The sequence below is a fragment of the Vigna umbellata genome, chromosome 7 (genome assembly GCF_029865625.1).
Source record: "Vigna umbellata cultivar VRB3 chromosome 7, Vumbellata_1.0, whole genome shotgun sequence".
NCBI classification, from domain to species: domain Eukaryota; kingdom Viridiplantae; phylum Streptophyta; class Magnoliopsida; order Fabales; family Fabaceae; genus Vigna; species Vigna umbellata.
In genome coordinates this window covers 33,172,651-33,305,799 of record NC_142171.1, presented here as the reverse complement: position 1 = coordinate 33,305,799, position 133,149 = coordinate 33,172,651, and the positions used below count along the sequence as shown (strand labels likewise).

Genomic DNA, 133,149 nt, shown 5'->3' with positions numbered 1-133,149 from the left:
CGGGAGAACAACCAGAGGAAGGAAATCCTTTCTTCCCTTTTTCAACCGTCCAAGAGCACCCAAGGGAAGCAGTACCAATTTTAGAAGAACTGAGAGGAGGATCTGGGTTGAGCATCTTGTGAGGGTGGAGTTCTTGCACCAAGATCTGGGAGAGGAAGTGGAGAGCTGTTGAAGTTGCTAGGAGATCTTGATCTGCACGTCTAGGAGGAGATTGATCCCAAAACTTACAAGGAAGTCTTCAAGAGGTAAGGGGAGCTTGATTTATTTCCTTGATTTTTGAGTTATTAGTGTTTGATGCAAAACTGGGTAAAATCTGGGAAGAAGGAATGAAAATGGAGGTTTTTGGGCTTTCTGGACTCTGGTGCGATTCTGCAGAATTTCTGCAGAATGCGCGTTCGTCCAATTTTGGGGAGTCAAAATTGGACGTTCGTCCTAACAGTGCTCGACCAAATAGTGGTCGGCCAACTTCTGAACGTTCGTCCAATTCTGGTGAAATTGGACGTTCGTCCAAATTGCTGAGCGTTCGGTTCTGAACGAACGTCCGCGTTCGTTCGTCATAATATATGGGACGCTCGTCCAAGTGGTATTTAAACAGTGAATTATGAGCGTTCGTCCGTAACTTAGTATTTTGGTGGAGTAATCTTGAACGTTCGGCCTTAGTCTCAAGACGAACGTCCATAGGTTATAAAGAGCGTTCGTTCTTTGAAGATGTCTGATATTATGCGCTCGTCCAAAGTGTCCAATGGTTTAGCGTTCGGCCAGAGTGATGGATCTTAGCGTTCGGCTCAGTAATTGAGCGTTCGGCCTTGTGGTAATTATGAGCGTTCGGCTTTTGCGTTTAACGACCGTTCGGTTTTGGAGTATAAGTGAGCGTTCGGTTTTTGAGTGTAAGTGAGCGCTCGGTTTTTGAGTGTAAGTGAGCGCTCGATTTTTGGGTATAATGAGCGTTCGGTTTTTGGATATAAGTGAGCGTTCGGTTTTAAGTGTTCGGTGTGGATCTTAAACGTTCGTCCTTGAATTTGTGAACGTTCGTCCTTTAATTTGTGAACGTTCGTCCTTGGTCTGTGAGCGTTCGTCCTTGGAGCTCGGTTAGGTTTGGTGTTCATCGGCAGCGTTCGGCTTTTGATGAGGATTGATTTCAGAACGTTCGTTCAGATAGTATCGGAGTTGGAAATAACGTTCGGCAATGCATGAATCCGTGGGAGTATTTTGAAGCAATTATTGAGAATTGTGGGTTATTTCCTTGATCCAATATTGGATTAGTTATACATATTATTGAGAATATGTATGACTTCGTGATTGAGCACGTTTATTCGGTTGGAGGTTGTGACATCCCAAAAATACAGTCATAAACCATATAATTAGAAAATCACAGTTAATAATAAAACAGTACAGTTTTATTACTAAAAATAAAATCGAACGAACGAAAGCTCAAGGACAAACGTCCTTGAGTACAGTCTTACATCAATAACGAACGAACGCGCAAAGCCGCACGTCCTCACAAGAGTTACAAATTTCAGCCGAACGTACAATTAAAACTTGACCGAACGGTTTACACGGAAATTACCGAACGGTCGTACAAACCAAAAGCAAACAGCTAAGTGATCGAACAACCATTATAGCACACTGCTACACTACTAGCCGAACCTCTTACTGCTCGGTCTTCACTTCAACTTCAACCAGATTCTCTTCGTTCAGAACATCCTCCAAACGCTCGTCTCCCTCTGCTCACATCCACACGGATGATCATTGCAATGACAGGACGGACGTACAAAACGAGACAACACAAGGAAAACGCAAGGGTAAGCTTATGTAATTTAATTCATGCATCAACACATCAATTCAAGTAAACAATTCAACATACGTCCTTATTTCAACGCACGCTCAACATAAAACTCAATACACGACTGACTGTCCGGACTGTATGAATTCTGCGTAGTTACAGGCGTTCACGCACCCGGGTGGTGTGGTAACTGGCATTCTCATCAGCTGCCACCCGAGGTTAGTCCGTTCCGTCCAAATTACTGTTATGTAACGGTTCCGCCCAAATTACTGTTATGTGACGGGGAACTCCTGCCATTCCCACGCATGACATACCCCTCTATGTGAGGACGAGTAGTCACGGAATATCAGGATCGAACAGCCAGCATTAACTATCCACAGTCATACTTTACAAAATTCTTATAATCATCCATGAGTCATTCCTCCCCGGAACGCTCGTTCAATATTCATACTTTCATTTCATTTCATATACTGTACATCATTCACTATTCATCATTCCATAATCATTTTCATCATTCATAATGAAACCAAAAAAAAACGGAACGTTCTATCCCCAATAAAACCGAGGACGAACGCTGTGAGCGAGACCCAAAAGACGCTCGTTCGAATCAGAGTACGAACGGCTGAATTTCAATGACGTACTGGGATACATATTATACTGTTTATTGGACGAACACGAATGGCTGAAAAATACACTGTTCATTTGGACGAACGCGAATGGCTATTTGGACGAACGTTATTTACCTTGAGAATATTTAAATGAACTGACGCTCGTGAATTTTAAATAAATAACCAAACGGTGGATAATCTGAAATTGGACGTACGCTTTTTCAATAAAACCGAACACCATTTTGAGCGAGCACTCAGTGTAAGACCGAGCCCCATTTTTAGGACGAACGCTCCTTTCAAAACCGAGCACCATTAGGACGAGCGTTCAATATAAACCGAACACCCTTTAGGACGAACGCTCAATCAAAACCGAGACCATTAGGACGAACGCTCAATTCAAAACCGAGACCATTAGGACGAACGCTCAATTCAAAACCGAGCGCTGGACGAACGCTCAGTTCAAAACCGAGCGCCATTTTGAGCGAGCGTTCGGTATCAGACCGAACACCAATTAGGACGAGCGCTCATCATAAAAACCGAGCACCCTAAAGGACGAACGCTCAATCAGAGTATTTTGACACGAGGACGCTCGTCCTCCACTAGATTACTATTTAAATGAGAGAATCAACATTTCACTGTTACTTACTGGAAAACCGAACGGTCAATGACCGTGCAGTAGGAACGTACATATTTATGGGAAATTCTCTTACAATCCATTCTCATTCCAGTTCATATCATCATTAACTTTCACAGTTAATACGACTCATATCATGTAAATTCATATATTTCATTTCACCAAATTAGCGAACGTTCATGCATCTCAAGCACATTAACATCATGCATTATACTCATCCAGCAAATAACGATCGTTCAAACATTTCATACGTATCATACATCATGCATTAATTTCATGCAGTAAATTAACGAACGTTCATACAAGGCACACCACATGAATTAAATCAAATAAGCTTCCCTTACTTGGAAAATGAACGAACGTCCACAGATGCGCAAATTACAATTCTCCACTACAATTTCTCCTACCGCCAACGCTTGTTATCCACACAGCTTCACTAACCGAACGTTCTTCTCTGGAAGTCCTTGACGCCGAGCGTCCTTCTACGGTGCTGGAATACAGAATTGGAGGGGATGAAACGGTGGTGTGTCTTAGAGAGAGGGTGCAGAGAGTTTAGAGAGAAGGAGGAGAGAAAGAATTTCTCAGAAATGAAGGAAAGAGGGGGCGTGCAGTGGGAGTGGGGAATAAATTCAGATCTCAGATTTGTTCCCACCCCCTTTCGAGCGCACGTCCAGTCTGGCAGCCAGCGCACGTTCCCACTTTGGCAGACACATTCCCATGCTGCCAGGGCACTCCACCACGCTCCTGTCGGCCATGCTGGGCGGTCGTCCACTCTGAGGTTGCCACGTGTTTTCCACTACCATCGGACGCACGTTCACACCCTGGCATCCGACAGACGCTGCTGTCTCCACGTGTGTCGCTGAGGTGGCGCGCTCTCAGACTGCCACGTTTTTTTTTTTTCTGAGGCCTGACATTCCCCCCAACTACAAAAATTTTCGTCCTCGAAAATTAAGACGTGCTCTCAAAGAGATGGGGATAAAACCTGAGATCGAGGCAATAGATGTGTCAATATAGATGCTTCCATCGTTTGTCGAATAACTAGGGAAATTTCAGTTGATCTCCTGTAGAATGAGAACTTCAAATCACGTAGTAAAAAATAAGAAGTGATCCTATTATCCTTCTGTAAGAGAACCTTACAATGAGAACCATATTAAAACTATGAAGGAAAAGCAAAACAGGATAACATTTATATCTGCAAACATTGATGGTTAAGCCATTCAAAACTATTCAGTGAGTTTTGGCCAAAGATTACTCAAAAAAGTCAAAGCTTGCAAAAAAGATTAAAAATGAGAAAAGGCAGTAAAAGGGTGCATGGGGTTAAGCTTTTCATTGTTTTATGATACATAACCCATTGTTGAGCCTGTAGTCAGCTATATCAAAGGCATGGAGCAGCCAGCCCCAAAAACACTACAATACGTTAGTGGATAGCAAGATAGTTGTTACATAGAAAATTATGAATGCAAGATTAAAAAAAAAATTATACTGTATCACATGAACAAATGCAATATATATATATATATATATATATATATATATATTACTAATTAATAATATATATATTACTAATTAATAATCAAAATTTATACTCTAAAAGTCTAAACATGCATTACCACCATTGCTATTAAATTCTTACCTCAGTAAAAAGATCAAAAAGTCCAATTTACAAATTACAAGGCACTTTTAAGATAGATTCTACTAATGCAACATTCACTATCATCCTAGTAGTCTATGCTCCAATACCATTTTGATAAGTATAAAACTACGAATATATAAAAAATAAGTGAAAGGTCAAAAAGAATAGGAAGTTAAACAAAAGCAAGTAAATGAGCAAAACCTGTCACCCTTTGATTTCCTCATGCGATCTCCAGTGCTAAAATTAGCCATGCTGTACTCACACCGAACCTATAGACATACATTGCACATAAGCAACAATTAAGTTTTTGTTACAATTCATATAAATACAGACAACATAACTTAGAAAAAAAAAACTACCAGAGCATGGTTGGTTATTTGGCTTCTATTTTGCACCTGAAATGCAGAGAAGTTACTAAAGAAAAACAGCAAATCATCTAAAGCTCAACTACAACATCAAAGTTTTTTAAATGTCTAAACCAACTAACACTGAAAAAGGATAGTTAACAATCCTTAAATTACATAGACAAATTTTCATTAGCAAGGTAAATAATTAAACAGTACCTCTCTAGGGCCATAGACGGCAGCAATAACTTTTGTATTACCCATCTCAAACATGGCAGAACTGTTTTCAAAACAAAAAAACTTTATGGTCAAATGCTTCAAATGATATCACAACTTAATTTTCTAAAAAGCTAAAATTCATTTACCCATCTGCTTTGGATACAGCACCAATTTCTGCACGAATTTGTCGCATCTACAATATACCATAAAGAGAGGAGAAAAAGTTAAAGGCAAAAGATCAGTAGAGAAAGAAATATAAAATCATAGATTTAGATCCTCTGCAGTGAAGGAATAACACTTTAGAGGATAAACTGCAGTAATAGTCATTGAGATTTTAATAACTTCATAGTTTCTTATACATGTACATATATTTTATCACACTCTTAAATACTAAATTTTTAATAAATAGTAATAACTTCACCTTATCCTCTAAAGTGCATCTCCTCATTTTAAATAGTCGAATCCCAAAATCATGTCCAAATCACAGCTGTTAAATAGGACTGAATTCCATAGGCCAGACCTTAAAATGCTGCTTTCAATTAGCTCATTTTGTCATAGGACCAAGTTCATATATCTCACTAAAAAAGGTTGGTTAGACATCCTTAGGGTTAGAACCCTCCATTTTCTTACTTTTATCATTTGGCAAACTACAACATTTGTAGCTTTTAAGTGATATGATGGAATCGTACTTGACGTAGTTGATGGACAAATTTATGATCACCAAAATATGATGTCACAAACTTGTTTCACAATCGGCAAGTATGACTGAATCGTTCAAGTAATAAACTTGGTAAGACCAAGTATCGTTCTTCCCAAAGGACTCACGACCTAGTTTAGTTATGTGATTTGTTGATTAGCTAGGACTTACAAACGAAATATTTGGATTTAATTATGCAAGACAGAAAATAAACATGTATGCATGAATTGATCAATGGCAAAGACAAAAGATAAACACTTTCAAGGAAATATATGAATGAATATGTTGTTGGGGGTCAATTTCATATCATCCACTCTCATACATTTTAGGAATTCAACATTCAAATCATCATTGTTAATGCCACTCTCTAAAGTACCATTCTAGATGGCTTCTCCCTAATCAAATAGTTCATACAATTCCTAGCATTCCTAATGATTAGTTCATAAGTGCAGGAGCTTAACGACAACCAATATAATATTGGGAGAAATTCCCCGGATCTAGACTTCCCCGTACGTGCCCGTATCGACAAAACCAATAATCATGCATTGAATGAGTTAAACTATGCAAGCATTAAGCAAAGAGGAAAAACCCTAACTAATGATGAAAGAAAGCATAAGTCTTAATGAAAAGATGCAAGCATAAATTCCATATATGAGAGCTTCAAGAGATTACATTGATTCCCCAACAAACATACAAGGTTTAGTTCACCATATTCATGGTGAACCTAGATGAATTACAATGAAAGTATGAAAGAATAAACCCAATAAAGGTGAAGAGGTAGCCTAAGCATCCAAGATCCTCCTTCAAAGGGGTGGAAGAGAGAGTGTTTGCCTCGTTTCTGCCAAAGATACTTAATCCTAGGACGTGCAAGTCCTTATATACTATTCTAGAGTTACAAAAGATTACAAAAGCCCAAGCCCAAAAAGTGCCGCTCAGCGGTAAATACCGCTCAGTGGTGACCACGCTTCACTTTTCTTCCCCTCAGCGGACCTCCCGTGACCTCCTGAGTGCCGCTCAGCGGTAAAATGCCGCTGAGCGGTGCCTTCGACTTCTCTTTTTGCACTCTTTGCTTCCTTTTATGATTCCATCTCTCTCCTTCTTCACTTCTTTCACTAAATTCACCTTAAAACCTGCACAAAAACACTGAAATCAAGCATAAACCTGTCCAGCTCTCTTATTTCTGAAAATATAGATAAAATGCATGATTTCAAGCTAGTTTCTAAGTCTAAAGGTTGCTTTTAGTATCAATTTTAAGCATGAAAATAACAGTTTTTCAACTGTTATCACAACCCCAAACTTAGAACTTTGCTTGTCCTCAAGCAAACAAAATGTAACTCCATCTCCAACCAATTCATATGATGGTTCACTCATTCAAAATCCTCTTTTCAAGATAAGTAACAACTTCACTCAAACTAATGACCAAGAGTTCAATCAAGATGTGCACATGCTTTATTATTCACAAAGTCATTTAAATTCCAACAAATGCTATTTTTCATGAATGATCAATCAATTAAGCATGGATGTTCATGTGCTCATGGAATATTTCCTCACTAGGTAAAGTGTTTCACTCAACACACAAGTGTATAAGAGGTAAAGTGTTTCACTCATTCACTCCACTATCACAATGTCACATGAATCAACTTTGCCTTTCATTTTACCACAATCAAAAACATTCACAAGCATGCATCATCACAAGGACTTTTCAATGGCTTATAATGTGGCTGGGCTAACAAGAAAATTGGTTTTTCTGGATCACAAAATCCTTGAGTCAAGAGAATCATAACAACACAATTTTTCTTATTCATTCCCAACTTTCTTTTGCCTTTGCTTTTGCATTTGCATTGAGCTTTGCTTCTTTTTCTTTTCTTTTTCTTTCTCTTTGCATATTTTTACTTTTTAGCTCTTAGCTCAATGCTTTTCCTTTTTCATGTTTCCCCAACAACCCCAAACTTGAACATTTAACAGTACCACACAAGATCTTCTACTTAACTCAAGGTAAAGATTTTCAATCAAGGGTGTTCAGTGTATGTTTAAGGCTAAGGGTTCAAAGGATAGAACACAACGTGTTCTCTTTTTAGTAGGCTAACTTTATGAATTTGGCCAATAAAAAGGGTTTTAACAACACGGCCTTGATCATATGATGCAAAACAAGCAATTGATTCAATCATGGAAAACCTGGGCAAAATCATTCATGCTTTCAAAGTAACAGCATTTAACAATAACAACTCTGGAGCTCAAAACCTCACATATAAGCTCATTCACATTTGACATACACATCCTGCTTAATCTCACAATCACAATCATGATATCATGCATTTGTTCACAAAGCTTGTGAATCACCTGTATAAGCATTTAATGTGCACATCATCTCAACATCAATCAATCAATAAGCATCATTCAATCATTACTTATCAAACAACCACAGTTAATAGCAAACCATCATAACAAACCAGGTGTTCAATAGAGTACATCAAACCCTAATCTAAAAACAAAAACAAATAAGTTCAGAAAACTTAAACCACCAAAAGCATAAGCATATGATAGCATTCATCAGCAAATGCTATCTGAGCTCCTCATCAGTCTGAGCTGTCCTCTGTATCTTCCTTCTTCTTGGATCTTATAGTCTTGATTCTTTTTGCCCGATGAGGAGGCCATCCCTGCATCAAACATAATTCACAAAACCAACAGATACATTGTTAAGCATTAGTAAACCACAATGAAGAAATCATCCCCTTCAATGATGCTCTCTCCCAACCCCAAACTTAGATGGAAAACTAGTGAGAAAGTGAGTGAAAGGGAGATTTTCTTAAGAGGGAATAGGGAAAAGATGTGGAGAACCTTGGAAAAGGTATGTGGGAATGTGTGTGCAGAGAAGAGCCTGAAAATAGAAGCTTATGCGCAGTTTAGGGTATAAAAATACCCTAATGGGCTCGGGTCCCGCTAAGGGGAACTAAAGCCCATTCTGCGAGAGTACCGCTCAGCGGTAAAATACCGCTCAGCGGCACTTGCGTGATGTGCTCTTCTCCTTCTTTTCTTAACCTACGTGCCTCCTAAACATGCCCCTCACTGGTTCCCTGCAATTCAATGTTTAAAATACTTATGCAAACCCTAACTAAAATAAAACAAACAAAAACAATCAATCAACTGGGTTGCCTCCCAGGTAGCGCTTGTTTAACGTCACGAGCCTGACCCAAAATCCACCAACACCCATCAGTAGGTGTTTCAAACTTACCAACACCCATCAGTAGGTGTTACAGACTTACCAGCACCCATCAGTAGGTGCAAAATTTTCTCACCAACACCCATCAGTAGGTGTTACAAACTTAGTATCCTTCAGTAGATACTTAACCACTTAGCATCCTTCAGTAGATGCTGTATCCAACAAAATATTTACAAAATAATGTCCACAAATTAAAAGTTACAAAACAAAATCAAAAGTTTTTAAATCCACTGGGTTGCCTCCCAGCAAGCGCTCTTTTAACGTCATTAGCTTGACCCAGTAAGCTCAAGTTCCTTCTTCTTTTTCTTCTTTCTACTGAACTTCTTCATAAATTTGATCAAACCGGGAACCTGTTGCAGTGTCTCAATCATAGGAACTTTAATCTCCAATTTCTTGAAGATTTCCATAAAGCGCTCAAATTCCTTCTTCCTATGATACTTCTTTGGATGAGGAAGAGGTTTTTCATATGATTCTTTCTTTTTTTCTCTCCTCCTCTTTTTCTTTTCTCTCACTTTCTTTTTTTCTTTTCTTTTTCTACTCACTTTCTCAATCTTCACACAAATTTTCTCTTCTCTCTCTTTTCTCTCTTCGTTTTCCAACTCAACTTTTTCAACATTTACACTCACTAGCACTTCACACTCTTCCCTGGGGTTAACCTCAGTATTAGCCCCACAATTTCTACTTGACCTTTCTTCCACCTGTTTGGTGATCTGCCCCATCTGAGTCTCCAAATTTTTGATAACAGCTTCAGTGCTCTTTTGGGTAGACTCAGTTTTCTGTATGAAATTGTTGAGAGTTTCCTCCATCCTCATGGACCTATCATTAAGCATAGATAACTGTTGCCATAAGGTGGGTTGCTGCTGCTGCTTATTATATTGACCCGCTTGCCCAGTTTGCCCTTGACCAATGCTTGGGTGTGGTTTCCACCCCTGATTGTAACTCCCTTGACGATATTGATTGGTCATGTAGTTTACATCCTCTATTGCTTCTACTGAAAAGGCACATTGACCATTGATATGGTCGCCTCCACATAATTCGCACAACTGGGATTGTACATGTGCAGCAGTCTTCAACTCTTTGGGTAGTTGTGCAAGTATCTTTGTGAGATTCTCCAATTGTTGAGTTAGTATCTTGTTCTGAGCTATCAAGGCATATTTGGATTGCAACTGTAGAACTCCTTTTTGTTGAATAGGAGCTCCTCTTTCACTGTTCCACTTATTGTCATTAGTAGTCATGCTTTCAATTATTTCTGTGGCTTCCTCTGGAGTCTTCCATTTGATATTGCCTCCAGCTGAGGCGTCAAGCATCATCATGGTTTGTGAACCAAGGCCTCCAAGGAAGATTAGGACTACTTCTCCTTCGTTAAATCCATGCGTGGGAGTCTTTCTTAATAGGCTTTTATATCTGTCCCATGCATGACCTAGTGATTCCTCCATGCCTTGCCTGAAAGATGAGATCTCTTACTTTCCTTTGTTGACCTTGGAAGAATTGAGTGCCCATATAGTTAAATTCTTGATCGAATTGCATCCTGCATGCATTAGGCACAAAACTCTAGAAAATATTTGTTAGCACAAAAAGATAGAGAAGAAGATATAGATTCAGAAGATAAAAGATTCAGAAGATAGAATAAAATAAGATAGAATAAAATAAAATCTAACCTAATCTAAAAAGATAAAATAAAATAAAATCTAATCAAATCTAATAAAATAAAATCTAATAAAATCTAATCAAATAAAATCAAATATAATCTAATCTAATCTAATCTAATAAGATAAAATCTAATCTAAAAAGATAAAATAACAGAAAAACAGAAAAATAAAAACAGAAATTCAAAATTAAAGTCAAAGATAATCAATAATCACACAAATTAACCAGTTAAACCACGAGTCCCCAGCAACGGCGCCAAAAACTTGATGGACAAATTTATGATCACCAAAATATGATGTCACAAACTTGTTTCACAATTGGCAAGTATGACCGAATCGTTCAAGTAATAAACTTGGTAAGACCAAGTATCGTTCTTCCCAAAGGACTCACGGCCTAGTTTAGTTATGTGATTTGTTGATTAGCTAGGACTTACAAACGAAATATTTGGATTTAGTTATGCAAGACAGAAAATAAACATGTATGCATGAATTGATCAATGGCAAAGACAAAAGATAAACACTTTCAAGGAAATATAGGAATGAATATGTTGTTGGGGGTCAATTTCATATCATCCACTCTCATACATTTTAGGAATTCAACATTCAAATCATCATTGTTAATGCCACTCTCTAAAGTACCATTCTAGATGGCTTCTCCCTAATCAAATAGTTCATACAATTCCTAGCATTCCTAATGATTAGTTCATAAGTGCAGGAGCTTAACGACAACCAATATAATATTGGGAGAAATTCCCCGGATCTAGACTTCCCCGTACGTGCCCGTATCGACAAAACCAATAATCATGCATTGAATGAGTTAAACTATGCAAGCATTAAGCAAAGAGGAAAAACCCTAACTAATGATGAAAGAAAGCATAAGTCTTAATGAAAAGATGCAAGCATAAATTCCATATATGAGAGCTTCAAGAGATTACATTGATTCCCCAACAAACATACAAGGTTTAGTTCACCATATTCATGGTGAACCTAGATGAATTACAATGAAAGTATGAAAGAATAAACCCAATAAAGGTGAAGAGGTAGCCTAAGCATCCAAGATCCTCCTTCAAAGGGGTGGAAGAGAGAGTGTTTGCCTCGTTTCTGCCAAAGATACTTAATCCTAGGACGTGCAAGTCCTTATATACTATTCTAGAGTTACAAAAGATTACAAAAGCCCAAGCCCAAAAAGTGCCGCTCAGCGGTAAATACCGCTCAGCGGTGATCACGCTTCACTTTTCTTCCCCTCAGCGGCCAGTTTGCCCCTCAGCGGACCTCCCGTGACCTCCTGAGTGCCGCTCAGCGGTAAAATGCCGCTGAGCGGTGCCTTCGACTTCTCTTTTTGCACTCTTTGCTTCCTTTTATGATTCCATCTCTCTCCTTCTTCACTTCTTTCACTAAATTCACCTTAAAACCTGCACAAAAACACTGAAATCAAGCATAAACCTGTCCAGCTCTCTTATTTCTGAAAATATAGATAAAATGCATGATTTCAAGCTAGTTTCTAAGTCTAAAGGTTGCTTTTAGTATCAATTTTAAGCATGAAAATAACAGTTTTTCAACTGTTATCAGTAGTCCTCTTTTTGTATTTTTTTACTTTTTATAGTTTATCTCTTAAGGAGCATGGGTTACTATAAATACCCAGCTCCTCTATTGTATTGTCACTTTTGAGCTGAATGAGAATTATATTTCTGAAATCAGAATAATTCTCTCTTGAAAGTCATAGGCTAGAGAGTCCAAAGACTTCCTCTAGCCACCTTCCAAGCACACTCTATTTTTCCATTTCTCCAAAATTCCACGGTGCTACTCATTCCTCCACGCCACCTCTCCTTCGCTGCCACCTCGCATGCGTCAGCGTTTTTCAATTCCTTCTTCAGCCACGCGTCCGCTCCCTCATTCCACATCATTTGCTTTTCTTCTCACACATCAGACACGCACAGCCACATTCTCTCTTTCGTGAGAGCTTTTTCTCCATCTCGCAGAACCACATCTCGTTCTTCCACTCAAGAGTTTCCTCGTCGCCAGCCATTCTTCATCACAAATCCATCTCTTCTCCTCCGTAAGTATCAGATTCACAAGTTTCTTCATCTTTCTTCCACTGTCACCAAATCATCTGCACATTTGTCTAGGGTTTCTTCATCCTTCATCATTTTCTCTGATTTTAGCCGATTAAAATTACTTTTGATTCGTTCCAAACCTTTTCCACCGTTCAATCTTCATTTTGAACCGATTAATCGGTTCATATTGGGTTTCCTTCCATTTCTAGGGTTTCTATCGAGTTTAACCCTCTGTTTTTGTCATTTTCCGCTGCGTATTCTTCGTCGGAGAAGCTTCGAGGAGGTCCGGTTTGTATTCGCGCAGCTTCAATCGACCTCTCCTCGGGCGTTCGTCCATCAAGTGGTATCAGAGCCAGGTTCGAACACGCTTCAGAGGTAAGTATCTCGGTTCGTCTCTGTTCTGAGTTTTCTTCCATTATTGAGTTGTTTCGATTCTTGTTTCAGTTTGATTCGTGTCTCTGTCTTTGTTCTAGTTTTGTGTTTTGATTCTGTCTTGATTCTGAGTTTATTCTTCCATTTTCGCGTTCTTAGTTAATTTCTTTACTGTCTTGTGTTTAACTTTTGTTCGTCATGGAATTCTCAAAGTGTTTTGCCTTGATTCAGTTTCAGTATGTGTTGTTTTTTCTGTATGAGATTCAAATATGTTTGTTCGTTCTTGGATCTCAATTTCTGCGTTTAGGTTTTCAAGTTGAGTGTTACTTATTTGTTTAAGCTTTCTTGTTCTGTGCCTTTGAGTCATTATATGAGTATTATTTCATTTTATTTCGGTGCAAGTCTTTGTTTGAGTATTTTAATTTCTAAATCCATTTCTGTTTTGTCTATGTCATGTTATTTTGTTTTAATTGTCAATTAAATCTGAGTTTAACTGTGATTCAATTGAGTTTTTTTTGCTTTGAGTAAGATCTGTTCATCATCATAAGCAGTGAAATTCAATTGAATGAGCTTGATGCAGACTTCAACAGCAGTTTAATTTCATTTCATTTATCTGAAGCTGTCTTGAGTTTTTGATGCTGACCATTACATGTAATTTGTATTGCACTTTTGAAATTCTGTGAGCTGAAAGTTGAATCTGCTTGTGGATAGCAAATGCACACCAATTAAGCTATGAAATGTTGCATTGAGCTTGGGTGCAAGATGCTTACAGCAGCATCAGTCTTTCATTTGGCCAGCTACACCGAACTGGTTGTTCTTTGAAGTCTGTGTTAATGTTTTGAGTGTGTGTTTGTTCTACTTAGTATTAGATCATTACTAAGTTCTAACATCAGTACATCCTAGAGTCATTGTGTCTGAGTGCTTTAATTTCTTTTCTGCAGAATTAAATTTGATTTGACTTGTGTTACTGCACCTTTGTGTCAAAGTTGTTCTGGCTTAAAATTTGTAAGTGGTTGATGATTAAGTCCACAAAAATCTGCATCACATCAGCAGTACTTGTAATCTTGTACAAAAAAACCACTAAATCTGTGATTTGAATTTGAACCTAGCAGTAACACTTGTAATTGGAGTTGATTCTACTGATTTCATTGTAAAACAGTGCATAAGGCTGAAATTAACAATGTTAAATGCTGCACTACAAGTCTGAAATAAAGTGAATCAGTTTGAACATTTGTTTACAAAAATTCTGCAATTTGTTCTTGATCTTTTATTGCTTTTGAAATCTACTCTAGAACTGATCTTAGGATCCTGTTTGAGTGCTTACTGTGATCAAAAGCTTTGTTTCTTGCTTGTCATTGTTGAATGTCTTAGTTTTGTCTACATTACATGTAAAATCTGTTCAGCTGTTCTAATTTGAGCTTTGTTTGCTTTCATAATCTGATCTTGAGTCAGTTTCTCTGTTGTGCTGTAAATTCTTTTGCTTTAGTGGTTGTCCTGTTCTGTTCTACCTGTCTGTCCATTACTTTGATCTTTGCCTAGCCATTTCTTTATTACTTGAGAAGCTTTTTCACTCTGGATTTCTGGAAATTGAAAGAAGGTTTGTGTGCTTGGTAGCATTTTAGGTGGTGGTGGTCTGGAATACTCTCCAGCTGTGTACTGCCAAGGGAGAATCTCCCTTCCAAACCTTTACATTTTGAGTGCTTTAAGCTTTTAAAAAGAAGCCTGAGTGTTGTGAGTTTTGTAAGGCTGATTTGGCCTAATTCCTTGGCACTTTGAAATAGAGAATTCATTGTTAATCTAACTGTTTTGTGATTGTTCATTGTGCAGGAAAAGAAATTGGATCAATTAGATTGGATCAGTTGTGGTTTGCTTAAACTGACATTGCATTCATTTTGGATTATAAACTGCTTGCTGAAATCATTGAGATATTATATGTCTGAATGTGATTACTGATTTCATGGTTTGCTTACAATTGTTGAAATCTGTTGAATACTTATTAGCACCATCATTCTTTCGTTGTTGAGATCAATTTTTCCAAATGCATATAGAAAATATTTTCCTGGTATTAATCACATGCAGATTTCAGTTTTATTCAGATTGATTGATTGAATACCTTGCATGCCACCTAGTTAGTTGTTCATGGACTGATTTATGCATGAATTGATTTGCTTGGAGTAATTAGTCTTGTGCATGAACTTGTTTTAACTGCCAAAGCATCATTCCATTTGAAGAAGTGACTAAAGCACTTACTTTCCAATTCTGACGTTGTGGTTGAATTAAGCACATAATTCTTTTACCCATTGGATTGATCAGAATTTAAATTAGAATTGAATGATTGTTTAAATCAGTTTAGTTCAGCTTTGAATTACACCCATTGCATCTGGTTTAATATCTATGTCCTTGTGTATTTTTGCTGGAGTTGGTGCAATTTCTGTGAGCAGATCTGAAACGAATCAGTGCAGGGAAAAAGTGAAGAATGAATCTGCTGATTAGTTGAGCACAAGGAAGAACCTACAACAAAGTCCACTAAAACCAACAACTAGAAATAGCATTAATCAGGGAAGTTGCTTAGCTATATTACTTCTATTTGTTTAACTGTTTGTGTTATAGCTTGCAATTTGTTGGATGATGTGATTTGCTGAATTGGAATCTGGTTTGATGTTGTTGTGTGCAGAGTTGATAAACATTTGGAGTCAAGAATTTTAAGCAGTAGCAGAATATCAGTAGAGTTTACAGCAAGATAGACCAACCATTTAATTAGGGGAGTTGTTTAATTTTGTTGCCTCTGGATTACTTAATTGTTTCTGTCTTAGCTGGAAATTGATAGCATTGATGGTTACTCTGCTGAACTGATTGTGAATCTTTGATTGCAGTTTGTCATTTGAGAGCAACAGAAATTTATATAGCTGCATCAAGTGTACGAGACTAGGAGAAAAGGGAAGAATCTTTTATATTGTGTGAATTTAATCCTTTTGATATCTGTGTGTAGATAAGGCACATTGATTCCAATTGTGATTTGTGATTATAGGATAAACCAGAAGCTAGAAAAGGGGCCAAAGCTGGCCGAACCAGCAACAGGAGTGTACATTTTTTTTTGGCACAAGGACTTGGCATCAAAATGAATGAAGTGGACCAGGACCAGGACCGTAGCAGCCTAGTATAGTTTTTCTTTTGTAATTATTTTCTTCAATTTGTTTGTAATAGGCTTGTGTTAGCCTACTCTTAGCTTTAGCTTTTGTTTTGTAAAAGGGCCTTTTATAAAGTCCAAGTGTTTAGGAAGAGTCCTTGGTGCTCTTTCAAACTCTTGGCAACTTTATTTGCTTTTATTTTTAGCATAGCTAGACAGGTGAATGTGTCTTGTTAGCCAAAGCTACAAGCTTCACCATAGGAGTAGACTTTAATATTGACTTAATTTGTGTATCTCGTAGGGGTCATTAGAGTCCGCTGGTTTCTTTAGTGTTTTTGTATCTTTGATTTTGTGTTCACGTTTAGGGTTGATTAGGCTAAAAGGGATTAAACTCTAAGCCTTTTCACATTAGAGTCCGAGAGTCTAGTCTTTTATTTGTGATTAATTGTTTGAGTTGTGTACTTTGTTTCTAAAGGTGATTTTAGTTTAAGGGGTAATTAGTTAGTAGCCTAAGACATTTCTGGCAAGGCAAGATTTGGTACTTAAGCAGCTCTTTAGCTCACCTCTCTTACCTGGGACTTGTCTAAGTGAAAGTTTTGAACCCTTTAGATTAAGAAAACTTTTAAAAACAAAGATGTCTTATGGTTCATATAGGTCTTCTAGGTTAGATAAAGTTGATGAAATGTTTAAACAAGCTAGGAATCTTCCATCCTTTGGTAAAGATATAGGTGCATTAACATACCTAGCTTGGGAAAAAGAAATTGATAAAATAAATCCTTGGTTTTGTGAAGAGAGTGAATATTATGTTCTTAGTATATATCTCTCTAAGTTAGAAGAAAATGCAAGTGAGTGGTGGGATGAAAGACAATATCATGTTAGGAAAGGTAGAAAGTCCTCCATACGTGATTGGCGTGATTTAAAAGCTTGCATGAGAAGAAAGTTTGTGCCTTCAAGCATTAAAAGAAACCTAGAACTAATTAGGGATTGCATTAATGATGGAAAATTATTTCTTGAGAGTTTAAATAATCATGGGTTTCTTCGTAGAGAATTAGAATTTGGGGCAAGACTTAAGGAGATCAAGGATAAGAAAAGAGAAAGAGAGATTGAGAGAAAAGAAAAGGAAGAAAGGAAAGAAGAAGAGAAGAGAGAGAGAGAAGAAATAGAGAAAAGAGAAGAGAGAAAAAGAGAGAAATTAAGAAGAGAAGAAATAGAGAAAAGAAAAGAGAGAAGAAGAGAGGAATTAAGAAGAGAAGAAGAGAGAAAAGAAGAAGAAAAGAGAGAAAGGCAAGAAAGAGAGAAGAAAGAAAAGGAGAAATCGTTACTGATGACAAATCCTATTCTTTCAAAGACTGTGGAACAAACAAGGGAAGGTTTCCAAATCTTTACTTCTTTTCCAATAATTGATTACTTTTCAATTTTTGACTTCTCTTTCAAACCAATTGTCATGAAAACATTTTCAAAATATGACAATTCAAATCTTGAGTTATTCTTATCTTTAAGAAAACAATTAACTCAAGATAAATACCCAGCTCCTCTATTGTATTGTCACTTTTGAGCTGAATGAGAATTATATTTCTGAAATCAGAATAATTCTCTCTTGAAAGTCATAGGCTAGAGAGTCCAAAGACTCCCTCTAGCCACCTTCCAAGCACACTCTCATTTTTCCATTTCTCCAAAATTCCACGGTGCTACTCATTCCTCCACGCCACCTCTCCTTCGCTGCCACCTCGCATGCGTCAGCGTTTTTCAATTCCTTCTTCAGCCACGCGTCCGCTACCTCATTCCACATCATTTGCTTTTCTTCTCACACATCAGACACGCACAGCCACATTCTCTCTTTCGTGAGAGCTTTTTCTCCATCTCGCAGAACCACATCTCGTTCTTCCACTCAAGAGTTTCCTCGTCGCCAGCCATTCTTCATCACAAATCCATCTCTTCTCCTCCGTAAGTATCAGATTCACAAGTTTCTTCATCTTTCTTCCACTGTCACCAAATCATCTGCACATTTGTCTAGGGTTTCTTCATCCTTCATCATTTTCTCTGATTTTAGCCGATTAAAATTACTTTTGATTCGTTCGAAACCTTTTCCACCGTTCAATCTTCATTTTGAACCGATTAATCGGTTCATATTGGGATTCCTTCCATTTCTAGGGTTTCTATCGAGTTTAACCCTCTGTTTTTGTCATTTTCCGTTGTGTATTCTTCGTCGGAGAAGCTTCGAGGAGGTCCGGTTTGTATTCGCGCAGCTTCAATCGACCTCTCCTCGGGCGTTCGTCCATCCTGATAGATTTTAATGTTTATCAGAACTAAGGTTATTGACTGCTTCTAATCTGTTTATATGCTTTTTTGCAGTTCAAAATGTGCCCTTACACATTTCCATTACCCATGGCATGGCTCATTGATAACAGTTGAAAAACTGTTATTTTCATGCTTAAAATTGATACTAAAAGCAACCTTTAGACTTAGAAACTAGCTTGAAATCATGCCTTTTATCCATATTTTCAGAAATAAGAGAGCTGGACAGGTTTATGCTTGATTTAAGTGTTTTTGTGCAGGTTTTGAGGTGAATTTGGTGAAAGAAGTGAAGAAGGAGAGAGATGACATTAGAAAAGACAAGAAAGAGTGCAAAAGTAGAAGCCGAAGGCACCGCTCAGCGGCAATTTACCGCTGAGCGGCACTCAGGAGGTTGCGGGAGTCACGCTGAGGGGCAAACTGGCCACTGAGGGGAAGAAACGTGAAGCGCAACCACCGCTGAGCGGTATTTACCGCTGAGCGGCACTTTTATGGACTTGGGCTTTTGTAATCTTTTGTAATTCTAGAATAGTATATAAGGACTTGCACGTCCTAGGGTTAGACATCTTTGGCAGAAACGAGGCAAACACTCTCTCTTCCACCCCTTTGAAGGAGGATCTTGGATGCTCAGGCTACCTCTTCACCTTTATTGGGTTTATTCTTTCATACTTTCATTGTAATTCATCTAGGTTCACCATGAATATGGTGAACTAAACCTTGTATGTTTGTTGGGGAATCAATGTAATCTCTTGAAGCTCTCATATATGGAATTTATGCTTGCATCTTTGAATTAAGATATATGCTTTCTTTCATCATTAGTTAGGGTTTTTCCTCTTTGCTTAATGCTTGCATTGTTTAACTCATTCTAATGCATGATTATTGGTTTTGTCGATACGGGCACGTACGGGGAAGTCTAGATCCGGGGAATTTCTCCCAATATTATATTGGTTGTCGTTAAGCTCCTGCGCTTATGAACTAATCATTAGGAATGCTAGGAATTGTATGAACTCGTGATTAGGGAGAAGCCATCTAGAATGGTACTTTAGAGAGTGGCATTAACAATGATGATTTGAATGTTGAATTCCTAAAATGTATGAGAGTGGATGAGATGAAATTGACCCCCAACAACATATTCATATATTCCATTGAAAGTGTTTATCTTTTGTCTTTGCCATTGATCAAACTTCATGCATACATGTTTATTTTTCGTCTTGCATATTAAAATCCAATTATTTTGTTTGTAAGTCTTAGCTAATCAACAAATCACATAACTAAACTAGGCCGTGAGTCCTTTGGGAAGAACGATACTTGGTCTTACCAAGTTTATTACTTGAACGATTCGGTCATACTTGCCGATTATGAAACAAGTTTGTGACATCATATTTTGGTGCTTACAAATTTGTCCATCAAGTTTTTGGCGCCGTTGCCGGGGACTCGTGGTTTAACTGGTTAATTTGTGTGATTATTGATTATCTTTGACTTTAATTTTGAATTTCTGTTTTTATTTTTCTGTTTTTATTTTATTCTATCTTTTTATCTTTTTAGATTAGATTAGATTTTATTTTAGATTTGATTTGATTAGATTTTATTTTATCTTTTAGGTTAGGTTAGATTTTATTTTATCTTTTAGAGTAGGTTAGATTTTATTAGATTTTATTTTTTAGATTAGGTTTTATTTTATTCTATCTTATTTGATTCTATCTTCTAAATTTTTTTTTTCTTCTGAATATATCTTTTCTTCTATATCTTTTTGTGCTAACAAATCTTTTCTAGGGTTTTGTTTTCTTGTGTATGCAGGAAGCAATTCGAACTAGAAGTAAGAAAACAACAGAACCACTTCTTGAAGGTCTAGACGAGAGTAGAAGGAGGAGAAGAATCAGAACGTCTAGAGAACTTTTCCCTTCTCCAGAAACTCTCCTACAATCATCACCACAAGGTTCTGTTCATAGCACAGGGAGTATGGAGAACAATAATAATGTTAGAAGAACTCTTGCAGATTACACTAATCTTGCTGGACCTCAGCACTTCAACAGCATAGCTAGACCTAGAGTCAATGCAGCCAATATGGAGGTCAAGCCAGCATTAATTCAATTGGTGAAGAGTAATCAATTTAATGGGTTATCTCACGAAAGCCCATATGAGCACCTTACTACCTTTAATGAGATCTGCAACACGGTCAAAATTAATGGGGTGCCAGACGAAGCTATCAAACTTAGCTTGTTTCCTTTCTCATTGGGAGGCAATGCTAAGCTTTGGTTGAACTCTTTTCCAGAAGAAAGTTTCACAGAGTGGGAAGCAGTGGTTACAAAATTTTTAAATAAATACTTCCCACAATCTAAGGTAACTAAGGGCAAGCAAGAGAGGTAAAGGTTAATTTAGTAATGGCCGATGGATCTTCAAAAGAGCCATGTGGGATTGCAGAAGACGTTGTAGTTTGTGTGGGCAAACTTCAGTTCTTGGCAGACTTTGTGGTGATGAAGATGGAAACCGAGAAGATACCTTTTATACTTGGAAGACCGTTTATGAAAACGGCCAGGGCTATCATAGATGTGAATGAAGGTATAGTGGTTCTCCAAGACAGAGAGGAGAGAGTGGTGGTGGATGTCTTCAAAGATGAAAAACAAGCAGAGGAGGAAGAGGCTAGTTACAAAGCTGCATTTCGAGATGCACCCATGACTAGAGGTAAGGATGAAAATCTTGAAGTTTTAGATAACCATTGTTTGTTTTTTCAGGTAAACAAGGTAGAAGAGATTGGAAAAGGAGAAGAAGTTCCTAGAGACTGGAAGAAAATAAGACTCCAACTTGGCACACCTGTAAGACTCAAGAACAAGTTGTGGGTTATAAAAGGCTTTAAAGAGAAGGAGATGATAGAGATAGAGTCTCCATATTCTAGAGGATCCAAAACAGTCCAAAGGAAGCAGTTGAAAGGTTGGTGGAAGGACTACATCAACTATAAAGAAGATGGAACATGAGCTTTAACAAGGTCAAGCTAATGACGTTAAAGGAGCGCTTGCTGGGAGGCAACCCAGTGGATTTACAAACTTTTGATTTGTTTTGGTTTTGTAACTTTTAATCTGTGAACATTATTCTGGACATTATTTTGTTGAATCTAGCATCTACTGAAGGATGCTAGGTGGTTAAGTATCTACTGAAGGATACTAGGTTTGTAACACCTACTGATGGGTGTTGGTGAGAAAATTTTGCACCTACTGACGGGTGCTGGTAAGTTTGAAACACCTACTGATGGGTGTTGGTGGATTTTGGGTCAGGCTCGTGACGTTAAACAAGCGCTACCTGGGAGGCAACCCAGTTGATTGATTGTTTCTGTTTGTTTTATTTTAGTTAGGATTTGCATAAGCATTTTTAACATTGAATTGCAGGGAACCCATGAGGGGCATGTAGGGAAGGCACGTAGGTTAAGAAAAGAAGGAGAGGAGCACTTCACGAAAGTGCCGCTGAGCGGCAATTACCGCTGAGCGGTACTATCGCAGTTGGGCTTAAGTTCCCCTTAGCGGAACCCGAGCCCATTAGGGTATTTTTAAACCCTAAGCTGCGCAATTTTTCATTCTTTCAAGCTCTTCTCTGCACAAACACTTCCACACATCTTCTCTTAGGTTTTCCACATCTTTTCACTCTTCCCTCTTTAGAAAATCTCTCTTTCACTCACTTTTTCACTAGTGTGCCATCAAAGTTTGGGGTTGGAAGAGAGTAATCTAGTTTGGAAGCATTCTCATAGCATCTAGCATCTCCACCCAAGTAAGTAAATGCATTTTGTTCATTCTAGGGTTCTTGAATTTGAATGTGATTGTCAAAGCATGAATATTTAGGGGTTTTGATTTCTATGCATGATTTGATTATATATTTGATGTTTGAACCGATTAAACTGCATGATTATGAACTGGAAAACTGAAAATTGCATTTGGGTGGAGTTAGGACAGTTTTAAAATGAGATTTTCAAAAATCTGCAGATCACCGCTGAGCGGCAGTTACCGCTGAGCGGCACTCTGCCAGATTTGATTTTTCTGGTTTGTTGCGTGTTGGTATGTGGCACTGGTGGCGCTGAGGGGAAATTCTAGCCCTCAGCGGTGGTTTAGCTTCGAAAGGAGTTGTGTTCTGTGTTATACTAATGATTAACATCATGTTCTGTGGTTTTGTATTTATGTCTGAATGCAGGAATGGCATCCTCTTCAGGAAAGAGATTGAAAACCATGGCAACCAAGAGGAAGGAAAAGGAACCAGAGCAACCCCACTCTAGCAGGTTCCTCTCTAGGAAACATGAGAAGCACTTTAGGGTGGTTCAGGACAGGAGACTTCTAATGGAGAGAAAGGTTGGAATGATACCTAACTTTGCTCCGCAATTTGGAGAGCAAGTGTTAGGGAATGATTGGGGAAAGCTAGCCACTTATCCAGCACCTGCCAACATAGCTGTGGTGAAGGAATTCTACACCAATGCAAAGAAGATTGGTGACTATCCAGCTGAGAATTATTTGGGATATGTCAGAGGCCATGCTATTAGGTATGATCCTGATTCTATCAACAACTTCCTGGATACTGTGTGGGCTGGTGAGCAATGCCAGTTTGCTCTTAGCATGGAGGAAGGTGCTGATTTTGAGGATGTGGAGAGAGTGTTGTGTATACCTGGAGGACACTTCCAAAGGAATAGATCTGGCGCAGTGGTTAACATTAGGAGGACAGATTTGACTCCTCTTGCAAAGTATTGGATGGCGTTTTCTCATGCCAACATTCAGCCATGTTCACATGTGTCAGATATTACTCTCAGCAGGGCACTATTCATCTACTGTGCTATCAGGAACTTAAATGTTAATGTTGGGCAGGTGATAGCTGATGAAATTAGTGTGTGCGCGAATACCTCAAACAACAAAGCACCACTAGGACATCCTTCTTTGATCACTCACCTTTGCAAACTAGCTGGGGTGGACACTTCTGCTCCACCATTTGAGAGGCCAAGAAAAGCTATTGATGAGGCCTATTACAGACAGTACTGTGGAGGTGAGGATATAGCTCAGCCAGTTCCACCACGCCGAGCTCGTAGAGAGAGAGGATCAGCACAGAGCCAGACATCTGCTGATACACATGAAGCAGAACCATTCCAGATGAGGGACATGTATATGTCTCTTATAGGTGCTCAGTTGCAGTCCATCCACAGAGGGCAGGTGGCCACTGCTGAAATGATAGTGGGGATGTATGATACACCTCCAACCCACAGGTGGACTATGGATGAATTCCATAATGTGGTAGCGTGGCCAGAAGAACCAGTACATGGAGGAGCTGGAGCAGCTGAAGCTTCAGCAGGAGATATGGAAGAAGATGAAGCTGAGGAGGAGGATGCATTTGATGATGATGATGATGAAGAGGAAGAGGAAGATACAGAGGACAGCTCAGACTGATGAGGAGCTGAGATAGCATTTACTGATGAATGCTATCATATGATTATGCTTTTGTGGTTTAAGTTTTCTGAACTTATTTGTTTTTGTTTTTAGATTAGGGTTTGATGTACTCTATTGAACATCTGGTTTATTATGATGGTTTGCTATTAACTGTGATTGTTTGATGAGTAATGCTTGATGATGCTTATTGACTGATTGATGTTGAGATGATGTGCACATTAAATGCTTATACAGGTGATTCACAAGCTTTGTGAACAAATGCATGATATCATGATTGTGATTGTGAAATTAAGCAGGATGTGTATGTCAAATGTGAATGAGCTTGTATGTGAGGTTTTGAGCTCCAGAGTTGTTATTGTTGAATGCTATTACTTTGAAAGCATGAATGATTTTGCCCAGGTTTTCTATGATTGAATCAATTGCTTGTTTTGCATCATGTGATCAAGGCCGTGTTTTTAAAACCCTTTTTATTGGCCAAATTCATAAAGTTAGCCTACTAAAAGAGAACACTTTGTGTTCTATCCTTTCAACCCAAAGCCTTGAACATACACTGAACACCCTTGATTGAAAATCTTTACCTTGAGTTAAGTAGAAGATCTTATGTGGTATTGTTAAATGTTCAAGTTTGGGGTTGTTGGGGAAACATGAAAAAGGAAAAGCATTGAGCTAAGAGCTAAAAAGTAAGAATATGAAAAGAATAAGAAAAAGAAAAGAAAAGAAAAAGAAGTAAAGCTCAATGCAAATGCAAATGCAAAAGCAAAAAGGCAAGTTGGGAATGAATAAGATGATTGTGTTGTTATGATTCTCTTAACTCAAGGATTTTGTGATCCAGAAAAACCAATTTTCTTGTTAGCCCAGCCACGTTATAAGCCATTGAAAAGTCCTTGTGATGATGCATGCTTGTGAATGTTTTTGATTGTGGTAAAATGAAAGGCAAAGTTGATTCATGTGACATTGTGATAGTAGAGTGAATGAGTGAAACACTTTACCTCTTATACACTTGTGTGTTGAGTGAAACACTTTACCTAGTGAGGAAATATTCCATAAGTACATGAACATCCATGCTTAATTGATTGATCATTCATGAAAAATAGCATTTGTTGGAATCTAGATGACTTTGTGAAACACTAAAGCATGTGCACATCTTAATTGAACTCTTGGTCATAAGTTTGAGTGAAGTTGTTACTTATCTTCAAAAGAGAATTTTGAATGAGTGAACCATCATATGAATTGGTTGGAGATGGAGTTACATTTTGTTTGCTTGAGGACAAGCAAAGTTCTAAGTTTGGGGTTGTGATAACAGTTGAAAAACTGTTATTTTCATGCTTAAAATTGATACTAAAAGCAACCTTTAGACTTAGAAACTAGCTTGAAATCATGCCTTTTATCCATATTTTCAGAAATAAGAGAGCTGGACAGGTTTATGCTTGATTTAAGTGTTTTTGTGCAAGTTTTGAGGTGAATTTGGTGAAAGAAGTGAAGAAGGAGAGAGATGACATTAGAAAAGACAAGAAAGAGTGCAAAAGTAGAAGCCGAAGGCACCGCTCAGCGGCAATTTACCGCTGAGCGGCACTCAGGAGGTTGCGGGAGTCACGCTGAGGGGCAAACTGGCCACTGAGGGGAAGAAACGTGAAGCGCAACCACCGCTGAGCGGTATTTACCGCTGAGCGGCACTTTTATGGACTTGGGCTTTTGTAATCTTTTGTAATTCTAGAATAGTATATAAGGACTTGCACGTCCTAGGGTTAGACATCTTTGGCAGAAACAAGGCAAACACTCTCTCTTCCACCCCTTTGAAGGAGGATCTTGGATGCTCAGGCTACCTCTTCACCTTTATTGGGTTTATTCTTTCATACTTTCATTGTAATTCATCTAGGTTCACCATGAATATGGTGAACTAAACCTTGTATGTTTGTTGGGGAATCAATGTAATCTCTTGAAGCTCTCATATATGGAATTTATGCTTGCATCTTTGAATTAAGATATATGCTTTCTTTCATCATTAGTTAGGGTTTTTCCTCTTTGCTTAATGCTTGCATTGTTTAACTCATTCTAATGCATGATTATTGGTTTTGTCGATACGGGCACGTACGGGGAAGTCTAGATCCGGGGAATTTCTCCCAATATTATATTGGTTGTCGTTAAGCTCCTGCGCTTATGAACTAATCATTAGGAATGCTAGGAATTGTATGAACTCGTGATTAGGGAGAAGCCATCTAGAATGGTACTTTAGAGAGTGGCATTAACAATGATGATTTGAATGTTGAATTCCTAAAATGTATGAGAGTGGATGAGATGAAATTGACCCCCAACAACATATTCATATATTCCATTGAAAGTGTTTATCTTTTGTCTTTGCCATTGATCAAACTTCATGCATACATGTTTATTTTTCGTCTTGCATATTAAAATCCAATTATTTTGTTTGTAAGTCTTAGCTAATCAACAAATCACATAACTAAACTAGGCCGTGAGTCCTTTGGGAAGAACGATACTTGGTCTTACCAAGTTTATTACTTGAACGATTCGGTCATACTTGCCGATTGTGAAACAAGTTTGTGACATCATATTTTGGTGCTTACAAATTTGTCCATCACTCATCTATGTATAACCCATATGCAGAATTATCTGCAGATCTTATATATACTAATTAACATAAAGCTTCAGTGATTCATGACTATGTAAGAATTCATGTAGGATATTATTATTTATTAATACTCCGCATTTCATACGCTTCATGAGTATTCTTGAAAGATCTAAAGGAACCTTTTTTGGAATGAATATTAAGTGAAGAAAAAAGGAGGAAAAAAAAAGCCCAAGAAAAAAATAATAGCTGTACCTCCATGGGTCTACGACCATCCAGTCGAAGTCCTTCTGGCCTGACGTATTCCATCCTCAGGTCAATCTATGGCAGAGACAAAAGGGAGACAAAGATGAGACATAAGCAGCTGGATTTTGTTTTTATTTGCTTTATATTCTTGGCTTCCAAAAAAAAATGATATTTTCTACTAAAGTTATTAAAACAAAATGGTGAGATTTTGATGAATCTGAGCCATTTAAAAGTTTGTGTTGGCTCAAGTAGTTTGTGGGTCATGCAGTGAGATGAGTGAGAGAGCAGTTCGAATTAATAACACTGCTCAATTGAAAACATACCGAACAAACTCCAGTTGCTCTGTAAAGATTAGGATGAAAACAAGGTTACAAAAAATCAAGCAATCTGAACTTTGAATGAATATCATATAGACAACAACAAACATTTACCCAATAAGTGGGGCACTAGGTAAATAATATTGCAGAAATAAATATTAGAAATCAGCAAACAACAAAATAACAACGCATTTGAAGAAAATAAATCTGGTCGTGTCCCTACCCTTTTAAACATTTAAGTTTGCTCTTAATCTTACTGCAAGCAAAGAAAAAGAGGAAAGTACACCACGGACAGAAAGATATTGTAAAGGGGTGGTTCTCGAAGCAAATTCAATCTGCATACTGTTATTATTTTTATTTTATTCTAGCACTCCCCGAATTTCAACAAATTTCTAAAGGAGAATGAGCAGGCTTTTAGTTTAATAGTTACAGAAGAAAGATTTGGGTCAATTATATATGAGAAGGACAGTGTTCCCTTCCCACTTAATAAACTAACAACACAGAGCAATGATTTTAGTGACTCGGTTATGCTATAGATCAATTTTATGGTTGAGTGGTATGCAAGTTCAAGATGTAGGATTTTTAAGAAGAGTTTTTGTGAGATCGATACAAAGGGCAAGGAAGGGTTATAAGTTTGATTGAGAGAACGATATAGTATAGGAGTAATTGGTTATCAAGATGTTCAATGTTTGAAGCTTATACAAAGCTGTCGTAAACTCCATTTTTCTTGGTTGTAAATGTTGAATTGATTAAATTAGAAAAGCATAGCAACTTTTACGAGTTTAACAGAAAATAGGGATTGGGTGGTGAGTGGTGACTTTGTTGTCTATATGATATTCATTCAAAGTTCAGATTGCTTGATTTTTTGTAACCTTGTTTACATCCTAATCTTTAGGAGCAACTGGAGTTTGTTCGGTAGATTGTAACGTCACAAGGACCGTCGACTGCCCCCACAGATCACCACTAGGCTTTCTAGTGTGCTTTGTCCTCACTCGCACACTTTCCGGGAAAACTTCCCAGAAGGTCACCCATCCTAGAATTACTCTAGGCTAAGCACGCTTAACCATGGAGTTCTTATGAGTCGGGCAACCGAAAAGCAAATGCATTTGGTGATATGAGTAGTCAAATCAATTCCTTTAAGCTATCCTTCAATGGTATAGTCCCATACCTATATAGTCTCCAGATCCCTCTCATTCCGGTGTATGTTCGATTCATCCATGTACCCCTTCCACCGGAAGCCTTGCCAGGAGCTGCTCCTTGTCTATGCCCCCTGCACCATGCTACTTGCACCGGCGTCACTCCCCGCACTCTCATCAGTGCCCGGGTGTCACATGCTGACATCCCAAAATATATAACAATGTATATATGTAGAATGCAGCGATTATAATAATAGAAAGCAGTTAAGAGTACACAATAGATAGAATTAAGGAGTACAGTTATCCAAGTCTGGCTGGGAAACTTTAAAACTTAAGTACAAGTTCATAATTCTCCAAAACACAGATCATGCTAAAATGAAGGCTAGAAGTCTTTCAAAATAAAGAGTTGTTTAGCTAGTAGAAATCCTAAGCATTAGGGGCTGGGTCTTCCTCAACTTCCAAAGCTTGCTCCAAAGGTACATCATCACCTACTGCTCACATCCAAAGGATTGGATGATCATCGCAAGGGGAAAGGCAAACACATGCAACACATACAATTCATTTTCAATCAATCTAGCAGTTACCAGAATATACATACACATATAAACACCTTAGTCATCATAAACATAAGCATTCATTTCATAAAACTCATCAAGACAAGCATCCTATCATGTTAAGACTCTAGACACGTCCGGACATAGAATGTATGTAGAGCTGGGGCGGGTTGTGCACTTGTGATGGCCTCTACTGCTTTGCAAAGCCATTGCCGAGGGGTTCCACCCGACCATACACAAGGCTAGTCCGTTACCGCGGAATAGACCTCCAGTGATAGCGTCTACCCTAGGACCTCCCACTACTCCCACCACACGCGTCAATCCTCTCTAAGTGAGAATGAAAGACCGTTGGAGTGTTAGGGATAACCCCCATATGGAAGCCTCTTACATTCATTCAATACACTAACTGATCCCACCGAGAGATCTAAATTTCCGATTCAATCCTACCATTTTAAATCTTATGATATTCCTTTTGGATCAACAATGTACATCATAAACCACTTATAACCATACACTTTCAACCAATATGGATCACATGAAGATGCATTCATAAATTGTAACCGAAATATTTAAATAACATAACTTATTGGAATGAGAGAAAACATAACAGAAAATATCACCACTGGACGAACACTATTTGGACGAGCGCCAAGAGCCCTTGGGAGGACACTGTTTGAACGAACGTCCAAAACCCATTGGTCGGACACTGTTTGAACGAACGTCAAAATCCCTTGGGCGGACTTTGTTTGGACGAACGCTCAACGATCAAACATGAAGACCGAGCGCTAGCGATCACTAACCAATATCAAGACCGGACGCTTAAGATTCAACCCTAAGAATACAAACTTAAGGCCGAACACTCACAATCGCAACTAAACCAAGGCCGAACGCCACCAACATGAACGCTCGCTATTACTTATGGACGCTCGCTACTAATTCAACCTCTGACCGAACGCTAATTAAACCATCAACTGAACGAACGCTACTAACCAACACCTGAGCGATCGTTACTAAACCATAACTTGAGCGATCGTTATTTAAACCAATGACCGAACGCTGTTAATATCATCCCCTAAGACCGAACGCTCCCCAGACAAGGACGAACGCTAATCAAACCAACATTTGACCAAACGTCACTCAGCACATGGCATGACCGAGCGTTCAAATCTGACATGGACGAACGGTCAGTTTGCGCATTCTGCAGAATTCTGCAGAATTATGCAGAATTCTGCATAATGGTAACAGAACCTCCCTTTGACCATTTCTAACCACTTTTCTCAACTTCTTAGACTCTTAATTCTCGTTTTAGACTTAATTAAACTTGTCCAACTGATTCTAAGCATTCCTACTACCATTTTTAAGTGATTAAAGTTCACTTTCAGCTCCAAAACACTAACTTCAACAACTTAGGGACCCAAATTTGATTCTACTACTTGGAACATGTTTCCGACCACTCTTATGTTTCTAACAAGTCACAATGGACTTGTCTAGGCTGCCCAAACAGTCCAGGAACACTGCAGCCTTCATTTACTCAAAATCCCTACCTCACTTCCTCTAAAATGGCCTAAAATTGACCCTAAAGACACTTTATTTCCTTTCTAACAGCACTACCACAGAATTTTCACGCTAAAACAGTTCCAACATACACAATTCCATCATTCTAAGTCATTCCAAACAGTTTATAGACATCAATCACCAAATACACATAACACACACTTCCATACATGCATTTCAAGTTTAGCTAGAACCAAGTTCATGCTTCCACCACAAACCACTACAAATTTTATCATGCATTCACTCCACACAGTAAAATCAAAAGTAGAACTAGCTCCCCTTACCTCTAGTGTAGACAACCAAGCTCAAGTAGGAACCCTAGACCACTTGCTTGCACTCTCAAAATGTTAGAATCACCTATAAATCATCAATTGATGATAGAAAATGAATCTTAGAACCCAATAGAAGCTAGATTACGGAAGAAAACGAAATGGGTTGCATGCAACAAGTTCAATCACATGCTTACAACCCTAGGGCACATGAGAAAGGGGGTTTTCTTACCGGTTCTGATTAGAGAAATTGATCGACTAAGAGCAAGACCCGCTACTTTGTGATCGTTGGGGCAGCACCTAATCGAGAATTTAATGGTTCAGTGTGAAGAAGGGAAACGGAGAAGATATAGGGGGAGGAGAGAGCTTGCAGGAAGAGGAATGGTTTCTCAGACAAGAGGAATGAGTTAAAAATCAATGTTTCAAAACTAATGTAATTTTATTTTAAAGAACTCAACCTCTCATCTTTTCCACTTGTCATCCCCTTTTTGCTGACTCAAATCCAAGTCCTTACACAGATTCTGCAAAATCTCACCATTTTGTTTCAATAACTTTAGTAGAAAATATCATTTTTTTTTTGAAGCCAAGAATATAAAGCAAAATAAAACAAAATCCAGCTGCTTATGTCTCATCTTTGTCTCCTTTTTGTCTCTGCCATAGATTGACCTGAGGATGGAATACGTCAGTCCAGAAGGACTTCGACTGGATGGTCGCAGACCCATGGAGGTACAGCTATTATTTTTTTCTTGGGCTTTTTTTTTCCTCCTTTTTTCTTCACTTAATATTCATTCCAAAAAAGGTTCCTTTAGATCTTTCAAGAATACTCATGAAGCGTATGAAATGCGGAGTATTAATAAATAATAATATCCTACATGAATTCTTACATAGTCATGAATTACTGAAGCTTTATGTTAATTAGTATATATAAGATCTGCAAATAGTTCTGCATAAGGGTTATACATAGATGAGCCATGCCATGGGTAATGGAAATGTGTAAGGGCACATTTTGAACTGCAAAAAAACATATAAACAGATTAGAAGCAGTCAATAACCTTAGTTCTGATAAACATTAAAACCTATCACTTAAAAGCTACAAATGTTGTAGTTTGCCAAATGATAAAAGTAAGAAAATGGAGGGTTCTAACCCTAAGGATGTCTAACCAACCTTTTTTAGTGAGATATATGAACTTGGTCCTATGACAAAATGAGCTAATTGAAAGCAGCATTTTAAGGTCTGGCCTATGGAATTCAGTCCTATTTAACAACTGTGATTTGGACATGATTTTGGGATTCGACTATTTAAAATGAGGAGATGCACTTTAGAGGATAAGGTGAAGTTATTACTATTTATTAAAAATTTAGTATTTAAGAGTGCGATAAAATATATGTACATGTATAAGAAACTATGAAGTTATTAAAATCTCAATGACTATTACTGCAGTTTATCCTCTAAAGTGTTATTCCTTCACTGCAGAGGATCTAAATCTATGATTTTATATTTCTTTCTCTACTGATCTTTTGCCTTTAACTTTTTCTCCTCTCTTTATGGTATATTGTAGATGCGACAAATTCGTACAGAAATTGGTGCTGTATCCAAAGCAGATGGGTAAATGAATTTTAGCTTTTTAGAAAATTAAGTTGTGATATCATTTGAAGCATTTGACCATAAAGTTTTTTTATTTTGAAAACAGTTCTGCCATGTTTGAGATGGGTAATACAAAAGTTATTGCTGCCGTCTATGGCCCTAGAGAGGTACTGTTTAATTATTTACCTTGCTAATGAAAATTTGTCTATGTAATTTAAGGATTGTTAACTATCCTTTTTCAGTGTTAGTTGGTTTAGACATTTAAAAAACTTTGATGTTGTAGTTGAGCTTTAGATGATTTGCTGTTTTTCTTTAGTAACTTCTCTGCATTTCAGGTGCAAAATAGAAGCCAAATAACCAACCATGCTCTGGTAGTTTTTTTTTTCTAAGTTATGTTGTCTGTATTTATATGAATTGTAACAAAAACTTAATTGTTGCTTATGTGCAATGTATGTCTATAGGTTCGGTGTGAGTACAGCATGGCTAATTTTAGCACTGGAGATCGCATGAGGAAATCAAAGGGTGACAGGTTTTGCTCATTTACTTGCTTTTGTTTAACTTCCTATTCTTTTTGACCTTTCACTTATTTTTTATATATTCGTAGTTTTATACTTATCAAAAGGGTATTGGAGCATAGACTACTAGGATGATAATGAATGTTGCATTAGTAGAATCTATCTTAAGAGTGCCTTGTAATTTGTAAATTGGACTTTTTGATCTTTTTACTGAGGTAAGAATTTAATAGCAATGGTGGTAATGCATGTTTAGACTTTTAGAGTATAAATTTTGATTATTAATTAGTAATATATATATATATATATTGCATTTGTTCATGTGATACAGTATAATTTTTTTTTTAATCTTGCATTCATAATTTTCTATGTAACAACTATCTTGCTATCCACTAACGTATTGTAGTGTTTTTGGGGCTGGCTGCTCCATGCCTTTGATATAGCTGACTACAGGCTCAGCAATGGGTTATGTATCATAAAACAATGAAAAGCTTAACCCCATGCACCCTTTTACTGCCTTTTCTCATTTTTAATCTTTTTTGCAAGCTTTGACTTTTTTGAGTAATCTTTGGCCAAAACTCACTAAATAGTTTTGAATGGCTTAACCATCAATGTTTGCAGATATAAATGTTATCCTGTTTTGCTTTTCCTTCATAGTTTTAATATGGTTCTCATTGTAAGGTTCTCTTACAGAAGGATAATAGGATCACTTCTTATTTTTTACTACGTGATTTGAAGTTCTCATTCTACAGGAGATCAACTGAAATTTCCCTGGTTATTCGGCAAACCATGGAAGCATCTATATTGACACATCTATTGCCTCGATCTCAGGTTTTATTACACATTAAGAACTTATTTTGTCATGTGCTTTGCTTTCCCCTAGTCCTCCCTAATGTTTTACTTATTAAATTTGCAGATAGATATATATGTCCAAGTTCTCCAAGCAGATGGAGGTAACTAAGACTTCATAATGGGATCTTGTGATTCTCTTCTGTCATTGCCATTTTATTTTCTCTCTTTACTCATTTAATATGTACATTAATTTTGGGTGATGTTGACATGTCTTTTATAGGAACTAGATCTGCTTGTATAAATGCTGCAACTTTGGCCCTTGCCGATGCTGGGATCCCTATGCGTGATCTTGTAACATCCTGCAGTGCCGGATACCTTAACAACACAAGTCTGCTTGGTATATATCTGTTTTTACTCTAAATTTGAACTGGCTAAATACAAGTGTGGTATGTCTGTTTTGTTTCTGTCTACTTCTGATGCACGGGCTGCCCTAATTATTAAAGGTTTCTGAATGTGTACAGATTTGAACTATGTAGAAGACAGTGCTGGAGGTCCTGATGTAACCCTAGGAATTCTGCCAAAGTTGGATAAAGTAACACTGCTTCAGGTTAATTCATGTCTTGTTATTTTCTCTGTATCTATTGTGTAGTCAACCAGGTAAATTAGTTCAACAGAAAGGAAAACTTTTTATTGCTCTCTCAGTCATTGGTACTCACGTAGTAAAGAGTCTGGTGGTGTTGAAGCTGTAATTCCTCTTCCTTCAAAAACTGTTCTTGTTATTAGAGAGTTTGGAGAGAACAGTAGAGTTTTAACCCTTGATTACTCGAGGGAATAGGTGCATGTTCGGAAATCCCCAAAAGAAGCTTATCTAAGCTCGCCTCAGATTTAACAACTTAATAGTTTGCTGTACACATGAATCTTTTTTCAAATATCAGTTGTTTTTTAATCAACAGATACTTCTTACGAAGGTTCCTGATAGAGTGATTTGCTGTTGTACCCTTTGATGGAGTTATGTCATGACAAATCTTCTTTTAGTCTGAGTTAATGTTTGATCAAGTGTAACTTAATTTTCACTAGTATCATACTTGGTAACTCTTTATTTGGAATTCCAGTTCAGCATCTTTTACTTTTTTAGTTGCAGATCTTTTGTTAATACTTTAAATTTTGACTGAAGAAATATAGTTGATATATTCTTTCCGCCACCTTATTATAGGATGAAATTCATGTATGGTCCACAAAACAGAGAGGGAGGGTAACTTCATTTGGTGGGGCTGGCATAGATTTTTTCCAATGACAGTTTATCAGTCAGTTTATTGCTCCCATTCTTAGATTGATATTATGGAGTTAAATTTGTTTCGAACACGTGCCACTATGTAAAGGCTGGTTGAGATTGTGAACCTTCAAAGTTTTAATCAGAAATTTACTACTATCATTATTATGAAAAGCATGCAATGCTTTTCTTTTCTCATCCAGCTTATTTCATTCGTTCACTCCCTGCCATATTCCGTAGTTTAGAATGGAAAAGCTCCTAGTTTAATTTTATTTGCACTAATTTCTGTTGTTACTGTCTATAGATGGATTCTAAACTACCAATTGACATTTTGGAAAATGTTATGCAACTGGCAATCGAAGGCTGCAAAGCAATAGCAAACTACATTCGAGAAGTAAGAACCTGCTGACACTTTTGTGATTATACTAAGAGGAGTCCAAACAAGTTTTACATTAATTTCACTGCTTAAATCCTGTTTCTTTGTTGGCTGGCAGATTTTGCTGGAGAACACAAAGCAACTGGAGTATCGACGAGGTGTATAGTTTTTATAGCAGAAATGATGCTATGATTATTATTACCTGTGGTCACGGTTTTTCCAGATTTGTAGGTCCGTTCTTTCAGCATTTGTGCTTTTTTTTGGTTATGGAGAGATTCTCTTGTATTTACGTGGAACAATTTTGTTTTTAGCATACGGTGCTGAATAAAACGGAAAATTGTTGTAGAATTCGTTTCTCATTTCTGTCACCTTATCACTATGAATAAAAGGTAGCAAAATTATGATTTATTTTGGGACCACTTTCTGAATTTCCACCAATCCCCCAAAATAAGACGTGTAGAATGGAACTAATGATCTGACACTTCAACGAATGAAGAATTAATGATTGAAGTTAGAATCAAAATAATCAGTGGGTTGGTGGAGTGTGTGTACATGGTGATTGCATCCTCAGAAAAAGCAATGACATCAGTATTGACAATTTAATTGCTAACTAATTTCAATGGTTAGTTTCCTAAATTTCCTTTTTGGGTACGATACAGTTTGATAAAGACAGCTTTGGTGTTAAATGTTTGTATTGCAGTTAAAGTCTTGATATAGCGAGTTAAACTGATTAATTATGTAAATATAAAAAGTAAATAATTTATAGTAATTTCTAAATCCTGGTAAATATAAAGTAGTTTAATTAAGTTAACATTTTTTTATTTCTTTTAAATACGTATGCTAGAGCGGAATACTGAAGTTTTTTTGTAGAGTTGAATACAGTAAGTTTGAAACATCACTAATACAGATTTAGAAGAAAAAAAAGTATTTGAAGTAATAATATTGTATGGAAAAATGTTAATTTTTCTGGGAAAAAAATTTCACAGAAAAAGTTAACCTGAAAGTTAATGATCAAGAGAATTTTAGGATTATTTCTATGGTAAAGGAAAGTGTAAGACCCATGAAAAATATTTACTTTAATAATAATAATTTTATTACTAGTAGTAATAAATTTCTTTGTGAATGGAAAATATATAAGTTTATAAAATGTGGAAAGATTAATAAGAAATTTTGGTAGCTTAATTTGTAAGACCTATGAAAAAATATTTATAATAGTAAATTTTAGCATTTTATTAGTAATAATAATTTTAATGGATAGAAAAATGTAAATTTTTGGATATAAAATTATAGTAATTCTAGAGGGAGAGTTTCAAATTTTTGATAACTTATTTAGGATTTTTTTTAAGAAAAGTGAATAGTGAATAGTAAATAGTAAATAGTAAATAGTGAATAGTGAATAGTTAAAAAAAATATTAAAATAAATTGTGGAAGAGAACACTCCACGTAGAATTAATCATTCAGAGATAAGAATGGTGAATAAAAAATAATATTTGAATAGTAAAAATGAATAGTAAAAGTGAATAGTAAAAATGAATAGTAAAAATGAATAGTAAAAATGAATAGTAAAAAAAAATTTTGGCTATAAATAGCCAAGGGGGGGAGGCTGAAGATTTGCACCAAAATTCTAGAGAAATTGTGAGAGAAGAGAGTTGGAGGAAATTCTAGTTGAAGAGGGGAAATTCTGGAAGTTTCCGGAGAACGGTTTGAGAAGAGGAAACTAAGTCTGGAATAGAGGTAAGGGGAGCTAACCTTGAGTATCTCCTTTTGTATTATCTTGAGTCTTGAATATGCTATATTTTGCTTTTGTCTGATCTTAAATCTTGAATATGGAGTATTTTGTTTCTGTATGATTTTGAATTTAAATGAGAGTATGCTTTTGTGTTGATATCCAAGTGTGATAGTTGTAAAACGTGATATTGATTATGTTATGCCATTTGTATGTTATTAGTTGTTTATTTTTGTATTTTGGAAGGATTAGAAATTGTCTAACCGGCTCTGCCAGATTCAATTTCTTGTTTCCCCAAACATTTTATTGCTTTCCTTGTTTATTTTTATCGTATTTTGGAAGGATTAGAAGTTGTCTAACCGGCTCTGCCAGATTCAACTTCTTGTTTCCCCAAACGTTTTATTTCTTTACTTATTTATTTTATTGCATTTTGGAAGGATTAGAAGTTGTCTAACCGGCTCTGCCAGATTCAACTTCTTGTTTCCCCAAACTATTTATTGCTTTACTTATTTATTTTATTGCATTTTTGGAAGGATTAGAAGTTGTCTAACCGGCTCTGCCAGATTCAACTTCTTATTTCCCCATACATGTTATTGTTCTTGTTATTTAATTATATTGTATTTTTGGATGGATTAGAAGTTGTCTAACCGGCTCTGCCAGAGATTCAACTTCTTGTTTCCCCATGAATTTTTATATTAGGATTATTTTTATGATTGTCAAATATTGTATTCTTATATGACCATTTACAGTAATATTTTATTATTGTTAATTGTTTATAATTATCTTGTATGAATTTTGTAAGACCCGTAAATTTTGGATGGTGGGGGACATGGTGGGGGCATGGTGGTCACCCACCTCTTTGACTATTGGGAGTGCATTATTGGAGTGCAATGATAGGAATGGGAGAATGAGGGGGGAATGGTCTCAGTAGGGGCATCTACTCTCGGATGCCATGGCCATGTACTTCTTCTTCATTCACGGTTGCAGCTGCTAGTGTGTTGGACTTCTCTTCTTTGCTTCCAAACTATAATTTCTTGTAAAGGCCGTGAAGCTTTCTTCACGCTGCTGCTGGATGCTTTCGGAAGTCCTCTCCTTTATTCCAAAACTTAGTGCTTTGGTGTATGCTTGCCACAACGGGAGAACAACCCAGAGGAAGGAAATCCTTTCTTCCCTTTTTCAACCGTCCAAGAGCACCCAAGGGAAGCAGTACCAATTTTAGAAGAACTGAGAGGAGGATCTGGGTTGAGCATCTTGTGAGGGTGGAGTTCTTGCACCAAGATCTGGGAGAGGAAGTGGAGAGCTGTTGAAGTTGCTAGGAGATCTTGATCTGCACGTCTAGGAGGAGATTGATCCCAAAACTTACAAGGAAGTCTTCAAGAGGTAAGGGGGAGCTTGATTTATTTCCTTGATTTTTGAGTTATTAGTGTTTGATGCAAAACTGGGTAAAATCTGGGAATGAAAATGGAGGTTTTCTGGGCTTTCTGGACTCTGGTGCGATTCTGCAGAATTTCTGCAGAATGCGCGTTCGTCCAATTTTGGGGAGTCAAAATTGGACGTTCGTCCTAACAGTGCTCGATCAAATAGTGGTCGGCCAACTTCTGAACGTTCGTCCAATTCTGGTGAAATTGGACGTTCGTCCAAATTGTTGAGCGTTCGGTTCTGAACGAACGTCCGCGTTCGTTCGTCATAATACATGGGACGCTCGTCCAAGTGGTATTTAAATAGTGAATTATGAGCGTTCGTTCTTTGAAGATGTCTGATATTATGCGCTCGTCCAAAGTGTCCAATGGTTTAGCGTTCGGCCTAAGTGATGGATCTTAGCGTTCGGCTTTTGGGTTTAACGACCGTTCGGTTTTGGAGTATAAGTGAGCGTTCGGTTTTTGAGTGTAAGTGAGCGCTCGGTTTTTGAGTGTAAGTGAGCGCTCGGTTTTTGGGTACAATGAGCGTTCGGTTTTTGGATATAAGTGAGCGTTCGGTTTTAAGTGTTCGGTGTGGATCTTAAACGTTCGTCCTTGAATTTGTAAACGTTCGTCCTTTAATTTGTGAACGTTCGTCCTTGGTCTGTGAGCGTTCGTCCTTGGAGCTCGGTTAGGTTTGGTGTTCATCGGCAGCGTTCGGCCTTTTATGAGGATTGATTTCAGAACGTTCGTTCAGATAGTATCGGAGTTGGAAATAACGTTCGGCAATGCATGAATCCGTGGGAGTATTTTGAAGCAATTATTGAGAATTGTGGGTTATTTCCTTGATCCATTATTGGATTAGTTATACATATTATTGAGAATATGTATGACTTCGTGATTGAGCACGTTTATTCGGTTGGAGGTTGTGACATCCCAAAAATACAGTCATAAACCATATAATTAGAAAATCACAGTTAATAATAAAACAGTACAGTTTTATTACTAAAAATAAAATCGAACGAACGAAAGCTCAAGGACAAACGTCCTTGAGTACAGTCTTACATCAATAACGAACGAACGCGCAAAGCCGCACGTCCTCACAAGAGTTACAAATTTCAGCCGAACGTACAATTAAAACTTGACCGAACGGTTTACACGGAAATTACCGAACGGTCGTACAAACCAAAAGCAAACAGCTAAGTGATCGAACAACCATTATAGCACACTGCTACACTACTAGCCGAACCTCTTACTGCTCGGTCTTCACTTCAACTTCAACCAGATTCTCTTCGTTCAGAACATCCTCCAAACGCTCGTCTCCCTCTGCTCACATCCACACGGATGATCATTGCAATGACAGGACGGACGTACAAAACGAGACAACACAAGGAAAACGCAAGGGTAAGCTTATGTAATTTAATTCATGCATCAACACATCAATTCAAGTAAACAATTCAACATACGTCCTTATTTCAACGCACGCTCAACATAAAACTCAATACACGACTGACTGTCCGGACTGTATGAATTCTGCGTAGTTACAGGCGTTCACGCACCCGGGTGGTGTGGTAACTGGCATTCTCATCAGCTGCCACCCGAGGTTAGTCCGTTCCGTCCAAATTACTGTTATGTAACGGTTCCGCCCAAATTACTGTTATGTGACGGGGAACTCCTGCCATTCCCACGCATGACATACCCCTCTATGTGAGGACGAGTAGTCACGGAATATCAGGATCGAACAGCCAGCATTAACTATCCACAGTCATACTTTACAAAATTCTTATAATCATCCATGAGTCATTCCTCCTCGGAACGCTCGTTCAATATTCATACTTTCATTTCATTTCATATACTGTACATCATTCACTATTCATCATTCCATAATCATTTTCATCATTCATAATGAAACCAAAAAAAAAAACGGAACGTTCTATCCCCAATAAAACCGAGGACGAACGCTGTGAGCGAGACCCAAAAGACGCTCGTTCGAATCAGAGTACGAACGGCTGAATTTCAATGACGTACTGGGATACATATTATACTGTTTATTGGACGAACACGAATGGCTGAAAAATACACTGTTCGTTTGGACGAACGCGAATGGCTATTTGGACGAACGTTATTTACCTTGAGAATATTTAAATGAACTGACGCTCGTGAATTTTAAATAAATAACCAAACGGTGGATAATCTGAAATTGGACGTACGCTTTTTCAATAAAACCGAACACCATTTTGAGCGAGCACTCAGTGTAAGACCGAGCCCCATTTTTAGGACGAACGCTCCTTTCAAAACCGAGCACCATTTGGACGAGCGTTCAATATAAACCGAACACCCTTTAGGACGAACGCTCAATCAAAACCGAGACCATTAGGACGAACGCTCAATTCAAAACCGAGACCATTAGGACGAACGCTCAATTCAAAACCGAGCGCTGGACGAACGCTCAGTGTGAGACCGAGCACCATTTTGGACGAACGCTCAATTCGGAGCACTTTTGGACGAACGCTCAGTTCAAAACCGAGCGCCATTTTGGACGAACGCTCAATTCGGAGCACTTTTGGACGAACGCTCAGTTCAAAACCGAGCGCCATTTTGAGCGAGCGTTCGGTATCAGACCGAACACCAATTAGGACGAGCGCTCATCATAAAAACCGAGCACCCTAAAGGACGAACGCTCAATCAGAGTATTTTGACACGAGGACGCTCGTCCTCCACTAGATTACTATTTAAATGAGAGAATCAACATTTCACTGTTACTTACTGGAAAACCGAACGGTCAATGACCGTGCAGTAGGAACGTACATATTTATGGGAAATTCTCTTACAATCCATTCTCATTCCAGTTCATATCATCATTAACTTTCACAGTTAATACGACTCATATCATGTAAATTCATATATTTCATTTCACCAAATTAGCGAACGTTCATGCATCTCAAGCACATTAACATCATGCATTATACTCATCCAGCAAATAACGATCGTTCAAACATTTCATACGTATCATACATCATGCATTAATTTCATGCAGTAAATTAACGAACGTTCATACAAGGCACACCACATGAAATAAATCAAATAAGCTTCCCTTACTTGGAAAATGAACGAACGTCCACAGATGCGCAAATTACAATTCTCCACTACAATTTCTCCTACCGCCAACGCTTGTTATCCACACAGCTTCACTAACCGAATGTTCTTCTCTGGAAGTCCTTGACGCCGAGCGTCCTTCTACGGTGCTGGAATACAGAATTGGAGGGGATGAAACGGTGGTGTGTCTTAGAGAGAGGGTGCAGAGAGTTTAGAGAGAAGGAGGAGAGAAAGAATTTCTCAGAAATGAAGGAAAGAGGGGGCGTGCAGTGGGAGTGGGGAATAAATTCAGATCTCAGATTTGTTCCCACCCCCTTTCCAGCGCACGTCCAGTCTGGCAGCCAGCGCACGTTCCCACTTTGGCAGACACATTCCCATGCTGCCAGGGCACTCCACCACGCTCCTGTCGGCCGTGCTGGACGGTCGTCCACTCTGAGGTTGCCACGTGTTTTCCACTACCATCGGACGCACGTTCACACCCTGGCATCCGACAGACGCTGCTGTCTCCACGTGTGTCGTTGAGGTGGCGCGCTCTCAGACTGCCACGTTTTTTTTTTTTTTTTTTTTTTTCTGAGGCCTGACATTCCCCCCAACTACAAAAATTTTCGTCCTCGAAAATTAAGACGTGCTTTCAAAGAGATGGGGATAAAACCTGAGATCGAGGCAATAGATGTGTCAATATAGATGCTTCCATGGTTTGCCGAATAACCAGGGAAATTTCAGTTGATCTCCTGTAGAATGAGAACTTCAAATCACGTAGTAAAAAATAAGAAGTGATCCTATTATCCTTCTGTAAGAGAACCTTACAATGAGAACCATATTAAAACTATGAAGGAAAAGCAAAACAGGATAACATTTATATCTGCAAACATTGATGGTTAAGCCATTTAAAACTATTCAGTGAGTTTTGGCCAAAGATTACTCAAAAAGTCAAAGCTTGCAAAAAAGATTAAAAATGAGAAAAGGCAGTAAAAGGGTGCATGGGGTTAAGCTTTTCATTGTTTTATGATACATAACCCATTGCTGAGCCTGTAGTCAGCTATATCAAAGGCATGGAGCAGCCAGCCCCAAAAACACTACAATATACAAGATAGTTGTTACATAGAAAATTATGAATGCAAGAAAAAAAAAATTATACTGTATCACATGAACAAATGCAATATATATATATATATATATATATATATATATACTAATTAATAATATATATATTACTAATTAATAATCAAAATTTATACTCTAAAAGTCTAAACATGCATTACCACCATTGCTATTAAATTCTTACCTCAGTAAAAAGATCAAAAAGTCCAATTTACAAATTACAAGGCACTCTTAAGATAGATTCTACTAATGCAACATTCACTATCATCCTAGTAGTCTATGCTCCAATACCATTTTGATAAGTATAAAACTACGAATATATAAAAAATAAGTGAAAGGTCAAAAAGAATAGGAAGTTAAACAAAAGCAAGTAAATGAGCAAAACCTGTCACCCTTTGATTTCCTCATGCGATCTCCAGTGCTAAAATTAGCCATGCTGTACTCACACCGAACCTATAGACATACATTGCACATAAGCAACAATTAAGTTTTTGTTACAATTCATATAAATACAGACAACATAACTTAGAAAAAAAAAACTACCAGAGCATGGTTGGTTATTTGGCTTCTATTTTGCACCTGAAATGCAGAGAAGTTACTAAAGAAAAACAGCAAATCATCTAAAGCTCAACTACAACATCAAAGTTTTTTAAATGTCTAAACCAACTAACACTGAAAAAGGATAGTTAACAATCCTTAAATTACATAGACAAATTTTCATTAGCAAGGTAAATAATTAAACAGTACCTCTCTAGGGCCATAGACGGCAGCAATAACTTTTGTATTACCCATCTCAAACATGGCAGAACTGTTTTCAAAATAAAAAAACTTTATGGTCAAATGCTTCAAATGATATCACAACTTAATTTTCTAAAAAGCTAAAATTCATTTACCCATCTGCTTTGGATACAGCACCAATTTCTGCACGAATTTGTCGCATCTACAATATACCATAAAGAGAGGAGAAAAAGTTAAAGGCAAAAGATCAGTAGAGAAAGAAATATAAAATCATAGATTTAGATCCTCTGCAGTGAAGGAATAACACTTTAGAGGATAAACTGCAGTAATAGTCATTGAGATTTTAATAACTTCATAGTTTCTTATACATGTACATATATTTTATCACACTCTTAAATACTAAATTTTTAATAAATAGTAATAACTTCACCTTATCCTCTAAAGTGCATCTCCTCATTTTAAATAGTCGAATCCCAAAATCATGTCCAAATCACAGCTGTTAAATAGGACTGAATTCCATAGGCCAGACCTTAAAATGCTGCTTTCAATTAGCTCATTTTGTCATAGGACCAAGTTCATATATCTCACTAAAAAAGGTTGGTTAGACATCCTTAGGGTTAGAACCCTCCATTTTCTTACTTTTATCATTTGGCAAACTACAACATTTGTAGCTTTTAAGTGATATGATGGAATCGTACTTGACGTAGTCCTCTTTTTGTATTTTTTTACTTTTTATAGTTTAGCTCTTAAGGAGCATGGGTTACTATAAATACGCAGCTCCTCTATTGTATTGTCACTTTTGAGCTGAATGAGAATTATATTTCTGAAATCAGAATAATTCTCTCTTGAAAGTCATAGGCTAGAGAGTCCAAAGACTTCCTCTAGCCACCTTCCAAGCACACTCTATTTTTCCATTTCTCCAAAATTCCACGGTGCTACTCATTCCTCCACGCCACCTCTCCTTCGCTGCCACCTCGCATGCGTCAGCGTTTTTCAATTCCTTCTTCAGCCACGCGTCCGCTCCCTCGTTCCACATCATTTGCTTTTCTTCTCACACATCAGACACGCACAGCCACATTCTCTCTTTCGTGAGAGCTTTTTCTCCATCTCGCAGAACCACATCTCGTTCTTCCACTCAAGAGTTTCCTCGTCGCCAGCCATTCTTCATCACAAATCCATCTCTTCTCCTCCGTAAGTATCAGATTCACAAGTTTCTTCATCTTTCTTCCACTGTCACCAAATCATCTGCACATTTGTCTAGGGTTTCTTCATCCTTCATCATTTTCTCTGATTTTAGCCGATTAAAATTAATTTTGATTCGTTCCAAACCTTTTCCACCGTTCAATCTTCATTTTGAACCGATTAATCGGTTCATATTGGGTTTCCTTCCATTTCTAGGGTTTCTATCGAGTTTAACCCTCTGTTTTTGTCATTTTCCGCTGCGTATTCTTCGTCGGAGAAGCTTCGAGGAGGTCCGGTTTGTATTCGCGCAGCTTCAATCGACCTCTCCTCGGGCGTTCGTCCATCAAGTGGTATCAGAGCCAGGTTCGAACACGCTTCAGAGGTAAGTATCTCGGTTCGTCTCTGTTCTGAGTTTTCTTCCATTATTGAGTTGTTTCGATTCTTGTTTCAGTTTGATTCGTGTCTCTGTCTTTGTTCTAGTTTTGTGTTTTGATTCTGTCTTGATTCTGAGTTTATTCTTCCATTTTCGCGTTCTTAGTTAATTTCTTTACTGTCTTGTGTTTAACTTTTGTTCGTCATGGAATTCTCAAAGTGTTTTGCCTTGATTCAGTTTCAGTATGTGTTGTTTTTTCTGTATGAGATTCAAATATGTTTGTTCGTTCTTGGATCTCAATTTCTGCGTTTAGGTTTTCAAGTTGAGTGTTACTTATTTGTTTAAGCTTTCTTGTTCTGTGCCTTTGAGTCATTATATGAGTATTATTTCATTTTATTTCGGTGCAAGTCTTTGTTTGAGTATTTTAATTTCTAAATCCATTTCTGTTTTGTCTATGTCATGTTATTTTGTTTTAATTGTCAATTAAATCTGAGTTTAACTGTGATTCAATTGAGTTTTTTTTGCTTTGAGTATGATCTGTTCATCATCATAAGCAGTGACATTCAATTGAATGAGCTTGATGCAGACTTCAACAGCAGTTTAATTTCATTTCATTTATCTGAAGCTGTCTTGAGTTTTTGATGCTGACCATTACATGTAATTTGTATTGCACTTTTGAAATTCTGTGAGCTGAAAGTTGAATCTGCTTGTGGATAGCAAATGCACACCAATTAAGCTATGAAATGTTGCATTGAGCTTGGGTGCAAGATGCTTACAGCAGCATCAGTCTTTCATTTGGCCAGCTACACCGAACTGGTTTTTCTTTGAAGTCTGTGTTAATGTTTTGAGTGTGTGTTTGTTCTACTTAGTATTAGATCATTACTAAGTTCTAACATCAGTACATCCTAGAGTCATTGTGTCTGAGTGCTTTAATTTCTTTTCTGCAGAATTAAATTTGATTTGACTTGTGTTACTGCACCTTTGTGTCAAAGTTGTTCTGGCTTAAAATTTGTAAGTGGTTGATGATTAAGTCCACAAAAATCTGCATCACATCAGCAGTACTTGTAATCTTGTACAAAACAACCACTAAATCTGTGATTTGAATTTGAACCTAGCAGTAACACTTGTAATTGGAGTTGATTCTACTGATTTCATTGTAAAACAGTGCATAAGGCTGAAATTAACAATGTTAAATGCTGCACTACAAGTCTGAAATAAAGTGAATCAGTTTGAACATTTGTTTACAAAAATTCTGCAATTTGTTCTTGATCTTTTATTGCTTTTGAAATCTACTCTAGAACTGATCTTAGGATCCTGTTTGAGTGCTTACTGTGATCAAAAGCTTTGTTTCTTGCTTGTCATTGTTGAATGTCTTAGTTTTGTCTACATTACATGTAAAATCTGTTCAGCTGTTCTAATTTGAGCTTTGTTTGCTTTCATAATCTGATCTTGAGTCAGTTTCTCTGTTGTGCTGTAAATTCTTTTGCTTTAGTGGTTGTCCTGTTCTGTTCTACCTGTCTGTCCATTACTTTGATCTTTGCCTAGCCATTTCTTTATTACTTGAGAAGCTTTTTCACTCTGGATTTCTGGAAATTGAAAGAAGGTTTGTGTGCTTGGTAGCATTTTAGGTGGTGGTGGTGTGGAATACTCTCCAGCTGTGTACTGCCAAGGGAGAATCTCCCTTCCAAACCTTTACATTTTGAGTGCTTTAAGCTTTTAAAAAGAAGCCTGAGTGTTGTGAGTTTTGTAAGGCTGATTTGGCCTAATTCCTTGGCACTTTGAAATAGAGAATTCATTGTTAGTCTAACTGTTTTGTGATTGTTCATTGTGCAGGAAAAGAAATTGGATCAATTAGATTGGATCAGTTGTGGTTTGCTTAAACTGACATTGCATTCATTTTGGATTATAAACTGCTTGCTGAAATCATTGAGATATTATATGTCTGAATGTGATTACTGATTTCATGGTTTGCTTACAATTGTTGAAATCTGTTGAATACTTATTAGCACCATCATTCTTTCGTTGTTGAGATCAATTTTTCCAAATGCATATAGAAAATATTTTCCTGGTATTAATCACATGCAGATTTCAGTTTTATTCAGATTGATTGATTGAATACCTTGCATGCCACCTAGTTAGTTGTTCATGGACTGATTTATGCATGAATTGATTTGCTTGGAGTAATTAGTCTTGTGCATGAACTTGTTTTAACTGCCAAAGCATCATTCCATTTGAAGAAGTGACTAAAGCACTTACTTTCCAATTCTGACGTTGTGGTTGAATTAAGCACATAATTCTTTTACCCATTGGATTGATCAGAATTTAAATTAGAATTGAATGGTTGTTTAAATCAGTTTAGTTCAGCTTTGAATTACACCCATTGCATCTGGTTTAATATCTATGTCCTTGTGTATTTTTGCTGGAGTTGGTGCAATTTCTGTGAGCAGATCTGAAACGAATCAGTGCAGGGAAAAAGTGAAGAATGAATCTGCTGATTAGTTGAGCACAAGGAAGAACCTACAACAAAGTCCACTAAAACCAACAACTAGAAATAGCATTAATCAGGGAAGTTGCTTAGCTATATTACTTCTATTTGTTTAACTGTTTGTGTTATAGCTTGCAATTTGTTGGATGATGTGATTTGCTGAATTGGAATCTGGTTTGATGTTGTTGTGTGCAGAGTTGATAAACATTTGGAGTCAAGAATTTTAAGCAGTAGCAGAATATCAGTAGAGTTTACAGCAAGATAGACCAACCATTTAATTAGGGGAGTTGTTTAATTTTGTTGCCTCTGGATTACTTAATTGTTTCTGTCTTAGCTGGAAATTGATAGCATTGATGGTTACTCTGCTGAATTGATTGTGAATCTTTGATTGCAGTTTGTCATTTGAGAGCAACCGAAATTTATATAGCTGCATCAAGTGTACGAGACTAGGAGAAAAGGGAAGAATCTTTTATATTGTGTGAATTTAATCCTTTTGATATCTGTGTGTAGATAAGGCACATTGATTCCAATTGTGATTTGTGATTATAGGATAAACCAGAAGCTAGAAAAGGGGCCAAAGCTGGCCGAACCAGCAACAGGAGTGTACATTTTTTTTGGCACAAGGACTTGGCATCAAAATGAATGAAGTGGACCAGGACCAGGACCGTAGCAGCCTAGTATAGTTTTTCTTTTGTAATTATTTTCTTCAATTTGTTTGTAATAGGCTTGTGTTAGCCTACTGTTAGCTTTAGCTTTTGTTTTGTAAAAGGGCCTTTTATAAAGTCCAAGTGTTTAGGAAGAGTCCTTGGTGCTCTTTCAAACTCTTGGCAACTTTATTTGCTTTTATTTTTAGCATAGCTAGACAGGTGAATGTGTCTTGTTAGCCAAAGCTACAAGCTTCACCATAGGAGTAGACTTTAATATTGACTTAATTTGTGTATCTCGTAGGGGTCATTAGAGTCCGCTGGTTTCTTTAGTGTTTTTGTTTCTTTGATTTTGTGTTCACGTTTAGGGTTGATTAGGCTAAAAGGGATTAAACTCTAAGCCTTTTCACATTAGAGTCCGAGAGTCTAGTCTTTTATTTGTGCTTAATTGTTTGAGTTGTGTACTTTGTTTCTAAAGGTGATTTTAGTTTAAGGGGTAATTAGTTAGTAGCCTAAGACATTTCTGGCAAGGCAAGATTTGGTACTTAAGCAGCTCTTTAGCTCACCTCTCTTACCTGGGACTTGTCTAAGTGAAAGTTTTGAACCCTTTAGATTAAGAAAACTTTTAAAAACAAAGATGTCTTATGGTTCATATAGGTCTTCTAGGTTAGATAAAGTTGATGAAATGTTTAAACAAGCTAGGAATCTTCCATCCTTTGGTAAAGATATAGGTGCATTAACATATCTGCAGATCTTATATATACTAATTAACATAAAGCTTCAGTGATTCATGACTATGTAAGAATTCATGTAGGATATTATTTATTAATACTCCGCATTTCATACGCTTCATGAGTATTCTTGAAAGATCTAAAGGAACCTTTTTTGGAATGAATATTAAGTGAAGAAAAAAGGAGGAAAAAAAAAGCCCAAGAAAAAAATAATAGCTGTACCTCCATGGGTCTGCGACCATCCAGTCGAAGTCCTTCTGGCCTGACGTATTCCATCCTCAGGTCAATCTATGGCAGAGACAAAAGGGAGACAAAGATGAGACATAAGCAGCTGGATTTTGTTTTTATTTGCTTTATATTCTTGGCTTCCAAAAAAAAATGATATTTTCTACTAAAGTTATTAAAACAAAATGGTGAGATTTTGATGAATCTGAGCCATTTAAAAGTTTGTGTTGGCTCAAGTAGTTTGTGGGTCATGCAGTGAGATGAGTGAGAGAGCAGTTCGAATTAATAACACTGCTCAATTGAAAACATACCGAACAAACTCCAGTTGCTCTGTAAAGATTAGGATGAAAACAAGGTTACAAAAAATCAAGCAATCTGAACTTTGAATGAATATCATATAGACAACAACAAACATTTACCCAATAAGTGGGGCACTAGGTAAATAATATTGCAGAAATAAATATTAGAAATCAGCAAACAACAAAATAACAACGCATTTGAAGAAAATAAATCTGGTCGTGTCCCTACCCTTTTAAACATTTAAGTTTGCTCTTAATCTTACTGCAAGCAAAGAAAAAGAGGAAAGTACACCACGGACAGAAAGATATTGTAAAGGGGTGGTTCTCGAAGCAAATTCAATCTGCATACTGTTATTATTTTTATTTTATTCTAGCACTCCCCGAATTTCAACAAATTTCTAAAGGAGAATGAGCAGGCTTTTAGTTTAATAGTTACAGAAGAAAGATTTGGGTCAATTATATATGAGAAGGACAGTGTTCCCTTCCCACTTAATAAACTAACAACACAGAGCAATGATTTTAGTGACTCGGTTATGCTATAGATCAATTTTATGGTTGAGTGGTATGCAAGTTCAAGATGCAGGATTTTTAAGAAGAGTTTTTGTGAGATCGATAGAAAGGGCAAGGAAGGGTTATAAGTTTGATTGAGAGAACGATATAGTATAGGAGTAATTGGTTATCAAGATGTTCAATGTTTGAAGCTTATACAAAGCTGTCGTAAACTCCATTTTTCTTGGTTGTAAATGTTGAATTGATTAAATTAGAAAAGCATAGCAACTTTTACGAGTTTAACAGAAAATAGGGATTGGGTGGTGAGTGGTGACACTGCAAGGCACTACACATGACAACGCAAACATTGAAAGGGTTTGAACTTTGATGACCAGAGAGAGAGAAAAGGAAAAGTACCTGACTGACGGCGAGATTTGCCGGTGGCTGTTACGCTCTGTGTGGCGACGGCGAGAACGGAAGTTGGTTCGCGCACTGCAAACGAGCCTAGTCTAGGCAGGGTTCCGCTGTTCGGTGTTTAAATTTGATTTTTCTAGAAAAAAAAATAGGACCTATTAAACCTATTTAGTGACCTATTTAAAATCAAACATTTGCAAAATACTATTTGGACGAGCACTGTTCACCGAGCACAGTGGACGAACGTTACTGAACGAACACTACCTTCCAACCACTAGGCCGAACACTATTTGGACGTACGTTCGTTATCAATCAACAGGCCGAACGCTGTTGGACGAACGTTATCAAATCCTACACTATCAGGCCGAACGCTAAACCATCGAACACCAGTACTAAATTCAATACTTGGACGAACGCGCAACGCTTGGAACCTAAGAATACTACTCAAGGTCGAACGCTCAACATTGCTATCCGAACAGGTTTAAACAACTGACCTATTAAACCTATTTAGTGACCTATTTAAACACCGAACAGCGGAACCCTGCCTAGACTAGGCTCGTTTGCAGTGCGCGGACCAACTTCCGTTCTCGCCGTCGCCACACAGAGCGTAACAGCCACCGTCAAATCTCGCCGTCAGTCAGGTACTTTTCCTTTTCTCTCTCTCTGGTCATCAAATGTTAAACTCGTAAAAGTTGCTATGCTTTTCTAATTTAATCAATTCAACATTCACAACCAAGAAAAATGGAGTTTACGACAGCTTTGTATAAGCTTCAAACATTGAACATCTTGATAACCAATTACTACTATACTATATCGTTCTCTCAATCAAACTTATAACCCTTCCTTGCCCTTTGTATCGATCTCACAAAAACTCTTCTTAAAAATCCTGCATCTTGAACTTGCATACCACTCAACCATAAAATTGATCTATAGCATAACCGAGTCACTAAAATCATTGCTCTGTGTTGTTAGTTTATTAAGTGGGAAGGGAACACTGTCCTTCTCATATATAATTGACCCAAATCTTTCCTCTGTAACTATTAAACTAAAAGCCTGCTCATTCTCCTTTAGAAATTTGTTGAAATTCGGGGAGTGCTAGAATAAAATAAAAATAATAACAATATGCAGATTGAATTTGCTTCGAGAACCACCCCTTTACAATATCTTTCTGTCCGTGGTGTACTTTCCTCTTTTTCTTTGCTTGCAGTAAGATTAAGAGAAAACTTAAATGTTTAAAAGGGTAGGGACACGACCAGATTTATTTTCTTCAAATGCGTTGTTATTTTGTTGTTTGCTGATTTCTAATATTTATTTCTGCAATATTATTTACCTAGTGCCCCACTTATTGGGTAAATGTTTGTTGTTGTCTATATGATATTTATCGGTAGATTGTAACGTCACAGGGACCGTCGACTGCCCCCACAGATCACCACTAGGCTTTCTAGTGTGCTTTGTCCTCACTCGCACATGCTTTGTCCTCACTCGCACACTTTTCGGGAAAACTTCCCAGAAGGTCACCCATCCTAGAATTACTCTAGGCTAAGCACGCTTAACCATGGAGTTCTTATGAGTCGGGCAACCGAAAAGCAAATGCATTTGGTGATATGAGTAGTCAAATCAATTCCTTTAAGCTATCCTTCAATGGTATAGTCCCATACCTATATAGTCTCCAGATCCCTCTCATTCCGGTGTATGTTCGATTCATCCATGTACCCCTTCCACCGGAAGCCTTGCCAGGAGTCGCTCCTTGTCTGTGCCCCCTGCACCATGCTACCTGCACCGGCGTCACTCCCCGCACTCTCATCAGTGCCCGGGTGTCACATGCTGACATCCCAAAATATATAACAATGTATATATGTAGAATGCAGTGATTATAATAATAGAAAGCAGTTAAGAGTACACAATAGATAGAATTAAGGAGTACAATTATCCAAGTCTGGCTAGGAAACTTTAAAACTTAAGTACAAGTTCATAATTCTCCAAAACACAGATCATGCTAAAATGAAGGCTAGAAGTCTTTCAAAATAAAGAGTTGTTTAGCTAGTAGAAATGCTAAGCACTAGGGGCTGGGTCTTCCTCAACTTCCAAAGCTTGCTCCAAAGGTACATCATCACCTACTGCTCACATCCAAAGGATTGGATGATCATCGCAAGGGGAAAGGCAAACACATGCAACACATACAATTCATTTTCAATCAATCTAGCAGTTACCAGAATATCCATACACATATAAACACCTTAGTCATCATAAACATAAGCATTCATTTCATAAAACTCATCAAGACAAGCATCCTATCATGTTAAGACTCTAGACACGTCCGGACATAGAATGTATGTAGAGCTGGGGCGGGTTGTGCACTTGTGATGGCCTCTACTGCTTTGCAAAGCCATTGCCGAGGGGTTCCACCCGACCATACACAAGGCTAGTCCGTTACCGCGGAATAGAGACCTCCAGTGATAGCGTCTACCCTAGGACCTCCCACTACTCCCACCACACGCGTCAATCCTCTCTAAGTGAGAATGAAAGACCGTTGGAGTGTTAGGGATAACCCCCATATGGAAGCCTCTTACATTCATTCAATACACTAACTGATCCCACCGAGAGATCTAAATTTCCGATTCAATCCTACCATTTTAAATCTTATGATATTCCTTTTGGATCAACAATGTACATCATAAACCACTTATAACCATACACTTTCAACCAATCTGGATCACATGAAGATGCATTCATAAATTGTAACCGAAATATTTAAATAACATAACTTATTGGAATGAGAGAAAACATAACAGAAAATATCACCACTGGACGAACACTATTTGGACGAGCGCCAAGAGCCCTTGGGAGGACACTGTTTGAACGAACGTCCAAAACCCATTGGTCGGACACTGTTTGAACGAACGTCAAAATCCCTTGGGCGGACTTTGTTTGGACGAACGCTCAACGATCAAACATGAAGACCGAGCGCTAGCGATCACTAACCAATATCAAGACCGGACGCTTAAGATTCAACCCTAAGAATACAAACTTAAGGCCGAACACTCACAATCGCAACTAAACCAAGGCCGAACGCCACCAACATGAACGCTCGCTATTACTTATGGACGCTCGCTACTAATTCAACCTCTGACCGAACGCTAATTAAACCATCAACTGAACGAACGCTACTAACCAACACCTGAGCGATCGTTACTAAACCATAACTTGAGCGATCGTTATTTAAACCAATGACCGAACACTGTTTATATCATCCCCTAAGACCGAACGCTCCCCAGACAAGGACGAACGCTAATCAAACCAACATTTGACCGAACATCACTCAGCACATGGCATGACCGAGCGTTCAAATCCGACATGGACGAACGGTCAGTTTGCGCATTCTGCAGAATTCTGCATAATGAATTATGCAGAATTCTGCATAATGGTAACAGAAGAACCTCCCTTTGACCATTTCTAACCACTTTTCTCAACTTCTTAGACTCTTAATTCTCGTTTTAGACTTAATTAAACTTGTCCAACTGATTCTAAGCATTCCTACTACCATTTTTAAGTGATTAAAGTTCACTTTCAGCTCCAAAACACTAACTTCAACAACTTAGGGACCCAAATTTGATTCTACTACTTGGAACATGTTTCCGACCACTCTTATGTTTCTAACAAGTCACAATGGACTTGTCTAGGCTGCCCAAACAGTCCAGGAACACTGCAGCCTTCATTTACTCAAAATCCCTACCTCACTTCCTCTAAAATGGCCTAAAATTGACCCTAAAGACACTTTATTTCCTTTCTAACAGCACTACCACAGAATTTTCACGCTAAAACAGTTCCAACATACACAATTCCATCATTCTAAGTCATTCCAAACAGTTTATAGACATCAATCACCAAATACACATAACACACACTTCCATACATGCATTTCAAGTTTAGCTAGAACCAAGTTCATGCTTCCACCACAAACCACTACAAATTTTATCATGCATTCACTCCACACAGTAAAATCAAAAGTAGAACTAGCTCCCCTTACCTCTAGTGTAGACAACCAAGCTCAAGTAGGAACCCTAGACCACTTGCTTGCACTCTCAAAATGTTAGAATCACCTATAAATCATCAATTGATGATAGAAAACGAATCTTAGAACCCAATAGAAGCTAGATTACGGAAGAAAACGAAATGGGTTGCATGCAACAAGTTCAATCACATGCTTACAACCCTAAGGCACATGAGAAAGGGGGTTTTCTTACCGGTTCTGATTAGAGAAATTGATCGACTAAGAGCAAGACCTGCTACTTTGTGATCGTTGGGGCAGCACCTAATCGAGAATTTAATGGTTCAGTGTGAAGAAGGGAAAGGGAGAAGATATAGGGGGAGGAGAGAGCTTGCAGGAAGAGGAATGGTTTCTCAGACAAGAGGAATGAGTTAAAAATCAATGTTTCAAAACTAATGTAATTTTATTTTAAAGTACTCAACCTCTCATCTTTTCCACTTGTCATCCCCTTTTTGCTGACTCAAATCCAAGTCCTTACACAGATTCTGCAAAATCTCACCATTTTGTTTCAATAACTTTAGTAGAAAATATCATTTTTTTTGGAAGCCAAGAATATAAAGCAAAATAAAACAAAATCCAGCTGCTTATGTCTCATCTTTGTCTCCTTTTTGTCTCTGCCATAGATTGACCTGAGGATGGAATACGTAAGCCCAGAAGGACTTCGACTGGATGGTCGCAGACCCATGGAGGTACAGCTATTATTTTTTTCTTGGGCTTTTTTTTTCCTCCTTTTTTCTTCACTTAATATTCATTCCAAAAAAGGTTCCTTTAGATCTTTCAAGAATACTCATGAAGCGTATGAAATGCGGAGTATTAATAAATAATAATATCCTACATGAATTCTTACATAGTCATGAATTACTGAAGCTTTATGTTAATTAGTATATATAAGATCTGCAGATAGTTCTGCATATGGGTTATACATAGATGAGCCATGCCATGGGTAATGGAAATGTGTAAGGGCACATTTTGAACATATAAACAGATTAGAAGCAGTCAATAACCTTAGTTCTGATAAACATTAAAACCTATCACTTAAAAGCTACAAATGTTGTAGTTTGCCAAATGATAAAAGTAAGAAAATGGAGGGTTCTAACCCTAAGGATGTCTAACCAACCTTTTTTAGTGAGATATATGAACTTGGTCCTATGACAAAATGAGCTAATTGAAAGCAGCATTTTAAGGTCTGGCCTATGGAATTCAGTCCTATTTAACAGCTGTGATTTGGACATGATTTTGGGATTCGACTATTTAAAATGAGGAGATGCACTTTAGAGGATAAGGTGAAGTTATTACTATTTATTAAAAATTTAGTATTTAAGAGTGCGATAAAATATATGTACATGTATAAGAAACTATGAAGTTATTAAAATCTCAATGACTATTACTGCAGTTTATCCTCTAAAGTGTTATTCCTTCACTGCAGAGGATCTAAATCTATGATTTTATATTTCTTTCTCTACTGATCTTTTGCCTTTAACTTTTTCTCCTCTCTTTATGGTATATTGTAGATGCGACAAATTCGTGCAGAAATTGGTGCTGTATCCAAAGCAGATGGGTAAATGAATTTTAGCTTTTTAGAAAATTAAGTTGTGATATCATTTGAAGCATTTGACCATAAAGTTTTTTTATTTTGAAAACAGTTCTGCCATGTTTGAGATGGGTAATACAAAAGTTATTGCTGCCGTCTATGGCCCTAGAGAGGTATTGTTTAATTATTTACCTTGCTAATGAAAATTTGTGTATGTAATTTAAGGATTGTTAACTATCCTTTTTCAGTGTTAGTTGGTTTAGACATTTAAAAAACTTTGATGTTGTAGTTGAGCTTTAGATGATTTGCTGTTTTTCTTTAGTAACTTCTCTGCATTTCAGGTGCAAAATAGAAGCCAAATAACCAACCATGCTCTGGTAGTTTTTTTTTTCTAAGTTATGTTGTCTGTATTTATATGAATTGTAACAAAAACTTAATTGTTGCTTATGTGCAGTGTATGTCTATAGGTTCGGTGTGAGTACAACATGGCTAATTTTAGCACTGGAGATCGCATGAGGAAATCAAAGGGTGACAGGTTTTGCTCATTTACTTGCTTTTGTTTAACTTCCTATTCTTTTTGACCTTTCACTTATTTTTTATATATTCGTAGTTTTATACTTATCAAAATGGTATTGGAGCATAGACTACTAGGATGATAATGAATGTTGCATTAGTAGAATCTATCTTAAGAGTGCCTTGTAATTTGTAAATTGGACTTTTTGATCTTTTTACTGAGGTAAGAATTTAATAGCAATGGTGGTAATGCATGTTTAGACTTTTAGAGTATAAATTTTGATTATTAATTAGTAATATATATATATATATATATATATATATATATGCATTTGTTCATGTGATACAGTATAATTTTTTTTTTAATCTTGCATTCATAATTTTCTATGTAACAACTATCTTGCTATCCACTAACGTATTGTAGTGTTTTTGGGGCTGGCTGCTCCATGCCTTTGATATAGCTGACTACAGGCTCAGCAATGGGTTATGTATCATAAAACAATCAAAAGCTTAACCCCATGCACCCTTTTACTGCCTTTTCTCATTTTTAATCTTTTTTGCAAGCTTTGACTTTTTTGAGTAATCTTTGGCCAAAACTCACTGAATAGTTTTGAATGGCTTAACCATCAATGTTTGCAGATATAAATGTTATCCTGTTTTGCTTTTCCTTCATAGTTTTAATATGGTTCTCATTGTAAGGTTCTCTTACAGAAGGATAATAGGATCACTTCTTATTTTTTACTACGTGATTTGAAGTTCTCATTCTACAGGAGATCAACTGAAATTTCCCTAGTTATTCGGCAAACCATGGAAGCATCTATATTGACACATCTATTGCCTCGATCTCAGGTTTTATTACACATTAAGAACTTATTTTGTCATGTGCTTTGCTTTCCCCTAGTCCTCCCTAATGTTTTACTTATTAAATTTGCAGATAGATATATATGTCCAAGTTCTCCAAGCAGATGGAGGTAACTAAGACTTGATAATGGGATCTTGTGATTCTCTTCTGTCATTGCCATTTTATTAATTAATAAAATGGCAATGACAGAAGAGAATCACAAGATCCCATTATCAAGTCTTAGTTACCTCCATCTGCTTGGAGAACTTGGACATATATATCTATCTGCAAATTTAATAAGTAAAACATTAGGGAGGACTAGGGGAAAGCAAAGCACATGACAAAATAAGTTCTTAATGTGTAATAAAACCTGAGATCGAGGCAATAGATGTGTCAATATAGATGCTTCCATGGTTTGCCGAATAACCAGGGAAATTTCAGTTGATCTCCTGTAGAATGAGAACTTCAAATCACGTAGTAAAAAATAAGAAGTGATCCTATTATCCTTCTGTAAGAGAACCTTACAATGAGAACCATATTAAAACTATGAAGGAAAAGCAAAACAGGATAACATTTATATCTGCAAACATTGATGGTTAAGCCATTCAAAACTATTCAGTGAGTTTTGGCCAAAGATTACTCAAAAAGTCAAAGCTTGCAAAAAAGATTAAAAATGAGAAAAGGCAGTAAAAGGGTGCATGGGGTTAAGCTTTTCATTGTTTTATGATACATAACCCATTGCTGAGCCTGTAGTCAGCTATATCAAAGGCATGGAGCAGCCAGCCCCAAAAACACTACAATACGTTAGTGGATAGCAAGATAGTTGTTACATAGAAAATTATGAATGCAAGATTAAAAAAAAATTATACTGTATCACATGAACAAATGCAATATATATATATATATATATATATATATATATATATATATATTACTAATTAATTATATATATTACTAATTAATAATCAAAATTTATACTCTAAAAGTCTAAACATGCATTACCACCATTGCTATTAAATTCTTACCTCAGTAAAAAGATCAAAAAGTCCAATTTACAAATTACAAGGCACTCTTAAGATAGATTCTACTAATGCAACATTCACTATCATCCTAGTAGTCTATGCTCCAATACCATTTTGATAAGTATAAAACTACGAATATATAAAAAATAAGTGAAAGGTCAAAAAGAATAGGAAGTTAAACAAAAGCAAGTAAATGAGCAAAACCTGTCACCCTTTGATTTCCTCATGCGATCTCCAGTGCTAAAATTAGCCATGCTGTACTCACACCGAACCTATAGACATACATTGCACATAAGCAACAATTAAGTTTTTGTTACAATTCATATAAATACAGACAACATAACTTAGAAAAAAAAAACTACCAGAGCATGGTTGGTTATTTGGCTTCTATTTTGCACCTGAAATGCAGAGAAGTTACTAAAGAAAAACAGCAAATCATCTAAAGCTCAACTACAACATCAAAGTTTTTTAAATGTCTAAACCAACTAACACTGAAAAAGGATAGTTAACAATCCTTAAATTACATAGACAAATTTTCATTAGCAAGGTAAATAATTAAACAGTACCTCTCTAGGGCCATAGACGGCAGCAATAACTTTTGTATTACCCATCTCAAACATGGCAGAACTGTTTTCAAAATAAAAAAACTTTATGGTCAAATGCTTCAAATGATATCACAACTTAATTTTCTAAAAAGCTAAAATTCATTTACCCATCTGCTTTGGATACAGCACCAATTTCTGCACGAATTTGTCGCATCTACAATATACCATAAAGAGAGGAGAAAAAGTTAAAGGCAAAAGATCAGTAGAGAAAGAAATATAAAATCATAGATTTAGATCCTCTGCAGTGAAGGAATAACACTTTAGAGGATAAACTGCAGTAATAGTCATTGAGATTTTAATAACTTCATAGTTTCTTATACATGTACATATATTTTATCACACTCTTAAATACTAAATTTTTAATAAATAGTAATAACTTCACCTTATCCTCTAAAGTGCATCTCCTCATTTTAAATAGTCGAATCCCAAAATCATGTCCAAATCACAGCTGTTAAATAGGACTGAATTCCATAGGCCAGACCTTAAAATGCTGCTTTCAATTAGCTCATTTTGTCATAGGACCAAGTTCATATATCTCACTAAAAAAGGTTGGTTAGACATCCTTAGGGTTAGAACCCTCCATTTTCTTACTTTTATCATTTGGCAAACTACAACATTTGTAGCTTTTAAGTGATATGATGGAATCGTACTTGACGTAGTCCTCTTTTTGTATTTTTTTACTTTTTATAGTTTAGCTCTTAAGGAGCATGGGTTACTATAAATACCAGCTCCTCTATTGTATTGTCACTTTTGAGCTGAATGAGAATTATATTTCTGAAATCAGAATAATTCTCTCTTGAAAGTCATAGGCTAGAGAGTCCAAAGACTTCCTCTAGCCACCTTCCAAGCACACTCTATTTTTCCATTTCTCCAAAATTCCACGGTGCTACTCATTCCTCCACGCCACCTCTCCTTCGCTGCCACCTCGCATGCGTCAGCGTTTTTCAATTCCTTCTTCAGCCACGCGTCCGCTCCCTCGTTCCACATCATTTGCTTTTCTTCTCACACATCAGACACGCACAGCCACATTCTCTCTTTCGTGAGAGCTTTTTCTCCATCTCGCAGAACCACATCTCGTTCTTCCACTCAAGAGTTTCCTCGTCGCCAGCCATTCTTCATCACAAATCCATCTCTTCTCCTCCGTAAGTATCAGATTCACAAGTTTCTTCATCTTTCTTCCACTGTCACCAAATCATCTGCACATTTGTCTAGGGTTTCTTCATCCTTCATCATTTTCTCTGATTTTAGCCGATTAAAATTACTTTTGATTCGTTCCAAACCTTTTCCACCGTTCAATCTTCATTTTGAACCGATTAATCGGTTCATATTGGGTTTCCTTCCATTTCTAGGGTTTCTATCGAGTTTAACCCTCTGTTTTTGTCATTTTCCGCTGCGTATTCTTCGTCGGAGAAGCTTCGAGGAGGTCCGGTTTGTATTCGCGCAGCTTCAATCGACCTCTCCTCGGGCGTTCGTCCATCAAGTGGTATCAGAGCCAGGTTCGAACACGCTTCAGAGGTAAGTATCTCGGTTCGTCTCTGTTCTGAGTTTTCTTCCATTATTGAGTTGTTTCGATTCTTGTTTCAGTTTGATTCGTGTCTCTGTCTTTGTTCTAGTTTTGTGTTTTGATTCTGTCTTGATTCTGAGTTTATTCTTCCATTTTCGCGTTCTTAGTTAATTTCTTTACTGTCTTGTGTTTAACTTTTGTTCGTCATGGAATTCTCAAAGTGTTTTGCCTTGATTCAGTTTCAGTATGTGTTGTTTTTTCTGTATGAGATTCAAATATGTTTGTTCGTTCTTGGATCTCAATTTCTGCGTTTAGGTTTTCAAGTTGAGTGTTACTTATTTGTTTAAGCTTTCTTGTTCTGTGCCTTTGAGTCATTATATGAGTATTATTTCATTTTATTTCGGTGCAAGTCTTTGTTTGAGTATTTTAATTTCTAAATCCATTTCTGTTTTGTCTATGTCATGTTATTTTGTTTTAATTGTCAATTAAATCTGAGTTTAACTGTGATTCAATTGAGTTTTTTTTGCTTTGAGTAAGATCTGTTCATCATCATAAGCAGTGACATTCAATTGAATGAGCTTGATGCAGACTTCAACAGCAGTTTAATTTCATTTCATTTATCTGAAGCTGTCTTGAGTTTTTGATGCTGACCATTACATGTAATTTGTATTGCACTTTTGAAATTCTGTGAGCTGAAAGTTGAATCTGCTTGTGGATAGCAAATGCACACCAATTAAGCTATGAAATGTTGCATTGAGCTTGGGTGCAAGATGCTTACAGCAGCATCAGTCTTTCATTTGGCCAGCTACACCGAACTGGTTTTTCTTTGAAGTCTGTGTTAATGTTTTGAGTGTGTGTTTGTTCTACTTAGTATTAGATCATTACTAAGTTCTAACATCAGTACATCCTAGAGTCATTGTGTCTGAGTGCTTTAATTTCTTTTCTGCAGAATTAAATTTGATTTGACTTGTGTTACTGCACCTTTGTGTCAAAGTTGTTCTGGCTTAAAATTTGTAAGTGGTTGATGATTAAGTCCACAAAAATCTGCATCACATCAGCAGTACTTGTAATCTTGTACAAAACAACCACTAAATCTGTGATTTGAATTTGAACCTAGCAGTAACACTTGTAATTGGAGTTGATTCTACTGATTTCATTGTAAAACAGTGCATAAGGCTGAAATTAACAATGTTAAATGCTGCACTACAAGTCTGAAATAAAGTGAATCAGTTTGAACATTTGTTTACAAAAATTCTGCAATTTGTTCTTGATCTTTTATTGCTTTTGAAATCTACTCTAGAACTGATCTTAGGATCCTGTTTGAGTGCTTACTGTGATCAAAAGCTTTGTTTCTTGCTTGTCATTGTTGAATGTCTTAGTTTTGTCTACATTACATGTAAAATCTGTTCAGCTGTTCTAATTTGAGCTTTGTTTGCTTTCATAATCTGATCTTGAGTCAGTTTCTCTGTTGTGCTGTAAATTCTTTTGCTTTAGTGGTTGTCCTGTTCTGTTCTACCTGTCTGTCCATTACTTTGATCTTTGCCTAGCCATTTCTTTATTACTTGAGAAGCTTTTTCACTCTGGATTTCTGGAAATTGAAAGAAGGTTTGTGTGCTTGGTAGCATTTTAGGTGGTGGTGGTCTGGAATACTCTCCAGCTGTGTACTGCCAAGGGAGAATCTCCCTTCCAAACCTTTACATTTTGAGTGCTTTAAGCTTTTAAAAAGAAGCCTGAGTGTTGTGAGTTTTGTAAGGCTGATTTGGCCTAATTCCTTGGCACTTTGAAATAGAGAATTCATTGTTAATCTAACTGTTTTGTGATTGTTCATTGTGCAGGAAAAGAAATTGGATCAATTAGATTGGATCAGTTGTGGTTTGCTTAAACTGACATTGCATTCATTTTGGATTATAAACTGCTTGCTGAAATCATTGAGATATTATATGTCTGAATGTGATTACTGATTTCATGGTTTGCTTACAATTGTTGAAATCTGTTGAATACTTATTAGCACCATCATTCTTTCGTTGTTGAGATCAATTTTTCCAAATGCATATAGAAAATATTTTCCTGGTATTAATCACATGCAGATTTCAGTTTTATTCAGATTGATTGATTGAATACCTTGCATGCCACCTAGTTAGTTGTTCATGGACTGATTTATGCATGAATTGATTTGCTTGGAGTAATTAGTCTTGTGCATGAACTTGTTTTAACTGCCAAAGCATCATTCCATTTGAAGAAGTGACTAAAGCACTTACTTTCCAATTCTGACGTTGTGGTTGAATTAAGCACATAATTCTTTTACCCATTGGATTGATCAGAATTTAAATTAGAATTGAATGGTTGTTTAAATCAGTTTAGTTCAGCTTTGAATTACACCCATTGCATCTGGTTTAATATCTATGTCCTTGTGTATTTTTGCTGGAGTTGGTGCAATTTCTGTGAGCAGATCTGAAACGAATCAGTGCAGGGAAAAAGTGAAGAATGAATCTGCTGATTAGTTGAGCACAAGGAAGAACCTACAACAAAGTCCACTAAAACCAACAACTAGAAATAGCATTAATCAGGGAAGTTGCTTAGCTATATTACTTCTATTTGTTTAACTGTTTGTGTTATAGCTTGCAATTTGTTGGATGATGTGATTTGCTGAATTGGAATCTGGTTTGATGTTGTTGTGTGCAGAGTTGATAAACATTTGGAGTCAAGAATTTTAAGCAGTAGCAGAATATCAGTAGAGTTTACAGCAAGATAGACCAACCATTTAATTAGGGGAGTTGTTTAATTTTGTTGCCTCTGGATTACTTAATTGTTTCTGTCTTAGCTGGAAATTGATAGCATTGATGGTTACTCTGCTGAATTGATTGTGAATCTTTGATTGCAGTTTGTCATTTGAGAGCAACAGAAATTTATATAGCTGCATCAAGTGTACGAGACTAGGAGAAAAGGGAAGAATCTTTTATATTGTGTGAATTTAATCCTTTTGATATCTGTGTGTAGATAAGGCACATTGATTCCAATTGTGATTTGTGATTATAGGATAAACCAGAAGCTAGAAAAGGGGCCAAAGCTGGCCGAACCAGCAACAGGAGTGTACATTTTTTTTTGGCACAAGGACTTGGCATCAAAATGAATGAAGTGGACCAGGACCAGGACCGTAGCAGCCTAGTATAGTTTTTCTTTTGTAATTATTTTCTTCAATTTGTTTGTAATAGGCTTGTGTTAGCCTACTGTTAGCTTTAGCTTTTGTTTTGTAAAAGGGCCTTTTATAAAGTCCAAGTGTTTAGGAAGAGTCCTTGGTGCTCTTTCAAACTCTTGGCAACTTTATTTGCTTTTATTTTTAGCATAGCTAGACAGGTGAATGTGTCTTGTTAGCCAAAGCTACAAGCTTCACCATAGGAGTAGACTTTAATATTGACTTAATTTGTGTATCTCGTAGGGGTCATTAGAGTCCGCTGGTTTCTTTAGTGTTTTTGTTTCTTTGATTTTGTGTTCACGTTTAGGGTTGATTAGGCTAAAAGGGATTAAACTCTAAGCCTTTTCACATTAGAGTCCGAGAGTCTAGTCTTTTATTTGTGCTTAATTGTTTGAGTTGTGTACTTTGTTTCTAAAGGTGATTTTAGTTTAAGGGGTAATTAGTTAGTAGCCTAAGACATTTCTGGCAAGGCAAGATTTGGTACTTAAGCAGCTCTTTAGCTCACCTCTCTTACCTGGGACTTGTCTAAGTGAAAGTTTTGAACCCTTTAGATTAAGAAAACTTTTAAAAACAAAGATGTCTTATGGTTCATATAGGTCTTCTAGGTTAGATAAAGTTGATGAAATGTTTAAACAAGCTAGGAATCTTCCATCCTTTGGTAAAGATATAGGTGCATTAACATATCTGCAGATCTTATATATACTAATTAACATAAAGCTTCAGTGATTCATGACTATGTAAGAATTCATGTAGGATATTATTATTTATTAATACTCCGCATTTCATACGCTTCATGAGTATTCTTGAAAGATCTAAAGGAACCTTTTTTGGAATGAATATTAAGTGAAGAAAAAAGGAGGAAAAAAAAAGCCCAAGAAAAAAATAATAGCTTTACCTCCATGGGTCTGCGACCATCCAGTCGAAGTCCTTCTGGCCTGACGTATTCCATCCTCAGGTCAATCTATGGCAGCTGGATTTTGTTTTTATTTGCTTTATATTCTTGGCTTCCAAAAAAAAATGATATTTTTACTAAAGTTATTAAAACAAAATGGTTAGATTTTGATGAATCTGAGCCATTTAAAAGTTTGTGTTGGCTCAAGTAGTTTGTGGGTCATGCAGTGAGATGAGTGAGAGAGCAGTTCGAATTAATAACACTGCTCAATTGAAAACATACCGAACAAATTCCAGTTGCTCTGTAAAGATTAGGATGAAAACAAGGTTACAAAAAATCAAGCAATCTGAACTTTGAATGAATATCATATAGACAACAACAAACATTTACCCAATAAGTGGGGCACTAGGTAAATAATATTGCAAAAATAAATATTAGAAATCAGCAAACAACAAAATAACAACGCATTTGAAGAAAATAAATCTGGTCGTGTCCCTACCCTTTTAAACATTTAAGTTTGCTCTTAATCTTACTGCAAGCAAAGAAAAAGAGGAAAGTACACCACGGACAGAAAGATATTGTAAAGGGGTGGTTCTCGAAGCAAATTCAATCTGCATACTGTTATTATTTTTATTTTATTCTAGCACTCCCCGAATTTCAACAAATTTCTAAAGGAGAATGAGCAGGCTTTTAGTTTAATAGTTACAGAAGAAAGATTTGGGTCAATTATATATGAGAAGGACAGTGTTCCCTTCCCACTTAATAAACTAACAACACAGAGCAATGATTTTAGTGACTCGGTTATGCTATAGATCAATTTTATGGTTGAGTGGTATGCAAGTTCAAGATGCAGGATTTTTAAGAAGAGTTTTTGTGAGATCGATAGAAAGGGCAAGGAAGGGTTATAAGTTTGATTGAGAGAACGATATAGTATAGGAGTAATTGGTTATCAAGATGTTCAATGTTTGAAGCTTATACAAAGCTGTCGTAAACTCCATTTTTCTTGGTTGTAAATGTTGAATTGATTAAATTAGAAAAGCATAGCAACTTTTACGAGTTTAACAGAAAATAGGGATTGGGTGGTGAGTGGTGACACTGCAAGGCACTACACATGACAACGCAAACATTGAAAGGGTTTGAACTTTGATGACCAGAGAGAGAAAAGGAAAAGTACCTGACTGACGGCGAGATTTGCCGGTGGCTGTTAGTTGCGCTCTGTGGGCGACGGCGAGAACGGAAGTTGGTTCGCGCACTGCAAACGAGCCTAGTCTAGGCAGGGTTCCGCTGTTCGGTGTTTAAATTTGATTTTTCTAGAAAAAAAAATAGGACCTATTAAACCTATTTAGTGACCTATTTAAAATCAAACATTTGCAAAATACTATTTGGACGAGCACTGTTCACCGAGCACAGTGGACGAACGTTACTGAACGAACACTACCTTCCAACCACTAGGCCGAACACTATTTGGACGTACGTTCGTTATCAATCAACAGGCCGAACGCTGTTGGACGAACGTTATCAAATCCTACACTATCAGGCCGAACGCTAAACCATCGAACACCAGTACTAAATTCAATACTTGGACGAACGCGCAACGCTTGGAACCTAAGAATACTACTCAAGGTCGAACGCTCAACATTGCTATCCGAACAGGTTTAAACAACTGACCTATTAAACCTATTTAGTGACCTATTTAAACACCGAACAGCGGAACCCTGCCTAGACTAGGCTCGTTGCAGTGCGCGGACCAACTTCCGTTCTCGCCGTCGCCACACAGAGCGTAACAGCCACCGTCAAATCTCGCCGTCAGTCAGGTACTTTTCCTTTTCTCTTCTCTGGTCATCAAAGTTCAAACCCTTTCAATGTTTGCGTTGTCATGTGTAGTGCCTTGCAGTGTCACCACTCACCACCCAATCCCTATTTTCTGTTAAACTCGTAAAAGTTGCTATGCTTTTCTAATTTAATCAATTCAACATTTACAACCAAGAAAAATGGAGTTTACGACAGCTTTGTATAAGCTTCAAACATTGAACATCTTGATAACCAATTACTCCTATACTATATCGTTCTCTCAATCAAACTTATAACCCTTCCTTGCCCTTTGTATCGATCTCACAAAAACTCTTCTTAAAAATCCTGCACTTGAACTTGCATACCACTCAACCATAAAATTGATCTAGCATAACCGAGTCACTAAAATCATTGCTCTGTGTTGTTAGTTATTAAGTTAGGAAGGGAACACTGTCCTTCTCATATATAATTGACCCAAATCTTTCCTCTGTAACTATTAAACTAAAAGCCTGCTCATTCTCCTTTAGAAATTTGTTGAAATTCGGGGAGTGCTAGAATAAAATAAAAATAATAACAGTATGGAGATTGAATTTGCTTCCACTTATTGGGTAAATGTTTGTTGTTGTCTATATGATATTCATTCAAAGTTCAGATTGCTTGATTTTTTGTACTGCCCCCACAGATCACCACTAGGCTTTCTAGTGTGCTTTGTCCTCACTCGCACACTTTCCGGGAAAACTTCCCAGAAGGTCACCCATCGTAGAATTACTCTAGGCTAAGCACGCTTAACCATGGAGTTCTTATGAGTCGGGCAACCGAAAAGCAAATGCATTTGGTGATATGAGTAGTCAAATCAATTCCTTTAAGATATCCTTCAATCGTATAGTCCCATACCTATATAGTCTCCAGATCCCTCTCATTCCGGTGTATGTTCGATTCATCCATGTACCCCTTCCACCGGAAGCCTTGCCAGGAGCCGCTCCTTGTCTGTGCCCCCTGCACCATGCTACCTGCACCGGCGTCACTCCCCGCACTCTCATTAGTGCCTGGGTGTCACATGCTGACATCCCAAAATATATAACAATGTATATATGTAGAATGCAGCGATTATAATAATAGAAAGCAGTTAAGAGTACACAATAGATAGAATTAAGGAGTACAGTTATCCAAGTCTGGCTGGGAAACTTTAAAACTTAAGTACAAGTTCATAATTCTCCAAAACACAGATCATGCTAAAATGAAGGCTAGAAGTCTTTCAAAATAAAGAGTTGTTTAGCTAGTAGAAATCCTAAGCACTAGGGGCTGGGTCTTCCTCAACTTCCAAAGCTTGCTCCAAAGGTACATCATCACCTACTGCTCACATCCAAAGGATTGGATGATCATCGCAAGGGGAAAGGCAAACACATGCAACACATACAATTCATTTTCAATCAATCTAGCAGTTACCAGAATATCCATACACATATAAACACCTTAGTCATCATAAACATAAGCATTCATTTCATAAAACTCATCAAGACAAGCATCCTATCATGTTAAGACTCTAGACACGTCCGGACATAGAATGTATGTAGAGCTGGGGCGGGTTGTGCACTTGTGATGGCCTCTACTGCTTTGCAAAGCCATTGCCGAGGGGTTCCACCCGACCATACACAAGGCTAGTCCGTTACCGCGGAATAGACCTCCAGTGATAGCGTCTACCCTAGGACCTCCCACTACTCCCACCACACGCGTCAATCCTCTCTAAGTGAGAATGAAAGACCGTTGGAGTGTTAGGGATAACCCCCATATGGAAGCCTCTTACATTCATTCAATACACTAACTGATCCCACCGAGAGATCTAAATTTCCGATTCAATCCTACCATTTTAAATCTTATGATATTCCTTTTGGATCAACAATGTACATCATAAACCACTTATAACCATACACTTTCAACCAATCTGGATCACATGAAGATGCATTCATAAATTGTAACCGAAATATTTAAATAACATAACTTATTGGAATGAGAGAAAACATAACAGAAAATATCACCACTGGACGAACACTATTTGGACGAGCGCCAAGAGCCCTTGGGAGGACACTGTTTGAACGAACGTCCAAAACCCATTGGTCGGACACTGTTTGAACGAACGTCAAAATCCCTTGGGCGGACTTTGTTTGGACGAACGCTCAACGATCAAACATGAAGACCGAGCGCTAGCGATCACTAACCAATATCAAGACCGGACGCTTAAGATTCAACCCTAAGAATACAAACTTAAGGCCGAACACTCACAATCGCAACTAAACCAAGGCCGAACGCCACCAACATGAACGCTCGCTATTACTTATGGACGCTCGCTACTAATTCAACCTCTGACCGAACGCTAATTAAACCATCAACTGAACGAACGCTACTAACCAACACCTGAGCGATCGTTACTAAACCATAACTTGAGCGATCGTTATTTAAACCAATGACCGAACGCTGTTAATATCATCCCCTAAGACCGAACGCTCCCCAGACAAGGACGAACGCTAATCAAACCAACATTTGACCGAACGTCACTCAGCACATGGCATGACCGAGCGTTCAAATCCGACATGGACGAACGGTCAGTTTGCGCATTCTGCAGAATTATGCAGAATTCTGCATAATGGTAACAGAACCTCCCTTTGACCATTTCTAACCACTTTTCTCAACTTCTTAGACTCTTAATTCTCGTTTTAGACTTAATTAAACTTGTCCAACTGATTCTAAGCATTCCTACTACCATTTTTAAGTGATTAAAGTTCACTTTCAGCTCCAAAACACTAACTTCAACAACTTAGGGACCCAAATTTGATTCTACTACTTGGAACATGTTTCCGACCACTCTTATGTTTCTAACAAGTCACAATGGACTTGTCTAGGCTGCCCAAACAGTCCAGGAACACTGCAGCCTTCATTTACTCAAAATCCCTACCTCACTTCCTCTAAAATGGCCTAAAATTGACCCTAAAGACACTTTATTTCCTTTCTAACAGCACTACCACAGAATTTTCACGCTAAAACAGTTCCAACATACACAATTCCATCATTCTAAGTCATTCCAAACAGTTTATAGACATCAATCACCAAATACACATAACACACACTTCCATACATGCATTTCAAGTTTAGCTAGAACCAAGTTCATGCTTCCACCACAAACCACTACAAATTTTATCATGCATTCACTCCACACAGTAAAATCAAAAGTAGAACTAGCTCCCCTTACCTCTAGTGTAGACAACCAAGCTCAAGTAGGAACCCTAGACCACTTGCTTGCACTCTCAAAATGTTAGAATCACCTATAAATCATCAATTGATGATAGAAAACGAATCTTAGAACCCAATAGAAGCTAGATTACGGAAGAAAACGAAATGGGTTGCATGCAACAAGTTCAATCACATGCTTACAACCCTAGGGCACATGAGAAAGGGGGTTTTCTTACCGGTTCTGATTAGAGAAATTGATCGACTAAGAGCAAGACCCGCTACTTTGTGATCGTTGGGGCAGCACCTAATCGAGAATTTAATGGTTCAGTGTGAAGAAGGGAAAGGGAGAAGATATAGGGGGAGGAGAGAGCTTGCAGGAAGAGGAATGGTTTCTCAGACAAGAGGAATGAGTTAAAAATCAATGTTTCAAAACTAATGTAATTTTATTTTAAAGTACTCAACCTCTCATCTTTTCCACTTGTCATCCCCTTTTTGCTGACTCAAATCCAAGTCCTTACACAGATTCTGCAAAATCTCACCATTTTGTTTCAATAACTTTAGTAGAAAATATCATTTTTTTTTGGAAGCCAAGAATATAAAGCAAAATAAAACAAAATCCAGCTGCTTATGTCTCATCTTTGTCTCCTTTTTGTCTCTGCCATAGATTGACCTGAGGATGGAATACGTCAGCCCAGAAGGACTTCGACTGGATGGTCGCAGACCCATGGAGGTACAACTATTATTTTTTTCTTGGGCTTTTTTTTTCCTCCTTTTTTCTTCACTTAATATTCATTCCAAAAAAGGTTCCTTTAGATCTTTCAAGAATACTCATGAAGCGTATGAAATGTGGAGTATTAATAAATAATAATATCCTACATGAATTCTTACATAGTCATGAATTACTGAAGCTTTATGTTAATTAGTATATATAAGATCTGCAGATAGTTCTGCATATGGGTTATACATAGATGAGCCATGCCATGGGTAATGGAAATGTGTAAGGGCACATTTTGAACTGCAAAAAAACATATAAACAGATTAGAAGCAGTCAATAACCTTAGTTCTGATAAACATTAAAACCTATCACTTAAAAGCTACAAATGTTGTAGTTTGCCAAATGATAAAAGTAAGAAAATGGAGGGTTCTAACCCTAAGGATGTCTAACCAACCTTTTTTAGTGAGATATATGAACTTGGTCCTATGACAAAATGAGCTAATTGAAAGCAGCATTTTAAGGTCTGGCCTATGGAATTCAGTCCTATTTAACAGCTGTGATTTGGACATGATTTTGGGATTCGACTATTTAAAATGAGGAGATGCACTTTAGAGGATAAGGTGAAGTTATTACTATTTATTAAAAATTTAGTATTTAAGAGTGCGATAAAATATATGTACATGTATAAGAAACTATGAAGTTATTAAAATCTCAATGACTATTACTGCAGTTTATCCTCTAAAGTGTTATTCCTTCACTGCAGAGGATCTAAATCTATGATTTTATATTTCTTTCTCTACTGATCTTTTGCCTTTAACTTTTTCTCCTCTCTTTATGGTATATTGTAGATGCGACAAATTCGTGCAGAAATTGGTGCTGTATCCAAAGCAGATGGGTAAATGAATTTTAGCTTTTTAGAAAATTAAGTTGTGATATCATTTGAAGCATTTGACCATAAAGTTTTTTTATTTTGAAAACAGTTCTGCCATGTTTGAGATGGGTAATACAAAAGTTATTGCTGCCGTCTATGGCCCTAGAGAGGTACTGTTTAATTATTTACCTTGCTAATGAAAAAGGATAGTTAACAATCCTTAAATTATATAGACAAATTTCATTAGCAAGGTAAATAATTAAACAGTACCTCTCTAGGGCCATAGACGGCAGCAATAACTTTTGTATTACCATCTCAAACATGGCAGAACTGTTTTCAAAATAAAAAAACTTTATGGTCAAATGCTTCAAATGATATCACAACTTAATTTTCTAAAAAGCTAAAATTCATTTACCCGTCTGCTTTGGATACAGCACCAATTTCTGCACCAATTTGTCGCATCTACAATATACCATAAAGAGAGGAGAAAAAGTTAAAGGCAAAAGATCAGTAGAGAAAGAAATATAAAATCATAGATTTAGATCCTCTGCAGTGAAGGAATAACACTTTAGAGGATAAACTGCAGTAATAGTCATTGAGATTTAATAACTTCATAGTTTCTTATACATGTACATATATTTTATCACAATCTCAAATACTAAATTTTTAATAAATAGTAATAACTTCACCTTATCCTCTAAAGTGCATCTCCTCATTTTAAATAGTCGAATCCCAAAATTCATTTTCCAAAATCCCACAGCTGTTAAATAGGACTGAATTCCATAGGCCAGACCTTAAAATGCTGCTTTCAATTAGCTCATTTTGTCATAGGACCAAGTTCATCTCACTAAAAAAGGTTGGTTAGACATCCTTAGGGTTAGAACCCTCCATTTTCTTACTTTTATCATTTGGCAAACTACAACATTTGTAGCTTTTAAGTGATATGATGGAATCGTACTTGACGTAGTCCTCTTTTTGTTTTTTTACTTTTTATAGTTTAGCTCTTAAGGAGCATGGGTTACTATAAATACCCAGCTCCTCTATTGTATTGTCACTTTTGAGCTGAATGAGAATTATATTTCTGAAATCAGAATAATTCTCTCTTGAAAGTCATAGGCTAGAGAGTCCAAAGACTTCCTCTAGCCACCTTCCAAGCACACTCTATTTTCCATTGGAAAATGATACTCGAACAACTTAATTTAACAACATTTCGACACAGCCTACGTGTCAGCATATGAGCGGTCCACGTTTTGAGGGAAAAAGCTGCTGAAATCTGAGAAAACCTGCTTCAATTGTGATGTGGCGAGGGACGGGCACGGGCAGAGTAAAAGTTGCGTTTCAAATTTGAGATTCATTTTCGAACTTCGTAGAGAGAAGCCGCGCGAACATTGGGGACGGATGCTGTGACCTAGACAGAGAGACGAGAGAGTTGGAGAAAGGGTTCACGAGCGAGAGAGAGACGGAGTGCTTGCCGGAGTGCCGCCGTTCACTGTCGAAGGCCGTGTCGGAGAGATCGAACGCCTCCAGCCCGTTCCGTTTCAGGGGCGCCGCAGGTCCGACGTCGACCGGTCGAAGCGAACACGGCATCGTGTTCCGTCCGTTCCGGCCCAGCGACTTAGGGAGGCGTTGAAGGTGTCGCTTCGTCCCAGCTGCTTCCGTCCCTGTCCCGGAGTGCCGCCGGACCTTTCTTCTAAAGATATTGTCGTCATGAAGAGGCGGATTGCAAATGTTCTTGAACTTGGGGAAACGGTATGTATGTATTTTATCATTCTTAATTTTCTGATTTTTTATTTCTTTGTTCTACTGAAGTATCATTGTAAAATACAATATTTATTTTCCAATTCACTCCAGAGTAGTTGTAGATCATCCATTTGTTTAGGCAATCATTGGTTTTTTATGTGGCCAAGGAGTTGTGGAATTTCTTGCTAAGGGTAGTTCATATCCTTAAAAAATATTATCCAGTTAAAAATATTTTACTCTCAAATCTGAACGTGTAAGGAATGTGTAATTTTGACATTGTGCTTTTCAAGTTGGAACAAATAAATACAGAAAATAAGAGAACCCGAATCTGCTGTTGACTCCATAGTTGCGTATGCAAATTTACTTTTAACTTGAGTTGAGTATGGCAACCCTAAACCGTTATCAGAGAAAGCCTGTTAATTGCCATTTTTTCAAAATAAAGGATTAATGGTGTTCATAAAGATAAAAATATAAGAAACAATATTTAAAGTTATATTTGGCTTGTATCTAACTGCAATTATTAATTTTATATCATGTTCATTTACATGTTCTCTTTATATCTTGTAAATCTTTATACTTGACTAGGCTGGAATTATATATCATATATCTACTTCGTTAAGAGTTTTTTGAGGTTCATTAGTTGGGCAGTATTAACCGATATTCTTCCAATAAGTTTTGCAAGCCTTGAGAAGGCTAAAAGGTAACAATGACAGAAAGGCAAAAATGTCTGCTGAGACTAAGGTTGTATTTGACCAGCTAACTAAGGATGCTATGAAGCTGATGGAGAATGGTGAATACAGTTGAGTTAATCCCTCCAGGCTTTGTAGATATTATGCATTGTGTAAACATGTAATCATTTAGATAGGCTGATGAGACTCTATGTCATGCGACTTGTTTTGATTCACTGTTTCTTTAGTTGCTATGCCTACATTATGCTTAACTTTGGCTCCTTGACCTTTTTCGCAGATGTTTATCATGAAAAGCGAGAGGTTTTTGATCGTGAAGCGGGTTAGTGTTATACACTATGCTTTATTCTACTTATATTATGTTTTGTTGTTTCATTATGTTTACATTGTTAACAACATGATGTAATATGCTGTTTGATTTTATAATTTATTTGATTTAACTACTTGGTTTTACTATTATAATACTGTTCAACTTATGTTGTTATTATGGTCATGATGCAAGATAGAACTTATTGTTCTATTATCAATATCATACATGGTGTTTGTTTATTCTTAGTGTTTGGAGAAACTATCTTTGGGCCTCCATATTAGTTAAGTGTTGGATTTTGGGGCAGGTTATTAATTGTCAATTTTTCCTTGGCTCTTCTTTCTTCTTTCTATGATGTTGTCGATATTTAGGTTTATGAGAAGGAGTGAAGGGTGCCTGTTTCGTGGTATTAACTGCTTAATGCTTATGCCTTCTACATTCTCCCCTTTTCAGAAGGATATGAGAAGTTAGCCCGGGCAAAAGAAGGCCCATCAAATCAACATTTGGCTAGTGGAGAAGCCTCTAGCACTGGTGAAGGTGATTATGATATGTTTGCTGACGAGGATGATAACAGTAAGCCATCTACAGATGAAAATAATACAGTTAGTCAATCTTCATCGGACGCCATATTGTGTGGAGGAATGAAGTGTTGCAACATTTAGGGTTGTTACAAAATGGATAGTACGAATGTCATTTATGTATTTCTTATCACTCTTTGAAATTGTGATGATTAGGTTTGAATGTACATATTTTTTGTTACAAATCATCAAAGAAATGTTCAATAAATGACATAATCAATGGTTGAAGATCATTTGCATGTCCAATAAGTGTTAAAAAAAATTCATTAAAAAATCAATGTCATTTTGAAAGTTGAACTATCTCTGCAAAAACTTTGCTTGAACTCCCCACTTATTTGGTCTTTGCTACCAATGTTGTTTCTGTACAACGATTTTTACAAAGAAGGGTTCCTTGGGCATGGAGTTTGATATAAAGGTGATAATCAATGTCTGAACATCACTTGTATGTCCAATAAGTCTTTAAAAAAAATTGGTTCATTTAAAATCAATGCTATTTTCACAGTTGACCCCTATGTGCAAAACCTTTGCCTGAACTCTCCACTTATTTGGCCTTTGCTGTAAGGACCGTGCATTATGTTAAAATAAGAATTGGGGGAAGAGCTTCACGTGGGCGGCTGCACATTTCTAAGTGGTGGGACAAGGGGAGCACGTCCGTGAGTGGAAAGAAGGGAGGCACGTTCCTGGAAGTGGGGAAGTGGGCGGCTGCACTTGGAGAAAGTGGAGGGGCAGCCACACATGTGAGGGATGGGTGGAGACTCTCACTTTCGGCTGCTGGTGGAGAGTGAGTCACTCCACTTTGAAGTGTCCAACCACCAAGAAACACCATCATCATCATTGGGCACAGCATTATGGAAGGAAGGGAGAAGCTGGGGAGTGCACGGTTCTACTTCTTAAAGAGAAGAGTTGGTAGATTGAAGGATTTTTGGGGAGAGGGGCGTTACAGATTGGAGAGCTTACTGCATCGGTGAAGTTCGGAGATGCTAAATTACAAGGAGGTCTTGGATTGAAAATCTTGAAGAAGATAAGATTCAAGAGGGGTGTTGGGTGCTGCATCCAGAGAAGTGGAGAGCTCGTGGGTTTGGAAGGAGATCCGCGCACTGTATTTCAAGATTTGCAAGGAGGTCTTCAAGAGGTAAGGGGAGCTAGATCCTTTTCTCTGGATTGTATGAACCATGCATGTGTGTACTGAGATCTATGATATAGTGTTGTTGATGAACAAATATCGTACTTAGAATGACTTTGTTGTGCATGAATCTGTATGCCTGGTAGTACAATTGTGTTATTGAAGAAAATCTGGGTAGAAGGGGATGAAAATTGGGATTTTCTGGATTTCTGGAAAACCTGCGAAATCTGCAGAATTCTGCAGATTCGCGCGTTCGTTCTAAATTTTGGAGTGAAAATGGGACGTTCGTCCCATTCGCTAAGAGCGTTCGGTTTTTGTGTAGCGAACGTCCGCGTTCGTCCTAGCGTTCGGTCTTTTGAGAAATAGTAATATTAGACGTTCGGTTTCGTGTGTGTTAGCGCTCGTCCAAACAGTACTCCACCTCAGCCTTTTAAACGTTCGGTTTGATGTAAGAGAAATGGTGAGCGTTCGGTTTCTTAATATTGACTGTATGTGCGTTCGTCCCAAACACTGTTTACCTATTGAGTTTCGTTATCTATGTACGTTCGTTCCAGACGGTGCTTATATATCTTGTTTCGATTGTAATTGTCTATGAACGTACGGTTTTTGACTGTATGTGCGTTCGTCCTTAAAGTGTAGCGTTCGTCCTTCCCTATGAGTGTAGCGTTCGTCCTTTCCTATGAGTGTAACGTTCGTCCTTTCCTATGAGTGTAGCGTTCGTCCTTTCCTATGAGTGTAGCGTTCGTCCTTCCAAATGGTATAACGTTCGGCATTATTAGCGAGTTATGACGTTCGTCAGAGAAGTGTTTCGGCCTGTTGTTGAGCGTTCGTCCGTAGCGTTCGTACAAAGAAGTGTGCGGCCTGTTGTTGAGCGTTCGTCCGTAGCGTTCGTCCAAGGAAGTGTTCGGCCTGTTGTTGAGCGTTCGTCCCGTAGCGTTCGTCCATATCAATTTTGTGACGTTCGGTCAAATTGTGTTCCTCCTGGCGTTCGGAAATGACGTACGCCAAAATAGTGTTCGGCTCGGAAAGTGACGTTGGTCCAGATAGCGCTCGCCCAGATAGCGTTCGTCCAGTAGTATGCGTCCAAAGCATTTTGGGACGTTCGGTCAAATAGAGTTCGGCTCGTAAATGGCGTTTGTTCTGTTGTAACGTTCGTTCCTTAAAGTGCCCAGTGAATAGTAGTCGTCCAAATAGTATTCTACAAACTATGTTGTCTAAGTTTATTTTTCTTTTAAATTGAACTATGTGTACAAATGTTTGAAATGTATACTGTGATGAGATTTATGTGAAAGCATGTGAATGCATGAGAATGTATGAAATATGATAAATTAATGCGATGATATGATTGTAAATGTAAAGATGAGACGTGTGTATTACCTTGCATAGTGTTGGGGAGTGCCAGCTGAACTATGCGAGTGTAAAGAAGAGTCGGGTGTATTTACCTTGCATAGTGTTGGGGAGTGCCAGCTGAACTATGCAAGTGTAAAGATGAGTCGTGTGTATTTACCTTGCATAGTGTTGGGGAGTGCCAGCTGAACTATGCGAGTGTAAAGATGAGACGTGTGTATTTACCTTGCATAGTGTTGGGGAGTGCCAGCTGAACTATGCGAGTGTAAAGATGAGACGTGTGTATTTACCTTGCGTAGTGTTGGGGAGTGCCAGCTGAACTATGCGAGTGTAAAGATGAGTCGTATGTATGGATTTACCTTGCATAGTGTTGGGGAGTGCCAGCTGAACTATGCGAGTGTAAAGATGAGTCTTGTGATGTCAATTTACCATGTTTGGAGGACTTTTGCATGACGTGTTAGTGTGTGATTTGTGGTTTAACGAGTATATCTTATTTGTTCTATGTATGATAACATAAATTAACTGTGCTATATGTATAACATGCTTTTTACATCTAGCTCACCCTTGCATTGTTTGTGTTGTGTGCTGTTTGGGTATGTTTCTCTGGCGATGATCATCCACTTGGATGGGAGCAGACGTTGTTGAGGAGATCTCTTTGGAGCAAGAGCTGGAGGATACTAAGGTTGCGGAGTAGTCTTCTTAGGGATTTCCCATCTGAACACTTGTAGTGTTTGACTCTTTAAGCTATTAAAGTTTGAATTTCCCGTCTCTTTTATTTCTGGATGACTGTAATTTTACATTTAATTACACGTCATGATCCGACTGTTCTCTTTATTGGAATGTTGACATCTTTATTATGTAATATTTGTTATTATATAATCGGGATGTTACATTTGCTCCCAATGTTGTTTCTGCACAATGAGTTTTACAGAAAATGGTTCCTTGAGCATGAAGTTTGATATAAATGTGATAATAAATGCCTGAATATCACTTGTATGTCCAATAAGTCTTAAAAAAATTGGTTCACTTAAAAATCAATGTCATTTTCACAGTTGACCTGTGTGTGCAAAATCTTTGCCTGAACTCCCCACTTATTTGGCCTTTGCTCCCAGTGTTGTTTCTTCATAATGAGTTTTACAAAGAGTAGTTCCTTGGACAGAGATTTCAATATAAATATCATAATCATTGCCTAAACATCACTTGTATGTCCAATAACGATTAAAAAAAATTTGCACTTAAAAATTAACGGTATTTTCTTTGTTGACCTGACTATGCAAAACCTTTGCCTTAAGTCCCCAGTTATTTAGCCATTGGTACCAATGCAATTTTGCATGAAGAGTTATGCAAAAAATGGTTCCTTGGGATGAACTTCGATATAAATATCATAATCTTTTTGCCTAATATTTCACATTATCATGCTTATATTTGTGATTCCATTCATCAACTTTGTTTGGATCATGTGCCCAATGGAGTCTGTTCTACCCAATATTCAACCGTTTGGAAGTTATAATATTATGTTTTCAGCCGATGATCCAAACACCCCTTATAAAGTTTGTGACAATTTTTTCTCTAATATTAATTTTATATTTTGATGTATAGAAAGTTGAAGGTATAAAAATAATTCAAATCATCAATAACTCGTTAAATGGATTTAGAATCTTAAACAAAAGATGAACATTGGGGCACCTATTGCTACACCAAATACAATAAACTGGCCGTAAAAGGTTATCATATGATGCTACAAAGGCGTACATTAACATAATTACAATTTGCTTCTCAGGAGGACCACGAAAGTCACTATTGACTCGGTGTTCAAGAATCCATATAAAAATTCCAATCACAAAAAATGAGACAGTCGTAGCACACCACATATCTGCTGTAAATGGTTTGAGGAACACCCAAGCACTTGATCCTGATTTGTCGATAGGACGAGCGTCCTCTGCGCGCTGGACGAGCGTCCCCTCTGGGCGACAAGCGTCTGGACGAGCGTCCTCTGCCAGCTGGGCGAGCGACCTCCGCTCTCTGGACGAGCGTCCTCTGCGTGCTGGACGAGCGTTCTCTTCGCGCTGGACGAGCGTCCCCTCTGGGCGACAAGCGTCTGGACGAGCGTCCTCTGCCAGCTGGGCGAGCGATCTCCGCTCTCTGGACGAGCGTCCACTTTCTGGACGAGCGTCCTCTGCGCGCTGGACGAGCGTCCCCTCTTGGCGACAAGCGTCTGGACGAGCGTCCTCTACCAGCTGGGCGAGCGATCTCCGCTCTCTGGACGAGCGTCCACTTGCTGGACGAGCGTCCTCTGAGCGCTGGACGAGCCTCCTCTGCGCGCTGGACGAGCGTCCTCTGCGCTGCGCGCTGGACGAGCGTCCTGGCTTGCTGTTCGATTGGCATTCGTTCTTCTAAGTCCGCGCAGGCTTATTTCATCCTTCTAAGTCGCGCCCGGGCGCGAGACTCTCTGTAAAATCGCGTCCGGCGCCCTCTTTTTCGCGCTTGGGCGTGAAACTCTCGGAAGAACAGCGTCCTCTTCTCGATGCCGACAGGCAAATGATGCGCTCCAAGTTTTTGATAGTATCCAATCCTTATTCTACTTCGAAATAAACAAACAAAAGCATCAAAAAACATTTAAACAGTCAAAATTATACTTATATCAACAATTATATACTTTTCATGACAATTAACACTAAAACTTACTCAAAAGCACAACAATTTAAGCAACAAAAACAAGTAAAATTTACACCTATCACTCCTCTCAGCCAAAGGTGTTAATTATACAACTAATCACCCTGCATGTTTTTATGCCACCAAAGATCTATAAATTGACGTACACATATCACATCTCTTGATATAGTTTCCAACAAAAAATATCACAAATCAAGATTAAATTTTAACAAACAACTAAAGACACATCCAAATCCACATCTATGTTTGGCACCACTTACTGTAAACAAAGGCTAAAAGATGTCAGCATAAAAATTGACAAACCACACGAAAAGATGATAAAGGAATGTGTTGTACCATTGTCCTGATGCTGCAGAGCAATAAAGCCCGGTATTTGGATCATAATAATAGCCCAAACTGCTGCTATAATAGTACCTGGACCATCAAATATTGATGTCAGAACAAGCTTATAACAGCTCTTTTGGTAACAGAATTCATTAGAAGAAGAAGTGGGTACAAACCCTCAACTTTTGCCACCTCCTTAATACCATAATGATTTTTTTTTTGGTTTTGAAATTTACAACAAAGATAAATAATGTCATGTATATCAGACTATTTCCCAAAATTTACATGGAAGAGAAGAGCCATACCCAGAAGATTCATCATACACATAATCATTTTGCAATGCTCCACCTGAAAGAAAAGTAGAACAATGTTAAGTAAATACTAGATTGATTTCTTAGATTTGCCCGCTCTTTGGCAGCTTTGGCAGCTACTTGGGGATTCGTTAAGTCAACTTCACCCTCCTCGACATTTCCTTTGTCCACAACTTCATCTCCAGGCTTCACTTTCTTGCCCTTTGGAAACCTAACCCTTTTTGCTCTGTATAAATTCAACAGAAAATCTCAAAATTCAGTTCCACAAGCCAATCATTACAGCCTCTAAAGTTAAAGCCCCAACAAGGGGACTCATACACACACAAATATTACCAATCCAACAAAATTACAGCAACAATGTAAGATTAACCAAAGAACATGTATACAAATCAATAACACAACAAAATTCACTTGGGAGACGTATCGTACATAACCAAATCCATCCACAAACAACATCATCCATGTATTAAACATTCATTCCACTGAAAAAACAAAAAAAAAACCAACCTTCAGTGAAGACGACGTGTGGCGGTTGGAACAGAGACGATTGCCTAAGGTGTGGGTGGGACTGACAACCCGGAAAACCCCTCTTTTTGGTCCACCGAACAGTCCACACTCCGGCGACACTCCGGCGATGCTCCAGCGGCACTCCGGCGGCACCGGGACAGGGACGGAAGCAGTTGGGACGAAGCGGCACCTTCAACGCCTCCCTAAGTCGCTGGGCCGGAACGGACGGAACACGATGCCGTGTTCGCTTCGACCGGTCGACGTCGGACCTGTGGCGCCCCTGAAACGGAACGGGCTGGAGGCGTTCGATCTCTTCGACACGGCCTTCGACAGTGAACGGCGGCACTCCGGCAAGCACTCCGTCTATCTCTCGCTCGTGAACCCTTTCTCCAACTCTCTCGTCTCTCTGTCTAGGTCACAGCATCCGTCCCCAATGTTCGCGCGGTTTCTCTGTACGAAGTTCGAAAATGAATTTCAAATTTGAAACGCAACTTTTACTCTGCCCGTGCCCGTCCCTCGCCACGTCACAATTGAAACAGGTTTTCTCAGATTTCAGCAGCTTTTTCCCTCAAAACGTGGACCGCTCATATGCTGACACGTAGGCTGTGTCGAAATGTTGTCAAATTAAGTTGTTCGACTATCATTTTCCTTTTCCATTTCTCCAAAATTCCACGGTGCTACTCATTCCTCCACGCCACCTCTCCTTCGCTGCCACCTCGCATGCGTCAGCGTTTTTCAATTCCTTCTTCAGCCACGCGTCCGCTCCCTCGTTCCACATCATTTGCTTTTCTTCTCACACATCAGACACGCACAGCCACATTCTCTCTTTCGTGAGAGCTTTTTCTCCATCTCGCAGAACCACATCTCGTTCTTCCACTCAAGAGTTTCCTCGTCGCCAGCCATTCTTCATCACAAATCCATCTCTTCTCCTCCGTAAGTATCAGATTCACAAGTTTCTTCATCTTTCTTCCACTGTCACCAAATCATCTGCACATTTGTCTAGGGTTTCTTCATCCTTCATCATTTTCTCTGATTTTAGCCGATTAAAATTACTTTTGATTCGTTCCAAACCTTTTCCACCGTTCAATCTTCATTTTGAACCGATTAATCGGTTCATATTGGGTTTCCTTCCATTTCTAGGGTTTCTATCGAGTTTAACCCTCTGTTTTTGTCATTTTCCGCTGCGTATTCTTCGTCGGAGAAGCTTCGAGGAGGTCCGGTTTGTATTCGCGCAGCTTCAATCGACCTCTCCTCGGGCGTTCGTCCATCAAGTGGTATCAGAGCCAGGTTCGAACACGCTTCAGAGGTAAGTATCTCGGTTCGTCTCTGTTCTGAGTTTTCTTCCATTATTGAGTTGTTTCGATTCTTGTTTCAGTTTGATTCGTGTCTCTGTCTTTGTTCTAGTTTTGTGTTTTGATTCTGTCTTGATTCTGAGTTTATTCTTCCATTTTCGCGTTCTTAGTTAATTTCTTTACTGTCTTGTGTTTAACTTTGTTCGTCATGGAATTCTCAAAGTGTTTTGCCTTGATTCAGTTTCAGTATGTGTTGTTTTTTCTGTATGAGATTCAAATATGTTTGTTCGTTCTTGGATCTCAATTTCTGCGTTTAGGTTTTCAAGTTGAGTGTTACTTATTTGTTTAAGCTTTCTTGTTCTGTGCCTTTGAGTCATTATATGAGTATTATTTCATTTTATTTCGGTGCAAGTCTTTGTTGAGTATTTTAATTTCTAAATCCATTTCTGTTTTGTCTATGTCATGTTATTTTGTTTTAATTGTCAATTAAATCTGAGTTTAACTGTGATTCAATTGAGTTTTTTTTGCTTTGAGTAAGATCTGTTCATCATCATAAGCAGTGACATTCAATTGAATGAGCTTGATGCAGACTTCAACAGCAGTTTAATTTCATTTCATTTATCTGAAGCTGTCTTGAGTTTTTGATGCTGACCATTACATGTAATTTGTATTGCACTTTTGAAATTCTGTGAGCTGAAAGTTGAATCTGCTTGTGGATAGCAAATGCACACCAATTAAGCTATGAAATGTTGCATTGAGCTTGGGTGCAAGATGCTTACAGCAGCATCAGTCTTTCATTTGGCCAGCTACACCGAACTGGTTTTTCTTTGAAGTCTGTGTTAATGTTTGAGTGTGTGTTTGTTCTACTTAGTATTAGATCATTACTAAGTTCTAACATCAGTACATCCTAGAGTCATTGTGTCTGAGTGCTTTAATTTCTTTTCTGCAGAATTAAATTTGATTTGACTTGTGTTACTGCACCTTTGTGTCAAAGTTGTTCTGGCTTAAAATTTGTAAGTGGTTGATGATTAAGTCCACAAAAATCTGCATCACATCAGCAGTACTTGTAATCTTGTACAAAACAACCACTAAATCTGTGATTTGAATTTGAACCTAGCAGTAACACTTGTAATTGAGAGTTGATTCTACTGATTTCATTGTAAAACAGTGCATAAGGCTGAAATTAACAATGTTAAATGCTGCACTACAAGTCTGAAATAAAGTGAATCAGTTTGAACATTTGTTTACAAAAATTCTGCAATTTGTTCTTGATCTTTTATTGCTTTTGAAATCTACTCTAGAACTGATCTTAGGATCCTGTTTGAGTGCTTACTGTGATCAAAAGCTTTGTTTCTTGCTTGTCATTGTTGAATGTCTTAGTTTTGTCTACATTACATGTAAAATCTGTTCAGCTGTTCTAATTTGAGCTTTGTTTGCTTTCATAATCTGATCTTGAGTCAGTTTCTCTGTTGTGCTGTAAATTCTTTTGCTTTAGTGGTTGTCCTGTTCTGTTCTACCTGTCTGTCCATTACTTTGATCTTTGCCTAGCCATTTCTTTATTACTTGAGAAGCTTTTTCACTCTGGATTTCTGGAAATTGAAAGAAGGTTGTGTGCTTGGTAGCATTTTAGGTGGTGGTGGTCTGGAATACTCTCCAGCTGTGTACTGCCAAGGGAGAATCTCCCTTCCAAACCTTTACATTTTGAGTGCTTAAGCTTTTAAAAAGAAGCCTGAGTGTTGTGAGTTTTGTAAGGCTGATTTGGCCTAATTCCTTGGCACTTTGAAATAGAGAATTCATTGTTAATCTAACTGTTTTGTGATTGTTCATTGTGCAGGAAAAGAAATTGGATCAATTAGATTGGATCAGTTGTGGTTTGCTTAAACTGACATTGCATTCATTTTGGATTATAACTGCTTGCTGAAATCATTGAGATATTATATGTCTGAATGTGATTACTGATTTCATGGTTTGCTTACAATTGTTGAAATCTGTTGAATACTTATTAGCACCATCATTCTTTCGTTGTTGAGATCAATTTTTCCAAATGCATATAGAAAATTTTCCTGGTATTAATCACATGCAGATTTCAGTTTTATTCAGATTGATTGATTGAATACCTTGCATGCCACCTAGTTAGTTGTTCATGGACTGATTTATGCATGAATTGATTTGCTTGGAGTAATTAGTCTTGTGCATGAACTTGTTTTAACTGCCAAAGCATCATTCCATTTGAAGAAGTGACTAAAGCACTTACTTTCCAATTCTGACGTTGTGGTTGAATTAAGCACATAATCTTTTACCCATTGGATTGATCAGAATTTAAATTAGAATTGAATGGTTGTTTAAATCAGTTTAGTTCAGCTTGAATTACACCCCATTGATCTGTTGTTTAATATCTATGTCTTGTGTATTTTTGCTGGAGTGGTGCAATTTTCTGTGAGCAGATTCTGAAACGAATCAGTGCAGGGAAAAAAGTGAAGAATGAATCTGCTGATTAGTGAGACAAGGAAGAACTACAAACAAAGTCCACTAAAACAAACAAAACTAGAAATAGCATAATCAGGGAAGTGCTTAGCATATTACTTCTATTTGTTTAACTGTTTGGTTATAGCTTGCAATTTGTTGGATGATGTGATTTGCTGAATTGGAATCTGGTTTGATGTTGTTGTGTGCAGAGTTGATAAACATTTGGAGTCAAGAATTTTAAGCAGTAGCAGAATATCAGTAGAGTTTACAGCAAGATAGACCAACCATTTAATTAGGGGAGTTGTTTAATTTTTTGCCTCTGGATTACTTAATTGTTTCTGTCTTAGCTGGAAATTGATAGCATTGATGGTTACTCTGCTGAATTGATTGTGAATCTTTGATTGCAGTTTGTCATTGAGAGCAACAGAAATTTATATAGCTGCATCAAGTGTACGAGACTAGGAGAAAAGGAAGAATCTTTTATATTGTGTGAATTTAATCCTTTTGATATCTGTGTGTAGATAAGGCACATTGATTCCAATTGTGATTTGTGATTATAGGATAAACCAGAAGCTAGAAAAGGGGCCAAAGCTGGCCGAACCAGCAACAGGAGTGTACATTTTTTTTTGGCACAAGGACTTGGCATCAAAATGAATGAAGTGGACCAGGACCAGGACCGTAGCAGCCTAGTATAGTTTTTCTTTTGAATTATTTTCTTCAATTTGTTTGTAATAGGCTTGTGTTAGCCTACTGTTAGCTTTAGCTTTGTTTTGTAAAAGGGCCTTTTATAAAGTCCAAGTTGTTTAGGAAGAGTCCTTGGTGCTCTTTCAAACTCTTGGCAACTTTATTTGCTTTTATTTTTAGCATAGCTAGACAGGTGAATGTGTCTTGTTAGCCAAAGCTACAAGCTTCACCATAGGAGTAGACTTTAATATTGACTTAATTTGTGTATCTCGTAGGGGTCATTAGAGTCCGCTGGTTTCTTTATGTTTTTGTACTTTTTCTTTGATTTTGTGTCACGTTTAGGGTTGATTAGGCTAAAAGGGATTAAACTCTAAGCCTTTTCACATTAGAGTCCGAGAGTCTAGTCTTTTATTTGTGATTAATTGTTTGAGTTGTGTACTTTGTTTCTAAAGGTGATTTTAGTTTAAGGGGTAATTAGTTAGTAGCCTAAGACATTTTCTGGCAAGCAAGATTTGGTACTTAAGCAGCTCTTTAGCTCACCTCTCTTACCTGGGACTTGTCTAAGTGAAAGTTTTGAACCCTATAGATTAAGAAAATTTTTAAAAACAAAGAGTCTTATGGTTCATATAGGTCTTCTAGGTTAGATAAAGTTGATGAAATGTTTAACAAGCTAGGAATCTTCCATCCTTTGGTAAAGATATAGGTACATTAACATACCTAGCTTGGGAAAAAGAAATTGATAAAATAAATCTTGGTTTTGTGAAGAGAGTGAATATTATGTTCTTAGTATATATCTCTCTAATTAGAAGAAAATGCAAGTGAGTGGTGGGATGAAAGACAATATGTTAGGAAAGGTAGAAAAGTCCTCCATACGTGATTGGCGTGATTTAAAAGCTTGCATGAGAAGAAAGTTGTGCTTCAAGCATTAAAAGAAACCTAGAACTAATTAGGGATTGCATTAATGATGGAAAATTATTCTTGAGAGTTTAAATAATCATGGGTTTCTTCGTAGTAGAGAATTGAATTTGGGGCAAGACTAAGGAGATCAAGGATAAGAAAAGAGAAAGAGAGATTGAGAGAAAAGAAAAGGAAGAAAGGAAAGAAGAAGAGAAGAGAGAGAGAGAAGAAATAGAGAAAAGAGAAAGAGAAAAAGAGAGAAATAAGAAGAGAAGAAATAGAGACAAAGAAAAGAGAGAAGAAGAGAGGAATTAAGAAGAGAAGAAGAGAGAAAGAAGAGAAAGAAAGAAGGCAGAAAGAGAGAAGAAAGAAAAGGAGAAATTGTTACTGATGACAAATCCTATTCTTTCAAGACTGGAACAAAAAAAGGGAAGGTTTCCAAATCTTTACTTCTTTTCCAATAATTGATTACTTTTCAATTTTTGACTTCTCTTTCAAACCAATTGTCATGAAAACATTTTCAAAATATGACAATTCAAATCTTGAGTTATTCTTATCTTTAAGAAAACCATTAATTCAAGATAAATACTCAGCTCCTCTATTGTATTGTCACTTTTGAGCTGAATGAGAATTATATTTCTGAAATCAGAATAATTCTCTTTGAAAGTCATAGGCTAGAGAGTCCAAAGACTTCCTCTAGCCACCTTCCAAGCACACTCTATTTTTCCATTTCTCCAAAATTCCACGGTGCTACTCATTCCTCCACGCCACCTCTCCTTCGCTGCCACCTCGCATGCGTCAGTGTTTTTCAATTCCTTCTTCAGCCACGCGTCGCTCCCTCGTTCCACATCATTTGCTTTTCTTCTCACACATCAGACACGCACAGCCACATTCTCTCTTTCGTGAGAGCTTTTTCTCCATCTCGCAGAACCACATCTCGTTCTTCCACTCAAGAGTTTCCTCGTCGCCAGCCATTCTTCATCACAAATCCATCTCTTCTCCTCCGTAAGTATCAGATTCACAAGTTTCTTCATCTTTCTTCCACTGTCACCAAATCATCTGCACATTTGTCTAGGTTTCTTCATCCTTCATCATTTTCTCTGATTTTAGCCGATTAAAATTACTTTTGATTCGTTCCAAACCTTTTCCATCGTTCAATCTTCATTTTGAACCGATTAATCGGTTCATATTGGGTTTCCTTCCATTTCTAGGGTTTCTATCGAGTTTAACCCTCTGTTTTTGTCATTTTCGTTGTGTATTCTTCGTCAGAGAAGCTTCGAGGAGGTCCGGTTTGTATTCGCGCAGCTTCAATCGACCTCTCCTCGGGCGTTCGTCCATCATGATAGGTTTTAATGTTTATCAGAACTAAGGTTATTGACTGCTTCTAATCTGTTTATATGCTTTTTTGCAGTTCAAAATGTGCCCTTACACATTTCCATTACCCATGGCATGGCTCATCTATGTATAACCCATATGCAGAATTATTACCAGATCTAATATATTAAGTAATCATGACTATGTAAGAATTCATGTAGAATATTATTATTTATTAATACTCCGCATTTCATACGCTTCATGAGTATTCTTGAAAGATCTAAAGGAACCTTTTTGGAATGAATATTAAGTGAAGAAAAAAGGAGGAAAAAAAAAGCCCAAGAAAAAAATAATAGCTGTACCTCCATGGGTCTGCGACCATCCAGTCGAAGTCCTTCTGGCCTGACGTATTCCATCCTCAAGTCAATCTATGGCAGAGACAAAAGGGAGACAAAGATGAGACATAAGCAGCTGGATTTTGTTTTTATTTGCTTTATATTCTTGGCTTCCAAAAAAAATGATATTTTCTACTAAAGTTATTAAAACAAAATGGTGAGATTTTGATGAATCTGAGCCATTTAAAAGTTTGTGTTGGCTCAAGTAGTTTGTGGGTCATGCAGTGAGATGAGTGAGAGAGCAGTTCGAATTAATAACACTGCTCAATTGAAAACATACCGAACAAACTCCAGTTGCTCTGTAAAGATTAGGATGAAAACAAGGTTACAAAAAATCAAGCAATCTGAACTTTGAATGAATATCATATAGACAACAACAAACATTTACCCAATAAGTGGGGCACTAGGTAAATAATATTGCAGAAATAAATATTAGAAATCAGCAAACAACAAAATAACAACGCATTTGAAGAAAATAAATCTGGTCGTGTCCCTACCCTTTTAAACATTTAAGTTTGCTCTTAATCTTACTGCAAGCAAAGAAAAAGAGGAAAGTACACCACGGACAGAAAGATATTGTAAAGGGGTGGTTCTCGAAGCAAATTCAATCTGCATACTATTATTATTTTTATTTTATTCTAGCACTCCCCGAATTTCAACAAATTTTTAAAGGAGAATGAGCAGGCTTTTAGTTTAATAGTTACAGAAGAAAGATTTGGGTCAATTATATATGAGAAGGACAGTGTTCCCTTCCCACTTAATAAACTAACAACACAGAGCAATGATTTTAGTGACTCGGTTATGCTATAGATCAATTTTATGGTTGAGTGGTATGCAAGTTCAAGATGTAGGATTTTTAAGAAGAGTTTTTGTGAGATCGATACAAAGGGCAAGGAAGGGTTATAAGTTTGATTGAGAGAACGATATAGTATAGGAGTAATTGGTTATCAAGATGTTCAATGTTTGAAGCTTATACAAAGCTGTCGTAAACTCCATTTTTCTTGGTTGTAAATGTTGAATTGATTAAATTAGAAAAGCATAGCAACTTTTACGAGTTTAACAGAAAATAGGGATTGGGTGGTGAGTGGTGACACTGCAAGGCACTACACATGACAACGCAAACATTGAAAGGGTTTGAACTTTGATGACCAGAGAGAGAGAAAAGGAAAAGTACCTGACTGACGGCGAGATTTGCCGGTGGCTGTTACGCTCTGTGTGGCGACGGCGAGAACGGAAGTTGGTCCGCGCACTGCAAACGAGCCTAGTCTAGGCAGGGTTCCGCTGTTCGGTGTTTAAATTTGATTTTTCTAGAAAAAAAAATAGGACCTATTGATAACAGTTGAAAAACTGTTATTTTCATGCTTAAAGTTGATACTAAAAGCAACCTTTAGACTTAGAAACTAGCTTGAAATCATGCCTTTTGTTTATATTTTCAGAAATAAGAGAGCTGGACAGGTTTATGCTTGATTTAAGTGTTTTTGTGCAGGTTTTGAGGTGAATTTGGTGAAAGAAGTGAAGAATAAGAGAGAGGACATTAGAAAAGACAAGAAAGAGTGCAAAAAGGAGAAGTCGAAGGCACCGCTCAGCGGCAAACTACCGCTGAGCGGCACTCAAGAGGTGACGTTGGAACCGCTGAGGGGCAAAATGGCCGCTGAGGGGAAGAAAGAAGACGCGCAATCACCGCTGAGCGGTAAATACCGCTGAGCGGCACTTTTTGGGTTGGACTTTTGTAATCTTTTGTAACTCTAGATTAGTATATAAGGGCTTGCACGTCCTATAGTTAGGATCTTTGGCAGAAACGAGGCAAACACTCTCTCTTTCACCCCTTTGAAGGAGGATCTTGGATGCTCAGGCTACCTCTTCCACTTTATTGGGTTTATTCTTTCATACTTTCATTGTAATTCATCTAGGTTCACCATGAATATGGTGAACTAAACCTTGTATGTTTGTTGGGGAATCAAAGTAATCTCTTGAAGCTCTCATATATGGATTTGTTGAATACATCTTTGAATTAAGACATATGCTTTCTTTCATCATTAGTTAGGGTTTTTCCTCTTTGCTCAATGCTTGCATTGTTTAACTCATTCTAATGCATGATTATTGGTTTTGTTGATACGGACACGTACGGGGAAATCTAGATCCGGGGAATTTCTCCCAATATTATACTGACAATATTATATTGGTTGCCTTTAAGCTCCTGCACTCATGAACTAATCATTAGGAATGCTAGGAATTGTATGAACTATGATTAGGGAGAAGCCATCTAGAATGGTACATTAGAGAGTGGCATTAACAATGATGATTTGAATGTTGAATTCCTAAAATATATGAGAGTGGATGAGATGAAATTGACCCCCAACAACATATTCATTCATATATTTCCTTGAAAGTGTTTATCTTTTGTCTTTGTCATTGATCAATTCATGCATACATATTTAATTTTCGTCTTTGCATATTAAACTTCAATTATTGTGTTCTTAAGTCTTAGCTAATCAACAAATCACATAACTAAACTAGGCCGTGAGTCCTTTGGGAGAACGATACTTGGTCTTACCAAGTTTATTACTTGAAACGATTCGGTCATACTTGCCGATTGTGAAACAAGTTTGTGACATCATATTTTGGTGCTACAAATTTGTCCATCAAGTTTTTGGCGCCGTTGCCGGGGATTCGTGGTTTAACTGGTTAATTTGTGTGATTATTGATTATCTTTGACTTTAATTTTGAATTTCTGTTTTATTTTTTCTGTTTTTATTATTTTATCTTTTTAGATTTTATTTTTATCCTTTAGGTTAGATTTTATTTTTATCTTTTTAGATTAGATTTTATTTTAATTTCGAATTTTTATTTTATTTTATTTTTCTGTTTATATTTTTCAGTTTGTATTTTATTTGATTTTATTTTATTTTTCTGTTTTCTGTTTTTCTGTTTTCTGTTTTTATTTTCTGTTTTTTATTTTTCGGTTTTTATTTGATTTTATTTTATTTGATTAGATTATATTTTATTTTATTTTATTTTATTTTCTGTTTTTTGTATTTTATTTTATTTTATTTTTATGTTTTTATTTTTCTGTTTTTATTTCCTATCTTCTTATCTTTTCAATTATATCCTTTGATTTTTTTCTTTTCTCTATCTTTTTGTGCTAACAATTGTTTTTAGGGTTTTGTGCCTAATGTCTGCAGAATGCAATTTGGTCAAGAGTTTAACTATAGGGGCACTCAATTCTACCAAAGTAATCTCAACCAATGGTGGGAACCTCACTCAAGCATGGATCAAAGCCAATTTTGGCAAGCTGCTGGACAATTTGAGAACCAACCACAACAACAATGGCAGCAACAACCCTTTCTATCAGGAAGTTTGGATAGGTTGGAGGACACCCTTCAACGATTTTTGAAAAATTCCGACTCTACTCAGAAAAGCATTGAAGAATCATGTAAAAGAATGGAGATGCAACTTCGTCACATTAGTCAGATATTAAATGATGATGTTAATACTGATGTTAACCTTAAGGAGGAAGGGCAAGTCATTATCACTGAAAGTGACAAGATTCTTGATGAGGAAAAATTAGAGGGAGATGAGGAAAGGGTAGAGAGAAAAGAGAAAGAAGAGTTGAGTGAGAAAGATAAAGATGAAGAAAAAGAAAAAGAATTGGTTGAGAGAGAAGAGAGAAAGAAAATTTGTGTGAAGATAAAGAAGTTGAGGAGAAAAAGAGAAAGGAAGAAAAAAATAAAAGAAGAGAAAAAGAGAAAATTTAGGGAGAGAAAAAGGAAGAAAAAGAAGATGAGAGGAAAGAAGAAGAAATCACATGAAAAATCACATCCTCATCTAAAGAAGAATCATAGGAAGGAAAAGAAATTTAAGTGCTTCATGGAAATCTTCAAGAAATTGGAGATTAAAGTTCCTATGATTGAGACACTGCAACAGGTTCCTGGTTTGATCAAATTTCTGAAGAAGTTCAGTAGGAAGAAGAAGAAAAAGAAGAAGGAACTTGAGCTTTACTGGGTCAAGCTAATGACATTAAAAGAGCGCTTGCTGGGAGGCAACCCAGTGATTTAAAAACTTTTGATTTGGTTTTGTAATTTTAATTTGTGAACATTAGTTTTGTAAATATTTTTGTTGGATCCAGCATCTACTGAAGGATGTTAGGTTTGTAACACCTACTGATGGGTGTTGGTGAGAAATTTTGCACCTACTGATGGGTGCTGGTAAGTTGAAACACCTACTGATGGGTGTTGGTGGATTTGGGTCAGGCTCGTGACGTTAAACAAGCGCTACCTGGGAGGCAACCCAGTTGATTGATTGTTTTCTGTTTGTTTATTTTTAGGATTTGCATAAGCATTTTTAACATTGAATTGCAGGGAACCTATGAGGGGTATGCTAGGAAGGCACGTAGGTCAAGAAAAGAAGGAGAAGGGCACATCACGAAAGTGCCGCTGAGCGGCAATTACCGCTGAGCGGTACTATCGCAGATGGGCTTAAGTTCCCCTTAGCGGAACCCGAGCCCATTGGGGTATTTTTAAACCCTAAGCTGCGCGTTTTTACATTCTTTCAAGCTCTTCTCTGCACTAAGACTCCCACATATTCCTCTTAGGTTTCCCACATCTTTTTACTCTTCCCTCTTTAGAAAATTTCTCTTCCACTCACTTTTACACTAGTGTGCTATCAAAGTTTGGGGTTGGAAGAGAGCATTCTAGTTTGGAAGCATTCTCATATCATCTAGCATCTCCACCCAAGTAAGTAAAATGCATTTTGTTCATTCTAGGGTTCTTGAAATTGATGTGATTGTCAAAGCATGAATATTTAGGGGTTTTGATTTCTATGCATGATTTGATGATATATTTGATGTTTGAACCGATTAAACTGCTTGATTATGAACTGGAAAACTGAAAATTGCATTTGGGTGGAGTTAGGACAGTTTAAAAACGAGATTTGCAAAAATCTGCAGATCACCGCTGAGCGGCATTTACCGCTGAGCGGCACTCTGCCAGATTTGCTTTTTCTTTGGTTTGTTGCGTGTTTGAATGTGGCACTGGTGGCGCTGAGGGGAAATTCTGGCCCTCAGCGGTGGTTTAGCTTCAAAAGGAGTTTTGTTTTGTGTTTACTAATGATTAACATCATGTTCTGTGGTTTTGGATTTATGTTTGAATGCAGGAATGGCATCCTCTTCAGGAAAGAGATTGAAAACCATGGCAACCAAGAGAAAGGAAAAGGAACCAGAGCAGCCCCATAATGGCAGGTTCCTCTCTAGGAAACATGAGAAGCACTTTAGGGTGGTTCAGGACAGGAGACTTCTAATGGAGAGAAAGGTTGGAATGATACCTAACTTTGCTCCTCAATTTGGAGAGCAAGTGTTAGGGAATGATTGGGGAAGCTAGCCACTTATCCATCACCTGCCAACATAGCTGTGGTGAAAGAATTCTACACCAATGCAAAGAAGATTGGTGATTATCCAGCTGAGAATTATTTGGGCTATGTTAGAGGCCATGCTATCAGGTATGATCCTGACTCCATCAATAACTTTCTGGATACTGTGTGGGCTGGTGAGCAATGCCAGTTTGCTCTTAGCATGGAGGAAGGTGCTGACTTTGAGGATGTTGAGAGAGTATTGTGCATACCTGGAGGACACTTCCAAAGGAATAGATCTGGCTCAGTGGTTAATATTAGGAGGACAGATTTGACTCCTCTTGCAAAGTATTGGATGGCATTTTCTCATGCCAACATTCAGCCATGTTCACATGTGTCAGATATTACTCTCAGCAGGGCACTCTTCATCTACTGTGCTATCAGAAACTTGAATGTTAATATTGGGCAGGTGATAGCTGATGAGATTAGTGTGTGTGCTAACACCTCAAACAACAAAGCACCACTGGGACATCCTTCTTTGATCACTCACCTTTGCAAGCTAGCTGGGGTGGACACTTCTGTTCCACCATTTGAGAGGCCAAGAAAAGCTATAGATGAGGCCTATTACAGACAGTACTGTGGAGGTGAGGAGGCAGCCCAGCCAGTGCCACCACGCCAGGCTCGTAGAGAGAGAAGGCCAGCACAGAGCAGGACTTCTGCTGATACTCATGAGGCAGAACCATTCCAGATGAGGGACATGTATATGTCTCTTATAGGTGCTCAGTTGCAGTCCATCCACAGAGGGCAGGTGGCCACGGCTGAGATGATAGTGGGGATGTATGATACCCCTCCAGCACACAGGTGGACTATGGATGAATTCCATAATGTGGTAGCTTGGCCAGAAGAACCATGGCATGGAGGAGCTGAGCAGCTGAAGCTTCAGCCGAGATATGGATGAAGATGAAGCTGAGGAGGAGGATGCATTTGATGAGATGATGATGAGAGAAGAGGAAGATACAGAGAGCTCGGACTGATGAGGAGCTGAGATAGCATTTACTGATGAATGCTATCATATGATTATGCTTTTGTGGTTTAAGTTTTCTGAACTTATTTGTTTTTGTTTTTAGATTAGGGTTTGATGTACTCTATTGAACACCTGGTTTGTTATGATGGTTTGCTATTAACTGTGATTGTGTGATAAGTAATGCTTGATGATGCTTATTGATTGATTGATGTTGAGATGATGTGCACATTAAAATGCTTATACAGGTGATTCACAAGCTTTGTGAACAAATGCATAATATCATGATTGTGATTGTGAAATTAAGCAGGATGTGCATGTCAAATGTGAATGAGCTTATATGTGAGGTTTTGAGCTCCAGAGTTGTTATTGTTGAATGCTATTACTTTGAAAGCATGAATGACTTTGCCCAGGTTTTCTATGATTGAATCAATTGCTTGTTTTGCATCATATGATCAAAGGCCGTGTTTTTGAAACCCTTTTTATTGGCCAAATTCATAAAGTTAGCCTTCTAAAAGAGAACACGTTGTGTTCTATCCTTTGAACCCTTAGCCTTAAATATACACTGAACACCCTTGATTGAAAATCTTTACCTTGAGTTAAGTAGAAGATCTTGTGTGGTATTGTTAAATGTTCAAGTTTGGGGTTATTGGGGAAACATGAAAAAGGAAAAAGCATTGAGCTAACAGCTAAAAAGTAAGAATATGCAAAGAAAAGAAAAGAAAAAGAAGCAAAGCTCAATGCAAATGCAAAAGCAAAGGCAAAAGAAAGTTGGGAATGAATAAGAAGATTGTGTTGTTATGATTCTCTTAACTCAAGGATTTTGTGATCCAGAAAAACCAATTTTCTTGTTAGCCCAGCCACATTATAAGCCATTGAAAAGTCCTTGTGATGATGCATGCTTGTGAATGTATTTGATTGTGGTTAAATGAAAGGCAAAGTTGATTCATGTGACATTGTGATAGTGGAGTGAATGAGTGAAACACTTTACCTCTTATACACTTGTGTGTTGAGTGAAACACTTTACCTAGTGAGGAAATATTCCATAAGCACATGAACATCCATGCTTAATTGATTGATCATTCATGAAAAATAGCATTTGTTGGAATTTAAATGACTTTGTGAACACTAAAGCATGTGCACATCTTGATTGAACTCTTGGTCTTAAGTTTGAGTGAAGTTATTACTTATCTTGAAAAGAGGATTTTGAATGAGTGAACCATCATATGAATTGGTTGGAGATGGAGTTACATTTTTTTGCTTGAGGACAAGCAAAGTTCTAAGTTTGGGGTTGTGATAACAGTTGAAAAACTGTTATTTTCATGCTTAAAGTGATACTAAAAGCAACCTTTAGACTTAGAAACTAGCTTGAAATCATGCTTTTGTTTATATTTTCAGAAATAAGAGAGCTGGACAGGTTTATGCTTGATTTAAGTGTTTTTGTGCAGGTTTTGAGGTGAATTTGGTGAAAGAAGTGAAGAATAAGAGAGAGGACATTAGAAAAGACAAGAAAGAGTGCAAAAAGGAGAAGTCGAAGGCACCGCTCAGCGGCAAACTACCGCTGAGCGGCACTCAAGAGGTGACGTTGGAACCGCTGAGGGGCAAAATGGCCGCTGAGGGGAAGAAAGAAGACGCAATCACCGCTGAGCGGTAAATACCGCTGAGCGGCACTTTTTGGGCTTGGACTTTTGTAATCTTTTGTAACTCTAGATTAGTATATAAGGGCTTGCACGTCCTATAGTTAGGATCTTTGGCAGAAACGAGGCAAACACTCTCTCTTTCACCCCTTTGAAGGAGGATCTTGGATGCTCAGGCTACCTCTTCACCTTTATTGGGTTTATTCTTTCATACTTTCATTGTATTCATCTAGGTTCACCATGAATATGGTGAACTAAACCTTGTATGTTTGTTGGGGAATCAAGTAATCTCTTGAAGCTCTCATATATGGATTTGTTGAGTACATCTTTGAATTAAGACATATGCTTTCTTTCATCATTAGTTAGGGTTTTTCCTCTTTGCTCAATGCTTGCATTGTTTAACTCATTCTAATGCATGATTATTGGTTTTGTTGATACGGACACGTACGGGGAAATCTAGATCCGGGGAATTTCTCCCAATATTATACTGACAATATTATATTGGTTGCCTTTAAGCTCCTGCACTCATGAACTAATCATTAGGAATGCTAGGAATTGTATGAACTATTTGATTAGGGAGAAGCCATCTAGAATGGTACATTAGAGAGTGGCATTAACAATGATGATTTGAATGTTGAATTCCTAAAATATATGAGAGTGGATGAGATGAAATTGACCCCCAACAACATATTCATTCATAATTTCCTTGAAAGTGTTTATCTTTTGTCTTTGCCATTGATCAATTCATGCATACATATTTATTTTCGTCTTGCATATTAAACTTCAATTATTGTTCTTAAGTCTTAGCTAATCAACAAATCACATAACTAAACTAGGCCGTGAGTCCTTTGGGAGAACGATACTTGGTCTTACCAAGTTTATTACTTGAACGATTCGGTCATACTTGCCGATTGTGAAACAAGTTTGTGACATCATATTTTGGTGCTTACAAATTTGTCCATCACCTATTAAACCTATTTAGTGTCGACTGCCCCCACAGATCACCAAAACTTCCCAGAAGGTCACCCATCCTAGAATTACTCTAGGCTAAGCACGCTGAACCATGGAGTTCTTATGAGTCGGGCAACCGAAAAGCAAATGCATTTGGTGATATGAGTAGTCAAATCAATTCCTTTAAGCTATCCTTCAATGGTATAGTCCCATACCTATATAGTCTCCAGATCCCTCTCATTCCGGTGTATGTTCGATTCATCCATGTACCCCTTCCACCGGAAGCCTTGCCAGGAGCCGCTCCTTGTCTGTGCCCCCTGCACCATGCTACCTGCACCGGCGTCACTCCCCGCACTCTCATCAGTGCCCGGGTGTCACATGCTGACATCCCAAAATATATAACAATGTATATATGTAGAATGCAGCGATTATAATAATAGAAAGCAGTTAAGAGTACACAATAGATAGAATTAAGGAGTACAGTTATCCAAGTCTGGCTGGGAAACTTTAAAACTTAAGTACAAGTTCATAATTCTCCAAAACACAGATCATGCTAAAATGAAGGCTAGAAGTCTTTCAAAATAAAGAGTTGTTTAGCTAGTAGAAATCCTAAGCACTAGGGGCTGGGTCTTCCTCAACTTCCAAAGCTTGCTCCAAAGGTACATCATCACCTACTGCTCACATCCAAAGGATTGGATGATCATCGCAAGGGGAAAGGCAAAACATGCAACACATACAATTCATTTTCAATCAATCTAGCAGTTACCAGAATATCCATACACATATAAACACCTTAGTCATCATAAACATAAGCATTCATTTCATAAAACTCATCAAGACAAGCATCCTATCATGTTAAGACTCTAGACACGTCCGGACATAGAATGTATGTAGAGCTGGGGCGGGTTGTGCACTTGTGATGGCCTCTACTGCTTTGCAAAGCCATTGTCGAGGGGTTCCACCCGACCATACACAAGGCTAGTCCGCTACCGCGGAATAGACCTCCAGTGATAGCGTCTACCCTAGGACCTCCCACTACTCCCACCACACGCGTCAATCCTCTCTAAGTGAGAATGAAAGATCGTTGGAGTGTTAGGGATAACCCCCATATGGAAGCCTCTTACATTCATTCAATACACTAACTGATCCCACCGAGAGATCTAAATTTTCGATTCAATCCTACCATTTTAAATCTTATGATATTCCTTTTGGATCAACAATGTACATCATAAACCACTTATAACCATACACTTTCAACCAATCTGGATCACATGAAGATGCATTCATAAATTGTAACCGAAATATTTAAATAACATAACTTATTGGAATGAGAGAAAACATAACAGAAAATATCACCACTGGACGAACACTATTTGGACGAGCGCCAAGAGCCCTTGGGAGGACACTGTTTGAACGAACGTCCAAAACCCATTGGTCGGACACTGTTTGAACGAACGTCAAAATCCCTTGGGCGGACTTTGTTTGGACGAACGCTCAACGATCAAACATGAAGACCGAGCGCTAGCGATCACTAACCAATATCAAGACCGGACGCTTAAGATTCAACCCTAAGAATACAAACTTCAGGCCGAACACTCACAATCGCAACTAAACCAAGGCCGAATGCCACCAACATGAACGCTCGCTATTACTTATGGACGCTCGCTACTAATTCAACCTCTGACCGAACGCTAATTAAACCATCAACTGAACGAACGCTACTAACCAACACCTGAGCGATCGTTACTAAACCATAACTTGAGCGATCGTTATTTAAACCAATGACCGAACGCTGTTAATATCATCCCCTAAGACCGAACGCTCCCCAGACAAGGACGAACGCTAATCAAACCAACATTTGACCGAACGTCACTCAGCACATGGCATGACCGAGCGTTCAAATCCGACATGGACGAACGGTCAGTTTGGCATTCTTGCAGAATTATGCAGAATTCTGCATAATGGTAACAGAACCTCCCTTTGACCATTTCTAACCACTTTTCTCAACTTCTTAGACTCTTAATTCTCGTTTTAGACTTAATTAAACTTGTCCAACTGATTCTAAGCATTCCTACTACCATTTTTAAGTGATTAAAGTTCACTTTCAGCTCCAAAACACTAACTTCAACAACTTAGGGACCCAAATTTGATTCTACTACTTGGAACATGTTTCCGACCACTCTTATGTTTCTAACAAGTCACAATGGACTTGTCTAGGCTGCCCAAACAGTCCAGGAACACTGCAGCCTTCATTTACTCAAAATCCCTACCTCACTTCCTCTAAAATGGCCTAAAATTGACCCTAAAGACACTTTATTTCCTTTCTAACAGCACTACCACAGAATTTTCACGCTAAAACAGTTCCAACATACACAATTCCATCATTCTAAGTCATTCCAAACAGTTTATAGACATCAATCACCAAATACACATAACACACACTTCCATACATGCATTTCAAGTTTAGCTAGAACCAAGTTCATGCTTCCACCACAAACCACTACAAATTTTATCATGCATTCACTCCACACAGTAAAATCAAGGCTTAATTACCTACTTAGTCCCCATGTTCGGAGGTAATTTGCTGTTTAGTACCCGGTTTTAAAAATGTAGGCATTTGATACCTATGTTTTGAAATTTGTATCAATTGAATCCTACCCACTTAACGCCGTTATAAATCTAACGTTTTTCTGACTTTGTATGTGATTTGTGGACGAGCGTTTGTGGACGAGCGTCCTCTTAACGCTCGCCCTGTGGACGCAAGTACGTTCAGTGGACGCTCGTCCAGCGAAGCGAACACCCAGTCAGGCAGAAGAGGACGCTCGTCCAGCGAAGCGAATGCCCAGTCAGGCAGAAGAGGACGCTCGTCCAGCGAAGCGAACGCCCAGTCAGGCAGAAGAGGACGCTCGTCCAACGAAGCGAACGCCCAGTCAGGCAGAAGACGACGCTCGTCCAGCGAAGCCAACGCCCAGGCAGAAGAGGAGGCTCGTTCAGCGAACTAAGAGGACGCTCGTCCACAACCGCTCGTCCACAAATCACATACACAGTCAGAAAAACGTTAGATTTATAACGGCATTAAGTGGGTAGGATTCAATTGATACAAATTTCAAAACATAGGTATCAAATGCCTACATTTTTAAAACCGGGTACTAAACAGCAAATTACCTCCGAACATGGGGACTAAGTAGGTAATTAAGCCTAAAATCAAAAGTAGAACTAGCTCCCCTTACCTCTAGTGTAGACAACCAAGCTCAAGTAGGAACCCTAGACCACTTGCTTGCACTCTCAAAATGTTAGAATCACCTATAAATCATCAATTGATGATAGAAAACGAATCTTAGAACCCAATAGAAGCTAGATTACGGAAGAAAACGAAATGGGTTGCATGCAACAAGTTCAATCACATGCTTACAACCCTAGGGCACATGAGAAAGGGGGTTTTCTTACCGGTTCTGATTAGAGAAATTGATCGACTAAGAGCAAGACCCGCTACTTTGTGATCGTTGGGGCAGCACCTAATCGAGAATTTAATGGTTCAGTGTGAAGAAGGGAAAGGGAGAAGATATAGGGGGAGGAGAGAGCTTGCAGGAAGAGGAATGGTTTCTCAGACAAGAGGAATGAGTTAAAAATCAATGTTTCAAAACTAATGTAATTTTATTTTAAAGTACTCAACCTCTCATCTTTTCCACTTGTCATCCCCTTTTTGCTGACTCAAATCCAAGTCCTTACACAGATTCTGCAAAATCTCACCATTTTGTTTCAATAACTTTAGTAGAAAATATCATTTTTTTTTGGAAGCCAAGAATATAAAGCAAAATAAAACAAAATCCAGCTGCTTATGTCTCATCTTTGTCTCCTTTTTGTCTCTGCCATAGATTGACCTGAGGATGGAATACGTCAGCCCAGAAGGACTTCGACTGGTGGTCGCAGACCCATGGAGGTACAACTATTATTTTTTTCTTGGGCTTTTTTTTTCCTCCTTTTTTCTTCACTTAATATTCATTCCAAAAAAGGTTCCTTTAGATCTTTCAAGAATACTCATGAAGCGTATGAAATGTGGAGTATTAATAAATAATAATATCCTACATGAATTCTTACATAGTCATGAATTACTGAAGCTTTATGTTAATTAGTATATATAAGATCTGCAGATAGTTCTGCATATGGGTTATACATAGATGAGCCATGCCATGGGTAATGGAAATGTGTAAGGGCACATTTTGAACTGCAAAAAAACATATAAACAGATTAGAAGCAGTCAATAACCTTAGTTCTGATAAACATTAAAACCTATCACTTAAAAGCTACAAATGTTGTAGTTTGCCAAATGATAAAAGTAAGAAAATGGAGGGTTCTAACCCTAAGGATGTCTAACCAACCTTTTTTAGTAAGATATATGAACTTGGTCCTATGACAAAATGAGCTAATTGAAAGCAGCATTTTAAGGTCTGGCCTATGGAATTCAGTCCTATTTAACAGCTGTGATTTGGACATGATTTTGGGATTCGACTATTTAAAATGAGGAGATGCACTTTAGAGGATAAGGTGAAGTTATTACTATTTATTAAAAATTTAGTATTTAAGAGTGCGATAAAATATATGTACATGTATAAGAAACTATGAAGTTATTAAAATCTCAATGACTATTACTGCAGTTTATCCTCTAAAGTGTTATTCCTTCACTGCAGAGGATCTAAATCTATGATTTTATATTTCTTTCTCTACTGATCTTTTGCCTTTAACTTTTTCTCCTCTCTTTATGGTATATTGTAGATGCGACAAATTCGTGCAGAAATTGTGTTGTATCCAAAGCAGATGGGTAAATGAATTTTAGCTTTTTAGAAAATTAAGTTGTGATATCATTTGAAGCATTTGACCATAAAGTTTTTTTATTTTGAAAACAGTTCTGCCATGTTTGAGATGGGTAATACAAAAGTTATTGCTGCCGTCTATGGCCCTAGAGAGGTACTGTTTAATTATTTACCTTGCTAATGAAAATTTGTCTATGTAATTTAAGGATTGTTAACTATCCTTTTTCAGTGTTAGTTGGTTTAGACATTTAAAAAACTTTGATGTTGTAGTTGAGCTTTAGATGATTTGCTGTTTTTCTTTAGTAACTTCTCTGCATTTCAGGTGCAAAATAGAAGCCAAATAACCAACCATGCTCTGGTAGTTTTTTTTTCTAAGTTATGTTGTCTGTATTTATATGAATTGTAACAAAAACTTAATTGTTGCTTATGTGCAATGTATGTCTATAGGTTCGGTGTGAGTACAGCATGGCTAATTTTAGCACTGGAGATCGCATGAGGAAATCAAAGGGTGACAGGTTTTGCTCATTTACTTGCTTTTGTTTAACTTCCTATTCTTTTTGACCTTTCACTTATTTTTTATATATTCGTAGTTTTATACTTATCAAAATGGTATTGGAGCATAGACTACTAGGATGATAATGAATGTTGCATTAGTAGAATCTATCTTAAGAGTGCCTTGTAATTTGTAAATTGGACTTTTTGATCTTTTTACTGAGGTAAGAATTTAATAGCAATGGTGGTAATGCATGTTTAGACTTTTAGAGTATAAATTTTGATTATTAATTAGTAATATATATATATATATATATATATATTGCATTTGTTCATGTGATACAGTATAATTTTTTTTTTAATCTTGCATTCATAATTTTCTATGTAACAACTATCTTGCTATCCACTAACGTATTGTAGTGTTTTTGGGGCTGGCTGCTTGATAACAGTTGAAAAACTGTTATTTTCATGCTTAAAATTGATACTAAAAGCAACCTTTAGACTTAGAAACTAGCTTGAAATCATGCCTTTTATCCATATTTTCAGAAATAAGAGAGCTGGACAGGTTTATGCTTGATTTAAGTGTTTTTGTGCAGGTTTTGAGGTGAATTTGGTGAAAGAAGTGAAGAAGGAGAGAGATGACATTAGAAAAGACAAGAAAGAGTGCAAAAGTAGAAGCCGAAGGCACCGCTCAGCGGCAATTTACCGCTGAGCGGCACTCAGGAGGTTGTGGGAGTCACGCTGAGGGGCAAACTGGCAAACTGGCCGCTGAGGGGAAGAAACGTGAAGCGCAATCACCGCTGAGCGGTATTTACCGCTGAGCGGCACTTTTATGGACTTGGGCTTTTGTAATCTTTTGTAATTCTAAATTAGTATATAAGGACTTGCACGTCCTAGAATTAGTATCTTTGGCAGAAAGGAGGCAAACACTCTCTCTTCCACCCCTTTGAAGGAGGATCTTGGATGCTCAGGCTACCTCTTCACCTTTATTGGGTTTATTCTTTCATACTTTCATTGTAATTCATCTAGGTTCACCATGAATATGGTGAACTAAACCTTGTATGTTTGTTGGGGAATCAATGTAATCTCTTGAAGCTCTCATATATGGAATTTATGCTTGCATCTTTGAATTAAGATATATGCTTTCTTTCATCATTAGTTAGGGTTTTTCCTCTTTGCTTAATGCTTGCATTGTTTAACTCATTCTAATGCATGATTATTGGTTTTGTCGATACGGGCACGTACGGGGAAGTCTAGATCCGGGGAATTTCTCCCAATATTATATTGGTTGTCGTTAAGCTCCTGCGCTTATGAACTAATCATTAGGAATGCTAGGAATTGTATGAACTCGTGATTAGGGAGAAGCCATCTAGAATGGTACTTTAGAGAGTGGCATTAACAATGATGATTTGAATGTTGAATTCCTAAAATGTATGAGAGTGGATGAGATGAAATTGACCCCCAACAACATATTCATATATTCCATTGAAAGTGTTTATCTTTTGTCTTTGCCATTGATCAAACTTCATGCATACATGTTTATTTTTCGTCTTGCATATTAAAATCCAATTATTTTGTTTGTAAGTCTTAGCTAATCAACAAATCACATAACTAAACTAGGCCGTGAGTCCTTTGGGAAGAACGATACTTGGTCTTACCAAGTTTATTACTTGAACGATTCGGTCATACTTGCCGATTGTGAAACAAGTTTGTGACATCATATTTTGGTGCTTACAAATTTGTCCATCAAGTTTTTGGCGCCGTTGCCGGGGACTCGTGGTTTAACTGGTTAATTTGTGTGATTATTGATTATCTTTGACTTTAATTTTGAATTTCTGTTTTTATTTTTCTGTTTTTATTTTATTCTATCTTTTTATCTTTTTAGATTAGATTAGATTTTATTTTATTAGATTAGATTTGATTTTATTTGATTTTATTTTATCTTTTAGGTTAGGTTAGATTTTATTTTATTTTATTTTTTTTAGATTAGATTAGATTTTATTTTATTTTATCTTTTAGATTAGGTAAGATTTTATTTTTTTTTAGATTAGGTTTTATTTTATTCTATCTTATTTTATTTTATCTTCTGAATCTTTTATCTTCTGAATATATATCTTCTCCTATATCTTTTTGTGCTAACAAATCTTTTCTAGGGTTTTGTTTTCTTGTGTATGCAGGAAGCAATTAGAACTAGGAGTAAGAAAACAACAGAACCACTTCTTGAAGGTCTAGAAGAGAGTAGAAGGAGGAGAAGAATCAGAACGTCTAGAGAACTTTTCCCTTCTCCAGAAACTCTCTTACAATCATCACCACAAGGTTCTGTTCATAGCACAGGGAGTATGGAGAACAATAATGCTAGAAGAACTCTTGCAGATTACACTAATCTTGCTGGACCTCAACACTTCAACAGCATAGCTAGACCTAGAGTCAATGCAGCCAACATGGAGGTCAAGCCAGCACTGATTCAACTGGTGAAGAGTAATCAATTTAATGGGTTATCTCACGAAAGCCCATATGAGCACCTTACTACCTTTAATGAGATCTGCAATACGGTCAAGATTAATGGGGTGCCAGACGAAGCTATCAAACTTAGCTTGTTCCCTTTCTCATTGGGGGGCAATGCTAAGCTTTGGTTGAACTCTTTTCCAGAAGAAAGTTTCACAGAGTGGGAGGCAGTGGTGACAAAATTCTTAAATAAATACTTCCCACAATCTAAAGTGACTAAGGGCAAGCAAGAGATTTCTTCATTCAAGCAGGGCATGGAAGAATCACTGGGACATGCTTGGGACAGGTATAAAAGCTTGTTACGTAAAACTCCCATGCATGGTTTCAAAGAAGAAGAAGTAGTCCTAACTTTCCTTGGAGGGCTTGGTTCACAAACCAAGATGATGCTGAATGCCTCAGCAGGAGGCAATATTAAATGGAAAACTCCAGAGGAAGCAACTGAACTGATTGAAAATATGGCTACTAGTGACAACGAACTCAATATTGAAAAAGGAGATCCTAGTCAGAAGGAGTTGTTACAATTAAATGAGGCCTTGCTTATCCAAAACAGAATTATCTCTCAACAGCTTGAAGAAGTAACCATGAAACTTTCTCAAATACCACAGGAAATACAACAGGTTTCAATGGTTCAAGAGCACCAAAAATGGCAAATGCAATTTACTCCAGCTGAGAAAACAACAAAGCTTGAAGAGACTTTCCAGAGATTCTTAAAGACAAATGCGTCTTATTGTCATAATGTGGATGCTGCATTTAAAAAAATGGAGGTCTATGTTGAGAGAATAGTTGACGAGATGAAACATGATACTCTTGGAAAGGAATGTAAAACTGTTGTGACTAGAAGTGGTAGAGTGTTAGAGGAGAGAAAAAAAGAGAGAAAGGAGAAAGAAAATGAGAGTGAGAGTGAAAAAGAAACATGTGAGTGGAAGGAAAGAGTTGAGAGAGAGAAAAAGAAAAAAGAAGAAGAGGAGAGGAGAGAAAAAAATGAGAGAGAAGAGAGACAGAAAGAAAAAGAGTATGAAAAGCCACTTCCTTATCCAAAGGGTTATTCAAGGAAGGAGAAAGAAAAGCAGTTGGAAAGATTCATGGAACTGTTTAAGAAGTTGGAGATCACTATACCATTCTCTGAAGCATTGCAACAGATGCCAGCATATGCAAAATTCTTGAAGGAACTTCTCACAAAGAAACACAAGTACATTGAGAAGGAAACTATCAATATACAGGGCAATTGCAGTGCAATCATACAGAAACTACCTCCTAAACTTAAAGACCCAGGAAGCTTCACCATTCCATGCACCATAGGAGATGTGAAAGTTGGAAGAGCATTGATTGATTTGGGAGCTAGCATTAATCTAATGCCGCTATCCATGTGCAGAACAATTCAGGGGCTGGAAATTAAACCAACCAGAATGACTCTTCAATTGGCAGACAGGTCTCTTAAATATCCATATGGAGTGGTTGAAGATGTTCTAGTGAAGGTTGACAAATTTGTATTTCCAGTAGATTTCATTGTGATGGAGATGGAAGGAACTAGTGATGTTCCTATCATTCTTGGGAGACCTTTTATGAAGACTGCTAGAGTTTTGATTGATGTAGAGAATGGTCAGCTTAAACTGAGAGTTGATGATGAAGAAGTCACTTTTGATGTATCCAAGGCTATGACGTATCCAAATGATGACAAAGCATGCTTTCAATTTGATGAACTTGATGAAGTTTGTATGGTTCAAGAAAGAATGGTGCGTAACATTTCTCCATTGGAAAAAACGCTCATTGATGCATGTGAAGATTTGGATGAAGAAGAAGAGAAATTGATTGATGAATGTCTGATGGACTTGGAAACATTGAAAAAGGGTCCAGAGGAAGATCCAATATTCGAAACAATTGATAAGGAAGAAACAATCAAAGCACAGTCTCCAGAATTAAAAAGATTGCCATCACATTTGAAATATGTGTTTTTAGAAGGGGATGGAACAAAGCCAGTCATCATCAGTAACTCTTTATCTTTACAAGAAGAAGAGCAGTTGGTAGAAATTCTGAAAGCTAACAAAGAAGCAATTGGGTGGTCAATATCAGATCTCAAAGGTATTAGCCCAACTTATTGCATGCACAAGATTTTTATGGAAGAAGACTATAAACCAAGTGCTCAACCACAGAGAAGGTTAAATCCTGTTATGAAAGAGGTGGTCAGAAAAGAAGTGTTGAAACTACTAGAAGCTGGTATCATTTATCCAATCTCTGACAGTGAATGGGTGAGTCCAGTACAGGTGGTGCCAAAGAAAGGTGGGATGACAGTAATTTATAATGACAAGAATGAACTTATTCCTACTCGGACAGTTACTGGCTGGCGTATGTGCATTGATTACAGGAAGCTGAATAAAGCTACTAGGAAAGATCATTTTCCTCTTCCCTTCATGGATCAGATGCTAGAAAGATTGTCAGGGCAGGCTTTCTATTGTTTTCTAGATGGATATTCTGGATATAATCAAATTGTGGTAGATCCAAAAGACCAGGAGAAGACGGCTTTTACTTGTCCTTTTGGTATCTTTGCATATAGAAAGATGCCTTTTGGATTATGTAATGCTCCAGCTACGTTTCAGAGGTGCATGCAGGCAATCTTTTCTGATCTTTTAGAAAAATGCATTGAAGTATTCATGGATGACTTCTCAGTTTTTGGAAATTCTTTCCAAAGATGTTTAGCTAATTTGAACACTGTCCTCAAAAGATGTGTTCAGACAAATCTGGTTTTGAATTGGGAGAAATGTCATTTCATGGTAACTGAAGGGATTGTACTGGGGCATAAAATCTCTGCTAAAGGAATTGAGGTGGATAAAGCCAAAGTAGAAGTCATTGAGAAACTGCCTCCACCAACAAATGTAAGGGGGATTAGGAGTTTTCTTGGTCATGCTGGGTTCTATAGAAGATTCATCAAAGATTTCTCAAAAATTGCTAAACCATTGAGTAATCTTTTGATGAAGGATGCTCCTTTTGTGATGAATGAAGACTGCCTGAAAGCTTTTGATATATTGAAGCAGAAGCTAGTGTCAGCTCCAGTAATTGTAGCACCAGATTGGAATCAAAATTTTGAATTAATGTGTGATGCAAGTGATTATGCAATAGGAGTTGTCCTTGGTCAGAGGAAAGAACAAAAGTTTCATCCAATTTATTATGCTAGCAAGGTGTTGAATGATGCTCAATTGAATTATGCTACCACAGAGAAAGAGTTTCTTGCCATTGTATATGCTCTAGAGAAATTTAGACCTTATCTTATTGGGTCTAAGGTGATTGTCTATACAGATCATGCAGCTATCAAATATTTGTTGACAAAACCAGATTCTAAGCCACGTCTGATTAGATGGGTATTATTGTTGCAAGAATTTGATGTAGAAATCCGTGATAAGAAAGGAAGTGAGAACTTAATTGCTGATCATTTGTCACGGTTAGTCAACAATGAGGTCACTAGCAAGGAGTCTGAAATCTGGGAATCTTTTTCAGATGAATCACTCATGTATATTCAGCAGAGGCCCTGGTTTGCTGATATGGCAAATTTCAAAGCTGCAAGAGTCATGCCAGAAGACTTAACTTGGCAACAGAGAAAGAAATTTCTGCATGATGCCAAGCAGTTTGTGTGGGATGATCCGTATTTGTTCAAAATTGGAGCAGATAATCTTCTGAGGAGATGTGTTACAAATGAAGAAGCAGAAGGAATTCTCTGGCATTGTCATGATTCACCTTATGGAGGACATTTTAATGGAGAAAGAACAGCAGCAAAAGTCCTTCAATCAGGATTCTATTGGCCAACTTTATTTAAAGATGCTCATAATCATGCTAGGAATTGTGACAAATGTCAAAGAGCAGGGATAATCACTAAACGTCATGAGATGCCTTTACAAGGTATTTTAGAGGTTGAGGTTTTTGATTGTTGGGGCATTGATTTTGTTGGACCCTTCCCTCCATCCTTCAACAATGAATATATTCTGGTAGCAGTGGATTATGTGAGTAAATGGGTGGAAGCATTGGCTTGTCCTAAAAATGATGCTAGCACGGTAATTAAATTCCTGAAGAGGCAGATATTCTCACGATTTGGCACTCCAAGAGTGTTGATTAGTGATGGAGGATCTCATTTTTGCAATTATCAGCTAGAGAAAGTACTTAAACACTATGGAGTGAAGCATAAGGTAGCTGCACCTTATCATCCACAAACCAATGGACAAGCTGAGGTATCTAACAGGGAGATAAAAAGAATCCTGGAAAAAACTGTGACTTCATCAAGGAAGGATTGGTCTCTCAAATTGGATGATGCTCTTTGGGCTTATAGAACAGCAATGAAGACGTCTATGGGATTATCACCATTTCAATTAGTCTATGGGAAAGCATGCCATTTGCCAGTTGAATTGGAGCATAGAGCATTATGGGCTTTGAAATTCTTGAATTTTGATCCTTATGACACTCAATGCACACGCAGACGGCAGATTTTGGAGCTTGAAGAAATGCGCTTACATGCATATGATTCATCCAAGGCTTACAAAGACAAAATGAAATTCTATCATGACAGGAAGTTGGTGAATAGAGTTTTCAATCCAGGACAACAGGTATTATTGTTCAATTCAAGATTGAAGATATTTCCTGGGAAGCTGAAGTCAAAATGGACAGGACCATTTGTGATAAAAGAAGTGCATCCACATGGAGCAATTGAAATATTTAATCCATCTGCTGATGATCCACAGAAAAGCTGGGTGGTAAATGGTCAACGTCTCAAGCCTTATCTAGGGGGAGAGGTGCAACAATTTTCCACAATGATGTTGTTGGTTGATCCTTGAAAGTTGGGTCAGGCTCGGGACGTTAAACAAGCGCTTACTGGGAGGCAACCCAGTATCTTGTAAGTATTTTTTTTTGTTTTTAGATTAGGGTTTGATGTACTCTATTGAACATCTGGTTTATTATGATGGTTTGCTATTAACTGTGATTGTTTGATGAGTAATGCTTGATGATGCTTATTGACTGATTGATGTTGAGATGATGTGCACATTAAATGCTTATACAGGTGATTCACAAGCTTTGTGAACAAATGCATAATATCATGATTGTGATTGTGAAATTAAGCAGGATGTGTATGTCAAATGTGAATGAGCTTATATGTGAGGTTTTGAGCTCCAGAGTTGTTATTGTTGAATGCTATTACTTTGAAAGCATGAATGATTTTGCCCAGGTTTTCTATGATTGAATCAATTGCTTGTTTTACATCATGTGATCAAGGCCGTGTTTTTAAAACCCTTTTTATTGGCCAAATTCATAAAGTTAGCCTACTAAAAGAGAACACTTTGTGTTCTATCCTTTCAACCCAAAGCCTTGAACATACACTGAACACCCTTGATTGAAAATCTTTACCTTGAGTTAAGTAGAAGATCTTATGTGGTATTGTTAAATGTTCAAGTTTGGGGTTGTTGGGGAAACATGAAAAAGGAAAAGCATTGAGCTAAGAGCTAAAAAGTAAGAATATGAAAAGAATAAGAAAAAGAAAAGAAAAGAAAAAGAAGTAAAGCTCAATGCAAATGCAAATGCAAAAGCAAAAAGGCAAGTTGGGAATGAATAAGATGATTGTGTTGTTATGATTCTCTTAACTCAAGGATTTTGTGATCCAGAAAAACCAATTTTCTTGTTAGCCCAGCCACGTTATAAGCCATTGAAAAGTCCTTGTGATGATGCATGCTTGTGAATGTTTTTGATTGTGGTAAAATGAAAGGCAAAGTTGATTCATGTGACATTGTGATAGTAGAGTGAATGAGTGAAACACTTTACCTCTTATACACTTGTGTGTTGAGTGAAACACTTTACCTAGTGAGGAAATATTCCATAAGTACATGAACATCCATGCTTAATTGATTGATCATTCATGAAAAATAGCATTTGTTGGAATCTAGATGACTTTGTGAAACACTAAAGCATGTGCACATCTTAATTGAACTCTTGGTCATAAGTTTGAGTGAAGTTGTTACTTATCTTGAAAAGAGAATTTTGAATGAGTGAACCATCATATGAATTGGTTGGAGATGGAGTTACATTTTGTTTGCTTGAGGACAAGCAAAGTTCTAAGTTTGGGGTTGTGATAACAGTTGAAAAACTGTTATTTTCATGCTTAAAATTGATACTAAAAGCAACCTTTAGACTTAGAAACTAGCTTGAAATCATGCCTTTTATCCATATTTTCAGAAATAAGAGAGCTGGACAGGTTTATGCTTGATTTAAGTGTTTTTGTGCAGGTTTTGAGGTGAATTTGGTGAAAGAAGTGAAGAAGGAGAGAGATGACATTAGAAAAGACAAGAAAGAGTGCAAAAGTAGAAGCCGAAGGCACCGCTCAGCGGCAATTTACCGCTGAGCGGCACTCAGGAGGTTGCGGGAGTCACGCTGAGGGGCAAACTGGCCGCTGAGGGGAAGAAACGTGAAGCGCAATCACCGCTGAGCGGTATTTACCGCTGAGCGGCACTTTTATGGACTTGGGCTTTTGTAATCTTTTGTAATTCTAAATTAGTATATAAGGACTTGCACGTCCTAGAATTAGTATCTTTGGCAGAAAGGAGGCAAACACTCTCTCTTCCACCCCTTTGAAGGAGGATCTTGGATGCTCAGGCTACCTCTTCACCTTTATTGGGTTTATTCTTTCATACTTTCATTGTAATTCATCTAGGTTCACCATGAATATGGTGAACTAAACCTTGTATGTTTGTTGGGGAATCAATGTAATCTCTTGAAGCTCTCATATATGGAATTTATGCTTGCATCTTTGAATTAAGATATATGCTTTCTTTCATCATTAGTTAGGGTTTTTCCTCTTTGCTTAATGCTTGCATTGTTTAACTCATTCTAATGCATGATTATTGGTTTTGTCGATACGGGCACGTACGGGGAAGTCTAGATCCGGGGAATTTCTCCCAATATTATATTGGTTGTCGTTAAGCTCCTGCGCTTATGAACTAATCATTAGGAATGCTAGGAATTGTATGAACTCGTGATTAGGGAGAAGCCATCTAGAATGGTACTTTAGAGAGTGGCATTAACAATGATGATTTGAATGTTGAATTCCTAAAATGTATGAGAGTGGATGAGATGAAATTGACCCCCAACAACATATTCATATATTCCATTGAAAGTGTTTATCTTTTGTCTTTGCCATTGATCAAACTTCATGCATACATGTTTATTTTTCGTCTTGCATATTAAAATCCAATTATTTTGTTTGTAAGTCTTAGCTAATCAACAAATCACATAACTAAACTAGGCCGTGAGTCCTTTGGGAAGAACGATACTTGGTCTTACCAAGTTTATTACTTGAACGATTCGGTCATACTTGCCGATTGTGAAACAAGTTTGTGACATCATATTTTGGTGCTTACAAATTTGTCCATCACTGCTCCATGCCTTTGATATAGCTGACTACAGGCTCAGCAATGGGTTATGTATCATAAAACAATGAAAAGCTTAACCCCATGCACCCTTTTACTGCCTTTTCTCATTTTTAATCTTTTTTGCAAGCTTTGACTTTTTTGAGTAATCTTTGGCCAAAACTCACTGAATAGTTTTGAATGGCTTAACCATCAATGTTTGCAGATATAAATGTTATCCTGTTTTGCTTTTCCTTCATAGTTTTAATATGGTTCTCATTGTAAGGTTCTCTTACAGAAGGATAATAGGATCACTTCTTATTTTTTACTACGTGATTTGAAGTTCTCATTCTACAGGAGATCAACTGAAATTTCCCTGGTTATTCGGCAAACCATGGAAGCATCTATATTGACACATCTATTGCCTCGATCTCAGGTTTTATTACACATTAAGAACTTATTTTGTCATGTGCTTTGCTTTCCCCTAGTCCTCCCTAATGTTTTACTTATTAAATTTGCAGATAGATATATATGTCCAAGTTCTCCAAGCAGATGGAGGTAACTAAGACTTGATAATGGGATCTTGTGATTCTCTTCTGTCATTGCCATTTTATTTTCTCTCTTTACTCATTTAATATGTACATTAATTTTGGGTGATGTTGACATGTCTTTTATAGGAACTAGATCTGCTTGTATAAATGCTGCAACTTTGGCCCTTGCCGATGCTGGGATCCCTATGCGTGATCTTGTAACATCCTGCAGTGCCGGATACCTTAACAGCACAAGTCTGCTTGGTATATATCTGTTTTTACTCTAAATTTGAACTGGCTAAATACAAGTGTGGTATGTCTGTTTTGTTTTGTCTACTTCTGATGCACGGGCTGCCCTAATTATTAAAGGTTTCTGAATGTGTACAGATTTGAACTATGTAGAAGACAGTGCTGGAGGTCCTGATGTAACCCTAGGAATTCTGCCAAAGTTGGATAAAGTAACACTGCTTCAGGTTAATTCATGTCTTGTTATTTTCTCTGTATCTATTGTGTAGTCAACCAGGTAAATTAGTTCAACAGAAAGGAAAACTTTTTATTGCTCTCTCAGTCATTGGTACTCACGTAGTAAAGAGTCTGGTGGTGTTGAAGCTGTAATTCCTCTTCCTTCAAAAACTTCTTGTTATTAGAGATTTTGGAGAGAACAGTAGAGTTTTAACCCTTGATTACTCGAGGGAATAGGTGCATGTTCGGAAATCCCCAAAAGAAGCTTATCTAAGCTCGCCTCAGATTTAACAACTTAATAGTTTGCTGTACACATGAATCTTTTTTCAAATATCAGTTGTTTTTTAATCAACAGATACTTCTTACGAAGGTTCCTGATAGAGTGATTTGTTGTTGTACCTTTGATGGAGTTATGTCATGACAAATCTTCTTTTTAGTCTGAGTTAATGTTTGATCAAGTGTAACTTAATTTTCACTAGTATCATACTTGGTAACTCTTTATTTGGAATTCCAGTTCAGCATCTTTTACTTTTTTAGTTGCAGATCTTTTGTTGATACTTTAAATTTTGACTGAAGAAATATAGTTGATATATTCTTTCCGCCACCTTATTATAGGATGAAATTCATGTATGGTCCACAAAACAGAGAGGGAGGGTAACTTCATTTGGTGGGGCTGGCATAGATATTTTCCAATGACAGTTTATCAGTCAGTTTATTGCTCCCATTCTTAGATTGATATTATGGAGTTAAATTTGTTTCGAACACGTGCCACTATGTAAAGGCTGGTTGAGATTGTGAACCTTCAAAGTTTTAATCAGAAATTTACTACTATCATTATTATGAAAAGCATGCAATGCTTTTCTTTTCTCATCCAGCTTATTTCATTCGTTCACTCCCTGCCATATTCCTAGTTTAGAATGGAAAAGCTCCTAGTTTAATTTTATTTGCACTAATTTCTGTTGTTACTGTCTATAGATGGATTCTAAACTACCAATTGACATTTTGGAAAATGTTATGCAACTGGCAATCGAAGGCTGCAAAGCAATAGCAAACTACATTCGAGAAGTAAGAACCTGCTGACACTTTTGTGATTATACTAAGAGGAGTCCAAACAAGTTTTACATTAATTTCACTGCTTAAATCCTGTTTCTTTGTTGGCTGGCAGATTTTGCTGGAGAACACAAAGCAACTGGAGTATCGACGAGGTGTATAGTTTTTATAGCAGAAATGATGCTATGATTATTATTACCTGTGGTCACGGTTTTCCAGATTTGTAGGTCCGTTCTTTCAGCATTTGTGCTTTTTTTTGGTTATGGAGGAGAATTCTCTTGTATTTACGTGGAACAATTTTGTTTTTAGCATACGGTGCTGAATAAAACGGAAAATTGTTGTAGAATTCGTTTCTCATTTCTGTCACCTTATCACTATGAATAAAAGGTAGCAAAATTATGATTTATTTTGGGACCACTTTCTGAATTTCCACCAATCCCCCAAAATAAGACGTGTAGAATGGAACTAATGATCTGACACTTCAACGAATGAAGAATTAATGATTGAAGTTAGAATCAAAATAATCAGTGGGTTGGTGGAGTGTGTGTACATGGTGATTGCATCCTCAGAAAAAGCAATGACATCAGTATTGACAATTTAATTGCTAACTAATTTCAATGGTTAGTTTCCTAAATTTCCTTTTTGGGTACGATACAGTTTGATAAAGACAGCTTTGGTGTTAAATGTTTGTATTGCAGTTAAAGTCTTGATATAGCGAGTTAAACTGATTAATTATGTAAATATAAAAAGTAAATAATTTATAGTAATTTCTAAATCCTGGTAAATATAAAGTAGTTTAATTAAGTTAACATTTTTTTATTTCTTTTAAATACGTATGCTAGAGCGGAATACTGAAGTTTTTTTGTAGAGTTGAATACAGTAAGTTTGAAACATCACTAATACAGATTTAGAAGAAAAAAAAGTATTTGAAGTAATAATATTGTATGGAAAAATGTTAATTTTTCTGGGAAAAAAATTTCACAGAAAAAGTTAACCTGAAAGTTAATGATCAAGAGAATTTTAGGATTATTTCTATGGTAAAGGAAAGTGTAAGACCCATGAAAAATATTTACTTTAATAATAATAATTTTATTACTAGTAGTAATAAATTTCTTTGTGAATGGAAAATATATAAGTTTATAAAATGTGGAAAGATTAATAAGAAATTTTGGTAGCTTAATTTGTAAGACCTATGAAAAAATATTTATAATAGTAAATTTTAGCATTTTATTAGTAATAATAATTTTAATGGATAGAAAAATGAAAATTTTTGGATATAAAATTATAGTAATTCTAGAGGGAGAGTTTCAAATTTTTGATAACTTATTTAGGATTTTTTTTAAGAAAAGTGAATAGTGAATAGTAAATAGTAAATAGTAAATAGTGAATAGTGAATAGTTAAAAAAAATATTAAAATAAATTGTGGAAGAGAACACTCCACGTAGAATTAATCATTCAGAGATAAGAATGGTGAATAAAAAATAATATTTGAATAGTAAAAATGAATAGTAAAAGTGAATAGTAAAAATGAATAGTAAAAATGAATAAAAAAATTTTTTGGCTATAAATAGCCAAGGTGTGAAACCCTGATAAATTAATATATACAAATCCATTCTCTGATCACACTTTTAAATGCACTGTGCCACGTCAAATTCCACTCTTTTCCTCTCTGCATGCACTAATGCCATCTGTCACGTTGGAAGCTTCCAAAAGCTGTAGTGGAAATCAGGTGGCAGTATGTGAGTGCACCATTGTTTGACGAGGAAGAGAAAAACAATTTCTCTGAAAACACTTCTCTTCCTTCCATGCAATCTTCTTCTTCCTCAAGAAATTCTGGCCTTCCATCTTCTCTGCATTCTCCCTGAACTCTTTCATCTTCTCTCTAAGATAACTCACCTTCATCTCCTCCAATCTCATTTCAGACACCGTAGGAAACCTCTCTGCACCGTGAGCATTCTTCTGAACCGAACAGAACTGAACTGAACTGGTAAGTTCTCGTCTCTGCACCTTCATCTATTTAGTTCATGCGAACCAATTTCTGGTTGCATGCATGAGTTATAGGTCTGAACCTTATGTCATTTTGGTTTATTAGATTTAGTGAGAATCTTGGAGTGACTCGTTGGGTAGAAAGCTGTGAGAGCACTAGAGAAACCATAAGCATTTGGGAGTTCACTGCTAGACCAGGTAAGGGAAGCTTTAGTAATTTAATTTAATACTGGTTTGATTGTATGAAAGCAATGAAATGTACTGGAATGTCTGAACTGCATGAAACAATTGCTGTTTAAGTGTGCATGAATGAGTATGGTTACACTGGATGTATATTATAAATATCGTTGGAACCTTATGCAGAGAATGAGATGTATGAGTTGTAATGTGATTGATTTTTCTGTATGGTTTGGAATGAAATGATTTGAACTGTATGTTGATGATGATATGTTTGAACTGGAAAAATTCTGTATTGATGAGATTGTAATATGAATTTTGTAATGTATGAGATTTATGGTGAAGATGGAATTTTTAAAGTTCAAATCATATGAAATCTGTGAAATTATCGTGTTTGAAAAATCTGGAAATTTTATCTTCTCTGATTGATCATGTACGCTCGTTGTCGAACGGTCTTATACCGTTCGGTTTCCCTGGAAAATCACTTAGAATAAGTGTTCTTTCATTTGGAAAGGACTCTGATTAAGAACGAGCGTTATTGGTGTCAAGAGTTAAGTGTGAGCGTTCGGCTTGGCTTAGCTTGTACCACGATTGAAAATAAATTGAAGTATAGTTAGGACGTTCGGTTTTGTTTACCAGCGTTCGTCATAAGCAGCGCTTAGTATTAGACTGAGCGTTCATCCAAAGGAACTCTCGGTCTTAGATTGAGCGTTCGTCCTAGTTAGCGTTCGGTCTGATACCGAAAGTCCGTTCAGATGAGCGTTCGTTCTATTTGGTGCTCGGTCATTGACCTAGCGTTCGTCCTAAGGAGGGTTCAGTTTCTACTAAACGCTCGTCCTTATCATTGCTCGTGAGCGAACTTCACAGCATTCGTTCAATTTATTAATTAACGTTCGGTCTTTGACTGGCAGTGGTCGTTTCCGAATTTACTAATGCTCTGATTATTTATTTGAAATCATTTAAACTGTGATGGTCCTTTTTCATTTAACCTAAGTCTTTATACTTAGAATTTTCCTAAGTATTATTTGGATCTTTTAGACTCAATTTCAATTAAATTAGTCAATTGTCTCAACGTCCGTGGATGATAATGGTGCGTTTCTTTTGTTCAGAAACGTGATAGCAGTGTACTGTAATACAATCATCTGAATCTATTAAATGATAAACTTTGTTTAAATTAAGGGAGTGGAACACAGAATGGAAATCTGAATAAGAGGAATGGTTAATACGGTGTGAATGATAGTGTGAATGAATTTTATGGGATTGGATTGTGAATGAGCGTTCCAAGGAGGAACGTCACCATGATGTGAATATGAGAAGTAGTGTAGTATGACCATGGTAAAGCTGCTGATGGCTGTTCATCCTGATATTCCGTGAGTGCTCATCCTCATGTAGAGGGGAGTAGGTCATGCGTGGGAATGGCAGGAGGCCCTAGTCCTACTGAGTACTTTGGACTGATAGGGTTAACCTCGGGTGGCAGCTGTTGAGTGTATCCCAGTTACCACACCACCCGGGTGCAAGAACGCCTGTAGATACATGGCTTCATACAGTCCGGACAGTCGTCAATTATGAGATTTTGAATGAGTTATGACATGATTGAATATATGTATATTGCTGTATAAACTGTATGATTGATTGCGTATGTTAAAATATGTTGATTGTATGAATTAAATTACCTAAGCTTACCCTTGCGTTTTCCTTGTGTTGTCTCCTGTTTCTGTATGTCCGTCTTGTCAATGCAATGATCATCCGTTGTGGATGTGAGCAGATGGTGAGGCACCCCTGGAAACAATGCTGGAAGAAGAAAATTTGGAGGATGCCAACTTGGTAGAAGTTGAAGTTAAAGCTGAGCAGTAGAGTGCTTGTTCCGTAGTGGCTGTTAGGCTTTCTGTACTGAATTTTGGAAGTTCTGTATATAGTTTTGCAGAACTGTTTCATCCAGATTTGATTTTGTATTTTTGATAGATTCTGAACGCTGTAATTGTAGTACGTTCAGTTTTAATTTTTGAGCAGCTGTTGTAAATATTAAAGACTGCACTGTATTTTCTGTAAATGTGATTAGTTCTGATTAATGGTAATTACTATTTATTGGGATGTTACATTTATTGGTATCAGAGCAGTTTTGTTCTTTTAAGGACATGTAGGGTTATGAGTACACTATACTTTCGTTGTGTGCTTATTGTGTGTTGATGAGTTATTATTTTAACTCTTGAACATAACTAACTTACGTTTTCTCTGATCCACAAAACGAATGGCGCCTAGACTTCCTCCCCCACCTCAGCCAAACGAGGCTGACAATTCTAACAATACCAGAATGTTGGAGACGGTCATTGACAGGCTTCAACAACAGAACACCACTTTGATAGAACAGAACGCTGCCTTAATGAGGCAGAACCAGGAAGCACTGAATAGTTTGGAGGCCTCACGTATCAGCTCTGAAGCAACTCAGAGGCAGTTGATGGACCTGCTGACCTCTACTAGAGGCACACCAGGAGCCTCTTCTTCTAATGCTGCACCTCATGCCGAATGGAGTTTGGAAAGCTTCTTGCAGCACCACCCTGCAAAGTTCAATGGAAAAGGACTTCCTGATGAAGCGGATCAGTGGCTTAGAGACATGGAGCGGATCTATGATGCCAAAAGATGTCCAAATGAAAACCGTTTGGCATTTACAGAATATTTGTTGACAGGAGAAGCTAGCCATTGGTGGTCAAGTGTGAAGATGTTGTTGACCGAAGCCCAAAGTCCAATTTCTTGGGAGGTTTTCAGGACTAAATTCTATGAAGAATATTTTCCAGACAGTGTGCGTTTTGCTAAGGAGGTGGAGTTCCTTCAATTGGTGCAAGGCAGTATGTCCGTCTCAGAATACACCAACAAATTCAAACATCTTGTCCGTTTCAATACCATGGCTACCAGTGAAGAATGGCAATGCAGGAAGTTTGAGAACGGGTTGAGGAGTGATATGAAAGTATTAATATCTGCCTGTGTATCAGATCTTTCCCTGCTATGGTTGAGAGGGCAAAGGTGCTTGAGAAGAACATTGCTGAGGCCGAAAAACATAAGAAACAACAAGTGAGTAGGGGTCCGGTTTTGTCCAGAGGTGCATCAAATGTGAGAGGGTCCCCATATACTCGTCCCACTCAATCCTCTGGCGGATCACAAGCTTTGGTCACTGTTGGCCAATCTGGACAGCCGAGAAGCTTAACCTGTTATCAGTGTGGAGGACCACACTATCGGTGGGCTTGTCCACAGTTGCCAGGAGGAAAATATTGTACTCGTTGCAGACAGAATGGCCACTTGGAGAACGAGTGCAATATGGGAGGACGTGCGGCAATGAGGCCGCCGAACACTGGGAGAACCCAACAAGGGAGAGGTGGACGTGCACAAGCCACAGGAAGGGTGTACGCAATCACTGGTGCTGAAGCTGCTCGTTCAGGTACACTCATCACCAGCACTTGCATGTTGTATGGAAAGCCTTGCTGTGTACTGTATGACTCGGGGGCAACTCATTCCTTCATCTCGAAGGCGTGTGTTGAGAAACTAGGAATAGTGGAGAGTGAATTACAGTTTGACCTGGTGGTGTCAACCCCAGCGGCTGGTGGGATCAAGACGTCTACAGTTTGTGTAAGATGTCCTATAGAAGTTGAGGGGCGTAGATATAAGGTTAATCTCATTTGTTTACCCCTTCAAGACTTAGAAGTAATTTTGGGGATGGATTGGTTGGCTACCAATCGGATCCTCATTGACTGTGGGAAGAAGGAGTTAGTCTTTCCAGATGAAGAAGAGGAAGAACTGTCAATCACTCTTGGGCAGTTTAAGGAGGATATCATGGAGGGGGCAAGCTGTTTTCTTATCATGACGTATGAAAGCAGTGAGATGGAGCGTTCATCCAATGTTGATAACAGTGGAGAACGAACAGTAGTGGATGAATTTCCAGATGTTTTTCCGGATGAAGTACCTGGTCTACCTCCCATCCGTGAGGTAGAATTCACAATTGATTTGGTAACCACTGCTGCACCTATCTCGGTTCAACCTTACAGAATGGCACCAGCTGAGTTGGTGGAGCTTAAGAAGCAAATTGAAGAGTTAATGGATAAGAAGTTCATCAGGCCAAGTGCTTCACCATGGGGAGCGCCTGTATTGTTGGTCAAGAAGAAGGATGGCAGCTCACGGCTATGCATTGATTATAGACAACTTAATAAGCTGACCATCAAGAACAAGTATCCTCTTCCAAGAATTGATGACCTGCTGGACCAGTTGCATGGTGCGTGTGTATTTTCTAAAATTGATTTACGTTCGGGCTATCATCAAATTAGAGTGAAAGAAGAGGACATTCAGAAGACTGCATTTCGGTCTCGTTATGGCCATTATGAGTATGTGGTGATGCCCTTTGGAGTGACAAACGCACCTGCAATCTTCATGGACTATATGAACAGAATCTTCAGGCCGTACCTTGATAAGTTTGTTGTGGTGTTTATTGATGACATCCTCATATATTCCAAGAACTTTGAAGAACATGAAGACCACTTGAGGATTGTCTTGAGCGTATTGAGGGAGAAAGAGCTGTATGCCAAGCGTTCAAAGTGTGAATTCTGGATGAAGGAGATCCAATTTTTGGGGCACGTTGTTTCTGCTGGTGGTATTGCAGTGGATCCAGCCAAGGTGAAGGCAGTGCTAGATTGGGAGAGTCCACGTTCTGTCACGGAAGTTAGAAGCTTTGTGGGACTTGCGGGCTACTATAGGCGGTTCATTGAGGGATTTTCTAAGATAGTAGCCCCTCTGACTTACCTCACCAGGAAGGATCAGCCGTTTGCTTGGACAGATAGATGTGAGGAGAGCTTCCAGGAATTGAAGAGGAAATTAACAAGCGCTCCTGTGTTGGTCATTCCAGATACGGCCAAACCTTTTGAAGTGTATTGTGATGCATCATATCAAGGTTTGGGCTGTGTGCTGATGCAGGAAAGGAGGGCAGTGGCTTATGCTTCGAGACAGTTGAAAATTCATGAGAAGAATTATCCCACACATGACTTGGAGCTAGCAGCAGTCGTGTTTGCATTGAAAATATGGAGGCACTACCTGTATGGAGCAACGTTTCAGGTGTTTAGTGATCACAAGAGTCTCAAGTACCTCTTTGATCAAAAGGAATTAAATATGAGGCAAAGGAGGTGGCTTGAATTCTTGAAGGATTATGAATTCGAACTGTTGTATCATCCTGGAAAAGCTAATGTGGTGGCTGATGCTTTGAGTAGGAAGGCTGTAAGGATCTCTGCAATGATGGTGAAGGAGCTGAATTTGGTGGAAAGCTTTAGAGATCTAAGGTTGCAGTTCGACTTGGGAACGGACGTTATCAGATGCTGTAATCTTAAAATTTCCAGTGATGTGTTTGATAGAATTCGGATGAAGCAACGTGAGGATGAAGGACTGGTGAAGATCTTGAGCGTGCTTGGTTCGGATCAAGCCAAAGAATTCAATGTTGGAACGGATGGCCTATTGCGTTACATGGATAGGACGTGCATTCCAAATGACAGTGAGCTGAAGCGGATTATAATGGAGGAGGGACATCACAGCCGTCTTAGCATGCATCCTGGCATGACTAAGATGTATCAAGACCTTCGTTTATCCTTCTGGTGGCCTGGAATGAAGAGTGACATTGCACGTTTTGTGTCTTCTTGTTTAACTTGTCAACGTGCAAAGGCTGAACACCAAAGACCAGGAGGATTGCTGCAGCCATTGGAAATTCCAGAATGGAAGTGGGATAGCATCTCCATGGATTTCGTGACTCATCTGCCACGTACAGTCCGAAACCATGATTCAATTTGGGTGATTGTGGATAGATTAACTAAGAGCGCTCACTTCCTAGCTGTTAACTTGAAGATGTCCATGACAAACTTGGCCAAATTATACGTTAAGGAGATTGTTAGATTGCATGGAGTTCCTTCAAGCATTATATCAGATCGAGACACGAGATTCACATCTCGTTTTTGGCAGTCATTGCAAGGAGAATTGGGAAGCAAACTGCAAATGAGTTCTGCTTATCACCCTCAGACTGATGGTCAATCTGAACGAACCATCCAGACTCTTGAAGACTTGTTGAGGACCTGTGTTATAGACCATATGGGAGTATGGGATGAGGTTCTGCCGCTTGTTGAATTCACGTACAACAATAGCTTTCAAGCAAGCATAGGAATGGCACCGTTTGAAGCTCTTTATGGAAGAAAGTGTAGAACTCCTTTGTGTTGGTTCCAAGAAGGTGAAACTGCAGTAACTGGACCTGAATTAATCCAGCAAACAACTGAGAAGGTGAAACTGATACAGGAACGTTTGAAAACATCTCAAAGCCGGCAGAAATCGTATGCTGATAAGAGAAGAAGACCCTTAGAGTTTGCTGCTGGAGATCATGTGTTTCTGAGGTTGAATCCAATCACTGGAGTGGGAAGAGTCCTTCGTCCAAAGAAGCTATCACCTAAGTTCGTAGGGCCATATCAGATTCTGAAGAAGATTGGATCAGTGGCGTATGAGCTGGCTTTACCACCTCAACTGTCCAACCTACATCCAGTCTTTCATGTTTCTCAACTCCGGAAATATATATCTGATCCATCACACGTACTGGAGTTAGAAGACATCCAACTTCGCCCAGACAGGACACTGGAGATGCAACCTGTTTGTGTGGAAGACAGCCGCACCAGACTCTACAAAGGCAAAGATGTTCGTCTCGTAAAAGTGGTGTGGAATGCAAAGACTGGTGACTCAACATGGGAGGTTGAAGAGGCTGTGAGAGAATTATACCCGCACCTATTTCCTGGTAAGCCTTAGAATTTTCGAGGACGAAATTTTTTTTTTAGTTAGGGGGAATGTGAAACCCTGATAAATTAATATATACAAATCCATTCTCTGATCACACTTTTAAATGCACTGTGCCACGTCAAATTCCACTCTTTTCCTCTCTGCATGCACTAATGCCATCTGTCACGTTGGAAGCTTCCAAAAGCTGTAGTGGAAATCAGGTGGCAGTATGTGAGTGCACCATTGTTTGACGAGGAAGAGAAAAACAATTTCTCTGAAAACACTTCTCTTCCTTCCATGCAATCTTCTTCTTCCTCAAGAAATTCTGGCCTTCCATCTTCTCTGCATTCTCCCTGAACTCTTTCATCTTCTCTCTAAGATAACTCACCTTCATCTCCTCCAATCTCATTTCAGACACCGTAGGAAACCTCTCTGCACCGTGAGCATTCTTCTGAACCGAACAGAACTGAGAACTGAACTGGTAAGTTCTCGTCTCTGCACCTTCATCTATTTAGTTCATGCGAACCAATTTCTGGTTGCATGCATGAGTTATAGGTCTGAACCTTATGTCATTTTGGTTTATTAGATTTAGTGAGAATCTTGGAGTGACTCGTTGGGTAGAAAGCCGTGAGAGCACTAGAGAAACCATAAGCATTTGGGAGTTCACTGCTAGACCAGGTAAGGGAAGCTTTAGTAATTTAATTTAATACTGGTTTGATTGTATGAAAGCAATGAAATGTACTGGAATGTCTGAACTGCATGAAACAATTGCTGTTTAAGTGTGCATGAATGAGTATGGTTACACTGGATGTATATTATAAATATCGTTGGAACCTTATGCAGAGAATGAGATGTATGAGTTGTAATGTGATTGATTTTTCTGTATGGTTTGGAATGAAAATGATTTGAACTGTATGTTGATGATGATATGTTTGAACTGGAAAAATTCTGTATTGATGAGATTGTAATATGAATTTTGTAATGTATGAGATTTATGGTGAAGATGGAATTTTTAAAGTTCAAATCATATGAAATCTGTGAAATTATCGTGTTTGAAAAATCTGGAAATTTTATCTTCTCTGATTGATCATGTACGCTCGTTGTCGAACGGTCTTATACCGTTCGGTTTCCCTGGAAAATCACTTAGAATAAGTGTTCTTTCATTTGGAAAGGACTCTGATTAAGAACGAGCGTTATTGGTGTCAAGAGTTAAGTGTGAGCGTTCGGCTTGGCTTAGCTTGTACCACGATTGAAAATAAATTGAAGTATAGTTAGGACGTTCGGTTTTGTTTACCAGCGTTCGTCATAAGCAGCGCTTAGTATTAGACTGAGCGTTCGTCCAAAGGAACTCTCGGTCTTAGATTGAGCGTTCGTCCTAGTTAGCGTTCGGTCTGATACCGAAAGTCCGTTCAGATGAGCGTTCGTTCTATTTGGTGCTCGGTCATTGACCTAGCGTTCGTCCTAAGGAGGGTTCAGTTTCTACTAAACGCTCGTCCTTATCATTGCTCGTGAGCGAACTTCACAGCATTCGTTCAATTTATTAATTAACGTTCGGTCTTTGACTGGCAGTGGTCGTTTCCGAATTTACTAATGCTCTGATTATTTATTTGAAATCATTTAAACTGTGATGGTCCTTTTTCATTTAACCTTAAGTCTTTATACTTAGAATTTTCCTAAGTATTATTTGGATCTTTTAGACTCAATTTCAATTAAATTAGTCAATTGTCTCAACGTCCGTGGATGAATAATGGTGCGTTTCTTTTGTTCAGAAACGTGATAGCAGTGTACTGTAATACAATCATCTGAATCTATTAAATGATAAACTTTGTTTAAATTAAGGGAGTGGAACACAGAATGGAAATCTGAATAAGAGGAATGGTTAATACGGTGTGAATGATAGTGTGAATGAATTTTATGGGATTGGATTGTGAATGAGCGTTCCAAGGAGGAACGTCACCATGATGTGAATATGAGAAGTAGTGTAGTATGACCATGGTAAAGCTGCTGATGGCTGTTCATCCTGATATTCCGTGAGTGCTCATCCTCATGTAGAGGGGAGTAGGTCATGCGTGGGAATGGCAGGAGGCCCTAGTCCTACTGAGTACTTTGGACTGATAGGGTTAACCTCGGGTGGCAGCTGTTGAGTGTATCCCAGTTACCACACCACCCGGGTGCAAGAACGCCTGTAGATACATGGCTTCATACAGTCCGGACAGTCGTCAATTATGAGATTTTGAATGAGTTATGACATGATTGAATATATGTATATTGCTGTATAAACTGTATGATTGATTGCGTATGTTAAAATATGTTGATTGTATGAATTAAATTACCTAAGCTTACCCTTGCGTTTTCCTTGTGTTGTCTCCTGTTTCTGTATGTCCGTCTTGTCAATGCAATGATCATCCGTTGTGGATGTGAGCAGATGGTGAGGCACCCCTGGAAACAATGCTGGAAGAAGAAAATTTGGAGGATGCCAACTTGGTAGAAGTTGAAGTTAAAGCTGAGCAGTAGAGTGCTTGTTCCGTAGTGGCTGTTAGGCTTTCTGTACTGAATTTTGGAAGTTCTGTATATAGTTTTGCAGAACTGTTTCATCCAGATTTGATTTTGTATTTTTGATAGATTCTGAACGCTGTAATTGTAGTACGTTCAGTTTTAATTTTTGAGCAGCTGTTGTAAATATTAAAGACTGCACTGTATTTTCTGTAAATGTGATTAGTTCTGATTAATGGTAATTACTATTTATTGGGATGTTACACAAGGGGGGGAGGATGAAGATTTGCACCAAAATTCTAGAGAAAATGTGAGAGAAGAGAGTTGGAGGAAATTCTAGTTGAAGAGGGGAAATTCTGGAAGTTTCCGGAGAACGGTTTGAGAAGAGGAAACTAAGTCTGGAATAGAGGTAAGGGGAGCTAACCTTGAGTATCTCCTTTTGTATTATCTTGAGTCTTGAATATGCTATATTTTGCTTTTGTCTGATCTTAAATCTTGAATATGGAGTATTTTGTTTCTGTATGATTTTGAATTTAAATGAGAGTATGCTTTTGTGTTGATATCCAAGTGTGATAGTTGTAAAACGTGATATTGATTATGTTATGCCATTTGTATGTTATTAGTTGTTTATTTTTGTATTTTGGAAGGATTAGAAATTGTCTAACCGGCTCTGCCAGATTCAATTTCTTGTTTCCCCAAACATTTTATTGCTTTCCTTGTTTATTTTTATCGTATTTTGGAAGGATTAGAAGTTGTCTAACCGGCTCTGCCAGATTCAACTTCTTGTTTCCCCAAACGTTTTATTTCTTTACTTATTTTATTGCATTTTGGAAGGATTAGAAGTTGTCTAACCGGCTCTGCCAGATTCAACTTCTTGTTTCCCCAAACTATTTATTGCTTTACTTATTTATTTTATTGCATTTTTGGAAGGATTAGAAGTTGTCTAACCGGCTCTGCCAGATTCAACTTCTTATTTCCCCATACATGTTATTGTTCTTGTTATTTAATTATATTGTATTTTTGGATGGATTAGAAGTTGTCTAACCGGCTCTGCCAGAGATTCAACTTCTTGTTTCCCCATGAATTTTTATATTAGGATTATTTTTATGATTGTCAAATATTGTATTCTTATATGACCATTTACAGTAATATTTTATTATTGTTAATTGTTTATAATTATCTTGTATGAATTTTGTAAGACCCGTAAATTTTGGATGGTGGGGGACATGGTGGGGGCATGGTGGTCACCCACCTCTTTGACTATTGGGAGTGCATTATTGGAGTGCAATGATAGGAATGGGAGAATGAGGGGGGAATGGTCTCAGTAGGTGTGAGAACCTGATAAATTAATACACACTAATTCATTCTCTGATCATCAATTAATGCACTGTGCCACGTCAAAACTCCACTCACCTTCACACTGCATGCGCCTGCCATGTGTCACGGTTAGAGCACTCTGAGAATGTTAGTGGAAGACAAGTGGTGTGTGGAGAATGGGAGTTAGTTTCTGTGAAGGAAGGAAGTGAATTTTCAGGAAAACTCTTCCCATTCTCTGCATGCAATCACCTTCTTCCTTACGAAACTCTAGCCTTTCTTCATCTCTGACTTCTCTCTAAACCGTTCCATCTTCTCTCTAAGATAACTCACTATCAATTCCTCCAATCCTATTTCAGACACCGTAGAAACCTCCTCAGCACTGTGAGCATCATTTTGATCCGAACAGAACTGAGAACTGATCTGGTAAGTTCTCGTCCCTGCACTTGGTCTGTTTTAGTTCATGCGAACCAAATCCTGGTTGCATGCATGGGTTATAGGTTTGAATCTGATGTCCTTTTTGGTATCTCTGATTTAGTGAAAGTCGTGGAGTGATTCATTGGGTAGAAAGCTGTTATTGATCGAGAGAAAACCTTAAGCATTTGGAAGTGCACTGCTAGACCAGGTAAGGGAAGCTTTAGTAATTTAATTTAATACTTGTTTGATTTGTATGAAAGCAATGAAATATATTGGATGTCTGAACTGCATGAAACAATTGATGTTTAAGTATGCGCGAATAAGCATGGTTGCACTGGATGTATATTATTAATGTTGTTTGAACTGTATGCAGAGAATGAAATGTGTGAGGTTGAATATGATTGAATTTCTGTATGGTTTGGAATGAAAGTGTTTTGAACTGTATTGAGGATATGTTTGAACTGGAAAATGGAAAATTCTGTATTGAAGAGATGATGATATGAATTCTGTAATGTATGAGAATTATGTTGGAGATAAATCCTAAGTTATGGTTCGTATGAAAACTGTGAAGTTAATATGAATGAAAAATCTGGAAATCTTATCTTCTCTGATTGATCATGTACGCTCGTTATCGAACGGTCTTATACCGTTCGGTTTCCCTGGAACATCACTTAGAATAAGGATTCTTTCATTTGGAAAGGACTCTGATTAAGAACGAGCGTTATTGGTGTCAAGAGTTAGGTGTGAGCGTTCGGCTTAGCCTAGTGTGTCCAACAATTGAAAATAAAGTGAAGTGTAGTTAGGACGCTCGGTTTTGTTTACCAGCGTTCGTCATAAGCAGCGCTTAGTATTATACTGAGCGTTCGTCCAAATGAACTCTCGATCTTAGATTGAGCGTTCGTCATCGTTAGCGTTCGGTCTGATACCGAACGATCGTTCAAATGCGCGTTCGTTCTATTTGGTGCCCGGTCATTGACCTAGCGTTCGTCCTAAGGAGAGTTCGGTTTATACTGAACGCTCGTCCTTATCATTGCTTCGTGAGCGAACGTCAATAGTGTTCGTTCAATTTATTAATTAACGTTCGGTCTTTGACTGGCAGTGCTCGTTTCCGAATTTATTAATACTCTGATTATTTATTTGGATTCACTTAAATCGTGATGGTCCTTTTCATTTAACCTCAAGTCCTTATACTTAGAATTTTCCTAAGTATTATTCTGATATTTTAAACTCAATCTCAGTTACATTACTCCTTTGTCTTAACGTCCGTGAATGGGTAATGGTTCGTTTCTTTTGTTCAGAAACGTGACATCAGTGTACTGTAATACATTCGTCTGGATCGATTAAACGATAAACATGGTTTAAATTAAGAGAGTGGAACATAGAATGGAAATCTGAATAAGAGGAATGTTTAACAATGTGCGAATGATAGTGTGAATGGAATTATTGGATTGGATTGTGAATGAGCGTTTCAAGGAGGAACGTCTCCATGATGTGAATATGAGAAGTAGTGTAGTATGACCATGGTAAAATCGCTGATGGCTGTTCATCCTGATATTCCGTGATTGCTCATCCTCCTGTAGAGGAGAGTAGTTCATGCGTGGGAATGGCAGGAGGCACTAGTCCTACATAGTACTTTGGGCTGATAAGGGTTAACCTCGGGTGGCAGCTGATGCGAATTCCAGTTACTACATCACCCGGGTGCACGAACGCCTGCGGTTACATGGATCATACAGTCCGGACAGTCTTTAATTATGAGAATTTGCATGAGTTACTGTATGCGTGGATATATGTATCTAATGATGTATGAATGGTATGATTGATTTACTATGTTAAAAATTATGATGATTGTATTGAATTAAATTACCTAAGCTTACCCTTGCAATTTTCCTTGTGTTGTCTACTGTATCTGGATGTCCGTCTTGTCAATGCAATGATCATCCGTTGTGGATGTGAGCAGATGGAGAGGTACTCCTGGAATCAATGCTAGAAGAAGAAAATTTGGAGGATGCCAACTTGGTAGAAGTTGAAGTCAAAGCTGAGCAGTAGAGGCTCGTTCCGTAGTAGATATTAGATTTTTGTGCTGTATTTTGGCAGTTCTGTATATAGTTTTGCAGAATAGATTATTCAGCACTGTCTTTGAATTGATCATGAATTCTGAACGCTGTAATTTGCTGCGTGCTGTTTTCTCTTGGAGCAGCTGTTATAAATATTAAGACTGCACTGTATTTACTGTAAATGTGATTAGTTCTGATTAATGGTAATTACTATTTATTGGGATGTTACATTTACATTTGATGGTATCAGAGCAGTTTTGTTCTATTAAAGGACACTGTAGGGTTATGAGTGCACTGTGTTTTTGCTGTGTGCTTATTGCATGTTTAATGAGTTATTATTGTTTTAACTCTTGGACATAACTAATGCTCGTTTGTTTTTCTCTGCATCCAGAGAACAAATGGCACCTAGACTTCCTCCTCCTCCTCAACCGAATGAGTCCGATACGTCCAGCAACACTAGGTTGTTGGAAACCGTGGTGGAAAGACTGCATCAACAGAATACCACGTTACTGGAGCAGAATGCTACCTTGATGCAGCAAAACCAAGCTGCTATGCAAGGTTTGGAGGCCTCGCGTGTTAATTCTGAAAACACGCAAAGGCAATTGATGGAGATACTGGCTGCAACTAGAGGTGCGCCTGGAGCATCTTCTTCTAACGCTGCCCCACCTGCAGCGGAATGGAGTTTGGAGAGTTTCCTCCAACATCATCCGGCTAAATTCAGTGGGAAATGCCTTCCTGATGAGGCAGACCAGTGGCTAAGGGATATGGAGAGGATCTATGATGCGAAGAGGTGTCCAAATGACAATCGGTTGGCATTCACAGAATACTTATTGACTGGTGAAGCTAGTCACTGGTGGACAAGCATGAAAGCTATCCTGGCAGACGCGCATAACCCCATTAATTGGGAGGTTTTTAGAGCAAAATTTTATGAAGAATACTTTCCGGACAGTGTGCGGTTTGCTAAGGAAGTGGAGTTCCTTCAATTGGTGCAAGGTAGTATGTCTGTCTCGGAATATACAAACAAATTCAAACATCTTGTCCGTTTCAATACCATGGCTACAAGTGAAGAATGGCAATGCAGGAAATTTGAAAATGGGCTGAGGAGTGATTTAAAAGTGTTAATATCCTGCTTGTGCATCAGATCTTTTCCTGCCATGGTTGAGAGAGCAAAAGTACTGGAGAAGAATGTTGCTGAGGCCGAGCAACAGAAGAAGCAGCAATTGAATAGGGGGCAGGTTGCATCCAGAAACAATACGAACGTAAGAAGGCCCCCATACGTTCGTCCAACTCAATCATCTGGTGGATCACAGGCCTTAGTCACTGTTGGCCAAACTGGACAGCCAAGGAATTTGACGTGCTATCAGTGTGGAGGACCACATTTGAGATGGGCTTGTCCTCAACTTGCTGGAGGGAAACATTGCAACAAATGTGGGAGGAATGGGCACTCGGATCGGGAGTGCAATATGGGAGGTCGTGCAGTAATGAGACCACCGAATGCTGGAAGAGCTTCACAAGGGAGAGGTGGACGTGCACAAGCCACAGGAAGGGTGTATGCTATTACTGGTGCTGAAGCTGCTCGTTCAGGTACACTCATCACCAGCACTTGCTTACTGTTTGGAAAGCCTTGTGATGTGTTGTATGATTCGGGGGCAACTCATTCCTTCATCTCGAAGGCGTGTGTTGAGAAGTTGGGGCTAGTGGAGAGCGAGTTACAGTTCGATCTGGTGGTGTCAACCCCAGCGGCTGGTGGGATTAAGACATCTACAGTTTGTGTAAGATGTCCTATAGAAGTTGAGGGACGTAGATATAAGGTCAATCTCATTTGCCTACCCCTTCAAGACTTAGAAGTAATTTTGGGGATGGATTGGTTGAATACCAATCGGATCCTCATTGATTGTGGGAAGAAGGAGCTAGTGTTTCCAGATGTAGAAGAAGAAGAACTGTCAATTACTCTTGGACAGTTTAAGGAGGATATCATGGAGGGAGCAAGCTGTTTTCTTATCATGACGTATGGAGACAATGAGATAGAACGTTCATCCAATATTGATAACAGTGGAGGACGAACAGTAGTGGATGAGTTTCCGGATGTCTTTCCGGATGAAGTACCTGGTCTACCTCCCATCCGTGAGGTAGAATTCACAATTGATTTGGTAACCACTGCTGCACCCATCTCGGTTCAGCCATATAGAATGGCACCAGCTGAGTTAGCCGAACTCAAGAAACAGATTGAAGAATTGATGGATAAGAGATTCATCCGTCCAAGTGCTTCACCATGGGGAGCACCTGTGTTGTTGGTTAAGAAGAAGGATGGCAGCTCACGGCTATGCATTGATTATAGGCAACTCAATAAGCTGACCATCAAGAACAAGTATCCACTGCCAAGGATAGACGATCTTCTAGATCAGTTGCATGGTGCGTGTGTGTTTTCTAAGATTGACTTACGTTCGGGCTATCATCAAATTAGAGTGAAAGAGGAGGATATTCAGAAGACTGCATTCCGGTCTAGATATGGTCATTATGAGTATGTGGTGATGCCCTTTGGAGTGACAAACGCACCTGCAATCTTCATGGATTACATGAACAGAATTTTCAGGCCGTACCTTGATAAATTTGTAGTAGTGTTTATTGATGACATCCTCATTTATTCCAAGAGCTTTGAAGAGCATGAAGACCATTTGAGAATTGTCTTGAGCGTGTTGAGGGAGAAAGAGCTGTATGCCAAGCGTTCAAAGTGCGAATTCTGGATGAAGGAGATCCAATTTTTGGGGCACGTTGTTTCTGCTGGTGGTATTGCAGTAGATCCAGCCAAGGTGAAGGCAGTGCTGGATTGGGAGAGTCCACGTTCTGTCACGGAGGTTAGGAGCTTTGTGGGACTCGCGGGCTACTACAGGCGGTTTATTGAAGGATTTTCTAAGATAGTAGCCCCTCTGACTTACCTCACCAGGAAGGACCAGCCGTTTGCTTGGACAGATAAATGTGAGGAGAGCTTTCAGGAATTGAAGAAGAAATTAACAAGCGCTCCTGTGTTGGTCATTCCAGATACAGCCAAACCTTTTGAAGTGTATTGTGATGCATCATATCAAGGTTTGGGCTGTGTACTGATGCAGGAAAGGAGGGCAGTGGCTTATGCTTCCAGGCAGCTGAAAATCCATGAGAAGAATTACCCCACACACGACTTGGAGCTAGCAGCAGTCGTGTTTGCATTAAAGATCTGGAGGCATTATCTGTATGGTGCAACGTTTCAAGTGTTTAGTGATCATAAGAGTCTCAAGTACCTCTTTGATCAAAAGGAATTGAATATGAGGCAAAGGAGGTGGCTTGAATTCTTGAAGGACTATGAATTTGAACTGTTGTATCATCCTGGAAAAGCAAATGTGGTGGCTGATGCCTTGAGTAGGAAGGCCGTAAGAATTTCTGCAATGATGGTGAAGGAGCTGAATTTGGTGGAGAGTTTTAGAGATCTAAGATTACAATTTGATTTAGGAACGAACGCAATAACGTGCTGTAATCTTAGAATTTCCAGTGATGTATTTGACAGAATTTGGATGAAGCAACGTGAGGATGAAGAATTGGTGAAAATCCTGAGCGTGCTTGGTACAGATCAGGCTAAGGGGTTCAATGCTGGAACGGATGGTCTACTAAGATATATGGGGAGAACGTGTGTTCCAAATGACAGTGAGCTGAAGAGAATTATAATGGAGGAGGGACATCACACCGTCTTAGCATGCATCCTGGCATGACTAAGATGTATCAGGACCTTCGTTTGTCATTCTGGTGGCCTGGTATGAAGAGTGACATTGCACGTTTTGTGTCATCTTGTTTAACCTGTCAAAGAGCCAAGGCTGAACATCAAAGACCAGGAGGATTGCTGCAGCCATTGGAGATTCCAGAATGGAAGTGGGATAGCATCTCCATGGATTTCGTGACTCATCTGCCACGTACAGTCCGAAACCATGATTCAATTTGGGTAATTGTGGATAGATTGACTAAGAGCGCCCATTTCTTGGCTGTTAATTTAAAGATGTCCATGTCAAACTTGGCCAAATTGTACATTAGAGAGATTGTTAGACTGCATGGAGTTCCTTCGAGTATTATATCAGATCGGGACACGAGATTCACATCTCGTTTTTGGCAGTCACTGCAAGGAGAATTGGGAAGCAAACTGCAAATGAGTTCTGCTTATCACCCTCAGACGGATGGCCAATCTGAGCGAACCATTCAGACTCTTG

At 37.9% G+C, this 133,149-nt stretch overlaps 6 protein-coding genes, 4 long non-coding RNA genes and 1 pseudogene across 16 annotated transcripts; 7 read left to right on the top strand and 4 right to left on the bottom strand.

The window, feature by feature from the left end:
* Positions 1 to 3,986: 3,986 nt before the first annotated feature.
* On the bottom strand, positions 3,987 to 5,414 carry LOC148195786 (exosome complex component RRP41 homolog). Its single transcript, XM_088095289.1, has 5 exons — positions 5,368 to 5,414; positions 5,222 to 5,282; positions 5,018 to 5,053; positions 4,860 to 4,927; positions 3,987 to 4,086 (listed from the first exon to the last, which is right to left on the bottom strand). The coding sequence occupies exons 1-5, from the start codon at positions 5,412 to 5,414 to the stop codon at positions 3,987 to 3,989; spliced, it is 312 nt and encodes a 103-aa protein (XP_087951415.1).
* A 7,059-nt stretch (positions 5,415 to 12,473) lies between these two features.
* LOC148195785 (uncharacterized) lies at positions 12,474 to 16,666 on the top strand. Its single transcript, XR_015780841.1, has 2 exons — positions 12,474 to 12,840; positions 13,112 to 16,666. It is a non-coding gene; the product is annotated as an uncharacterized LOC148195785 (long non-coding RNA).
* Positions 16,667 to 32,722: 16,056 nt separating this feature from the next.
* On the top strand, positions 32,723 to 35,398 carry LOC148195784 (exosome complex component RRP41 homolog; annotated as a pseudogene). Its single transcript, XR_015781030.1, has 7 exons — positions 32,723 to 32,811; positions 33,547 to 33,625; positions 33,711 to 33,747; positions 33,867 to 33,983; positions 34,108 to 34,193; positions 35,161 to 35,250; positions 35,351 to 35,398. The product of XR_015781030.1 is annotated as an exosome complex component RRP41 homolog (transcript).
* A 6,581-nt stretch (positions 35,399 to 41,979) lies between these two features.
* Positions 41,980 to 43,492, bottom strand: LOC148195783 (exosome complex component RRP41 homolog). Its single transcript, XM_088094274.1, has 5 exons — positions 43,446 to 43,492; positions 43,300 to 43,360; positions 43,096 to 43,131; positions 42,938 to 43,005; positions 41,980 to 42,182 (listed from the first exon to the last, which is right to left on the bottom strand). The coding sequence occupies exons 1-5, from the start codon at positions 43,490 to 43,492 to the stop codon at positions 42,083 to 42,085; spliced, it is 312 nt and encodes a 103-aa protein (XP_087950400.1). The 3' UTR covers positions 41,980 to 42,082.
* A 652-nt stretch (positions 43,493 to 44,144) lies between these two features.
* Positions 44,145 to 56,472, top strand: LOC148195782 (exosome complex component RRP41 homolog). Of its 6 annotated transcripts, none has more exons than XM_088094454.1 (8): positions 44,145 to 44,481; positions 44,753 to 44,854; positions 47,314 to 50,773; positions 54,804 to 54,869; positions 55,692 to 55,738; positions 55,824 to 55,884; positions 56,053 to 56,088; positions 56,179 to 56,472. In XM_088094454.1, the coding sequence occupies exons 4-8, from the start codon at positions 54,816 to 54,818 to the stop codon at positions 56,290 to 56,292; spliced, it is 312 nt and encodes a 103-aa protein (XP_087950580.1). In that variant the 5' UTR covers positions 44,145 to 44,481; positions 44,753 to 44,854; positions 47,314 to 50,773; positions 54,804 to 54,815; the 3' UTR covers positions 56,293 to 56,472. The 6 variants fall into 6 exon arrangements, with proteins under 6 accessions (XP_087950580.1, XP_087950578.1, XP_087950577.1 ...); XM_088094453.1 differs by having other exon boundaries at positions 44,146 to 44,481; positions 47,293 to 50,773; XM_088094452.1 differs by having other exon boundaries at positions 44,145 to 44,854.
* Positions 56,473 to 57,309: 837 nt separating this feature from the next.
* On the bottom strand, positions 57,310 to 58,846 carry LOC148195781 (exosome complex component RRP41 homolog). The gene is made up of 5 exons (XM_088095288.1): positions 58,800 to 58,846; positions 58,654 to 58,714; positions 58,450 to 58,485; positions 58,292 to 58,359; positions 57,310 to 57,514 (listed from the first exon to the last, which is right to left on the bottom strand). The coding sequence occupies exons 1-5, from the start codon at positions 58,844 to 58,846 to the stop codon at positions 57,310 to 57,312; spliced, it is 417 nt and encodes a 138-aa protein (XP_087951414.1).
* Positions 58,847 to 59,472: 626 nt separating this feature from the next.
* Positions 59,473 to 64,176, top strand: LOC148195780 (uncharacterized). Its single transcript, XR_015780817.1, has 2 exons — positions 59,473 to 59,834; positions 60,106 to 64,176. It is a non-coding gene; the product is annotated as an uncharacterized LOC148195780 (long non-coding RNA).
* A 1,824-nt stretch (positions 64,177 to 66,000) lies between these two features.
* Positions 66,001 to 113,865, top strand: LOC148195776 (exosome complex component RRP41 homolog). Its single transcript, XM_088095287.1, has 12 exons — positions 66,001 to 66,095; positions 69,962 to 70,027; positions 70,861 to 70,907; positions 70,993 to 71,053; positions 101,613 to 101,648; positions 101,738 to 101,805; positions 112,018 to 112,096; positions 112,182 to 112,218; positions 112,338 to 112,454; positions 112,578 to 112,663; positions 113,628 to 113,717; positions 113,818 to 113,865. The coding sequence occupies exons 2-12, from the start codon at positions 69,974 to 69,976 to the stop codon at positions 113,863 to 113,865; spliced, it is 723 nt and encodes a 240-aa protein (XP_087951413.1). The 5' UTR covers positions 66,001 to 66,095; positions 69,962 to 69,973.
* Positions 72,167 to 74,304, top strand: LOC148195779 (uncharacterized). The gene is made up of 3 exons (XM_088095481.1): positions 72,167 to 73,422; positions 73,590 to 73,631; positions 74,070 to 74,304. The coding sequence occupies exons 1-3, from the start codon at positions 73,347 to 73,349 to the stop codon at positions 74,276 to 74,278; spliced, it is 327 nt and encodes a 108-aa protein (XP_087951607.1). The 5' UTR covers positions 72,167 to 73,346; the 3' UTR covers positions 74,279 to 74,304.
* LOC148195778 (uncharacterized) lies at positions 79,405 to 80,107 on the bottom strand. The gene is made up of 3 exons (XR_015780724.1): positions 79,967 to 80,107; positions 79,674 to 79,751; positions 79,405 to 79,441 (listed from the first exon to the last, which is right to left on the bottom strand). It is a non-coding gene; the product is annotated as an uncharacterized LOC148195778 (long non-coding RNA).
* LOC148195777 (uncharacterized) lies at positions 81,141 to 82,381 on the top strand. Its single transcript, XR_015780720.1, has 2 exons — positions 81,141 to 81,412; positions 81,684 to 82,381. It is a non-coding gene; the product is annotated as an uncharacterized LOC148195777 (long non-coding RNA).
* Positions 113,866 to 133,149: the final 19,284 nt, after the last annotated feature.

What these genes read in the sequence shown, in the direction of transcription:
- LOC148195786 (XM_088095289.1), bottom strand. Translation starts at nt 5,414, where the DNA reads ATGCGACAAATTCGTGCAGAAATTGGTGCTGTATCCAAAGCAGATGG. An exon ending in CCGTCTATGGCCCTAGAGAG is followed by an intron (nt 5,054 to 5,221) that starts GTACTGTTTAAT and finishes TCTGCATTTCAG; the next exon opens with GTGCAAAATAGAAGCCAAAT. An exon ending in AAATAACCAACCATGCTCTG is followed by an intron (nt 4,928 to 5,017) that starts GTAGTTTTTTTT and finishes GTATGTCTATAG; the next exon opens with GTTCGGTGTGAGTACAGCAT.
- LOC148195783 (XM_088094274.1), bottom strand. Translation starts at nt 43,492, where the DNA reads ATGCGACAAATTCGTGCAGAAATTGGTGCTGTATCCAAAGCAGATGG. An exon ending in GCTGTATCCAAAGCAGATGG is followed by an intron (nt 43,361 to 43,445) that starts GTAAATGAATTT and finishes TTTTGAAAACAG; the next exon opens with TTCTGCCATGTTTGAGATGG. An exon ending in AAATAACCAACCATGCTCTG is followed by an intron (nt 43,006 to 43,095) that starts GTAGTTTTTTTT and finishes GTATGTCTATAG; the next exon opens with GTTCGGTGTGAGTACAGCAT.
- LOC148195782 (XM_088094454.1), top strand. Translation starts at nt 54,816, where the DNA reads ATGGAATACGTAAGCCCAGAAGGACTTCGACTGGATGGTCGCAGACCC. An exon ending in ATGGTCGCAGACCCATGGAG is followed by an intron (nt 54,870 to 55,691) that starts GTACAGCTATTA and finishes GGTATATTGTAG; the next exon opens with ATGCGACAAATTCGTGCAGA. An exon ending in GCTGTATCCAAAGCAGATGG is followed by an intron (nt 55,739 to 55,823) that starts GTAAATGAATTT and finishes TTTTGAAAACAG; the next exon opens with TTCTGCCATGTTTGAGATGG.
- LOC148195781 (XM_088095288.1), bottom strand. Translation starts at nt 58,846, where the DNA reads ATGCGACAAATTCGTGCAGAAATTGGTGCTGTATCCAAAGCAGATGG. An exon ending in CCGTCTATGGCCCTAGAGAG is followed by an intron (nt 58,486 to 58,653) that starts GTACTGTTTAAT and finishes TCTGCATTTCAG; the next exon opens with GTGCAAAATAGAAGCCAAAT. An exon ending in AAATAACCAACCATGCTCTG is followed by an intron (nt 58,360 to 58,449) that starts GTAGTTTTTTTT and finishes GTATGTCTATAG; the next exon opens with GTTCGGTGTGAGTACAGCAT.
- LOC148195776 (XM_088095287.1), top strand. Translation starts at nt 69,974, where the DNA reads ATGGAATACGTCAGCCCAGAAGGACTTCGACTGGATGGTCGCAGACCC. An exon ending in CCGTCTATGGCCCTAGAGAG is followed by an intron (nt 71,054 to 101,612) that starts GTACTGTTTAAT and finishes TCTGCATTTCAG; the next exon opens with GTGCAAAATAGAAGCCAAAT. An exon ending in TAGCAAACTACATTCGAGAA is followed by an intron (nt 113,718 to 113,817) that starts GTAAGAACCTGC and finishes GTTGGCTGGCAG; the next exon opens with ATTTTGCTGGAGAACACAAA.
- LOC148195779 (XM_088095481.1), top strand. Translation starts at nt 73,347, where the DNA reads ATGTCTGCTGAGACTAAGGTTGTATTTGACCAGCTAACTAAGGATGCT. An exon ending in GATGGAGAATGGTGAATACA is followed by an intron (nt 73,423 to 73,589) that starts GTTGAGTTAATC and finishes CCTTTTTCGCAG; the next exon opens with ATGTTTATCATGAAAAGCGA. An exon ending in GGTTTTTGATCGTGAAGCGG is followed by an intron (nt 73,632 to 74,069) that starts GTTAGTGTTATA and finishes TCCCCTTTTCAG; the next exon opens with AAGGATATGAGAAGTTAGCC.